Source organism: Lepisma saccharinum, chromosome 6 (assembly GCF_977018435.1).
Source record: "Lepisma saccharinum chromosome 6, izLepSacc3.1, whole genome shotgun sequence".
Taxonomy (NCBI): domain Eukaryota; kingdom Metazoa; phylum Arthropoda; class Insecta; order Zygentoma; family Lepismatidae; genus Lepisma; species Lepisma saccharinum.
Genome location: NC_139234.1, coordinates 38,212,322 through 38,356,500, shown reverse-complemented (window position 1 = coordinate 38,356,500; position 144,179 = coordinate 38,212,322). Strand labels below are relative to the sequence as shown.

At 37.7% G+C, this 144,179-nt stretch overlaps 3 protein-coding genes across 11 annotated transcripts in view; 1 reads left to right on the top strand and 2 right to left on the bottom strand.

The window, feature by feature from the left end:
• lap (phosphatidylinositol-binding clathrin assembly protein lap) overlaps nucleotides 1–12,027 on the bottom strand; it is a 141,014-nt gene extending 128,987 nt beyond the window's left edge. For all 7 annotated transcript variants that reach the window (XM_083123793.1, XM_083123798.1, XM_083123797.1 and 4 more), the window contains exon 1: nucleotides 11,754–12,027. In XM_083123793.1, the coding sequence (XP_082979919.1) occupies nucleotides 11,754–11,883 (130 nt within the window). In that variant the 5' untranslated portion in view covers nucleotides 11,884–12,027. The remainder of the gene's footprint in view (nucleotides 1–11,753) is intronic.
• Nucleotides 12,028–35,117: 23,090 nt separating this feature from the next.
• ArgRS-m (arginyl-tRNA synthetase, mitochondrial) lies at nucleotides 35,118–66,923 on the top strand. Of its 2 annotated transcripts, XM_083124657.1 has the most exons (7): nucleotides 35,118–35,242; nucleotides 42,231–42,592; nucleotides 44,131–44,966; nucleotides 45,933–46,051; nucleotides 59,709–59,857; nucleotides 61,275–61,349; nucleotides 66,725–66,923. In XM_083124657.1, exons 1-7 carry the CDS (start codon nucleotides 35,207–35,209, stop codon nucleotides 66,873–66,875), a joined length of 1,728 nt encoding a protein of 575 aa, XP_082980783.1. In that variant the 5' UTR covers nucleotides 35,118–35,206; the 3' UTR covers nucleotides 66,876–66,923. The 2 variants fall into 2 exon arrangements, with proteins under 2 accessions (XP_082980783.1, XP_082980784.1); XM_083124658.1 differs by lacking the exons at nucleotides 59,709–59,857; nucleotides 61,275–61,349; nucleotides 66,725–66,923 and adding an exon at nucleotides 50,800–50,901.
• A 9,387-nt stretch (nucleotides 66,924–76,310) lies between these two features.
• Nucleotides 76,311–123,824, bottom strand: wtrw (ankyrin repeat domain 61 water witch). 2 transcript variants are annotated; one of them, XM_083123791.1, is made up of 2 exons: nucleotides 123,700–123,824; nucleotides 76,311–79,607 (listed from the first exon to the last, which is right to left on the bottom strand). In XM_083123791.1, exon 2 carries the CDS (start codon nucleotides 79,571–79,573, stop codon nucleotides 76,484–76,486), a length of 3,090 nt encoding a protein of 1,029 aa, XP_082979917.1. In that variant the 5' UTR covers nucleotides 79,574–79,607; nucleotides 123,700–123,824; the 3' UTR covers nucleotides 76,311–76,483. The 2 variants fall into 2 exon arrangements, with proteins under 2 accessions (XP_082979917.1, XP_082979918.1); XM_083123792.1 differs by lacking the exon at nucleotides 123,700–123,824 and adding an exon at nucleotides 106,591–106,857.
• Between the last annotated feature and the right edge of the window lie 20,355 nt (nucleotides 123,825–144,179).

The following is a 144,179-nucleotide window of genomic DNA, read 5'->3' as shown; positions in this document are numbered from 1 at the left end:
CATTCACTTTTCAGCACCCTGAACACCCCATCTCTTTTACGGTTTGATCCCCTGGCACTGAAAGAGAAATAGGAAGTTGGAGAGAGAAGACAAAGAATTCAAAAAGAGAGCGCAACATATGACACTCGCGTCCCTTCTCTCTGACTGAAGGCAGTTGGGGAGTGGGGTGGACCCTTCAAAACAGTACACCATAATTATTATGGACAATACATGGAAACTGCCCTAAGGTTCCAAAGATGGTAAGGTATTCAGAAACAATCTTCAAGGACACTGCGGAAAATGAAAATACAGCCTTGTAGCCAGCTTTTAGCACACACGTTTTTGCAACAAAAGTCACAAAAATTCAAGACCTAACCCTTTCACTGCTAAAACATGATTGCATTTGTGAATTTTCATTAAAACGTTTGGTTCCCTTAATGTAAAATGTCAATTTTTTCCCCCAGAAATCTGGGACGTAGGTTTGTGATGTGATGCTGTTCCTGAACAACAATGGTTCTAAAGCTACATTTTGTCGGTATTTTATATGTTGTTCGGATACAACTTTAGGACTTAATGTTTCCTTTGGGACAAGTTAATCTCAATGCTGTTTTTGCATCATCTTATAAATCGAAGTGCAAAATAAAGTAGTCGTTTTTTTTGTTTTTTTTAAGTGACACTGTCAAATGTCACAATTATATGTGTGAGGTGTATAAATAATCATGGTTACAATATAACTGCTAGATAAACGTAAACATATTCTTCGTATTTCTTGCATTTGTACTTTATTCACAACAAAATGTCACTCCACATTTTCAACAAATTATGTCACATGGCCATTTGATCAGAAATTACATGTTCCCTATTTTTTCTCATGTGGTGGTCTAGTCGGCAGGGCATCTGACTGCCGCACCGGAGACTCGGGTTCGATTCCCAGGGTGGGTTATCTAAAGTCTGAATTTTCCAGCCTTGTCCCCACATACCAGGTGTATAAGCTTAAATCTGCTGTTTGCTCATAGATGGCGTTAGTGAGCGTATGAAGCTACCATGAGCACGCCATACCTGGTGTTTTTATGAGTTGGACATCTGCCAACACAAATCAGTGCACATCGTTAGCAGGTGCAGACAACAACAGACAGTGTTCCTGTGGTAAGCATGTCTAGTTTTGTGCCAGAAAAAGAGCATATGCGGGAAGCTCTGCTTTTCTGCTTCCATTTGAAGAAATCGGCTGCCGAATCGCATCGAATGCTTGTGGAGGCCTATGGTGACAGTGCTGTATCGGAAACAACGTGCAGGGATTGGTTTCGTCGGTTCAAAGACGGCAATTTTGACCTGAGCGACAAGAAGCGTGAAAATCGGCCCAGGAAGGTTGAGGACCATCAATTGCAGGCTCTTTTGGACGAGGACGATACCCAAACGCAAAAGATGCTTGCCGAGCAATTGGGTGCTACTCAAGCAGCCATTTCCATGCGTCTACGTGCCATGGGAAAGGTTCAAAAGATCGGAAAATGGGTGCCGCATGAATTGACCGATCGGCAGCTGGAGAGACGCCAAAACACATGCGAAATCTTGCTTGCCAGACAAAAAAGAAAGTCTTTCCTGCATCGGATTGTGACTGGTGATGAAAAGTGGATATATTTCGAGAATCCTAAACGCAAGAAATCGTGGGTTGATCCCGGCCAACCATCAACATCTTCCTCGAGACCAAATCGCTTCGGCCGGAAGACGATGCTGTGTGTTTGGTGGGATCAACAGGGCATCGTCTACTTTGAACTGTTGAAACCTGGTGAAACTGTCACTGCCCACCGCTACCACCAACAACTGATCAAATTGCACCGTGCTCTGTGTGACAAAAGACCGGATTATCAAGAAAGACATGACAAGCTGATTTTCCTCCACGACAACGCCCCATCACACACGTCAAGACTGGTCCAAAACTACTTGGAGACACGCAACTGGGAGGTGCTACCCCATCCCGCCTATTCACCAGACCTGGCCCCTTCCGACTACCATCTGTTTTCGTCGATGGGCCACGCCCTCGCTGAGCAGCACTTCGATTCGTATGCAGACGTCCGAAAATGGCTTGATGAGTGGTTTGCCTCGAAAGAGAAGGACTTTTTTTGGCGTGGTATCCACAAATTTCCCGAGAGATGGGCAAAATGTGTAGCTCGCGAGGGCAAGTACTTTGAATAAATTTCTTGTTGCTTTCTATGAACAAACCATGTGTTTTTCTGACTACAAAACAGCAGATTTAAGCTTATACACCTGGTAAAGCAGCTCTGGTGTCCAGCCAGCCTCAATCAATAAATAGGTAACCACGGGAGCAAAGTTAGCCGGAACATGGTACTGTTCAAATCACCTCTAAATTGGCCGAGATTAAGAATATGTGGGAGCCGCACACCTACATCCCCTAAATGTGCCTTCATGTTACGATGCTATATGCTCTGGAAACTTTACCTTACCTTACCTATTCTGGCCAATGAGCAATGTTGTCGTATCCCAAATCAGACACTGGAGTATTTGAGTTTCCTGGTCAGGCCAAAACTGAGTGAATATTTGTCCTTTTGACCCAATTATGCCCGATATACTTTGGAAATCGTATCATTTGTGGGATCATTACCTAATATCATCGTGCAATATAGTGTAAAAACTTGTTCAGGAGTGATAGGAACACTGTCCTTCCAGTTCACATAAGGACATTCGAAGTTCACCAATAACCACCTGGTCCTTCTTCCTTCTTTGTTTCCAGAAGAATGGTTACCTTCAAGTTTTAGAACACCCTGTGGTGTACTAGAGGCATCAGCTCTATTCTCGTGTACCTTGGGTTGTTCAGAAATCCTTTCCAGGCCACAATCATCACACTGCATAACTTGGAATTTGTCAGTGAAAAATGTTTATTCAAGAAAGCTATCAAGTTATTTGTCCTCAATGTCAAAGGAATGTCACCCACTTCTGAAGGTTACCATCTGCAATAACAACACCTATATCCTCTAAAGATAAACTAAGATGCTTCATTTTGAAAACAGCAAATGGCTCTCTCAAGTTATATTGATTCAGCCACGACACATCATGGTCTGCAAAAAAACATGCAAAGTTTTTCACTTTCTAGTGGGGGTACAGAGTGTCTAAGGTACCAGAATTTTTTGTAAAAATATTGAAAATCAGGGAAAATAAATGTTCATTTGCCATAAGAAATCCATAAACACTTTCAATTTTTGTTGCCTTTGATCGGCCTCTTTACTGGAGATATTTTGTATAAAAATTGGAAAGGAAATAGAAAAAGGATGGAAGAGAAAGGAGGGTGTCCTTTGTAAAGAGAGTGAGAAGAAGAGAGACATTCCTCTCTCATATAGAGAGGGGGAAGAGGTGATTCCAAAAATAGAAAAGGAGGTAATGAACAGGGAGAGGGAAGTCAAAGATAACTTTATTTGTAGTTACTGCACCCTGAAACACATTTAGTATTACATAAAATATCAAATCTATCAATTAATAAGAGAACTGATGTAAAAATCGAAGGAAGCAGTCTGTTATGGGCCCCAAATTACCAAACCCTTTCCATTTTAAAGTTGATTTCCCTGACTTTTCCAGGATATATAGGTCAGGGGGAAACCTCTTAAATCAACTCCTCCAAGAATCTTCAAACACTTTGACGATGTAATAACAGGTGCTAAACAAAACCAATGATCATGAGGAAACAAATTTAAAGTAGAAAACCACTTGGCACCACATGTGAAACTCTCAACAGATGACAGCAGTTGTCCATATCCAAGAGAACAGCAAATTAACAAGTGCTCATTAAAAAAAAAACGATATCGGACAAACGAATCATTCTCCATCAATACAAAGTATATAATAAGTAAGACTTCAGTACGGAAACACAAGTAAACGATTGTATCTCCATTACACAAGCTGAACATGTGTTACATGAAAATTCACTATGCACTGTGAGTAAGCCTGTTCACACACACTTAAATAGAATTCAATTCTTGTACAAAAATCTGTGTGTTGTGATCTTACTTAGAAGTAGTTTGCAACCTTGTCGTCTTCATTAAATTTAGCTGCTGCAATATTTCAACTTCGGGTATAGCAGGTGCTTTCTGAACATTGAGCTGGGAAGTGACAAATCAGAGATACATTCAGTCATGTTTGGCTGTCATTTACTTGTGTCCAAGTTGCTTAACACTACTTACAGCATCAAACGAACAATCTAAGACACATCATGTTGCCAAGCCAGTAACAGTTCCGAATGTAATGATTTCTTGCAATTTTATAGGAACATTAGGAAGTGCTCTGGAATAGTGAAAACAGTTGTGAAGTATGTTTAAAGCTTGGAGAAGCTAATTATCAGAGTTAAAAAACACTTCACTAAGTGTCATTTACAAGAGGAATGATGGTTTGAAAAGTAGCTTACACGAGCAGACGTTTTGATTTCTGGTCGACCGGGACAGGATTTTTCACTGAATTTCATGCAAGGCTCAAAAGGGGTTACCAGATTTTAGGTGATCAGGTATTTAAAGCACTTAAGAATGTAATTTTGGGCTCTAAAACTGAAGTACCTAACAACAAAAGTATTTAGGGATATCTGATTAATGCTACAAGCCCTAAATCAGACCTTCCTAACAACAAAAGCATTTCAAGGCAAAATAACTCTTCTCACCTCACGCATGTGAAGTAGAAAGCTGCAGCAGCAGTCTGTATCTCAGATGACAGGAAATGAATGGTTGCTCGCAAACAAAGAATCATGTAACAGTATATGGAAGGCAAAAATCATTCTCCAGAAAACAAGCAGCAAATAATCACTAAGAATATGAAGCATGTTCTAACAGATAAATTAGAAATTGATCCACGTAAAAAAATGCCAAGGTACAATGATAATTTCAGAATTAAACAATCGGAACTTGGGCTGCCAAGCCTACTGTAAGTGTATGCTTTCCTTCCTTGCATGGTTGTAAATGTAAGGGTTGCTAAAGAGCGGAGTGGACCCTCCTGAGCACTTGGGAAAATAGTGACACAGCACCATGCAATGTTTGGTAACATTAAAGGCTGCTGATGGCATTCTTAGAACATTTGCATTGAGAAATTGGTAACAAAATCTCCCCTACATCAGAGTTCAAAAGTAACTACTGCAAGAGGGATTACAATTCTGTGTGTTTGAAATATATAATCAAATTAACAATTGCAACATGACAAAAATATGCGCCATATTTAAGTTACCTACTAGAACTACAACACACATCCATTTCTTTTTCACAGTCCTTTTGTGTTTCAGTGTGCTTACTTCGGTGGTTCAAAATTGATTAAGCCCTCAACAAAAAGTGATTTTGGACGCCATCAGTAAAATGCACAGCATGTCTTTCAAACTTATCACTTTAAAATTGAACTCCTGCATTTAGGTGGCATTTTGTATCAATTTGTTATTTGCCAAATGTGCATAAAGTCTCAAAATGAAAACATTAAAAACTAGAATTTAAACCAGCCTATGCTTCAAAAGTCTACTGGGAAATCATATTTTTCCATTTGATAATGTAAAAACACCCGCATATACATGATCTGCAAATAAAACATATTCTTTTGAAACATTCAAATTAAAATGTCCATTATGTAAATATGTGAGCAACATATTCTTGTTCTTGTATGTCAATCTCTTGTAATGATGGCACTGCAGTTGGTAAACTTCACAATCCATTCAAACGTAAAATTATGCCAATACTCCTTAAAGCACTGTGTGTTACAACCACTGCACAGTGGGCCAGAAGTCTGTAAATTGGGACAAAATCGCAATTCCTACTTTAAAGCAGAGCCATTGAACCATTTGTTCCCTGTAAAACAATGATAGGGGTGCCTCAAAGCGCAAATAGTTCCATCCAGGTGTTAACGTAAATGAGGACTTAAGGTGGGCAAAACCCATACATTTGCCAAATGCTTTTTAACAAATGTCTCACACACAGTTTCACCCATTGAGACGTGTGTTGAATTATCAGAACATTATGTGTAGACTTCTGTTGCATATATTCTACATATCGTCAAGGTATGTACTTTCTGTGGGTGGAGTATGAATTGATTTACTGAATTGTGGGCATTGTTATACAAGCAGGTTCATATGCTGCCATTTTCAGCTGAGGTGCAATGATGTGTGTTTATTCCCTTTGACTTTCAAAAATTGTGGGATGAAGATGTTTATGTCGAATGATTCAATGGGTCTTACAAATGCAACCAAGAGAAAACTAGCTGCCAATTTGCATATATGAAATGAAAATACAATGTCAGTTTCATGCGGCTTCACTCTGACAAATGAGCCTGCATTGAAATAGAATTGCATTAGAATGTAATGTTTAACGTAAACCAAGCAGAATCGGAATACACTGGATACCAGATACAGCATCCTAGTACTATATACCTCTCAGCTGGCATTCAGGAAGATCTTGAAAGTTTTTCACACATTAGTTTGCAACAAAGTGAGCAGTACATGATATACTCAAGTGTGTTACATTTGTGATGCTTGGACGACAGATGAACAATTTTGACGAGGGTACTCAAAGAGCGACAAATACTCAGTTCTGACTGTCAATCCTATGTGCATAGATTTGGTTATTGACTTCTTTCTTCACATGTCGTATTGACTAATGCAAGAGGGTGCAGAAGACAAAGTAAAAACAAAACCCCAAAAAACAGATATTCAGATATCCAAGAGAAATTCAAATGCTTTATGGGCATCGCCGCAGACAAGCCTAAACATGGTTGTAGTGGCACCTCCAATGATGGCACGACAACAAACCAATTTTTTCAGGATCCTAAAAAAGTCAGTTGAAATCATAAGTAGGGAACGGAACTTTATGTGCTAACAAACTCAGAAATATTTATTTTTTATGTGTCATAAATGTTGAAAATATGTGATAAAAACAGGAAAATATGTGACAAAAATAAAAACATTTGGTAACAAAAACAAACTATAACATGCATTTTAAACACCTGAAATCAGTTTCTAAATGATTACCTCTTAGTGAGCTATTTTTTGGAAGAGTTGCAGTGGATCACCATAGTTTGATTCCAAATTCTCCATTGTAAATCTGTCACGATTATCTCTAAAAAGCATCTTATATTGTGAGAAAGATAGCTCCACGTCACAAGAAACAATTCTTGCATATTTGAAGCACGAAATGTCACTAACGCTGAAGTTTTCCAAAGCTTCCTCTTCCTCTACTTCACTTTCCAAAACACGTGCAATTTGGCACAAAGTTTGAAAACCTTGTTTTTTCCCAAAAAATTCTGTACATTTAGACATTTGCACTCGTGCGTTAGATCCAGTGAATTCTTTCAGTTTCGTTTCTACTATACGCGGACGATTCAAGCTTTCGTATGGAATTGGAGAGAAAGGACAGGTTTCTTGAGATGTATGCCAATTCGACTTTTAAGGAGGGCTCCATCAACAGTTCTTGCAGAATTCTTCTTTGTAGAGATCATTTACAACAGATACAATTTTTTCAAAGTTCTGGGCATAACATCTGCATCCAACCAAGTGCCCTATCGCGTAACTACAGGTGTAGGGGGAAGGGGAACTTCAGGACATTTTTGTTTAAAAATGTCTATTCTTCTAGGCGACTTGATAAAAACTTTCTTCCCATTTGAAACCAGTTCATCGACATTGGGATAAAGAGCTCTTATCTTTTCACATATTCTATGCAACGCATGAGCCACACATGTAACGTGCACCATTTTGGGGTAGCTAACAGCAAGGCCTACTGCATGTAAGCTGCAGCATCTGTCAAGAGAAGAACATTGTCAAATTTTATGCCTTCCGGCCACAATAGCTGAATTGCTTCATTAAAAAGCCTTGCTATCGTTACGTGTAGCCAGCCCCAGCTACTTACAGCTATTTTCTCCCAATAGGATCGTAGGCGAGGTGCCAGAAGTCTGCCAGCGAGGGTGCTTAAAGACAAAACAAACCTAACACTCTCGATATGAAAGAGGTGCGGAGAATAAACATTTTTCCTTCGAGGATTTCGAAGTAGATGAAGTCAATGAGCGATTTTATGCATTTAAAATGCAAATTCGCAAAATATGTATTTACATACGGAAAACTGGAAAATATGTGTTTTTATGTAAAATAAAATTTGCTGTGTTGACATATAAGGCTATGATCAGAATTTTGGCAAAAATGAGGGTCTCTATCTTATCGCAGAAAAAACATTTATTTACCTGAAGTTCCTTTCCCTAATCATAAGACATCAAAGAGGTGTTAAACAACACAGCTATTATGTAAACACTATCATCAAGTCACCCTACTAACGTCCACAGTTTCAGTGAATATGTGTTGGAAACTGCGAAACTTCTTGAAGCAGAATATCTCTGGTATTATATTTATATGTCCGATGGCGTACACAAGACCTTGGTGCACATTCCAGGTGCCATAGCAACAGCTCTTTCAGGAGGCTCAAGAAGCAGAATGAAGAATATAAAGAGAGTTCTCACAAATTTCTGCTAACAAAGATCTTACACATCATAAGATCTCCTAATTTACTAATATCAAGGTCTTCTGCTCTGGCCTGCTAAGAAATCATGTATGCCATCAGAAAAGTTCACTCGCTTGCTCGACAGCATAGATTCCAGATGAACCCCAACAATCTGCATGACCAATGAAAATATCTCTACTGAAAGTGAAAGTGTAGGTTAAAGTTCATCTCAGTCAGTATGTGAACACAGTGCACTTTAAAATTTATTTCATAGTGTAGGTGAAATTTAATGTGCACTCTGCACCATGCCATGAAGGAATATAGGTGAGTGTGGAGGCTCCACAAATTCACGATCTCTACCATTTGTGGAGGTACTATACTTCTCCATCCCCCTCCCCCCAGCATGCCTCCAGCAACTTATTTATTACATGCTGTGTAAACCTCAGATCAGTCTCTATGTAGGAACAAGGCCAAAAAATTCCGACAGTAGATCACCCACCCGGAGAATCTAACCAAAGTTCCCGCTTCGCAGTCAAGCTGCTCTACCGACTGGACCACCGCAGCTCCATTTGGTAGTATGTTCACGTCAAGAAGCACAGGATTTAACTGATTTTATGTGAAACTTCAAACTGCAGTTTTTATCAGTAGTTATTATACAAGCATAGGGTATTTGTACATTTGGCGTTACTTTATTATTTAGCACTGCCATCATGTGAATAACTACAGAATTTGAATCATCGGTAACAGTTTCATATCGGCACAATGTATTTCTTCAATTTTACACAAGAAACTACTTACGGAAATGAAGTTTCTGTAACATTTTCAAAGTTCGTGCAGGTATTTTCTTTCATCTTGGAATCAATTTCACCGGGAATTCATGTATTTTTCAAGAGAGATATCTCTCCAACGCACAATTGACGTTGCTTTCATTTCCTTCCTCTACGTAAACCGGATGTAACCCCCTGTCAGTGTTTCCAACCAAGTCGTCGTTTTGCAAGATGACGTAAAAATGAAATGTACATTCCTGATATTACTACAAACCCTAATTTTAACTGTTTGCCTAACCTAACCTTACCGTGAATGGTTTTTGGGGCTATGCATGAATGGTTTGTGGGGCATTTTTCAGTCAAGAAGGTTGGAAACACTGCATACCCAATGATGATCCACAACGCTAGTCAAGCTGTGCCTGCCATATTGTGTGTTACGCAAGCAAAAAAAAGGAAGAACAATAATTACTCGTAACGTGAAAAATTGAAATTATTTTCGTGAAAAAAGCATAATTCCACCTTAAAGAATCTTTCGCAATGCAGAATACGTAAATACGAATGTTAAAAATGACAAAATAAACTAGTGAGATGTGGTGTGCCCATACGAAACTGGTACCGAATCATCTTGCTTATTATTTTCTGTTATTAGAAATATGGACAGTGTAAAGTATATATTCACAAATTCAGAATTTCCCCATTTTCAGAATTCTGGCCCAGTGTGCACTGGTAAAACTCATAAAAAGCATATCCCTCCTTGTTGCTGTTCTTCAGTGTTAATTGAGAGTGATGGCACCATGTTCAACGCTAAAACAAACACCCAAAGTCTAACTTTTGTGGGCAATGAACATATGCATGCATGCTTCACTATAGGTATGGGAAAGCAAGACCGGAACCCTAACCAGTGAGTCACATGTGTCAACACTAGTTCTCATTAATTCTTTCCTGGATTAGCCTCAGATTGTAGTAGATATCGGATCTGATCCATATTCTCCATCACTAATTAAGCATAACCTATTACCTTCCTCCTAAAAGCCTCACAGCATAATTTGAACTTTCAGTTAATATGACACCTTTTTGTCATATTAAATAAATTTCCCACGTATGAGGCTCACCCATGGGGTAAACTATGGGGAGTAAAGGCGGCCGGAGCTTGGTACTGATCACATCACATCCATAGTGACAGAGATCGAGAATGTGTGGGGCCCTAAATGCACTTCATGGCACAGGGAACTTGTATGTGAACACCTATGTGATATGTGAAAAGATCAGCGCATTTTAAGTTACAGAAACGAGTCCAATGCAAGTTCTAATATGTTTGCTAACAGTTTGTTATATTGGACACACATTTCTTCATTTTTACAGAAGAAACTACTTACGGAAATGAGTTTCTCCAACGTTCGTGGAGGTATTTTCTTTCATCGTGGAATCCATTTGACCGGCAAATCATATTTTTCAAGAGAAATATCCCACCAATGCACATTTGCCATGCTTCCCGTATGTGAACTGCATGCTCCACACGTCCGATGACGTAACCCACTGTCAGTGTTTCAAACTCCTTTTTTTTCCTATTATGCTTGCATAACCTAACCTTATGGAAATAGTTTGCGAGGCTATCCATGAATGGTCCATGAGGCTATCCGTCAGCTACCGTGCATAATGGATTCGCGGGGCTATCAGTCAATGGTTCGTGGGGCTATCCGTCAACTACCCATGCATAATTTCCACTGGTGACGAACACGATAGTAGGTAATTTTCGGTGAAGAAGGTTGAAACACTGCATACCCACAACGTGAGTCAAGATGTGCCAGCCATATTGTGTGTTCCGGAAGTGAACAAAGGAATAAAAAAAATCACTCTGTGGGAAAAATTGTGTTTGTTTTTCGTGTAAAAAGCATAATGGCACCTTGAACTATGTTCCGCAATACACAATTGGTAAGTACGAACCATGCGAAACACAAAATATCTGATTTAAATGTGTCTCCGATATAACGAACTGTTACCATAGGTTTTGTTAAGAAGCAAAATTTGTCACTTTACAGCATAATTTTGTACTGTTCATTCAAACATGTGTTTTCATACAATTTCGATGGTGGACAATCGCTTCGGACACTGCGAAGATAATGACAAAAAAGACTGGGTGATATATGTATCAATTATACAAAAAAGAAAATATTTCCCAGATGTAACAGAAGAGGTCAGCCTTTTTCTGTAGAAATTGCATCTACACACATATTCGATGTACAGGGACCTAATGATTGTCTATTGGAAATCAACAACTGAAATGTCACATGGCACTCAAACATTAATCGTAAATTCAGAAATATTCCCGAGTGTAAAATATTAAGATGGTTGAATAAACAAGGACGAAGAAACATTACTGTCTTCTTTTCAGAACAGGAATTACACTTATTTCATGGTTATTGAAGTGCACAGAATATTTATCGCCTAGAATCGAAATAAAACCCACCCACTTCCTGTGACCCTCGGGCACTGGTAGGGACTTGATAATATTGGGCAGCACACAAACATACATTGATAAATAATATAATGTATTACTTACAATCTAAATGTTTCTTTTTTGGTCCTATCATTTCTTCTGTTGTCGCTTTGCATACTGATTTCGCTAAACCCTGGCCGGCTATGCTATGCCTAGCGGCTAGTAACCTATCGTTGATAGTCTGTCCAGCCATTTTTACACTCCCAATAAATATATGGAACTAAACACACACACCGGGGTTCATAAACCCCAAACCACGTAGAACACCAGTCAAATATTACTCTACAAATGACAACTCAGCTGTACAATTTCAACAACTATCACTGATCAAGATGGCGACGTGAGTCAGGTGATGACGTCAGTATATACTCCAATAAAACTAAATTTCAGACACAATTGACAGACAAAATACATAATAATTAATTTATTGTGAATAATTTAATTTGGTTAAAGTATAAAACAACTTCATTAAATGCTCAAAATAAATTACAATAAAGTATGAGTTGAAATTGAGGTAACGGAAATATTGTTGCCAGGTACAGACAGTTCTCTCCACTTCCACAATGATGATCCATTTTACGCCATTAGTCCTTTAACAAACGCTCGCTAGCTCAGAAGTACGCAGAGGGCGGTCGAATGGGGCCATACCCCCCTCTGAAATTAACATTTTGAAATATAGACAGTGAATAATTCTGGGGAAAACCATAGTGGTAAAATGACCTCAAAATGAACCCCGAATGTCATTTTTTGACAGTGGAATGTTCTTAATATATCTTATATATATATATATATATGCTGTAACACAAATAGAAGGCGAATTAAAAAAAAGTGTAACAAGTATTCAGAAAAAGTAATCAAAAGTCTGTTTGCCAAGAGGGGAGTTTCTAATATCCCTTCCTTCCATCCAAACCAAGACAATAGGAAATGATCTTACGATTTTCGGAAACGATGTTGAAGAGGTAGTCGGGTTATATAATGGCCATATCTATTCAAATTTGCTATGTAAATATCAACCCAAGATATTTGGTGGTTCTGCAGCTCTACTGACTTATTGCAGAGCTTCCTTTGTTGCAGCAACAGCAAAAAGGGATGATATGACTGAGTGGCAGTCATCGAATGTCGAAAATTCATTTGTCTACGTTTATTTGGAAAGTTGGTAGCAGGGGGCAAATTGGTGTGGTGGACACCCTTCCTTTTGCCGCATCTCCCCAATCTCCATTTCTTGTTGAGGTCAGCCATAGAATACCCACTAGTACTGTACTAGCATAGAGGAACTTTATTAAATATAAATTCCTCTATGGTGTACTACAGTCCAGTTCAGCTCAGTTCGGTACATACCGGAAGCGCTTCACATCAGTTCGTCGGCGAGCGCGGGGGTAGTGCAACCGAGGGGTGAGGTGGAAGCAGAAGGCAACGATGCCAAATCTCTCAGATTTTCACCCCGCCGGCCCTTTTACGCCCTTGCTGAGCGAGAGCTCTGATTCTCTGTCGTCTTCTGAACGGTAGAGGTCTCAACACAGGGTGCGGTGTTGCAACCACTTGCAGTGTCTTTTCCGTTCTGTGCATTTTAACGCATTGACGTTCCGCAGGTGAAAAGCGCGCTCTGATATTTTTCGGCTTGTGTTTGTGATCGTGGTGTTCTTCTGTATTTTCGTTAGTTTCTTTATCTTTCTTGTTGCATTGTTGTTTTTATTTTCGTTAATTATTATTTATTGTTATGTGTGAACGTGGAGTGCGTGAAGTGAGCAAGAGGAACAATGGCCTGTATTTCTCCGGAATGCTACAAAAACAAGCATAAAAAGGCAAATGTTTGTCCTCGGCCGAACAGAGAATTGTGTTGAACGTGTACGCCTATTTTTGGGCAAAGGAATCAAAAGGCGGCATCGAAACAGTGAGGACTGCTACTAGAATGACATTTGAAGCAACGGGGATAGCTATGTCCAGTGCTCGAAAAATTTTCTTCAAAACTAGGCGCCAGCTCTGAAAATCAGGCGCCAGGAAACTACCTAATACTAGTAATTGTGCATAAGACAGTGTGTTTCAAAAGTCGCACAATCCAAACTTTGAAAATGTATATCATGAAAACCGTAAGAGGTATTTACACCAAGTTTTCTGCACTAAACTAATCATGTACGCTATCACTGGGTTAATAAATTTATGTTAGCATGTATCCAAATAAAAGCAATAACATTATTTTAATAAATATTTTTAATTTGATTAAAACATCTGAGAATTGATTTTCAACAATATATACCAACGTAGAAATTTTCAGCGAAAAATGCAGGTTCGACCAGGACTCTAACACGGGTCTCTGTTAATTATTGAAGATCAGGCACGCACAGGAAATGTACTACGTAGAAATTTTCAGCGAAAGATGCATTAACATCTCTACGCTGGGAGGAACCAGGCAATATCGAAGTCTACTGTGTTTCAATGGCAACACAACCCGTTGCGGTAGCACTGGCAGAGACGATTTCACACAGGTAAAACAGCGACAGCGAGAAGTCAGGCGAGGCCAGGCCGACTCAGTAGCTCAGTGGTTAGATAAATCGTACGGTATGCCAGAGACTTAGGTTCGTGTGCCTAATCTTCAATAATAATACCAACTCTTAACAATTTGTGGGATCATTTGTTGGCGTTCGACTAGTCGTGAAACAAGTGCTTTGTGAGGTACAGCAGAAGCAGGGGATTTTTCTTGTAAAACCTCTTGCACATGAGTGTAAGAATGAGTAGTAAAATACTCTTCAGCGATGCACACGCGCTGCTTCAAAGAATACGCCATGCTGAATCAATTAAAAGAACAGGCATAGTAGCGTCGAAAGTGAGCGAAGAGAATTCAGTGTAACCAGAGGCAGACTAGGATTCTCTCAAGAGCCCAATTTCGGCACAAAATCTTGGCTTATGATTTTTCACGTAAATGTATAGCCAATACTTAGGCACATGTGGTGTGCGTCTGTTGACAATATTTCGACCTGCTAGCATTGCCATACATGTCCCAAAAATGGCACTTTTTCAGTCAACCCATAAAATCGCCAATAAAAAAAATATCATCAAATGTTGCACATGACCAATATTGGTCGCAAATAACAGATTGACATGGCATCAGTCATCAGACATCTAATTATGACCCTTCCATAATTTCTTACGTAATTTTCTCATTCAAAAGTGCATTTCTGGAAAATTTTTAACGCTGTTTTCCGCCAGTTATTAATTTATCTAAATTTTCTGTATGGAGAAAACTGATAATTTTAAGCATTGAAAAATATCTCAATGGATGAAACTTTATAATGCAGAAAACCCGGTGTAAATGTCTCTTACGGTTTTCATGACATACATTTTCAAAGTTTGGGTTGTGCTACTTTTGAAACACTCTGTATATGAAGCTCAGCATCATGGTATTCAAAACCGCTAAATCATTGGAGAAAAAAGGTAATGGGGTGTTGGGGAACAAAGAGTAAGAAATTATTACTGACTCTCTTGAATGTTCACAACCTTGATTTAAAAAAAATCATTTGCTAACTTACGCTGTACTGCAATTTGAACTTAATAATAATAATAACCCCCAGCGCTACAGCCCGTGAGGGCCTTGGCTTACCTACCGACTGCTGGTCTCCCTCCCACACAATTACTCCGTCACCTGGTGTAGCGTGGAGATCTTAGACCAGTATTGGGGTGACGGGTGGTCAGCCCGACGAACCCCCAGCCGCTGTAGGTCTTCTCGACCGGATTACCGCTCACTCATTCGGAGCAATTTGAACTTAGAATCATCAAAATTTCGTACATATTACAGCATAAGATCACAGTCGCCAGGCTGAAATTTTTAGTCGCCATGGCGACCGGGATTTTTCGAGCCCTGGCTATGTCCACTATTATTAAAATTAAGAAAGACTTTAATGTAAACGATGGGAAACTTTCTACACCAAGGAAGAAGAAGAAGAAGAACGGGGCGATTCGACTTGGAAAATATGATAATTTTACCCAGGCTGCTATTAGGAGGAAAGTGCATGGCATGTATAAGGAAAATGAGTTACCGATTTTGGGAAAACTCCACAACATCTAGTGGACGGGACGGGACAGGCTTTTAAAAATTCGAGACGAGACGAGATTGATCATGTGTCCCGAGACAAACGAATATTTTGGAGACGAGACAGCATTTCCACGAGACGAGACAGGCCAAAGTCTCGTCTCGTGGGCAACACTAACAACATCATCAAAGACGACGATGATTTTCCTAAAATGTCACTCTCAACGTTACGGCGTTTACTTGTGGACATGGGCTTCAGGTTTATGAGACGTGAGTACAGCTCCCTGTTGATTGATAGGGACGATATCATTGCGTGGCACCATGAATACTTGCGAAAAATTAAGAAATGCAGACAAGACGGGCGGAACATTGTTTACACCGACGAAACCTGGGCCAATGCAGGCCACACGAAATCCAAAGTGTGGTGCGACACAAGTATAAAAACAACTGGGCAAGCACGAACTGAATGTTAGACTCCAGGTTTGAAAGCACATTCTGGTAAGGGGGGGGGGGTCATTTTAATCCACGCTGGTACAGAGAATGGATTCGTTCCAAACGCCCAGCTTGTGTTTCACGGCAAAAAAAAACTGGGGATTAAATGCGGAAACATATGAAAAGTACTTCCAAATTTACCCCCTGAGTCGGTCATTGTGATGGACAACGCCCCTTATCATTCAGTCAGAACCGAGAATATCCCAACAAAATCGAGCACTAAGGTGGAAATTCAGCGTTGGTTGACAGACAAGAGGATTCACTGGGATGAAAACATGAATAAATTCGAACTTTGCGAAATTTTCAATGGAGCAAAAGGCAACTTTCCTCCAAAATGCAGAATTGATGAACTGGCGCGTGAAGCAGGCCATGATGTATTGCGCCTCCCCCTTACGATTGTGAACTTTACAGCATAGAGTAAGTATGGAGTCAGGTCAAAGGTTATGCGGCTTCAAACAATAAAACGTTCAAGTTGGCAGACGTCCAGCTATTGGTGGAAGAAGGTGTAAACAAAGTGACTCCAGAACAATGGAAACATTACATGAATTTTGTGAAACAAGTCTATAGGAAGAAATGTGGGTGGCACATGGCTTGGTAGAAGTTCATCACGATAGACTCTTCATCAGTTTGCAAGAAGATGATGACTCTGAGGAAGAAGATGATTCCATGGAGGGCAGCGACGATGACGATATAGGAGTCAACACGGTTCAAGAATAACTTTTCAGGTAAGTTGACACATGCAAGAATATGTTCTTACGTTTTAAAAAGAATTTTAAAGATTCCTGTACAATTTTTTAAAATATGTAAAATTTTAATTGCTACTTTCCATTAATTAGATGAAGGAACGCTTGAAGAAAAACCATTTGTTCCGTGTTCTCGATTTAATTGAAGAAGTTTGTTTAAAGTTCCCTTTTTCCTCGGATAAGCTAATCGAGACTAGATTAGAATGGAATATGAACCATTATCGATATTACTCCACGAGGAATCAAACCCTCTACTCGATTACAAGGCGACGTGGTTAATAACTACACTGTCCTTTCTTTTTAATTTAATTCATGTACAGAGTTTTTCGAATAGCAGTCGTGATCTGAAAATGACCTGATTCTTTGGTTAACTCACATTAAGCCATGTTTTTTCATTATAAATGGCATTGCTAATATGTATCATTTAATTAATCCATGAGATTGTGCATTTACCAAAAGCATATATTACTTTCTAACCATAGAAATATCGTAATTATTCCGTAGTACAGATGTGACCGGGTTTGAATCCCGACCTGGATACTTTCATCATTCAATCTTAATCTTCGCGATTAGCCAAAAGTGGCAGAAGTACGAAGTAAAATAAACCAAATCAATCAATAAATCAACGAAAACCGTAAGAGATATTTATATTCGTGTCTTTTGTCGGCTCCGTCTTCCGGCGTTTTGACATTTTACTTGTTACGTATATAGGAGCGTGGTTGACAAATGTCACCCAAACACGCTACTGCAGAGAGAATTTATTTCTTACTAACTGTAGGCGGGAAACAGAAGTGCGTTACTGCCGCCACAACAAACACCAACAAACAACGTTCAGCTACTGAAGCGCGACAAATATCAGTGGGGAACAATTGTCACCCACGCGCCTAACGGAGGGTTAAGGGGAAAATTGAATCTTTCGGTTTCATTTTATTATGGACTGTTCAATGTAAAGTCTTGGAGTAGATGAATAGGCACTTCACTAAGTCATTACACGCAGACACTCTTGATATGGCTACACATGATTTCTTATGGAATGACTTAGCTTCGGAGATCATTTGAATCACTTTTTGAAGTGATGAAAATATATACCAACCAGGAGGATTTCAAGTGAATTCTCTGACAAAAATATAAAAAGAATGAAGAAGCACTTTGACGACTTTGTCCAAACACTTGCCAACCTAGAGAGCTGGTTCAACGTATCAATATTTTACCCGATGCTAGACACAATTTGCTCACAACTGGACAATCGTTTTAAATGCATGAAAGCAGTCGTGGACACATATAAAGCGACCGGGGTGCTCATCACCCCCAAGGTCATGGACGCACCCCCCCCTAAAGCCATTCATCAAAATTCGCCCTAAAGAATTGTTCATCATAACAATTCCTCCAGAATATTCGAAATGCGATAGCTACCGCATTGATTGGTTAAATACTTACGTTAATCTGGCTTGTTAGAGAGTAAATTATATATGTACGTTTAAACACTGTTCATTGGCAGACAATACGATTTTTAAAATTACAATTTGACTGTTTAACACAAATTGTTTTCAACTTAAGATAGAAAATTCAAACTGTGCACACCAAATATTCGTGCTGCAGACTGCACCTGCCTTTTAACCAAAAACTAGTTTCTTCGTGTGACCGATTGATTCAATAATAAAATGCAAGCGATACAACCTTCCAGTGGCGTGTCCATGATTTTTTGAAAGGTGAGGTTAAGTATACTTTTTCAGTATTCCGCCCTCATTTTACAATCTTTTCCCGCCTTTGACGTTCTTTTTTGTAGGAATACTGGGCTAAAGGGGGGGGGGGGGTTATGACCCCCACCAACTCCCATCCTCTTGGTCACGCCACTCCACTGCAACGATCTTCTTGTCAAGATCTGTGATCTATAGACACTGAGCTTCGCAAAGAACCTTAAAAAATTGCAAAAAATATTTCCAAACTTATTTTAGTCACAAATATTATCAGAAGTTCTTCAAACACAAGATGAAGCACAAGAATGATGTGAAACAGCTTGCTCATATCCTTGTGATGCAACATAGTTCATTGACTTCCAGTTATACTGATGTGAACCCGGCGGGGAGGCACATACACATAGTGGTTCGGATGCCATTTTAAACTATAGGTCCAGTCCCGATTAGCCTTATTGTCCATGAAGTAAATACTCTTTAAAGCCGGACCCTGGGGCCGAGTGTTGCCAGACCCTGTGGCGGAGTGGTTATCACATCGCGCTACGACGCCAGGGGTACCGGGTTCGAATCCTGGTTCGGACATAGATGTTTGTGTTTGTCTGTCCTGAAAAGTCCTGAAATTGAAATATGAATGAACTGATGTGAGTGAATGAAGTGTGATGGGGGAAGCTTCCGCATAGGAGCTTTTCCTTAATAAAATAATAATAATAATAATAATAATAAAAGAAAAAAGTAGTTAGCTCATCGCGCTGCAACGCTAGGGGTTCCGGGTTCGAATCCCGCTCGGGCTTGGATGTGTGTGTTTGTCCGAATAATGAGAACCAATGTGAATACAGTGAAAATTGACATGTGTGAAAGATTGTGAAAATGTGTGAATGACGGGGGATAGAGGTATTCCTTTTTTTTTAAAAAAAAAAAGGAAAAAAGTGGATAGCACATCGCGCTGCGACGTCAAGGGTCCCGGGTTCGAATCCCGCTCGGGCTTGGTTGTTTGTGAATGTCCATTCATCAATTTCATCATTTCCATCACTCATCCCCATCTTTGCAAATTAGCCAAGAGGCACAAAACGCGAAGTAAAATAAACTAAATCAATCAATCAATCAATCTTTTGCTTAAACCATGTGCTAAAATGAGATGCAGCCACTGTAATGGCAGTATTTGGGGGGGGGGGCATGAATCTCGTTACCTACCCATTTCGATTCTGTCTTGTACTTAGACGCAGGCCCGTAGCCAGGCAGGCGACAGGGGGGCTCAGTCCCCTTGGTATTAGGTAAAACTATTTTGAATTCTAATTTGTTTGAGGATAAGAGTGAAAATGTAGACAGAATATATATATATTTTTTTGTTTACAACTTCTTTCGTTCATCTTGTTTATGAGCAGAAGGCTAAGCATATGGTCTAAGCAGCGGCAAGTTTTTTCATAGGGAGCCTTCTTTATGTGTGCCTTTCCTGCACCTGTTGCAGCCTCTCGTTTGACAGAAATCTGGGACTCTGATTTAGGGACGTAGCTAGGTTGATCAGTTTGGGGGGCCCAAACGTAATATTTTGCTATCAAACTATTATAAATTAACAAACTATTTATACACCATATAGGCCTATACTGTATACATACATTATATATATGTGTCTTGTGTGTTGTGTGGTGTGTGTGTGTGTGTGTGTGTGTGTGTGTGTGTGTGTGTGTGTATATATATATATATATATATATATATATATATATATAGTTATATAGTTTTGGAAAGAAAAGGAGCAAGGGTCTCCTCGTTGGCGCATGGTATAGCATCGTCGCCTTATAATCAAGGGGTTCCGGGTTCGATACCCGGTGGATGCTCATAGTGGTTCGGATCCCACTTTACACTGTAGAACCAGTCCCGATTAGCCTTACTATGTATAAAGTGGACTTAAAAGCACCAACTCAATCAAACAATGAATTGGAGAGGAACATGATTTTCTTCAAAAGCCCCCAACAGTCTACGGATATACTCTCGCGAAATTCACAGCCGTTATTCGGGAAACTAAATGCAGAATGAACTCATTAGCTTAATGGCTGATACACCAAGAACAATGTTATTAGTCTTTAGATTTGTAAATTTGTTGGAAGAAAATTGAGAAGTAGATAAAACCCTTTTCCGTGGTTTTAGATATAAAGTGCTGGAACCAGGTTTACACGTATTTACAATAGTGCAAATATGAAATGTGTGCGTAATGAGTTCAAGCTAGGCATCTCATGTATACAGTTCATACCGGAATCGAATCCGGTATCTCTTAGTTCAAGGGCGGGCCCGAGTCTTCTATGGCATCTTATTGTTCACTTGGGAAATGATGACGATAAGAAATTATATGCACACGTCTAGTTTCTTAAAAGTAATCTTATTTGTGTGTGGAAAACTGAATATATGATTGCACTGGATAAAACAAAGTCCCCACACGCTCAAATGATTACGCTCCTGTCTTTGGTTCGGCAAGTTCAAGAAGCTGTCCGGGTTCGATTCGCGATGGAGGCACATAGTTGTTCGGATCTCACTTTAAACTGTAGGTTCACTCCCGATTAGCCTTACTGTGCATAAAGTGGACTTAAAACACCAGTTTAATTAATCAATCAATCGAAAGGTTCAAGGTTCGATCCCTGGTGGTTAGGCCGGTAGCCAGAATTTGATTTCGGAAGGGGCTTATGCCTTATCGGCAGCCGCCATCTAAAGACGAAAAGGTTGGGGGAGGAGTAAATGCGCTGAAGATGATTTTCTTGGTATATTGCAACTTACCACATACAAGATGTTTGATCCTGTTAATGAAGTAAATTTAATTACTACTACACATTATTAAAATCAGATATTTGTAGGATTTTGGGAAAGGACTGCAGCCCCCGAGCCCCTTCCCTGGGTATGTGCCTGCTTGTATTAGTTCCAAAATTTCTGTGCTGTTCCAACATCGTGAGGACAATTTGGGAAGTACTTGAAAGCGATATGGAAGCAAATTCTGCTCTAGAAACTATGGGACTCGATGTGATGACCACGTGCAACCGAATGAAAGAAATCTTCGCAGGCCTTGTCCCTAAATATCAATTTTATTGACTAATTTTAAGTTTTTTCTGCCACCTAGATGACGCAGTGGTAGCGTCGCCGCCTTGCAATCAAGGGGTCCCGGGTTCGATACCCGGTGGAGGCACATAGTGGTTCGGATCCCCGATTAGTCTTACTGTGCATACAGTGGACTTAAAACACGAACTCGATAATTGGAAGGTTTTAGAAGAACTAAACATGGCTTTCTATGCATCGTACAACTTTGCTTCTTTTCACCTGCTTCTTTTCACCCTACTTTTACAGTTTGTCTTCCTAAGAATTCCACTGAGTATAACACGCTACGAAACCATAGGTCCAAGGTTCGGACATTGGACAGGTATGGTTGTATCATTTCTGTCCCATTGCCATTCCTTCGGCTCATCATTCATCCTCATCGTCGCATTTAACCCAAGAGGTAGAAAAGCGACGTAATATAGAAATATATAAATGATTAATTTGGTTTATTTTACTTCGCTTTTCTGACACTTTTTGGCTAATCGCCTAGTCCGGGATTCGAATCCAGGACCCCTGGCATCGTAATGCACCTTGTTAACCACTGCACAACAAATAGAAACAGAAAATGCTTGATAAGTTATTTGCTTCTCCATAACTCATGATTATATTATAAGTATTATTCGCTGTATGACTAGGGATTAATTATATTTGTATGTCTAGTGAACCTAGCCACCTAAGCAGCAGCAGCTTCCGAATTTGCAGGTGGAGGCTAAATGAAGAAAAATCACACAAAGTCAGAAATATATACAAATTTTGTAACATATTACGTATAGAGCATGCAGACGGCTGTAAAAACAATTGCTACATACCTAGTTTCCTTCCTTAATTGAAACGTGGTTTATTCTTCATTATACATGAGATCAACCACCCTTGGAGTCGAACCCAGGATCTTGTGTGGTAGTCAGAATCTCTTTTAGAATGCCAATGTGTTGGATATTTGATCGATCAGTCGATCCTGATCCATTGTTTCCAGAGGAAGACAATCTGGCAACTTCTCATTCGACATTTTACTCGCGATGTAGGAAAACGAGATCAGAAACACTTCGTGATGCAATCTTCTCGCGTTTACAGAAGTTTACACCGCTCGGACCACAAATCCTACTTCAAACTATCTGACTGATATCATCTGTCCACCAAATCAACAGATGAACCGACCGCTTCGATGTTTCTCCGAATTTTCAGAAAGTGGCATTTCCCTCCTTGCAGGGCAGGTCATTAGCAGGAGGGTTGAGTGCATGTGAGAAGAACCGCTATGTCATTCATTCCCACGCCGAAAAAGGGACAAGCAATAGAATTCTGTTCTTGGAATTTGAAAGATATGGGGATATCTTTTCTGAACCATAAAATAATTAACCCAGAAAGTTCTAGCCACCCGTAGCTAAATCTTCCTGTTTGTGTCGTCCTTTCGGCGCCCATGGAGCCAGTGTAGGGCCAGATGAAGAGAAAGTGCGGGTTTTGGGGGGATTCTGGATCTGGTGTGCAGCAGGGAAGAAAAGTGCATTTTCAATAGGTCTCAGACTTCCCTGACCGAGGCGGACCACAAAACCCCTTTCGATACATCTGTTTGTGTTCAACAAGCAAGAAACAGGGAAATAGGAAAGAAATACCTTGCTTGGGTTTGTGCTACTGAAAATTGAAGAAGTGTTTCAAACTGCAAGCAAAATTTACTGAAGAATTATTTTTCAATATTTGTCATCAAAGTAAAATTTCCAGCAAATACAGAACAGTTTCCCGGGGCCACTTGGACGTTTGCCGGGGCCAGTGCTGGACCGGGGGTGGAATGTAAGGTAGGCACTATGAATGAAGTAAATATTGTAAATTTTAACACGTATGATATAAATATCTGTATCATCATATGGAGTCATGGACGTCCGCAGGATTATTTCCAGGGAGGGGCAAGGAAGGTATTTTTTTCCAGGGGGCAAACAAGGCACACTTTCCCCAATAATAATATTGTTCCCTCAAAGAACATTGCTTAAATTTGAATTTATCATATTCATACAATCATTAATAAATATTGTTGTGGCTGAAATGAAATTATATGTCAAAAATATATAATTTTTGGTTGACTTTCATTTTCCAGGGGGCCACGGCCCCCCTTCCGGACGCCCATGTATGGAGTGTGTATTAAGGGATGGTGTAAGTACAGTGGCGTGCCTAGAATTTTCGAAAGGGAGGGGATATGTGTACTTTTTCTTGGTATAGTGTTGGTCTTCTAAGCATCACCATTTCGGTACCTTTGACACAACCCCAGAGGCAGCCGACCGGCCACGTACCTGGTTTCGAGCCAGCACCCTTTTTTTTTTTCTCGGAAAAGCAATGTTGTCACTTTTGCCTGCAGTGTTTACATCCATTCATTCACTGCGATGTTATACTCCCATGGTTTTTAAATTGTGTTAAAAAATAGCACACCACAATAACACAACCTTGCAAAGACAACGCAATCGCAACCTCACCTTCAGAAATATCTAAGAAACTGAATTGGCATCATCTCATTTACTCCACGTGGACTTGACGAGAGCTGTCGTTTCATGGACGGACGCTATTGGTGGGAAAGGTTCGAGTGGACGATTTATTGGACTCCACGTGGACTTGACATGTTGTTGTTAGAGGGAAAACTGATCTTTCGGAACTTTCTTTGAAGTAAAGTGAGGTTGCTTTGGGGACGACAACCACAGTCAGCACTCATTTTGTCATATTTTCCTACCTTTGACGTTCTTTTTTTAGGAATACTGGGCCAAAGGAGGGGTTATAACCCCCATCAACCCCCCCCTTGGGCACGCCACTGTGTAAGTAGCACTTCAAGAGATGTTTTAGAAGATATATATCAGGTGGTTATAATTAAAGTGACGGTGTTCAGAGTGGTACAGCACGGGCTGTAATGAGAGTAGCAGTCTGAAACTTCGTAGATATGCTAATAAAGCAATGCGCTCGCGAATTATGAAAAAAAAAAATAATTCCAATTCTCGCCACCAGGGTAAAAAATGGCGCTGTAAGCAGTCAAAACTTGGTATAGTTACAGGAAAAACACTATAAATCGCAGAAAACAATACTCTTTGTAATAAAATATCGCTACAATTTCACTATTCGAATTACATGAACATTACTAAAGGAAAAAGCAACAAGCGTCACCAACAACAACCAGGGAGCTCACACAATGGTTAGGCAATTTCACCGACTTTGACGTCAGAGTTATGGAAAATTCCACGTTTTGACTGCTTACAGCGCCGTTTTTTTACCCTGGTGGCGAGAATTGGAACTATTTTTTTTTGGCATAATTCGCGAGCGCATTGCTTCATTAGCATATCTACGAAGTTTCAGACTGCTACTCTCATTACAGCCCGTCAGGGGGGGCCACTCCGCGACTTGCACGTTATTGGCTAGAGCTTGTGACGTCACCAAGCGGACACGAGCGGAAGAAAGCTATGCGTAGAATGTAGCAGATGGCCCATGAAACGCTGTGTTTTCATGCATCTTTTGATATTATACACCAAAGCTGTTAATTTAATTTGACAACAAGAGATTAAATACGCGATAGAAGAATACACTTATTTCGAAACAATGCATAGTTTATTTTTCATACATTATATGCGTGATATCTTGTCCCTGTAGGCTGTAGTCCACTGCCAGCTTTTCTTTCCAGCTAACCTATTGCATTTATTTTAAATGTCTAATTCTAAGGAAAGTTCTTGTCCGGGCATATTCTGATATGACTTTTTACTGAGTATCCTGGAATTTCCCTTTAATATTTTTACGCTACTTTTCAGATTCTCCAGTTGATCGCCACGATGAGGATAAATTTGTTTTTGTTATGTAGTGTCTTCTTCCACTTTTGGCTAATCGCTACGAACAGGATGAGTGATGTTTAGTTTAAATTGATGAAGGGACACTCGCAACAGGCACGTATCCAAGGGGGAGTTTAGGGGGCTCGAGCCCTCCCGAAAGTTTGCGGTTTACAATAGATAAAATGAAGTTTTTGGTTTCTTGTGGTGAGAAATAAAATAATGTGACGATAATTTAAGGAGAGAAATAATTATCGAGTCAAGCTCGTATCCAAGGTGGGAATCAGGGGGCTCCAGCACCCCCTTCAGGAAGTTACGCTACATAAAATTAGGTTCATGGCTTCTTGAATAATGTGATGATAATTTGAGAGAAATAATTATCGAGGCAAGACACAGAATGTTCTACAACCCTGTTATTGTTAATAGCGCGCACCCAAGGTGGGATCAGGGGGCTGGAGTCCCCCCTTATTTTTTCAGTTTACACTACGTAAAATTAGTTTTTTTTGGATTTATTTTATTTTACTTCGTGTTTTGTTCCTCTTAGCTAATTTACGAAGATGGGAATGAGTGATGAAATGATGAAAATGATAAATGGACATTCACATACAACCATGCCTGAGCGGGATTCGAACCCGGGACCCTTGGCGTCGCAGCGCGATGTGCTAACCACTCAGCCACAGGATCCGGCAAAATTAGGTTTTTGTTTTCTTGAATAGTGTGCCGATAATATATAAGGAGAGAAATACTTACCAAGGCAACACGGAGAATGTTCTATAAGCTTGTTTTTGATAATATTGCATTAAAACTTTTCTTGCGCTTTCGGTGTTGTCGCAACACTATGCAAAGACTTGTCAGCATTTGGAAGCTGCAAACGCCACACGTAGGACGATTCATTGTAATTTTTTAATCTCTGGAAAGCGCGAGAGGGAACGTTCTTGAATAAGAGAAGGCGTCGAACTACTGGCAACATTAACGAATCGTTTTATCTGTGGAACGTTCTAGAATATAATGAGGTTAAAATACGCGGCTTCAATTTCCAGGTTGATCTGTACAACAGAATCGGTTAATGAGTATTCAAAGGTAAGTGTGATAGTTCATACAGTCCATTGGTGGCTTTATAAGATCTAGTGATTCGAAAATGAAAAGGACTAAATACCATAAAGTAACGAAGTCTACTACTAGTTCCAGTTCGGGTCCAAAGCAGAAGACATTAACGACAGCGGAATTTCCGGAGCCTCAGTGTAGTGCTAGTTCGGGTCGAGGGCCGAAGAGATCGAAGGTCTTTCTCTAAAGTGAATATTTAAGAAGTAACGAGTATTGGAGCGGTTAATTAAAAAAGAAATAAGCTGCACAGATCAACTGAAAATCAAAGTTTTGAGTGATGAGTTAGTTGTGCCCGGACCAAATTTTCCCAGAATTTTAGAAGAGGAGGGTTATGCATACAATTTTTGGTTGTCAGCCCTTATTTTGCCATCTTTTCCTCTCTTTCACGTTCTTTTTTTTTTTTAAGGAATACTTGGTCAAATTGGGTTATGACCTCACCAACCCTCCCTTGGGCACGTCACTGGAGATAAATGAGTAAGCATGTAATCATACTGGGAGATGAAACACTAGATGTGTTGGGATCGGAAGGGTTTTCATTGTGAATTAATTGTTTCGAACTGTATTCGAGAAGACTTACTTTGTTTTGTGCCAATATATGACAAGACTGCGGAAGTTGTGACAGACAATTGTGAACACTTGCGAGTTCTTAGGCCTCAATATGAATAATTTGGTGAGTTTCGGCTTTTATAAGAACTGTAAAACATGGGAGGACATGACACAGTAGTGGTGTTCAGGCTCGAATCAGAGAGAAATATTCGAGAAATTTCTGCGTCCAGTTCGCAGCCCACAGTTTGAGTCTCGCGTTGTCGAGTGGATTGTCCATCCCGTGCGTGTGTAACAGCTTCGTAAAAACACTCGAAGACGCCATAGATGTTTTGATGTCTGATGATAAGAAATGGACAAACACACATACTGAGATGGTTCCGGCACACAATGTTAATGCATGGGAACAGAGGAGTTGAGTGGTAAAAGATGTTCCGATTTCACGTTCTAAATAATTTGGCAGCCTTGAACAGTGGCGACGATTTTGGGGATAATTGCTCCCCATTTTTTTGCCTTCACACTATGACCTCTTTATGCTAACCCTTGTATACCAAGGGAAGATAAAGTAAACTTTTCTTGAACCCACCACTCCCGTTTTGAACCCAATTGCCACCATTGGCCTTAAACATACAATTGTGAGGTTTTATCTATACCCCTTAAAAATATGGTGTTTAGCCCCACGAAATGAATTCCTGGATACGTGCCTGACTCGCAGAGAACACCTATGCCCATGCTGGGATTTGAACCGGGAACTTCGGAGGCGAAATCGAAAGTCGACCACTTAACGCCCTCGGCTACCGAGCGGGCGAATGAATTAGATGATGGCTATTGTATAAAGGGTGTCTTTTCGGGAAACATTCAAATAGCAATATTTCTTCCAGGTAATATGTATATCCTAGGAACTTCATTCTTGCAGGCTTACTAGGTTCTGTCATGTGGGCCAACAATCTGTGTAGTACTCTGTACTGTTTGTGATCCACATGGATTTGTGATCATCCATTTCATCTACTCACCATTCATTTTCATCTTTGCGATTGGCCAAGGTGTAAATTATACTTGAAATAAAACAAAAGCAATACAAATACAAAACACAAATAATGGAACGATTATGCTGTTACGTTTTCCTGTATTTTAGGCAAGTCGCATGTATCAGCCAACAGTCAGAGATTGCTTTTCGGTCGAATGATACTTCTAATAATCGGAGGTAGATGCAAGCTGAGAATTATAATTTGATCTCTTATCCACCTGAGTTGAGGATCTAAATTTTTGGATTTAATTTGTAACAATATTTACTACTGCGAGGAATTAAAAAAAACTTACGGCTAATTTCGTCACTGGCTTCCTATTCTGTAATAGTTACATTTGTTTGTAAGAACATAATACATTAATTTACTTTGTATAAATATTACATTATCCATCGCTTTTCCTAATTAAATCTCATACCATATCCAACACAAACATAAAATGTGTTTTACTAATAACACAGCTAGGTTTGGTTTGAGTTGGTTTCTTAAGTCTACTTTATGAACAGTAAGGCTAATGGTTCGGATCCCACTTTAAAATGTAGGTCCAGTTCCAATTAGCCTTAGTGTGCATAAAGTGGACTTAAAACACCAAATCAATCAATTACAATATCCAGTAGGTACAGTCCCTACTAGCCTATTTATGTTAAACTTTATATTCTTTGGCAACCTGGAAAGGTCATTATCGAAATATTGCTATTTGATGTTGCTCGAAGTTTTTTTTTTTTTTGTTCGTTGCAGTTTCAAGATACTATCCCTTTTCTCTTACTTATAGCTCTTGGGGGAGGAGGGCAAGTGCCTCTGTTTACCCTACCATAATATGTGTCAATGCGACACAATATATTAAAAATTTGCCCCCTCTAGGATTGACTTCGCCCCTTCCCCCCCCCCCAAAGAATTCCTGGCTACGGGCCTGATTGAATAGCTTCTTTGGTCATTATTTACATGAAGCAATACTTAGAAACTGAGTTCCGATTGTGTAAAGGTTTTTGAAAGTTGCATACGTGATGATATGGAAGGCGAGTGTGGAAGATAAGGCCGGAGGCGCAACCACAAATTTTTATCTGGAGGGAGAAAGTACCAGGATAAACGTACCAATAATAATAATAGTAATAATAATATTAATAATGGCATTATTATTACTAGTGGTAGTAGTAGTAGTATCAAAGACGTTATTATCCTCATCAGGCGCGGAGCGTCCATGTAAGCCGTGTAAGCCGGGCTTACACTTTATTAATTCTAGTAAAATGTATGTAATTATATGGCAAAATTCGTAAATTCATCTCGGCCTGATACCAGTCTTCGAGATCCTGTTTGTTAGATTGCAACACTTCACACCAGATGGCACATGAGAACTCCCGCCTTTTGCTTGGGGAAAGTTGTAAGCCGTCTGAATGTTGCCTTACAAATTTCTGACCGCGAAGGAGCAGTGCCTACCGTCGCCCACCGTATCTGGAAGGAGAAGAACAGGGAATATATGGAGAAGAGCGCGTCGAAACCCTAGGTGTGTAAACCTACGGGCAGAGGCTTACAGCAGCGTTGCAAACCTCATGTTTAGAAAAAGTGTTGTTCATGGACGACCGCAGTATTTCTTTTCACCAGGGAGGATTAAGCAAAGTATTTTTTCAGGGCTTAGGGTAAACTAGGTATATTTCCCTTCTCAAAATATACTAATTCAATTTGAAGTTAACATTTTTCTGCAACGCCCTTACAATAATTAACAATTTGATGTGACTGAAATGAAATTATATGTGTGAAAATGGTTGACATTCATTTTTCAGGAAGTGCCTCCTCCCCTTGCCCCTTCTGGACATCCATGGTGTCGTTTAAACTCCGAAATTATGCTACATACTACTAAATTGTTCTGGGATTTTCATATTATAAATATTAATTTATAACAAAAACAAATATAAATTTGAATGGTTCAACCAACGACATGGGTTCCACGTTATGTGAAAAGTTTGAGAAAATTCAACCACAACGAAAAGCGGCCCTGTTGTTTTATTTATATCTCCAACTTACAAACGACTTTTTAAACTTGTGCGAGATTTAGCACCATTATGCTTGGGTTGGCTTCACTGAATACGCGGCAGCGAGACACAGGTCCTGCAAGAGGAGGGGCTCCAGCGTTGTCGGGTATGAATGGTTGACGGCAAAGGAAATTTGAGCCGGTGGTGCTTCAAGGAGGTTTTTTTTTCCAGGAACAGGGAATTCTGAAGCAAGAAACTAACAGGAAGGGGAAAAAGGGGAAACCTAGAAATGAGCGGGATACGTAAAAACTAGATACACATTGATGTGCTAAATTCTTGTTGTTTCTCTTTTTCGCTTGTAGGAGAGCATAAACATTAGACATATTAAGACTCTGTTTTCCGTTTATGTATGAACTCAGCTGGTAATAATTGAGCTAAAAAGTGAAATAAATAAGTAAATAAATAAATAAATGTTAATGAAAACTGAAGATTGAACCAATTTTACAAATTTCATGTCAAATGTGAACCAAATATTATTAATTACATAGTCCGTGATTCAAACACTCTTCGAACAACGTACGAAAAGCCTGTTTCTGATCTTTTAGGTGCTAGATTTGCTTTTACACTATCCTAAGAAAACACTTACATGTCCTTTGATAGAAATTTCTGGATATATCCCTACAATTTGTGAGCATTTCTTTTATATTTTATATTGTATTTTTTTTTTACTAAATATAGGGAATTTTAAGGCAAGAGAGGGAATTTATTTATATCCGAAAGGGATATTCCCCTCACAGTCCGAAAGATCACTGCTTTGAGCAGTGACCGATTTTGGATCTGGTTTCTTTTTGTTTTCCCCTTCTTGCTGTGTGTTTGTTAAAGTCTCGAGATATTGCTTTTGCGAATTCCATCTATTGAAAAGCGGACTGTCGTCCCTGTGCTGTGGTGTGATACAGTAGTGAAGTGCATTATGGAATAAAATGAGTGTGATTGTGCGGTGGGGTGGAGAACTTGTTGAAGACGCCGTTGTCCAGCAAGGATTTTGCTGCCAAGAAGAAACTTGTGGATATAGGTAGGCCCACCCCTTCCTTCTCTAGCAGACATAGTAACAGAAACGAAAAATAAAGTGCGCCGATTTTGCGATTAATGATACGGAGCTGATACTTGGTTATGCGGTTGTGAAAAGTATTCAGCACTTTTCTGTTTCCTTCTGTTTTCGTTTTTTTTATTATTATTATTATTAATTTTATCTAACTTTGCATATTTTTTATCGTTACGTTACTCATTGTGATAGGAATAACACTGACTTAATTATCAGATATCCAGAATTTTTAATTTGGTGAAAAATTCCAGGGAAGTGTTCTGAAAAATTGGGGGGGGGGGCGGGGGTCGATGTGTGTGGATAAATCACTAACCATGTCAGCCTAAAAATAAGCACAACGGGAAATAGCCTTCGTCATGCTAGGCTTACACTGTTGGAAAGGTCACGCTCCGCCACTGATCCTCATAAATTACGCACAAGGGAGGTAGATGTCTGTGCTAAAGTATTTATTTGGAACATACGATTTGAAATATTTTTTCAACACCAGAAATTTTACATTAGCTAATAATTGAAAACAAGCATACAAACTGTATTTTTGAATTGCAGAAAATTAATGATAAGTGCATGCCGAAGATATTTTTTTTGTACATATAACATGTATAACTTTCATATGTTTTACACATATGCAACATGGAGCGACATAAAATAAGAAAATACATATGCAAGATGCTAACACTAAATTATGTACGTATTCAAAGTTTTTTTCATTACATATAGACAAAACATATTATTTAAATACATCACATTACAAAAAACAATTATATTGCGAGCGAAGCGAGAAAGAAAATTTTTTGATCCAATTTTTGCAATTTAAAACAATATTTATTTAATAAGGAACAGATAACATCACATGGCGCCAAGGCATTCTCTTTTTCACATTTTTTTTTAAAATTAGATTATTTGGCGCCCATGGCCGACTCCCAACGCCCCCTAGCTACGTCTCTGAACTTGACGAAACTGAGAAAAGCTGGCACTGCAAGCAAAGCGAGCAAGAAAATTTTACGAAATGTATTTTTATTTGTATAAAATTTGAAATAGAAGGGGGCAATTTCTCCTCTGTGCCCCCTGCAGGTGCCTTTGGCCATCAATGTTTGCCCTCCCCCCCTAGAATTGACTTCCGTCGAAGGTTGGGGGACAATGCCCCTGCCCTCCCCTGTGGTTGCACCACTGAGTAAGTCCGAAATTTGGAGGAACAAATTGAATCAATCCTGCTACAGCAACTTTTTGGGAAGCGATGATCACTTTATTCCAGGCGATTTTCTACTATTATTATTGCACGTGGCAAGAGCACAAACAGGTTGATTTGTTCTCATTCTACCGGCATTCAAGAAAAAGTGTGTATAAGTAAATAATCGACCCATTTATCTCAAGCTTCCGTATACGATAACGAAGTAAGTTCCATTCTGTCCTCTTAATGACGTCATAGCGCGCACAGGATCATGGGAGAAAATCTCGGAACCTCGGGAATGGCATACCTTATAAAGGTACCTTGACAGCCCGTGCTGTAGAGGCAACGCGTTTTCGGAACATCTCTGAGGTGTTCTTATGCGCAAGTTGAAAGCGAGTCGCACAGAAACCGAATCAGCTGGTGAGGGAGTTGCAACGCGCGACTGTTGGCGCGTGTTTACAATTCTCAAGCAGCGTTGCAAGTGAACAAAAAAACAGTGGGTAACAATGTCTCAATGCAGAATTGTAGAACAACAAAAGCTCACTAGCGAAAACAATACAATAAGCTTACCTTATGTGTTGTAAATACTGCAAATACGATCAAATGAAGAAACCAATGATTTATTCCAGGTCTTCTATGCCTTCAAGTTCAGAACCTGAATCGGACATTTCGCAACAAGAATCTTCTGCACTCGACAATGAATCGTCCGCACTGCTGCTACTGTCGCCAACCCTGAAAGCCAGACGCTCTATTTCTGGTTCCAGCAAACCCTCCGTCCGAATGTATTGTTCCTCAGTTTTTCTAACATTGCTGCAACATGACTCCCATTCCTCCTCTCCAATCACCGAAAACGCTTCCTTACAAAGTTCCCACACATCATTTAATTTGAAAGTCACATTGCGATTTGCAACCCATTGTTTAGAAATGCCCCAAATTTTCTTTATAGCATTTAAATCGGGATGATATGCAGGCAAGCGAAGGACTGTGTGGCCATGTTCATTCATCAGTTCATCTAAAATGTAGGATTTCATCTTCGGTTTGTGCAGTTTTATAAGGCTTGAACATATCGTCCGTAAATGGTATATTGTTTTTTAATAGCCACTATTGCATTTCCTTTTTCTTGGTGTTAGACGAAGGGCATCTTTCTTTCTGAATATAGTGGTAGGATGCGTTGTCGATTACGAAGACGGAATTTGAGGGTAAATTTGGAATGACCATTTCTCTTATCCACCGCATGTAATTACTGGAATTCATCTCCGAGTGGTAGTCTCCAGTTTTCTGATTGGATTTAAATATCAGAAGGGCGTTAGGGATGAACCCCTTATCGCTGCCTGCATGGACAATAATGAGACGTTGCCCTTTGGATATTGGAGATTTCAGGCCCTCGAGACTATCGTCGCACCATGTTTTAGTGGTTGTGTGGGAACTATGAATGTATGTTTCATCGGTGTATACAATAGGACGGCCTTCCCGACGATATCTACTGATGGCCCGTAAATAAGCAATCCTTGCATTCCGAATGTCATTCCTCTCAATAAGCACACGTCTATTAGTTTCCACTTTCTTCCACCTAAACCCAAGTTTTTTGAAGATCTTCAATAAACTGGTTGCCTGCCCTTTATATCCGATGGTTTTCCTTAATTTTGCAAGCACAGATTTTACTGTTGGGACTTGCCTGTCTACGGTGTAAAATTCATTAATTGTTCTCCGAACAACGCACATGTCAAAATCATCTATATCTGTACACGGCCGCGGACGATTTTTATTTCTACGGGGCGTACTGTATGATGACGATGATCCAGCACGAACCGCCGAACTTTCCTTCTTAATTGATTTTACCGTACTTAAAGATACACCTGTCGCAGCACAAACACGGTCAATGACTTTTTTAAGAGGCAACTTTAAAACATTTTGGTCAGCCTCTTCTTGCATGAATTGCAAGACGTTTGCCACAACTTCACGCGTTTGTCCCCTAAGCGTTCTACGATAAACTTTGGAATGAACAGGAGGCATATTTTATGTGAGGAACACACTACGAAATCGCACTTCCATACACTCAGCAGCACGCTCAAGTCTAGCACCAGATCCTCGCACCTCGGTATCACTTTCACGAATGATTTCTGAGCATGTCGTTCTGCGCAACCTGCTACGCCGTCAGAAGGAAGAAGACCATTTTAGGCTCGCTGACTAGCGAAGCGACAGAACTCAGAGATGTTCCGAAAACGCGTTGCCTCTACCACTCTGAACACCGTCACTTTAATTATAACCACCTGGTATATATATATATATATATATAAAACTAGTATTTGTATGGTATCTCTAAATTTTATATTTGAAATTAACTTAATGACCCCCGACACACGTAATTTACCTTCATTTAATACTATTAAACTTTTGAAAAATGGACTTGGTTTACAAAGCCTACCCGATAACCCGTGAGCACCTCGCCCCCCCCCCCCCTCCCTTTGGAGGTCAGTTCTACCTAGAAGTGAGGTTCAACCGAAAGAAAGAAAGAAAGAAACACGGTGAAAGTGCATAGAAAGTAAAATTGCAGGATAATTTGCGCAACGAATCTTTCATCTTGCCTGTACTCGCGCGAAACTGGGTTAACATGCAAAGCAAAGAAAACTGATCAATATGACGAGAAACGTAGATCCCGTGAATGGATAGGGGATTCTGGCTCTTGGAACGGAAATGGGTCTAATTCTTAGAACGGAAATGAAGGCAACACTGAAACCAGCAGAAGTCAATTCTTGAAAAGTGTGTTAAAAACGTTGTGTATCGGCGATTGTTGAATATGACATCAAGAATAAAACGTTTAATTTTTTCAAAAGTAAGCCGATTGTGTTTATTATTGCAACATACCAATAATAAGTGAATAACAATGTATGTAGCTAATATAATGTGCATGTTTGTGTGTCTCCCCGATGGCGCAGTGGAAATGAAGATGTAATCAAGGTGTCCGGGTTCGAAACCCCGTGGAGAAAGATACTGGTTCGGATCCCACTTTAAACTGTAGGTCCAGTCTCGATTAGCCTTAATGTGCATAAAATGCACTTAAAACACAAACTCAATCAATCGATGTATATGTTGGTGACCTTGTTTTGAGTGGATAAGTGGGTCACCAAAATAGTAAAGTTCGACTTCAAGCATTACATTCACGAAGGACTAATTCCCACCAGATTTTTTTTAGGTGTATATTCTTCCAACCTGAATATGGTACATTTCTTACCAATTATAAGAATTTAATTTTAAAAAATCTAAACATAAGATACCCCATCCCTCTAGTATTTGATAGACATTTGTGCTAAGTCGGCAATAAATATCTGATGAATTGACAAAAAAAAAAACGATAGAGAGAAAGAACGGCATACTCACTAATTTTGGCCTCCTAATCACGAATCTGGAGTTAAAATTTGGCGGTCACGTCTAGAAATTGCAAAATAAGTGGGTTCGTCAACGGAGTAAACACCCTTGATTTATGAAGAAAACAACTAGTTTTTGCAATGATTAGCGTTTCAAAACTATGTTTATGATGACCCTTAATTTTTACTATGCTTGCCTAACCTAACCTTACCGTGAATGGTTTGTGGGGCAAACATTTTTTCCACCTTATGCAAGACCCCATTTTCTCAAATAGCGAACTCACTTGTTCACATCATCAGACATGGCTACCATAATAGTGTATCAACAATATTAATATTAATATTAATATGTTCATGTAATTTTGCAATTTCTGGAAGTGACCGCCAATTTTTAACTGCAGAATCTTTATTACGAGGCCGAAATTAGTGAGTATGCGTAATTTTAAAGTAATCAGAGATACTTCCGGTATTGTAAATTTATACCAATAAAGGTAATGCTTCCGAATGTTTAACGATTTCTTCAAAGTTTCATGGGAGAAAGACGAAGTATTACAGAATTGTAGAAATGATGGTTACAGTAAATTTGAACCTTGGTGAACAGTAATAACCACTGTTTGGAGTTCCGAAAAGTGCATTTTTTTTTAGAAAAAAAAAAGACCTAAAAGTACCTTACCCAAATATCCATGCTTCCTATCGACAAGGTATGATTCATTCATAGAAGGAAAGATAATACGCTGCAGAATAATGGAATGATGATAAACAGTGAAACCTGGGCCAATTACTAACTCTATATATGAAATAATTATTTATTCATAAAAACTGTTCATGTGCACAACCCAAAATTGAACAAAAAGGGCACATACACATACAAAAGTACATGGCACCAAGCATAACACTCCTAACCTAGCAGTGCAAATTAACACCCTCGGCCTAATGAAATGGGTGTTATGGGTGAAATGAATCAAATCTAAAATAAACCGTCATCAATAAATGTACATACACATCTTGCATTTTCCACAACATGGTTGCAGGGTTGAATGTGTCAAGTGGCGCATGAATCAAACGATACCTATAAACGCAGCCATGTAGAGGCTTGTAAGGTATCTTTCAGTGACATGCTCAAGGAATTTGAATTGAATTGAAAAGTCTTTTATTTACAACAGAGCGAGATTCAGCCTTGTATCTGTATGATGATTCTCTCATTTTATTTCTCAAAAAGTTGCAGGTAGCATTAGATACAACTGAATTATAGTGCACAAATCAAGCAAACTGATAGCTTTTGGTAACAAACAAAAATTTTGCCATTTTACCCTTTATTTTCATTTCCGGAACATACTTGATTTGATGTTCATTATCTGATCAACCAACATGATATTTATGATTCATACTTCATTGCATGTTTTTTTGGCTTTTTCTTGTAGTTGTTCAGTGAGCAAATGTAGCACTTTCTGTGAAATTCAAACGAGAAAAATAATAGTATTTGGTACTAAAAGGTCTATTACATTTTTCATCCTTGGGAATCCGTACTTTCAGTTGACAAACTGGAGTTTTTTTTTTTGCTTCATCTTGTCACTTATCATTGCTGCCTGCATTGATATGTTTATCATTGTCTCCGACATCTCACACTTTTCAAACTCCTGTGTACTCTGTAGAATCATTCACGTTTTCATTTCCCTGTGCTCTTACACTTTGCACTATGAAACATTATCCATTATCTTCCTTCTCACAGTACACATCCTCATGTAGTGTAAGTAATGGCTCCTCAGGCCCCATATCACAGGGAGGTTCTGGCATCTCAAGGGGGTTCCGCCGGGGGTGATGGTGAGTGACCCTCTATACCCCTGCGAGAAACTTGAAATTTTTTAGTTTGTTGGAAAGCTTGTTATTCATCTGAATGTTTCTTGTTTTTAGCATGCGTTTTAAGCGAGTAATTGACTATATTATGAGCAGTGCTCGAAAAATCTTCAGAGCTAGGCACCAGCTCTGAATATCAGGCACCAGGAAACCACCTACTAGCAATTGTGCATGCTACGGTGTTTCAAAAGTCGTGCAACCCAAACTTTGAAAATGTATATCTTGAAAAGCGTAAGAGATATTTACACTGGGTTTTCTGCATTATAAAGCCTCATCCATTGAGATATTTTTCAATGCTAAAAAATTATCAGTTTACGCCACACAGAAAATTAGATAAATTAATAACTGGCGAAAGGCAGTGTTAACATTTTTCCAGAAATGCATTTTTGAGTGAGAAAAATATGTAAGAAATTATGAAAGGGTTATAATTAGATGTTGGATGCCATGTCAATCTGTCATTTGCGACCAATATTGATCATGTGCAGCATTTGATAGATTTTTGACTGGCGATTTTATGGGTTGAGTGGTGAAAAAGTGCCATTTTTGGTACATATCCTCCATAAATGGCAACACTAGCAGGTCAAAATTTTGTCAACAGACACATGCAACATGTGCTTAAATATTGGCCATACTCCATGACACGGGTTAGGTGGCAGAACAGCCTCAGGCTAAACCTTGCCCACGGAAATAAAGAATCTTCAAAATTTCATACATAATACAGCAAAAAGATTACAGTCGCCAGGCTGAAAAGTTTAGTTGCCATGGCAACCGGGATTTTTCGAGCCCTGTTTATGAGGTATGATTTATGACATCATGCACACAAGGAATGTCTACGTTGTTAGGTTAGGCCTGTTAGGTTTGATTCTCTTAACATAAATATCGTTGAAGTGAACGTCACGAGTGGAAAGTGTGCTATCAAACATGTTTGTCGCGTTGTTCTATGATATTTCAAATTTACGATTTCTTCAATAAAGAGCCTGCATATACATTCATGAGTTGCCAAGAACAAGAAATGTGTGAAGTGTAGCAGACGTCATTTTAAAAATATTACACCTTTTTTCATGGTGATGGAAATTACACGTTATTCTTCTATATCCACTGTTTATTTCTTGCGTGCATGACGAAAAATTCTTCAAATGAGTGTCGAAAGTGGTCCAGGTTGTGAAGAATTGGACGTGCCATTGTCACATTTAGAGAATAAATATCTCGATTATTTGTGGTTTCCACATGTTAAAATTACTTTCAGGCACCTTAAAAATCGAAAGAAAAAAGTTGGAATTTTCGAAGGGGTACGACCAGTCACCAGCCTTTTGCCAGGCCACAGAAATATTGAAAGAATATATATATATATATATATATGGATAAAAGCAAGGAGGGCCAAAAGGGCTAAGTAAAAATCAAAGAAGGTAAAAGGAAACACTCACCGGACATTGGAAAAATTCAAAATTTTCGCTAATTTCATAGCATCATCGGTGTGAGGATGCCGGATGCCCAACTTCCGGTTCCGTCTATTTCTCCTCACACCGATGATGCTATGAAATTAGCGAAAATTTTGAATTTTTCCAATGTCCGGTGAGTGTTTCCTTTTACCTTCTTTGATTTTTATATATATATATATATATATATAAAAATATTTCATCAATTTTTCCAGTATGAATTTTGAATAGCTGCTTTTATGTCCTTCTGTTTCATTTATGAAAAGGAATTTTGTAAATGTAATGCTGTACATAAGAACATTAAATATCTGAAAAACCATTAATAGAATTGTACAACTGCAAAGTGTTCGTAATAATGAAAAATCAAACACCACTTTAAATGACCTGGCTGTGTCTTCCACAAAATAACAGAATTGGACTTTTAATGGGCGAAGTTTTGATAAAAATGTGAAGCTACATCGGAAACAATGAACAAAACTCTCCATGCTTTACAGAAACAATGATGTTAGCAGTGGCGTATGCTGGTTCTAACGAGTGGGTAATCTCCGACCCTTGATCATCAAACTAATAAATGTTTCCGTGCATTTTATATCAGGATCCATATGGGATTTAGGAATATTTTGTGGGAATTTTTGTCTTATTGTGGCGACCACAATCAATTAATTCTCATTATTGCAGTTTAATATACGTGTAGAATTTCAAATAATAAAACAAGACAGTATTATAAAGCAAAATAAAAACAAACAAACTGTGAAATATAAAATGAAAGACATGCACTAGTGAAATAGAAACCCTCATTATTAATTTAAGTGCAAAATTCAACTTACTCCAGGACTCAGAATGAAATTCCCTATGAATGATAAAAAAAAATCCCTTTCCGAGCTCCAAATTCCCTGCAATGACAGGTTTTAAAAGTTCGAATCAGTGCAGGCCTGAGCCAGAAATTTATTTTGGGGTGGGGTGGAGAAGAGGGTACTCATCCCTTATTACCAGCCGCATCATAAAGTTGAAAAAGTGGGGGTAGAAGTTCTGAAGATAAATCTCAGATAATTACAACGTATTATGCAAGGTGTTTAATCTGCAAATGAAGTAAAATTAATTACCACTATACACTTTTTAAATTAGATATATGAATGATTTCGGGGAGGGGATTTCAGCTCCCCGAGTCCTCCACCTGGCTACGTGCCTGATGTGTTTGTTCCTTATATGTTTTAGTCGTTCATCTTCATCACTATTAATCTAAAAAGGTGGAATAGGAACTTAAATAAACTAAAATATATGTAATTTATTTATATATTTTCCTTTAAAAAATATTCGTGTGGCCGCGGTGGCTCAATCGGTGACGCGTCTGACTACCATGCTAAAGGTCCCGGGTTCGATCCCCGGCGGTTCAAATCCGGGAACTTTTCTAACGATGGAAGCGGCCCCGGCGCCCACCCAGCGTCGAATAACATGGGTACCTGGGGGAAACTCTGGGGGGTAAAGGCGGTCAGGGGCGTGATGCTGATCACATCATCTCCACTCACGACCGGATCAAGAAAGTGTGGGGCGTTACCCCCACACCCCCTATACGCCTTCATGTCGTGGTGCTATGCGCAGGGGAGCACTTTACCTTTTTTACCTTTAAAAAATATTCAGTTCCGTGAAGGAAGTACTCTCCCTGCTTTTGAAGATTAGAGAGAAGAAACAATCACTATTTTTGCAAATACAAGAATGGGGGGAGTCAGCTTATAGGTGCATTAATTGCTTAAGTTTTGAATTTTAATTTAGTTTGCTTCATCTTCAATATTTAAGCTTTTTCCTTTTGTAACAGACATCAGCAAGACAGAAGTAAATGTATAGTGAAAATTAGCGTAGAATTGGTTTGCCTATGTTATTCATATTTTCCTGTTCTTCGCACTTTACCGGGTATGTTTTCCCTATTTCCCTTACAGAAGGCAATTTGTGAACCCAAAATTCCCGTTCCTGAGAAATGTCCCTGCCATAAAAAACACAGTTTCTGTGTTTAGCGACGACATAGCCTTCGGGAGAGAATTGTGGAGGAGGGTTGTAGGAGGTCAATGGTCGCCAGCGGAAGGAAAGGCAAACTCTAGGGGTTGAGACCGGTGGACTCTCACCAGAAGGAGCTTACCCTGGCCACGGAATCGGCACGCCTGAGAAGCAGAGTTTCCTCCCCCCTCTTTTCTTTCTCTTCTCGCCAAGGGTTGTAAAAGAAGCGGGTGGAATGACGTCAGGGTGAGATTCCCTAACGTCATTCCACCGGCTGGAGAAAGGTTCCCGGACATTCAGCGGCAAACGGTTGGAAGCATTCGCGGCGCGCTTGAAGCAAAGAAATGTATGCATCGAAATTGGTTTGGAAGAATATTGCGAAGAAATGTATATATATATATTTTTTAAAAAAAGAAAGAAATACAGCCGGGTCATCTGCGATTACCTAGATGACCCAGAGTATACGCCGCTGGATGTTAGGATTAATGTGTGGTGGTTAATCTATCTGAGAAGTTTAGTTATCAAAAAAGCGTTACTTTCAATATAATTTTCCTTAGATTAGTTGTTGGTGTGAGTGTTCTTTGGTTGCAGCTTACCTTTTTCTCATAGAGCACAGTATCTCAAAATTGAGAATATTTGAGCAATGCAAAAAAATAAAAAAAATGCCATGAGAATTACTTATATCTTTGTGTTATATGTGTATAATCAGACCTCAATACCAATACAGGAATCCTACAGGACACTCATGCACAATACTTCCAATTTTTTTAATGTTCATTATGAAGAATGACAAGGAGCATGGGCATCCAGAGGGGGGGGGGGGCATGCACCCCACCCCGTGAAAAAGGAAGGTCAACCAAAAATTATATATTTCACACATATAATTTCATTTTGGCCACAATAATATGTGTTAATTATTGCATGAACACCATAAATTCAAATTTAAGCAATGTTTATTAGGGAAGAACAATATTTTTGGGGAAAATGTGCCTTGTTTGTCCCCCCATGGAAAAAAATACCTTCCTTGCCCCTCCCTGGAAAAAATCCTGCAGACATCCATGACAAGGAGGTGATTTAATAATATCTTTTAATCGTAAATTGCATACCACAGTTATATCTAACTTGTTGACCAAATATGTCTTTAATTTTTTTCTGATTTTTCATTCTTTTCTTGTAGGTTCTTGACATTGCAAAGAGTGGGACCAATGTGAATTTTTCTCCGGACGTATCAGCTTCAGTTGTATCAGTTGGAAGCAGAAACAATGGAAGAGGTGTTGAATTTTGCATTCCTCTGACCAATCTTCGGAAATTGTTTCCAGATATTTCTCCAGATTTATGCCTTCAGGGTTTCCGTGCAGATGAGGTTTGCCATTCATGTGCTACATCTGAAAAACGTACACAGAATATAGTTTTTCAGATTGACAAGAATATATTTATTAAAGACATTGTTGAAAATGTGTTACAGAGCCCACAGTCTTTCTGGAAACGGAGTGATATATTTGCTACAATGAACCCAGAAACTGTTGTTGTGGATTTCAGGTAATTTTTTTTTCTTTTCTTGTATCTGCTCCAAGATTTATGATGTTCAATTTAATTTCAGCAAGATTTTATGTATGTGTGTGCGTGTGTGTGTGCGCGCAGTGGTGCAAAGTTTTGAAAAACACTGGGTGGGCTGAACTCTGATATTTGTTTCATAATTTTGTGCAATAATATATGCCACAAGAAGGCTGATGATTTACTCTAAAATGCCTTTTTTATTTCTCTTGTAGTCTACGGTTATTCGTACAAGCATAAAAACACAGTTTTTCGTTGTGATGTTTCAGGAGAACACACGCTCCCTTCATCAGACATTTATTTTTAGTTTGATAAAGAGACAGTTATAACAATGGTTAAGAACTTTAAAAAAGAATCAGTTATACATTGGATGTTGTCAATGTTACATTGTAATGTAGGAAGTTAACTGTGAACCAAACAGTCTGTTTTAATTTTATTTCATTTCGGCTAAAAAAAAATTTGATCACATTTTTAAAAAAAATATGAATCTCAAATATCATCAGACAATTCAAAATCATCATTGCTTTCACAGAGTTTCTTGATGTTTTCTGTTACATTATATTTTAATAACTAGACTACAAGAGAAATAATTCTACAATGAAAACAATGTGTACATGCAAGAAAAATTATACCTTTTTTAGTTCCATGACCAAAAAAATTTTTTTAGATATATATTTAAAAACCATTTAAAGCCATTTTTGAGAGGAATTTTATAGTGGCTGTTTAGTTATATTAGTTAGTTATAAGTTCCTGTTTAGAAGATTTAGAAGATCCCAGCCTGGGCATGGATACACCATGTGTGTTCCTTCATCAGTTTCACTTTTCATCACTCATCCTCATTGTCATGATAGCTAAAAGTGGCCAAAAAGTGACACTAAATAATAAAATACAAATATAAATCATGCCAGGAACATCAATTATGACTAGGAATATATATTTATTTGACTGTGTGTAGTAAATGTAGTCAGTAGATTTCAGTGCACATATTTTGATAAATAATATTATGCTTGTGCAGCTCATATTGTAAAGCCATAACTGTACAATAGTACATCTCGGTCTGCTAAACATAATGTAATATATGTAGCTTAGTAGGATAGACAATAAACAACATACGATTTTCCAAATTGAAGGAAATTGTTACAATATCTCATATCTTACATGCATTATTCTTACAAGATTAGAAATAATAATAATTGATCTCTGTGAAATGCTATTTCATCTTATACATTTCATTCTTGTGGACCTCTGTGACAAAGTGGTTAGCACACCATGCAATGCCAGGGGTCCCGGGTTCAAATCCTGGCATGGACATGCATGTTATTTGTGAGGGTACATTCATCAATTTCATAATATCATCAATTATTCTCATATTTGCAATTAGCCAAAAGTGGCATAAAAGCAAATAAAATTTTAAAAAAGTAAAAAATCAATTCATTCTTAGTGCTAGAGCTGCCACAGACTGAACTTTGCCCAGGAATAAAGAATTTCTAATTCTATTTCTATTCTAATTAATTCTATTTCAGTTCTCCAAATATCGCAAAGCCATTTCACATGGGACATTTGAGGTCTACCATCATTGGCAACTTTATTTCCAACCTGAACCAGGCATTAGGCCATAAGGTAGTGAAATTAAACTACCTTGGTGACTGGGGAACTCAGTTTGGTCTGTTGAAAGTTGGATTGGACATGTCTGGCTACACTGACGAAATGGTTAGGAAGAACCCAATAAAACTTCTGTTCGAAGCGTACGTACTTGCGAACAAAGAAGCCGAAAGCAATCCACAATTGGCAGAAAAGGCAAGGAAGGTGTTTAAGGAGCTGGAAGAAGGTTCGGAGGATGGTTTGGAAAGATGGAAACTCTATAGAAATTACACAGTTGAAGAGCTTGAAAGAACTTACAGTAGGTTAGGTGTTAGTTTCAATGAGTATCACTGGGAATCTATGTATAGGGCTAAAGAGATTAAGTCAGTCCTGAACAGTTTAGAGAGAATTGGCTTGTTAAGCAGTGCTGCAGATGGGAAGAAAATCATTCAAGTGCAACCGAACCAGAATGTTACCGTAGTTAAGAGTGACGGCACCACACTATATCTAACTCGTGATATAGCAGCAGCGGTAGACAGACAGGAAAAGTACTTGTTTGATAAAATGTTTTACGTTGTGGATAATGGACAGAGTAACCATTTTATTGCATTATTCAATATTTTGTCGAAGATGGACTATCCCTGGGCTAGTAAACTTGGGCATGTGAGGTTTGGAAGAATCAAAGGCATGAGTACAAGGAAAGGCAGCGTGGTTTTCTTGAGTGACATTCTTGACGAAGCCAAGGATATTATGAAACAGAAGCAGATGGATTCTCCTAGTATGTGAGTTTTATATATGATTTTCTGAATTCATATTCATTCTAAGCCTTCCACTCTGATTCTAATTACTTGAAATCAAGAATTTTGTTTTTGTGGTCTCGAGAACATTTTTTTGAAATGTCAGTGTTCTTCAGGGAAAATATATACAGTATATGTATGTGTGTGTGGGTGGAGGTGATGTCACCTGTATCTCTCCAGGGCTGTCCCAGGTACTCATTTTCTGAAGGCTTTGTGAACCTTAAAGCCATGCCGGGACATCATTGGCGAAAATTCCCACCTGAAATTACACTCTCGAGGAATCAAACCTGACCTGGAATGGCAGTCAGGCATCCTATCAACTGGATGACCGCAACCTTGTAAGATATAATATGTTAAATTATTTCTCAAAAGTATTCACTAAATTCCAATATTTTAAATACTGTATTTGTTTATTATGAAATTAAAATATTACCGAGTCTCCTGGAATTGCCCGGAAAACCTCCAAAGTTTATAATGTACGTAAAAGAAATATTAAGTGATTGTATTTACTTATGTAATATATATCGTATTGTTACAAGGCATAAATCATGCTTTAACTAAAAGTCTTTGGGGACTTCAAAACTGGTGAACACTAACACTAACATTTAGATGACAGTTGAGGTGAATGTTTTATTTTGGATGACAAGGAGGTAAGGGGGTGAGTCATCAATCATCAATTACTCCTATGTTAATTGTGGATGACTCTGGGAAGGGGGGGGGGGTTGTTCATAAAAAGAACTATTCATACACATCTAGTTTAAAATGTTAATAAAATTTATTTTTGTTATAATATTTGCTATTATATTTCTTTTTGAATTTTTGGAAGATTTGCATTGAAAACCTGGAAATATACTTGAATTTTATTTGAGTCCTAGAGTAGCTGAATTATGTTTCACGTATTGAATCCTAAATGCCTCTTGAATTTGTTTTTCCTTTTTTCCAAACAGCAACAAGGGATGTAGGTCCAGAAGTAACTGACATCTTGGGAATTTCTGCAGTAATTGTCAATGACCTGAAGCAGAGGAGGCAGCGTGATTACGAATTTAGCTGGGATCGTGTACTGCAGGTATGTTCAGTAAATTGTGAAAAGTTATGGCCCAAGTTCCAATTGCTATATTCCAATATTATCATTGTACAGATGCAATTTTCGCATGAATCTAATTTTTATGAATGCCTAGAAGTACCAATTTGCTTATTGCATATTTTGCAACAACATATTTTAAATACAGTTAAAACTTTGCATAAGACATCTACTTGGGATAAGCAGAAAAAACGAAACTTAGTGATATCAAAACAAAATACTAGTTGAGTATAATTTTAATGGTAATGAATAACAGACAAGTAGTGCATTCAAAAATAAAATTTTTATACAAGTGCTAGAACGATCATTTCATTCCTAATTACTAAGATGTAGATGTAGATGTGGATGTCTACCAGTGTAGACAGGCTTATTGGGAGTGAACATGGGAAATGAAAATAATAAATTGTTTATTTTATTTGAAATCTAGTCTAGTGTGGTTGGGATTGTCTTGTGTAGTATTTGTGCTGTCTAGTGTGTTTGTGTTTATCTTATGTAGTAGTTATGTTGTCTAATGTATTTCTGTTTGTCTTGTGTAGTATCAGTGATGTGTATGTATGTGTCTTGTGTTGTAGTTGTGCTGTCTAGTATGTTTGTGTAGTAGTTGTGCTGTCTAGTATGTTTGTTTTGTCTTGCATAGTAGTTGTGCTGTCTAATTTGTTTGTGTGTCTTGTGTAGTAGTTGTGGTGTGTAGTTTGTTTATGTTTATATTGTGTAGTAGTTATGGTGTGTAGTTTGTTTATGTTTATATCATGTTATAGTTGTGATGTGTTTGTGTGTGTCTTGTGTAGTAGTTGTGCTGTCTAATGTGTTTGTGTTCGTCTTGTGTAGTAATTGTGCTGTCTAATGTGTTTGTCTTGTGTAGTAGTTCCTCCATTCATATTGGGGGTTAGGCGTAGAGCTGACAACTCTGCACTGTAAAAAAAAAATGTCAAGAAACAGCAATATAAGGCCATGGATGTTCCCAAGGTAAAATATTCCGGAGGTAAAATAGTCCCCCGTTCGGATCTGCGGGTGGGGACTACTTTGGGAGGTCCCTGGACTAAGGATAAGATCTACGTTAGGAATAAGGATATTAAATTAGGCACTTGGAATGTTCTGAGCCTTTACCGGCCTGGGGCATTTCAGTGTACAGTTAATGAGATAGTTAAGTATAAATTAGATGTATTAGCTGTCCAGGAAGTTAGGTGGCCAGGAGAAGGGAATTGTAAAACTAAAAATTATACTTTTTTCTATGGTGATACTGAAAATCATAATTTTGGAACAGGCTTTTTCATAAATAATAGAATTATCTCGGCTCTTAAAACAGTAGAATTTATTAATGATAGGATATCATATGCAGTTTTACAGGGTAGGTGGTGTAAAATTATTTTAATAAACATACATGCACCAACGGAAGATAAAGATGATAATACTAAAGATGATTTTTATACAGAGTTAGAACAGGTCTTTGATAAATTTTCTCAGTATGATATGAAAATTCTGTTAGGTGACTGTAATGCACAGATTGGCAAAGAAGAGACATTTAAACCCACGATTGGTAAAGAAAGTCTTCATGAATTAAGTAATGATAATGGTATAAGATTGATTACTTTTGCAACCTCAAAGAATTTAATTGTGAAAAGTACCACTTTTAAACATAAAGATATCCATAAATATACCTGGTCTTCTCCAGATGGTAAAACTCATAATCAGATAGATCATATTCTCATTGATAAGAGAAGGCATACTAGTATAATTGACGTTCGTACACATAGAGGTGCTGACTGTGCCAGTGACCATTATTTAGTAATTGCTAAATTAAGAGAAAGACTCTCAGTAATAAATCATAAGCAACAAAATCTAAAAGTTCTAAAATTTGATACAGGAAAGTTTACTGATGAAAGAATTAAGAAAGATTACCAAATTAAACTGTCAAATAGATTTGATGTTTTGCAGGATTTAAATGATGATGAAAATATAAATGAAACAGACGTAAATAAGAATTGGGAGCACATACGTAATGCAATAGAATCAGCAGCTAAAGAAAGTATAGGATACCATAAACCGAGAAAAAGTAAGCCATGGTTTGATAATGAATGTCATAATCTAATAGAAATAAGAAATCAGGCTAGACTTAGGTGGTTAAATAACTCTGATGATACAAATCTAAACAATTATAATAGAATAAAGCGAGAAGTTAACCGCACATTTAGAAGTAAAAAAAGAGATTACTTGAAAAGCAAAATTAACGAAATTGAATCAAACAGCAAAAATAAAAATATCAGAGATTTATATAAAGGTGTAAATGAGTTTAGAAAGGGGTGGCAACCTAAAGTAAACTTGATAAAAGATAAAGATGGCGATTTTCTAGCTGACCCAAGTGATATTCTAAATAGATGGAAGAACTACTTTAATGATCTTTTAAATGTCCATGTAGGAGATAAATCAGAAGTAAATGAAGTCCACACAGCAGAACCTTTAGTTCCAGAATCTAACTTGACTGAAGTTAAAGATGCTATTAAAAGGCTAAAGAATAACAAAGCACCTGGCATTGATTTAATACCAGCTGAGTTAATTAAATATGGTGGAAATTTATTAATATGCCAAATTCATAAATTAATTTGTTTAATATGGAATAAAGAAGAAATCCCTCAACAGTGGAAAGAATCCATAATTGTTCCTGTGTTTAAAAAAGGTGATAAAATGAACTGCAATAATTACAGTGGAATTTCTCTACTCTCAACAACATATAAAATATTATCTAACATTCTTTTAACAAGACTAACCCCATATGCTAATGAAATTATAGGTGATTATCAATGTGGATTTAAACGTAACAGATCAACTACAGATCAAATTTTTCACATCAGACAGACAGTTGAAAAAAAAGTGGGAATATAATGAAAATGTCCATCAGCTATTCATTGATTTCAAAAAAGCATATGATTCGGTCAAAAGAGATAAATTATATAATATATTAGTAGAGTTTGGAATACCTAAGAAGCTTGTTAGTATGATAAAAATATGCACCAGTGAAACAGAAAGTAAAATTCGTGTGGGTATTAATATGTCTGACAAATTTACAATTCATGATGGGTTAAAACAAGGAGATGTATTATCTCCATTGCTCTTTAATTTTGCCTTAGAATATGCTGTTAAGAAGGTAAAAGAAACTAAAGAAGGACTAAAATTAAATGGTGTGACTCAGTTGTTAGCATATGCAGATGATGTAGACTTACTGGGGGATGATGTGAATACAATTAAGAATAATGCTAAAATATTTTTCAAAACTGCTAAAGAGATAGGTTTGGAAGTTAACAAAGAGAAAACTAAATTTATGCTTACAGGCCGAAACCAAGTGTTAGGTAATAATCAAAATCTAATTATTGATAACAACTCGTTTGGACCAGTTTCCAAATTCAAATACTTAGGAGTAATATTAACAAGTGAAAATTATATTAAGGAGGAAATAAAAAGTAGGCTTAATTCAGGAAATGCATGTTACTTCTCTCTTCATAAACTTTTGTCTTCTCGTTTAATATCTAAGAAACTAAAAGTTAAAATATACAAAACAGTGATTTTGCCTGTAGTATTATATGGATGTGAAACTTGGTCCCTTACATTGAAAGAGGAACATAAATTGAGAGTATTTGAAAATAAGATCCTTAGGAAAATCTTTGGACCTAAAAGGGATGAGGACAGAGGTGAGTGGAGAAGGTTACATAATTTAGAACTACATAATTTGTATTCATGTCCAGATATTATTAGAATAATTAAATCAAGAAGACTTAGGTGGGCAGGCCATGTGGCACGAATGGGAGAGGAGAGAGGAGTTTACAGGATTCTTGTTGGGAAACCAGATGGTAAGAGACCCGTAGGAAGGCCAAGACGAAGATGGAGAGACAACGTTGAGATGGACCTAAGGGACATCGGTAGGGATGGAAAAGAGTATATAGAACTTGCTCAAGATAGGGAACGATGGAAGGCCTGTGTTGCTGCAGCCATGAACCTTCGGGTTTAAGAAGGCTAGGGAGTTAGTTAGTTAGTTAGTTAAAACTTATTAGTTAGTTAGTTAAAACTTATTTCCAGTCAAATCTAATAAAAAAGAGAATGCTGTAGAGAATTTTGTGCCTAATAACATTACATGAATCGAAAAATATGTCCAAATCATGCACTAGGAATAAACTCATTCAAAGATTCCTGAACTCTTACTATTATAGAGTTTTTGTGTATGTTTAACTTTGAGAATGGCATGTAGAAATGTGTTGTGTTGCTCGCTGTAAAGAAGTTAATTCAAGAGCATAGCCAATCATTAATAATTCTTCTGTCTCATAATGCTTGTAAAGCTGGAACACTCGGGGAGTTTCATTTAGCACAATGAGGGGAACCTGGTACTGCAGTTTGTGAATGGCATAGTGGAGGCTCTTTCAGTATTAACAAATATGCTTACAAAATTTGTGGGGCAACTTTGATGTGTATTTTAACCATGTTAGTCAGTATAATTCAAACTCAGTATCAGCACAATAGATAGCTATGGTGCTATATTGAAAAGGAAATTTAAATTTACATATACTGATGAATAGTGTTTATGTTCAAACAATAATAAATACCTTTATAATTATTAAATTGATAAAAAAAAACTAGAAACAACAAAAATTACAAGAGCATCAAATTATGCATTTGTTTACAAGAACATTTATAACATATCAATGCTATACATAAGAAGAAAATATATCTTTGTTATCTCCTTTCAGGATAAAGCAAGTCTTTGTATCCACAATTCTGAGCTTCAGTTTTCAAGATTCATCATCTGACCAAACCACATCCAAACGTAGAACATATAAGTGTCACTCTATGCAACCTTCTTCCAAGCACTCATTTGAGGAACTGTAACATTTACAAGCCTGCCCGTTAAGGAAGATGAAAACAGATACCTATTCACTGCTTCAAATTCAACATGGCATCTTTTATACATATCAGTGTCATTCCACAACTTTCGAATCTTTATAAGATTATATCATGATCAAAGTTCATTCAAGTCATAAAAGGCTTCTATATAACTTAAACATCCAATTTATTATAACGTTGCCAAGTTTAATCTTTAAAAGCAACAATTATTATACCAATATATAACCATCCCATATTGATATATCTGTCTTTATCTTTGTTCCCCCTTCAGCTCCCACAAAGTCACAGACAACCAGTATTAGAGCAACTAGTTCAAGCCAGATTTTTTAGTATGTGCAATCTTCAATTGTTTTTGTTTTATATTTTTGTCCATAAGTGCTTAACAGCTTGAATGTTTGTGTTGTAAATGTACATATTTGCTCTGTTACAGCTATTTTACTATGTATATTACAATATACTTATATCATGATTACAATTACCATTTTTTGAATGTTGGTACAAAATACCAAGAATGACATCATAATATACATTGAACAATTTTAAAGAGTTGACCTTTGTATATAAACCTTGATGCCAATGCAAATGTACACAATTTCAATAAATTTAATTATAAATTTGAATATATCATATCTTTCTTGTCTGAAAGAACACATATGATTGAAGATGTTTGTTTTTCATATTGCCAGTCAAAAATAACTGTTATGACTAACTTATTATAAATATTGCACAAATGTGGAACTTTGAACTTAGCCTAACCTTTTTCAAATGTTGTTATGACAATGTATTATTTTTATTGTCATACTGGCGCTCAACAAGGGACGAACCCACAACAACAGATCTGAGCACTACTGAGACTTTTGAAATATAATAATTAATATAATGCCTCTATATTTACAAACTGTTTTCATGTTTACCATTATAATCATCTGAGTATAACTGAATATTTTTTTTTTAATGAGTGTAACTGAATATTTGTTTTCCAACAATAGAACAAGAACATGTTCATCATGAACCAATACAGTGCAACTACACATAGTGAGTTTTTAGTACATAATAATGTTGAAAAACAAACAAAAAAAAAATCAAGTTCTACATACCAACAATTATCTAATGAAGTTCCATATGAACCATTTTTACATAAAACAATGTAGCTACATAACATTTTTATTTATTATCAACCAATGAAGCACCATTCAGAACTTCATTCTTAATCTGAGAGCATAATTTCTGTCTTAATCTTTATTTAGCCAAAAAATATTAATTATAATTTTCTATATGTAGAGTAAGTTACCTATGATCCAACTAAGTTTCCCATTGGGAATTCATCCATTTATCTAGTAACATCAGCTAACAAGACAAAAATCTAAGTCCCTGCATTGAGAAGCAAACATCCTCAGATTTATGGAGTGCCGAAAATAAGATTTCTTATATCACAAATCAATTCATGCAAGAAATGTATAAATTATGATGTGCGCACAAAAATTATAAATCATAAATAACTGTTGTTCCTGAACTCACAGAGTCACGGCACGAATTTCCTATTCTGCCCTTTGTGAACACATTTTGGAGCCATAATGCATTCTAGCATTTTAAAGGAACCTACTACTTGACTTAAGCTTGGATCAACACGTCTTTGCTTCTTGTCAAGTTTATTTCTATTGGAGCCTACAATTCAACTCTTGGAATCTTAGAGCTCTAGTGAATGTTTTTAAGCCACAGCTAAATCTTAATATTAAAATCTATTATGCACATGCTATCACATTATATTATACATTTTTTGCACCCAAAATACACATAACAAAGAATATTTGTTATATTGAATTTTTCCACCGTTAATCACAACTAAGGATCAAGATATATGAATGAGGACCAATGTCGGATTACGAAGATCAACTTAAGGCAAACTCTACAGATGAATACTTCATACCTGAACTAATGTTTCAGACTCAAGGAAAGAAGCACGAAAAATGAGAAAAGTTTTACATTGACATCTGACTAAAGAAAAATTGTGCATAAAGTACTGTGACTCACTGTACCACCCTTAAGCAACAGTCTAAGAGAAGAACTCAACCAACCAACCCTCATGGGTATGGTTGTGAAACAAAGCAGTATCTTTTGTCCTTCAAACCAACAAAATAAACAATATGTTATCAGTTAAGAAATCATTATCATGTTTTGCAATGATGAAGAAAATATTACATTATACATTTATGAAGTATGAACATATATATTGGATATATAATCTCAGATGTATAACACTGTCAAACATATATATGTGTATATTTAAAAGAATTTACAACCATGAATCAATTTTTGATTATCAGAATTGCTTTGAGTTTGCAATTGAGAAAATACTATCTGAAATTGTCAAATAATAATCAATCTGTGTCTACTCTTAATATAGATCACACTTATAGAGAATGACATCACACTGACAATACCTTGTGAAAGTTCATTACTATAATATCTTCAAGTGCAAAGATATCATATGATCATGTCAAAGTCCTTTAATATGCTGTCAAAATAAATCACAAATTAACGTTGTTATTCATTTAGAATAAAACAACTAAAATATACCTCATACCAACAAAATTTCATCCTAGTCTGTATAAATATTTTATCAATCCTAGCAAGTGCATTGATAAAATAACATATCTCTGAGGCTTAATTGACAAACCTTTTTAACGTAGTCATGTGTGATTTCAGAAGTCATCAAAAATACATCTAACATAGCTTTAATCCAAAACATGGTAAGAATGGTTATCTCAAAAGATACTTGATACTTACGATCATTATAAATATGAGACACGTGGCTCAGAGTAATCACTTATTTAATTAAGTACATTTATATTATAACATAAATGGAACATTACATTCCCTGAAAAAACTAGTGTAACTGGTCTTAATATGTATTTTTCCTTCATAAATTTATACCCCTAAGATGTGGAAATAGTCAACCTTCAATCATCATATATAGCAGCATCATCGTGTGGCTTAGCTTGATAAATGTATTTGAAATCATAAATACCTAACCTATCAGCACTACATGATTACTATTGGAAGAATCCAAACTTGATAAAGCACCAAAGATACATGTGCATCATAAAAAGAAATATATATATTCATATAATAAATATTTCTACATTAAGTGTCACAATAGGACTCAGTGAACACTTCACAATGCTTTCATGCAACTGTGGCATGGAATTATGAGTGACGAGCTTGGATCATCTAGTGGATGTCTCTGCTACATGTCAACTTCATAAAATATACGAGGAAACAATTCATCTTCAGGAATTATTGACTTAACAATTCCCTAATAGCCAATAAAATAATTCTCGTATATAAGCATTTTAAATGCACTTACATTCTTGGTACACTACCATTACTTAACTAACATCTTGGGTAACATCTTTCACCAGCTATTCAAGTTTGTTACATAGATGAACTATTAAAGTGTTTTAAAATTTGCTTTTGTTGTGCATGATAATGCCAAGTTTCCCACAAACATGCAGAGTTATATTTAAGTATAATAAACTTAAATATTGTGATCATGCAACTAAATTGTGCATAAAATAAATCACAAACTTATACTTCAAAATATTATATTGTATTTTTGTCCATCAAGATGAACAGTAGTACTGTGGCCAAATATACCTCCCTAGACCAACAGTCTAGAAGATACTCCCAACCAACCACCCTTATAAGTTGATGTGTCAAGCAGTTACTACATCTATGTAAGATATAGAAGCTAAAGAAACATCAACTTGAACTTGTCTAACTTGGGCAAGAAACTTCTGCACAAGATCACCAATTTTACATTACAAAATAAATAAAGAAGTATCATGTATATGCCTACTTAAATATTTTATTTGATTCCTAAATTAATTTGTGTTATTGGCTTTGGAGTCTCCAATTAGAAACTGAACTCCGAGTATAAGCAGAGTTTCTATAAGTTTTGCTATGGCCACCGTCACTAGTTTTGCTACGGCCACCGTAACTATCTGCTCGGTAATACTCTATTTTATCATAACCAGGACCATTGTTATTGCTCTCTCTGCATACTGTGTTTTGCACCCTTGTATCACATGATTGTTTATCATGCTGCTGTTGAACTCGATTACCAACATCAGAAGACGTTTGTTCGTTATTATTAGAAAAAGTCCTAGAATTTCTATAGAATTTATTAGAATATCTATCCTTATTTATACTATTATTTCTATTGTTTCTTTCATTTGAATTCAAATTCCTATTTTGATCCTTAGCACGTGAAACATACGCTACTCTAGCCTTATTTTTCGGATTGTAATTATTCTTGTTCGTGTCATTGAACCTTGCAGAATTATTTCTAAGAGATTGGAAATTTTCAATTACTTGCAACGTTTGCTGCAATGTACGTACATTATTGTGCTATCAAATGAGGTTCTTCAGCATGAGGCTGAGTAGACTTCAAAATTTTGTAGTTCTTATTTGCATATTGTAACAGGCTTACATTACTCTCTTTTGTAAAAGGAGAATTCAAAGTTTGAGTCAACTTTATGATTTCCAGCGGTCATTCTGATAATGTGCCAAAAAAGCCTCTTTAAATTCAGAATAAGTGGTAAACTGATTCTTTACTTCTAAGTACCAAGTTCTAGCACAATCAGTTAGAAGTTTTGGTATGTACTTCAAGAATTGACTTTCTTTGATGTCATAAATATCTAGGTTTTCCTCTACTTTTTCTAAGAATTCCGATGGTGCAAACTCTAAAGATATCCCATCAAAATGAGGGAAATGCCTCAAGTCCTGTGGTTTAATGAGAACTTTAATTTGACTCTTATTACAATTAGTCAATGGAACATCTACTGAATGACTAACATTAGTCATATGACCAGGATCATGTTGTGCATATGAAATTTTGTCATCAACATTATTATTAGCAACTGATTTGTTCTTCCTCAATTTTCGACGCTTAGATGCTAATCTTGTATTTCGGTATGGACCACTAAGCATACTTACTCTATCATGATCTGAATCTGTACTATTATGCATCTCAGATCCAGTATTCACTCCTATATTATGTCTAACAAGACTACTTTTTGGTGAACCATGACAAACTTCATCTTTATTCCCAACTGTATGTTGTCTCTGATTTACAGTGCGAGAACTCATTCGAGGTGTAAAGTCACTCTGTGCTTTAGCTGTATTTTTAACTGCTATTATATCGTGAGTTGATACTGGTGTTAATGCATTATTAACTACACTCATGATATTGGTTTCTATTTGTAGAAGTGCATTCTTAACACCTAATTCCAAAGAAGAGTTGATATTGCCTTTATTATTTACATCATGTAACTTATGCAATTCATCATCTCTATAATACTTATGCCTTGTATTAATATCCACCGACTTAACACTATCAACATCACTCCTAATTGCATCATTCTCTGGAACGCGAGTGATAATAATATGCCTTCCACTGCTAGACATAACTTCTTTATCAACCTCATCATGTTGTATGCCAATGGATTTGACATCAGCCTGTGGTTCAGTTGAATGAGCATACTTGGTTTCACTTCGTAACTTAATTAGATCATTACTTATTGTACCAAGTGATACACTACACTGAGCACAAACCTCAAGACATTGATCCAGTTGAGAAGTAAACTGTTTGGATAAATTACTAACTGTATCGTCTAATTTTTTATCCATATCCGCAGCAAGATAAACTAGCTCATCATTCATCCTTTGATCCAGTAATTGAACTTTCTTTTCTAACTTTTCTGTTCTATCTAAGCATTCCTTACGGAACTGTAAAATATCTACCTTAATTTCTCTAAGTTCCTTATTTTGAGCTTTACTGGCTTCAATGCTTTCTTTCATCTGACTCTGCAATGCACAAATACCTTCTTTCATTTCTCCTTGCACTGCACAGATACCTTCTTGCTGTGATTTGAGCATCATTACAATCAAGGTTATTCGAAGTATAGGTTGGGCCAATCCGTTGTTTACTCGTGATGACGAAACGACGGTAAGAGGTGAATTTATCCATGAAATGAATTCCAAATCTATGCGCTAGTGTTGCACTATGCAGATAGGAAACCATGCCAGAAACTGAACACACGAAATCGAGTACACAAATGAGCATTTCCACCCATTTACATTTTGTGGCTTCAGACAAATTGAAAATAAATATAAATAGGTACTTATTGTTATGCGGGACAGAATATTATTGATCGCAATGGGAATTTTTTTTAAATCCCGACATTCGGGATGGGAAATATTCGCAATTTCTCGACTAGTCGGGAAATCTCAAATTCTCATTTTCACCTTAAGTGATTTTCTTTGCATTTCTGGAATGAAAACTAACAATTTTCGATAAGTTCCAGACACTTGCAATGTAAAAAACGTCAAGAATCAATACCGTTTTAAAATGACCATTCGGTATTTCCCCTACTGCTCGGGATCCAGAAATTTAGGGAAGTCATTTGCTGAAGTCGGGATAGGGACGGAATTTTTCTTTCCGATCCCGGTCCAGACTTTTCGAGATACCGCACACCACTTGTTATTATTATTTATTTTAGTTCAGCACAAGATACATTTTCCAAGTACGTTGAACATAATATATACGTTATATATGTTTTTCAAAAGGATTCTTCGGTCACGTTAACGTGAATCATGCTAATGCTAGAATCTGCAGTGCGCATTTCTGCCCAGAAGATTATGTACGTAATCTGAAAAGTCAACTTTTAGGTTTACATCGGAGAAAGATCCTTAAGCAAGATACCTTCGACTCCTTATTATGAGCAGGAATGTAGGGAGTATAATCCTGGTAAATACTTCGCCTACCATTTCTTTGCCATTGGTGTACAATGAAGGTGAAGATGTTGAACCTAAACCAAAAAAAACAAACTCAAATAATGAATTCGACAATGTAAATTGATGAGATTTAGTAAATCATTTGGTGAAGTGAACTAATTCTGAGTGGACTAATCGCAAAGGACATAATCAGCTCAGATCCTATTACTTGTTCATGGTATGTGACGTAAAGTTTCCGCCCAACCGTTTGACGGCGTTAGTGGTTATCGCATCTCCTTTTCCACAGCCTGTAGTACACATCCTCATCTAGACATTGTTCTTGTTCTGTTGTTTAATATCTGCATACTGCAACACTGTCGTTTTGTCTTTTCACGTGACTTCACATTGAAGTGATGCATTCACTTGGCCGGTTACACGTCATCGCATGCAAAAACTTCAACCGTTACCATGGTTTTGGGCCAGGGCTGATTACAATGTCAGCCAATGTGATCTCCTTCTCCATAATGCTAGGTATTGAAATTAATATCAGAAACAAGAATATTCACAACTCAATAACTTATTCTTTCCTATCCAACAATTGTACCATTTGAGCCCTCATAATCTAAGTTTAACCATGTTAGTCAGTATAATTCAAACTCAGTATCAGCACAATAGGTAGCTATGGTGCTATATTGAAAAGGAAATTTAAATTTACATATACTGATGAATAGTGTTTATGTTCAAACAATAATAAATACCTTTATAATTATTAAATTGATAAAAAAAAACTAGAAACAACAAAAATTACAAGAGCATCAAATTATGCATTTGTTTACAAGAACATTTATAACATATCAATGCTATACATAAGAAGAAAATATCTCTTTGTTATCTCCTTTCAGGATAAAGCAAGTCTTTGTATCCACAATTCTGAGCTTCAGTTTTCAAGATTCATCATCTGACCAAACCACATCCAAACGTAGAACATATAAGTGTCACTCTATGCAACCTTCTTCCAAGCACTCATTTGAGGAACTGTAACATTTACAAGCCTGCCCGTTAAGGAAGATGAAAACAGATACCTATTCACTGCTTCAAATTCAACATGGCATCTTTTATACATATCAGTGTCATTCCACAACTTTCGAATCTTTATAAGATTATATCATGATCAAAGTTCATTCAAGTCATAAAAGGCTTCTATATAACTTAAACATCCAATTTATTATAACGTTGCCAAGTTTAATCTTTAAAAGCAACAATTATTATACCAATATATAACCATCCCATATTGATATATCTGTCTTTATCTTTGTTCCCCCTTCAGCTCCCACAAAGTCACAGACAACCAGTATTAGAGCAACTAGTTCAAGCCAGATTTTTTAGTATGTGCAATCTTCAATTGTTTTTGTTTTATATTTTTGTCCATAAGTGCTTAACAGCTTGAATGTTTGTGTTGTAAATGTACATATTTGCTCTGTTACAGCTATTTTACTATGTATATTACAATATACTTATATCATGATTACAATTACCATTTTTTGAATGTTGGTACAAAATACCAAGAATGACATCATAATATACATTGAACAATTTTAAAGAGTTGACCTTTGTATATAAACCTTGATGCCAATGCAAATGTACACAATTTCAATAAATTTAATTATAAATTTGAATATATCATATCTTTCTTGTCTGAAAGAACACATATGATTGAAGATGTTTGTTTTTCATATTGCCAGTCAAAAATAACTGTTATGACTAACTTATTATAAATATTGCACAAATGTGGAACTTTGAACTTAGCCTAACCTTTTTCAAATGTTGTTATGACAATGTATTATTTTTATTGTCATAGTATGCATGTAATATTTCTTTAATTTATGAGGATGAGTGAGGATTAGATGAAATTGAAGAATGGCCACATGATATATGGTATCATTGTAACTATTCATACATTTCTTTCTTTTTCATTCAGTCTCAGGGAGACACTGGCATCCGATTACAGTACACACATTGCAGGCTATGCAGTCTAGAAAAGAATTGTGGAGTTCCTCTTCCAGAAATTTGTGACCCGCAAGTTCTTCACGAACCAGAAGCAATATCTTTGGCATTGGAAATTGCAAGGTTAGCTGCTGTGAATACAATCTACGTGGTGAAGTCAAAAGTTCCTTAACACCTCCTATAAAAAGTAAAGGAGTTAGGCTGGGTACAATTGGTCATGATAGAAACAGGTTAGGCCCAGGGGAGAACCATAGTTGTGTGTGTCAAGCTGAGGTTTGCCATATGTTGTGTGCCTCAGTTTGACACACACAACTATGGTTCCCCTCTGGGCCTAACCTGTTTCTATCATGACCAATTGTATCCAGCCTAACTCTTTTACATTTCATAAGGGGGTGTTAAGGGACTTTCGACTTAACCTGTACAATTGTCAGTCAGTACCACATATTAATTTTAAATGCTAATTTAAAAATGTACTTTTTGTCCTCATTATGCTTTTTTATTTGAGGTTTCAACATAAATGCACATGTGTCTTTGTGAACATAAAAGCCTGATTTGTGGTGTAATAATGTATACTTAATTGCAAAACAATCAGAATGGGAAAAACAAAGAAATCCAGTAAACAAAGGAAGCTAAAAAGAGTAGTTGCAATACATAAATTTAAATGAATTGTTTTTCCTCCGTGCTATATATATATTATTTTAGCAGTCTGTCAAATTGCCAAGTCTGTTATAACTGAATTAGATCCCACGTTCTTGGGCCTCTCACATTACGCAGTGGTAGCGTCGTTACTTTGTAATAAAGGGGTTCCTAGGTTCGATACCCGGTGGAGGCACATAGTGGTTTGGATTCCACTTTAAACTGTAGGTCCAATCCCAATTAACCTTACTGTGCATAAAGTTGACATAAAACAGCAAATCAACAAGCAAGATCCCAAGTTCGGCCTCAAGTTAGAAAAAAATCTTGTATGTTGGTTTTCACCACATCCAATCATTCACCCTTCATTTCACCACCTTTAATGTTTGAAAGACGTCCACAGTATGACATGATAAATCAGGCATCAGATGCTTTTCGTCATGTATCATTTTGTTTTTTTGTTCTTTAAACTTTTCTTTTGTGATGTTCTCTCCAGCATACTGTTTATCACAGCCATCACATTTAATTAAATAAACACCCAGATAATTCAAATGGTCTGGTTTATTCCAATTATTTTATATTAGAAGGTGAAATGTGTTTCTAGTATGGGAGAGAACTTATATTCATGTTGAAGACTGAAATCTTGGAAGATCTTTCATCTTTTACTTAGATGCAGTTGAAGCTTGCCAGTATTTTTGAAATTATGTGCAACAAATATTGTTTCTATGCATTTCTTGCGAGATTAGCATTAATTGAATCTTTCCTGGAAACATATGTTCTTACAAATAGTCAGTGAGGTTGAACAGAATCTCCAGTTTAACCCACTCAGAACATCTGTGAAATTATATTAATACATTTATCTTTACCTCCTTTGAAATGTTAATTGTTTCTTCATGTTGCTTTACAGATTTGATGAAATTCTTAAGAAGAGCTATGATGAGCTAGAAGCCTGTATTCTTGTCAATTATTTATTTCAGCTATGGTAAGATATTTCTTATGTTCAGTGTTTTTTTGTTAGCAATGCTCTAATCAGAAGTATTAACAAACGAGGCACCATAGATGCAACTTGGCATGCTTTCATTCCTGTAGTATTGAAATAATAATAATAATAATAATAACGTACACGAAAAATATTTTACTCGTGACGTTTCATTTATGAGAAATTTGTGAAATGTTACATGTTATAAAGAAACAATCAACGTGTCGTTTAGGAAATAAATATTGAAAAATAATGTATTCTGCAGTACAACGTATAAGACAGTTTCTTGCAGGGCTTGCACTACTGTGCGTAATTACGCCCAAATTTCAGTCTGTGACGCACAAAAAGTACTTGCTGGATGTCATGTGATGTCCAGTTTTTATTATTGTTTCAGTACTGTTTATTACAAGCATTTCTATCTTCGTACATGTGTTTTACCTGTTGCTGTTTCTTGTAAAGCACAGACAGCTTCTGCTGGAAAAGTAAGCAGCATATTGGTCAGTTTGGCAGAGTTAGTTATAGGTACCCTCTTGCAGTGAGGTTACTCAGGGTTGATTACTCTGCCTAAAATAAGAATGTGTATGAAAGTGATCTGGGCTTGAAGATGTTAATTGGTGAGTTTGTTACTTATGTTTTGAAGATGATCATTGGCCAGTTTGAGTACAAGGAATATGTTATAGAAATTTTACACAGGAGTGAGTGGGACAGTGTTGGATTCTTAGAAGAGTTACTTTAAGTCTCATTCAGTTAATGTTGGCTGTAGGAGCACATACATTTCAAGGTATATAGAGCGTATACACACTTTTATTTCATGAGAAGCAAAAAATTGTCAAAACAAAGTTCAGATTTGAAATTCGTGATTCGGAAACTAAGACAAAATAATGAAAAACTTCAGGGAAACTAAGGCACACACAACTCTTAAATCACAAACTGTTGAGAAATTGATGAAAATTCAATGGAACGGAATATCAAGGATTACAATTTCCCCAGAGCTATATATTATAAAGAAGGTCAGGCTTAATCAGCTATATCAGCCAAATGCATTGCAAAATTCAGACATCCTTGATAGGTTGACTAAACCAACTTATAGATGTAATACGATCATTGAAAATATATTTTTCTTTGTTATTGTGAAAAACACTAACCAATGTAAATATTAATAAACTGCACTAGAATCTCTTTTGTGATAGTGTACAGAAGTAAATACAGGAAAAAGTGGTTTGAAATCTCAAAAGGAAAGTAAGTCATGGTGAGTGCATTATGCATTTGCGAATGTTTTTCTTTAATTATGATGCACAGTAGTTCTGACTCCAAAAAAAATGATGTGATGCACAAATATTACAATATGGGAGTCATAGGACTCCAAATTTTATTACTTTTTTTTTCTTTTTTGTTTCTTTGCAATGATGTCATGTATTATTAAGTTCAAGGGGGATTCTTTATATACTAATGTCCAAAATTAAAGCAACAAACGGAAATTTTTTCCCGTGTGTTCATTTGACCACATAATACGATCAGGTGATAGTAATATTTATGATGTCATAGACAATTGATTTACGATAGAAAATAAACTAACCTTAAAGTGCCAGGGTTCAGGGGTGCCCATCCCCCCCCCCAAGGCCAATGGCACATCCCCCCCAAAATCATGTCATACGTTCCCCCCAAATCATATCATTCGCGCCCTTAAACCATATCGTAATCTGCACAAAATAGTTAATCACGACAGCGTATCTACTGAAAGTAACTTTTTTCTTAGCTTTACTGCACATTATAATTGATCTGCCCCTCCTCCCTAAACAGGGGTGCCATCACTCAAGATCACCCCTAAAATCGTTCATCATAATGGAGAATATCGCGTGGATCCCACTTTAAACTGTAGGTTTAGTCCCGATTAGCCTTAGAGTGTATAAAGTGGACTTAAAAAACCAAATCAATCAATCGAGAATATTGCTTGTCTTGTATTGCGAGCAAGAAAATTTTTACATCCATTTCTTTGCAGGCTCTGAAGAATATTAATTTAATGGGGTGTCAATACGCCGAAAACGTGTGGATGACTTATCGCTAAATACAGTTTCCAAAAGGTAATGTTCGAACTCTCTCTCCACTACAGAAGTCCCTTGACAATCTAAGATTTAACACTTTATCAAGAGCTTTCTATATCCCCCTTTAAATTTAATACTCAATGCTACCACCAAAATTTCCATGCCAATTTTAGACTTACTGTTAATATCGAAGAGTAGATATTGCCTCTTCCAAAAAATTAATTCTCAGTCTCCACACCAGAATTTCCGCAACAGTCTAAGACAATAGTAAGACACAAGAATTGGACATCCCCTTCAATTTAATGCTCAATCCCCCTGTAACTAAAGTACCCACCATAATCTAAGACCTAGAGTTGGATACTGCCCCCCCCCCCAAAAGTTTAATTCAGAATCCCCCTTAGAACCCACGTGTCACTTAAGGCCTAATATATAGGAGTTCGATAATGCCCTAAACACTTTCATTTCTTCATCTAATTAATTAAATATGGTGCATTTAAGGTGTAAAATTTTTACATATATTTTGGAAAAGATCTAAATGTTGAATTTTATATTATTTAAATGGAAAAAATCCCCCCAAAAAATTTCGATGGCGCAACCTGCACCATAAAACCCCCCTGTGGGCACCCCTGCCAGGATTTAGCAACAAAAAAATCACGATAGCAACAGGTTAAACTTGGCAAATTTATCAAAAAAAAAATCACACGAGGAAAGGATTTCTGTTTGTTGCTTTAATTTTGGACACTAGTGTATATTTGAAATAAGTACATTTTTGTCTGAGTATTCCATACTAGAGCCTCGAGTATACCATACTCGGCCTATTCCTCTTGTATTTCCTGGGCAAACAGTAATATTTTGTTGCTAATATATAATTAATTGATACTGAAACGAATATTAGAAACTTAAGGCACCCATAGTTCAATTAGCTAACAGAAATGTTACAAAATTTGTAACCAGGGATTGAACCTGGGACCTTCTCATTCATTGTCACCCCTCTGCTGATTGAGTAAAAAATAAAAAAAAGGCAACCTCTGCTTCATAATTTTCACAAAATATATTTGTTGGACTAGTGTCAACTGCATCCAGATAAGGCAACTAATTTTTTGAATTAGCAGTGAAAAGTAGCAATACGCTGAGATGGGAATACAGAAAAAATTTGGAAGTTGAGGACCCAGATTTGATCTGCGGTCAAGCCAACATTCTTGTTAGTTGAATCATTACTTGCTCTCTTTTGACTTTGAACCAGAGATTGCCATTTTATTTTATTATTTTGGACTAATTCACACTTGCAAGAGTGGGAATGTATCATGGTAATTAGGGAAGGGCTATCAAGAAAATGGCTGTTTTAAAACTTTTAATTGCAGTTCAATAGCAGTTGCAAGTGTAAAGGTAGTTCGAATCCATATACCTCATGCTATATTCTTGAAGTATTTATACCGATGCTTCCTTTGTCACGTTTGTACACTTAGTAAGTTGTGACAGGATGCAATTGCCTAGTGGTGATTGGGTGGATGATTCACAATATAGAGGCAAAGGGAGTACACACCAGTAACTGCATTTGCACGCAAATGAGGCTCTAGCTCCTTGATCCATGGCCAGGATAATCCTCTGTGGAGTCTTGCTGTTCTGTGTTTGTCCTCATGTGTTCTGAGTTCCCCTTTACAGCTTCAGCTTTAAAAGGTAAGACCTCAGAAACAGTATAGTTATAGTTCTTGTAAGATAATGAATGAATGAATTAGTTTTAAAAATTGAGTGAGGAAGTTTTTAACAGACATATTTTATTTTCCTGTAAGAGGCCTGTCCTCACTTTTGTTTTAGTTAAGGGTAGGGTTACCAGATCACCATAAGGAAAATGTAGGCCTTTAAGTCAAAATGTAGGACACAAACTTTTGCAATAAATAATAAATATTTATATAGAACACAGCTGTCGAACATGTAAGAAAGTAATTTAAAAATGACACTTAAAATAACATAAATTCTTAAATGCTAAATTTCCGAACTTGTAAAAATACTAAACAATGTACCTCTTACTACATGTTTTAACTGGTACTTCCAGAGGAGCAAATTTTTCTCAAAATTTCAGGTTTAGTCAAAATATATTTATGTTAGATTAGACAGTCAAACTCTCTGAAATTATAGGGACCAGTATCAAACATTTTTCAGATTTCATGAAAAAATTATTTCTCTCGTGAGTCCGTTGTGCTGATGTTAATTAAAGTAGTCTCTCAACATTTGCATTATGACCTGTAATGACAAACAAATATTCACAAATTACTGTAACTTAAAATGGTTCCAGAAGTTTCATCTTGGGTAGTTTTTAGTTCAATAACAGGGTGTCTACCAAAATAACATCCACAATTCTTGACTTTTTCAGGACTTTCCTTGACCTTTTTTTCACTTTTCGTATCATTTATTTATCCAATCCCTACTTAGGTAAAGTTGGAAATTAGTAGTTAAGAAAATAAATATCTATTTAATGAAAACCCCTACAAAAGGCCAGTTAAGATCAAAACTAAAGCTGTATTTAACCAGAGAATTAGACTTGCTTTATGTATTAATGCATCCTGGACTGCATTTGGCAGACTAACGAGGCTCTGGCATCTGGACTCGCAGCCAGTATAATCTTATGTGGGGCTTGTGTTGGGGGGTCCTCCCTATATGTTTGTCCCTTCATCCATTTTATCATACCACTATTCATCCTCATCTTCACGATTAACCAAAGGGGCAGAAAAGTGAAGTAAAATAAACTCAATCAACCAATGAGTCATTATGATAGCAAAAATTATTGACCACAAGTATATTTTTTTTTACTTTTTCTTGACTTTCATGACTGGTAAACACCCTGAATAACTTTGTTCTCTATACCCCTGCTTTACAATCAAAATATTGAATAAGAATGGGAATCATGTTCCATCAGTGTAAACCCCAAGGGAAGAAATTCCACTCCAGCAATGAACAGTGACATCATCAGAATGTGGTCCCAAAACTTTTTTCTTTTCTTTTTGGGCAGTGACTGAATCAAAACAAATTTCTCTATTGGGTTTGGGGGTACAGTCCATAGACTTGTAATTTGCATGATTTGTTCAACTCAAACACGAATTTTCCTAATTAATATTACGTGACACTCAAAATGTAAGACATCTATGATATTTTTCAAATTCCTCGCGGACGCCAGACATAAGGCTAAAATGTAGGACATTTCCAGGGAAAACAGGACGTCTGGTAACCCTAGTTAAGAGCCTTATCCCTGTATTGTGTGATGGGCAAAAATAGCCTATGTGCTGATATGCCCATAATGTAAAAATCAATCAGGCATTAATTTAAACATTTTTCTTTCAGCAATGCAATTAATAAAGCCTTCAAATTACTGCCAGTGAAGAACCAAGATCCTCACATTGGATCTCAGAGGTTACTATTGTTCCATGTTGCAAGGACAGTATTAAACCATGGAATGAACATCTTGGGTTTGAAAGTTCTGAAAGAAATGTAAATTGTTCAAATACTTCTTTGTTATTTGTAGTTGCACAATACTAATGAAGTACACTAGTTTGTTTATAAACATGCTTCTTAATTATACACATTACCTGCCAATTCATTACGTGACACTCAAAATGTAAGACATCTATGATATTTTTCAAATTCCTCGCGGACGCCAGACATAAGGCTAAAATGTAGGACATTTCCAGGGAAAACAGGACGTCTGGTAACCCTAGTTAAGAGCCTTATCCCTGTATTGTGTGATGGGCAAAAATAGCCTATGTGCTGATATGCCCATAATGTAAAAATCAATCAGGCATTAATTTAAACATTTTTCTTTCAGCAATGCAATTAATAAAGCCTTCAAATTACTGCCAGTGAAGAACCAAGATCCTCACATTGGATCTCAGAGGTTACTATTGTTCCATGTTGCAAGGACAGTATTAAACCATGGAATGAACATCTTGGGTTTGAAAGTTCTGAAAGAAATGTAAATTGTTCAAATACTTCTTTGTTATTTGTAGTTGCACAATACTAATGAAGTACACTAGTTTGTTTATAAACATGCTTCTTAATTATACACATTACCTGCCAATTCATGTACAAGTTTTAAACTGGATCAGTTATGATAAGAAATTAGTATTGCCAACATTTCAGCTCTACACATGGACATTTCATTGAACCAAATGTCCTGAATGAATTGGATGAAGGCTACGTGCATATGGCTGACCTGGGTTGGTCAGATAGGTCAAACAGGTGTGGAAAATATTGTTTTTCGCACTTGCCAGGAGTGGATAAAGTAAACATACTTTCCTCCACATATTTTCAAGTGTTGAATGGACATGGTTCATTTGGTTAGCATGGCTGGTGAAGCAGCTCCTCGCCCTACTCTTTCATTGTCTGAAAACTAAGAGGTCTCCCTGTTCAGTGGACCCCACAGTTTTCGTTGGTTGTGTGCTGTTGAAATTTTGAATAACCCCAGACTGTTTTGTATTTTGAAACTTTGTGTTTCTTTAAGAAGAATATGTGATCTTGATCAGTTGAAGTGTTCTGATTTAATATCTGCCATCTGTTTGCCTATTATCAACATCAGGAAACTGATTTGTAAAAATAATTAGGTACCTAAAATTCAGGAGCCGCTCAAGATAAAATTTTCACCTGAGCAAGATGGATATTTGGCACCTCCCTTTCCCTTTAAACTTTCTACTCAGGTCCCTGATTTTCCACCTTCCTCCAATAAAAAAAAATGGCCACATTATATGTTTACAGCTTTCATGATAAAAGGTAATAGCTAGAGGCACATAATTTTGGTAAATAAAAAAGCAAAATTTCGGTACAAAAATGTAGTAAATTTTGGGTTCAAAAGTAGTAAATAAAATTAAATTTCGGTGTTTTAGCGGTGAAAAATTGGATGAAAAGTGGTATAAAAAGAGACATTTTGGTTTTAAAATTGTGAATATAATCCTAAATTTGATTTAAAAACTACACTTATTACACAAAATTAACATTTCACTTCTAAAAGCACATTTATGTAGTTATCAGAGTATTAAGTTTATTTCTGTGTAAAGGAGTCCATTATTGCTTCTACAATATTAACAGCAGAATTAATCAATTTTCTGTGAATTGCATCACTCGCAGGATAATTCAGACCTCAGAAGGTGTTGTGTCGGTAAATAAACCCTAACTTACATTTTTAAGAGTTTACTTCGCATTTTGCAGTTCATTTTGCATTATTTCGTGACAAAACGTGGTAGCAAAATGCATCTCGCACCTTGACACTACAATGTGTTTTTTGACATTTTGTTTTTTCGTCAAAAACTAAATATATGCATGCCACTAGTAATAGCTTTATTTTTAAAAATACTTTAAGTGTTACTGTTGAAACAAAAGGTGGGGCATACATTAGTAACAATAATAACAATATCAATGCATGGATAGCATGAGACACTATAATGGTATACAAGTGACACCTCTCAGAGCAGGAGAAAATATTAAGATTTGCAGTCCAAACAAAAATCAGAACTTACTTTTCAAATATTGATTCAGACATCTATATCTTTATTTCAATTATGAAATTAATATTTAAAAAATCAAAATATACATAAGTATACAAGGGCAAAACTATATAAGACAATAAATCAATTCAAACAGGCCCCATCAGTCAAAATAAGCATACAAGGTCACTGGCAAGTAAAAATACACAAATATATCACCCCGAGACAGCAGTCTCAGCAAGGGTTGAGGGATCGAGCCCCAACATCAGGAAATCAAATAAATTCATCCGAACAGAGATCCTCAACATGTGTCAGGACGAAAACGAGTTTTGTATAGAAGCGAGAGGGCTGTAGAGTGTACTGCACCCCACACTACTGTCGGATTAAAAATTATAGATACTCGAGATTGGACTCCAATTAAAAATTAACCAGTAGACCTACATAAAAAAGAGTTACATCAAAATTTTGCTTATTCAATTGTGTGTTAATGTATGCAAAACAAAATTTTTTCGAGCAGGCCTTATATTTTTTATCGTCGTGAGAAAAAAAAAGAGCCTTTTTTAGTTTTGCAAACGATCACTCTCTTTGAAATTCTGTAAATAAAAAACGGTTTGTTTGATCATTGTGAAATTTTAGTACAGTGGAGGTAGAAAGGTTTTAAACACAATTCTTAATTTTCAAGTTTCCAAAATTTGCCAAAAAACAACCGTTTCTTAGAATTAGGTAGCCCTATAAATACAATATTGATCTTGTTTTGAAGATATGCTTTGCTTTGCATCTGTTTTTAAAATACACTATCATTGTCGATTCACAATGCAAAACAGATTTTATACACATTTTTATTCAGCGGAGTAAACCTGTACACAGAACGTGGCAACATGGCACACAGCAATGTCCATTGAACCGTGAAAACTACGGGTTCATGCTGAGAGTTTGTGCTTGTGGTGTTGCCACGTTCCATGTACAGCTTTACTCCGCTGAATAAAAATCTATAAAATCGGTTTCGCAATGCGAATTGACAATTATAGTGCATTTTAAAAACAGATGCAAAAAAGCTTCAAAACAAGACCAATATTGTATTTCTAGGATTACCCAACACTAAGAAAGTGTTGTTTCGCAAAATTGCTAAAAACTTTTTTTTGAGAAATTTTGAAAACTTGAATATTGAGAATTGTGTTAAACCTTTCTGCCTCCACTGTACTAAAATTTCATAACGATCGGACAAACCGGTTTTTATTTATAGAATTTCAAAAGAGAGCGATAGTTTGCAAAACTCAAAAAAAACAGTCCTTTTTTGTTCTCACGATGATAAAAAATATAAGGCTCACTTGAAGAAAATTTTGGTTAGAATAGATTAACGCAGAATTGAATAAGCTAAATTTTGATGTAACTCGTTTTTATGTAGGTCTACTGGTTAATTTTTAATTGCAGACTAAACTGTAGTATCTATAATTTTTAATCCGATAGTAGTTCTCCACAGAAACTTCGCTCCAATGAGCACTAAGGATTCTCGGGACAAGCCACAATAAATAAAGTCAGCACAGAAATTATGACAATAAAAATATCAAGCTACTAATTTCTCAGTGAGTGCCAGGGTGCAACGAGTTGTTTATGGAACAAAAGGACCATAAGGTGTATTGCACCCTACACTAGTCCTCCACATGAACCACACCCCAACGAGCACCAAGGAGAATCTAAGCAAAGCAAATGAGACACACATATACAATTCTAATAGCAAGTGAAAAATGGTACGATGCCAGGGGTCCAGGTTCGAATCCCAACTTGGACACGGGTGTTCTTTGTGGATATCTTCACTAATTTTATCATATTATCACTCATCCTCATCTTTGTGATTAGCCAAATGTGGCAGAAAAGCAAAGTAAAATTAATCAATAACCTTTATGACAGTGTAATGGCTAAAACTGGCACTTTGTAGTCAAAAGGTCCTGAGTTTTATTTCTGGTGAAATCATAATATACAGTGTTTTGAATCTCACTTTAAACTATAGTTCCAGTCAAGATTAGTGTCTGAGCATATTGTGAACTTCAAAAAACTTTGATAAACATTTGACAAACCACGCCAGGAAGAAATACACAATACATCGAGCTTGAGTGGTTCCCAAGCTATATATTCCTCATCAGGCTCCAGTTTTAATCTTCCAAGTCACTGCAATGAAACAACTGTATTAATTGACTCCAGACTAAAGGCCAAGAAGAAGTCCCCACAGACAGTCTACATGTTTCCTGTACTGCCAAGTTTTAGGGTTTGAGTTTGTTATAAATCGATTAGACTAATCAGGACTGGATCTACAGTTAAAAGTTGAGTCCAAACCACTTTGTGTTTCCACCATGCATTGAATCTGGTGACCCTTGATTACAAGGCGACAATGTTACCAATACGTCGAGTAGTTTTAGGGAATCACAATGTAAGCAAATTAATTGAGGGATTCCATTGTGGAGCAAAATGATATCATGCAGAAATGTGTACAAAAAATCGTAATTTTAGGGGACAATAATAGAACTTGACTTGAGCACTAATTCGAACATCAAAATGTAGAAGACTAAAAAAAGTTTCTATTTTCCCACACTGGAGAATCAGAATCACTTATGACCTCACTCCTCCATTTGCATTTAGTGTTAAACTTACCTTTATTTATTAGGGTGTTAGTGTATTACAGAATAATCCTTTTCATGGTCACTCTACCCAAAATATGGTAGTTGCGTGATTACTACGGAGTGGATTTTTAGGTGTTAAAAAACTTAAAAATATTTATTTTCTATGTTCTAAAAACAGTGGAAATACGTGGCTAAACGTCAAAAATATTTTCAATCAAATAAATTGATATTCACTAGTGACAGCAGTAGGACTTTAGTTACTTTGTTGCATTCTAAAACAAAGCATATTTCAATTCAATTCAATGGTCTTTGTTCTTGGGTGATAAGTAAAGCCCAGATTTTTATGTAATATCAACCCCTAAACTATGTACATAAATATGTAATAAAAATGTCTGAAATATGTAAAAAATATGTAAATTCATAATGAAATATGTACTATAAATATTTATTTGAAATGTTACTTCCTATTTTTGTTACATTTTTTCCTCACAAAGGGATATGTTTATTTCAAAAAGACTTACAAAAATTGAAGTTACAATATTACAATGCTTACATTAAGTATTTTTTACGTTCTTATAGAGCAAAAATATTAACCACAATTTGAATATATTCAATATTTAATATACAATGTCACCAGGTACCATTCAAAATGTTCAGTAGTAAATTTTCGTTGCCCAAATTTTTCACTCAAAAAGCACTTACAAAAATTCAGGTTACCTTTGATCTTGGGGCAGGCACTGTATTTAATTATTTAACTTACAATATGTTACCAGGTACATTTCCAAATGTTCAGAAGTAAATGTTTGTCGCCGATCAGATAATATGTTCGTGTACGCAGAGAAACTTCTCTCCACGTCACAAGAAGTAACCGGAGCGTACTTCAGGAGGTGAATGTGGTCGGGAGAAATATCATTGGGAGGGTTAACTGTTTCACCATTGAGAATGCGGCTCACTGTAAATAAGCTGATGTAACCTGGGTTTCTTTCAGTCACTGCGTCAAATTTTCTTTCCGCCGAAAATGAGTCAAGCACAGATTTCACTTCTTCAAAATGTTCGTTGTAAAACTTACTTGCCTGGATCCAAGTGCCCCTTCTAGTAAGAATAGGTTCCGGAGGAAGTGGTACACCTGGCAATTGTTCCTTGTAAACTTGCACACGTTGTGGTGCCTTCAGAAACACCTTTTTCGTGGAAGAAATAAGTTGGGTGACTTCCGGGAAAGTCACCTCCTCAATGCGTTGGAGAGCATGTGCCAAGCAAGTAAAGTGGATCAAGTTTGGATAAAACACTTTAAGTGCCGTAGCAGCTTTTAACATGTATGACGCACTGTCTGTGAACATGAGAAGAACTCTCTCTTCTTGTACGCCATCCGGATACAACAATTTAAGACTGTCATTCACAAATTGTGCTATGGTGGAATGATTAGTACGCTCTAGAACTTTGCATGCAATGAGATGTGGTGTAGATGGAGAATCAGCAATTAGCGTTCCAACAATGAAATTACTTACATACCGTCCCAAAGCATCAGTTGTTTCGTCGACGGAAATCCACACATAGGAACTGCCTAGAAGTGCCTACTTCTGCCCTAATTGATTCTAAAGTTTCTTTGTAGGAATGTGGAAGATATCGCTTTCGAAGGGTTGACTCGTCAGGAAGTTTATGGCCACAATATTTTTCCAGAAAATCCCAGAACTTCGGTACTTGAATTTTATACCAAGGGATGTTTGCTGCAATCATTGCTTCGCACATTTCCTTGTAAAACACACTGAATGAAGAATCCTCTTGCATCTGGGTTAGTAAAACTTGCTTCTTTTCACTCCGTAGTTGTTTGTTTTTCACATGAAGTGAAGTGCGAACATGTTGATCTAATTGAGACTTCATAGTGCACCCAACTTTTTTATCGAACACTCGACAAAAAATAACTTTACCATCCGTAGTAAATGCATCATCGACTGCTATCCAAGATCGCAACTTTTGAGATAATGAGGAGGTAGGCGGAGCCATTCCAGCTTTCTACAGCTAAAACACTGTTTAAATACTGAGGCAAGCTCTTCTTAAAACTCCAATGGTTAAAATGAAAAGGCGACGAAATATATATACGAAATTATACGGTTGAGTTAACAATACTTCATTCAAGATTTGTCGCCACCGGCTGGAAAAACGATCACAACAATGTACGGATGAAAGGTAAGTGCCTCTCAGCGTTGTACTTGCCGCCTTCCATTGTTGGTTCTCTTCGTTCGCTGTGTGTTGCTTGCCGCTCCATGTTACAAACTGGAAACTGAAACACTGTCGAATCTTGATGTAATTGTTACGATGCGGCGAATCAACGAACTGCTATGTACGTACAACGAAGGCAAATCACACTTTTAAGTTACTATAATTTTTTAGACCTGGAAATGGGGAGGGGAAGTGAGAAGATACTTTTTTAACTAGTAAGCCAAAAGTTCATTGGATTTTCCTCTTAAGGACTGTTTTATGTAAAAAATATTTCATATCTTAGGAATATGTAACATTTAGTAAAATATGTAAAAATATGTAATATAAAACTTCACTGTGACATCTCTACTGACGTAATTCGTCAATATATTTTAATTCCACGCTTGTACATATAAAGAAAAAAATATGTAATTACATAGAAATCCGGGCTCTAGTGGTAAGCAAATGCTGATCTACCACCTATCCAGAATTGTCCCTTGAAAATTCACACTGATTAATTCTGAACAATGGCTTGTATTGTGGAAACTACTTTTCCACGTCACATGTAGTGTGGGATGTCATGTACATTACACCATGAATTTCACCTACATGTTCCCTCTACATAATCTGAGCAACCTTACAGTTTTTGATACTCCCATGTTTTTCTGAACATACTTTGTTTTTTGTCTTTAAGGACCTGCAAGGGTGTCCCTGATAGAGATATCAATTTCCTTTCAACTGTACTGTTCCGCAAATATATATATAATATTAACTTACGTTAATATTGGAGTTACCTCGATACTCGCAAAACGTAAGTTAATATTATATATATATTAAACTTGTAATTCGCACAACCTTCATCATGAATTCATGTTTCGCAAAGCAGTTGTGTGGAAGTTTCCAGTTTTTCTACCATGCCACACAAAAAGCTTAGATTTGCAGATAGGAACCTGTTCAATAAGTCTTAAAGTATCATTAAGTACAGAAGGTCGTTTCACATCCATGGTAACAAAGTTAGAACCCACCTCACCTTAAGAAAATCCGTGACGCCACCAGCGGTGGTGCTCCATGTGATACCCCTGTCTTGCAGCAATGGCCCTGCAGCGGAGTTTCCATTGGAGGAGACTGCGTTGAAGAATACATTGGTCCAAACGATCATATTCCTCCTGACAAGCTTTCCAAAGACCCTCAATTGTGCGGGACCATCTGCTTCCCAAGGCTCGTTTCCATAACGGAAATCCACAAAAATCCATGGGAGAGGAATCGGGGGATTTCACAGGAATGTCTGTAAAGGGGATTGCATGAATGCCCGTTCACGTGCCATCCGATCCATGAATGCCTGCGTCGACTTTGCTGTATGACTGGATGCCTTGTCCTGGTGGATGACAACGCGAGATGTGTCGCTGCCATAGAGAGAAGGGATATCATGTCTGTAAAGTTGATCCAAAATATTCGTCTGGTAATAGGCTGCATATATTTTAGCCTTTTTGTCCATTCTGCGCAGTGGAAGTTTGCCGTTATAGCAGTAACCACCAACAACCATGAACCCACGTGGAAAACTTTCAGCACATTCACTTACCCACTCAGATTGACCTCTTGCATCACGTCGACGATAGTAGATGGCCCCTTTTTCTATCACATCCCGACAGATACACCCATGCTTCATCCAGGGACACCACATACTTCCAGCGGTCCCCAGCCAGATGGCGTTCGTAGAGCTTCCGACTGTTAGTCTTCCTCTCCTGGACATGTGAGGCACGCAGCTTATGAACTTGAGCCTTGTGCTTCTGCACAAGTTGTAAATCTTGGGCTATGATGCGATTTAGAGTTGCAGGGGAACATTGCACTGCCTGTGCAATCGCTCTTTGCATTGCAGGGTTTTCACGTCGCACGAAGGATCTCACTTTCCGCACAACATCGGGGGAACGCTTTGGCTTCCGATATGTTCGAGGACACTTTGACTGGTTCCAACAACAGGTACGGTGCAAGCTTTATGGCGATTTAACACTGCGTTGATGCCCTTTTTTGACACATGGAAGGCTTTCATCTAGCACTGTCTAATTATCTGGCTATAACTATAACCAATGTCGGAAAGGGCACAGATGTACCCCTCCCAAAAGACTGGAATTTTCGGTGCCATATAAACACCCACTCACACACAAACCGTCTTCTTTGCAAGTCAACACACAGTACTTTCGTCCTATCGGCTCTGGCTGCTGTGTGCTGTGCCTATGTGCTGCTTCCTGGTGATCGAAATTGTTACCATCGACGTGAAACAACCTTCTGTATTTTGTCTATTTTCTGCATTAACTCCAAAATATGTTCATTTTATGTCATTTCTCTAGAAATAAGTGTGTTTATGTGCTAAAATAAAAATTATGCATTTTTATATGAAATAAGACTTTACAAATTGCATTTCAGCCATATGGCAGACTTCTGAAGCAAGAAAAAAAATATTAAGCTAAAAATCCACTCCCTAGTGATTACTTCAGTATTGTTTTGGGAATTATTATTATTTCACACAAAAGCTGGGTGTAATTAAACAAGGCATCCATCTGCCCCCTTTCACATCTCATGAAGAGCACCACAACAAAAAGAATAGAATTCAACCTTTAAAATGTATGTGTTTTAGAACTTAGAACATAAGATTTAAAATGTTTATTTACAAAATTTGGAACAGTATCACATTCATCTGCTGTTGTATAAAATAACATAAAAACATATCAAAAACAGCTTATTTGTACAAATATGTAAAATTATATAAAATTTACCAGGCATATATACTTATAATTGTCAAACATTTTAATAGTATAATATTAGCAGAAACTATTCTTATCACCACTACTAAGAGCATTTCTCAACAAAACTTCATTTAATTTCATCATTTCCTTCAATTCTCGGATTTCTTGTGCCAAAATCTCTATCATTTCTGAATTAGTTTCTGCAAGCCCTCCAGTGCTTGATGTTTTACTGGAGTTTGTTCTGTTCAAGATTGGATGAGATCTCTTTCTACATTTCCTTATGCTTTCATATATCTCGTCTGTGACGTCAGTGATATGTGATGAGCAAGATGATAATGTATGCGTGTGATGTTTTCTACACTTGGCAATCCTCACAGCCGACTTCATCACATCCCTTGACAATCTTCTTTCTCCCGGATTGTTCGGTTTGAGTTGTAAAACAACCCTGTATCCCCCAGGTGCCACCATAGCTGTCCACTGTACCATGTGTTGAATATAAGCTGGTAGGTACTTGTTGAAAAGTACAGACTCCATATAAGAGATTAGCTCCGTTTGTCTAACTAATTTGGCAAGACCTGCTGTCTTTTTGAGACCCTGAATGTCATGTACTGCAATGCCAATCAGTAAGTTCATAAGAACCACTGTCACCAGGAGCAGAAAAGAAATGAATATTAACTGTGCACTGATATATAATGCTGCGGATTGCTTACCTTCCCTTTCAAGCAATAAATCTTCTATACCAATTTCACCAGACATCCAAACTAGTACCTTAATCAAACTTGAAAAAGGATCTGTGAAACCTTCTGTTGTTGGAAATATTACAGAAAAGCTTATTGTAAAACCTATTAGAAGGCAACAATATGCTGACAATAACTTTGCAAATTCTTGTGCAACCTTTGCATACATTTCAGTGTAAGAACCAAATACAGGTAGCTGTCCTATCATTATCATCAAGTTAGCCCACCCTATTAATACTGCAAATGCACCAATGTGATTTTGCCAGATTTCTGTCCTATGATGGAATACAAATGAAATCAGGAACACACTGCAGTAAAGAAGCCACTCGAAAATGTTTTCAAACTGTGTAAAATAGAACCTTAAAGTTGTGTAACTTGTGATACCAAATAATTTCCTCAATATTTCTAAAACTGTAAAAACAACTAAAATATACCAAACAACCTCAACAAATTTTGGATTGTGTTTAACGAACCTGTCAATAATTGCGTTATCGTGGCAGAAAGAACTATTGCTAGTTGCATTTGTAACATTTCTTCCACTGTTGTAGCAATTGTGTGCAAGACCTACATACACATATAAGGAAAGACTTAAAACGAACATTGCACACAAAAGCAGGCGGACAATGTAATATTTTCTAATTTTTTGCCACTTCAAATGCAGAAAAGCTTCACACAATGGATGCTCGAGCAGTTCCTTTTGACCATCATCAACTAAAGTCTTCAAAAATCTAACTTCCCCATTTTGATTTGGGGTTAACAGAACTCTAAAATCTAACTTCAGCTCCACCTCTTTGTTTGTAGCTTCTGGGTCGTGGATGGATATTGCACTGTTCAACTTCTTGTTAAGTGTCCTGAGTGAAGCTGGAGTTTTACGGACAATTATATTAAGAGCGGATGTTCCTCTCCTTGTCTTTGCAGTAATGTCAGCACCATGGTCAATGAGAATATCAACACAATTTGCTAATTCGTTTAAGGCAGCTACATGAAGGGCTGTGTATCCGTATCGATCTTTGTGATTGACATCAACATTCCACTTTACTAGCATCTCGACTAATTCGCTCGCAAGGAAAGATCCTCCCACTGCTGCGTGCAGAGCTGTACGCCTGTCATAGTCTTCCACGTTCACATCGACGCCACATTTGAGCAAGGCTTCGAGACATTCTAAAGACTGCCCTCTCGATGCCAGATGTAATGCTGTCAAACCTCTGTTGGTTCTGGCATTTGCATCTGATCCATTTGTAAGAAGCAAGTTGACACAATCAATTCGGCCATCTTCGGCAGCTAGATGAAGAGGGGTCATACCAGTGTCTGTTTTAATATTCGGATCGGCTCCATTGTCAAGCAAGATATTCAAACATTCACAATGTCCTAGGTCAGCTGCAATATGTATCGGAGCCAACCCAGTTGATTGCTTCTTGTTCACATCGATATGGTCGTTCACACAATCAAGAATTTCCAGATTGTCCATCGGAGAAGATGGCATCGTTCCTATAACTCCACCATCTGTGCTAAGGTCAGAGAAGGAGTCATTATCAAGAAGCTTCTGATATGAATCTGTTGGACCTAAAACTGATGGTATACGCAAGGGAGCCCCCTTCCTGGGTCCCTTCCTACTACACACATCAGAATGAACACCCAAGAGCAACTTGACACAGTCCACTGCGTTTGCTTGCACTGCACAGTGAAGAACACTTTCACAGTTATTACCGTCACCGAACTCAATAACAGCACCGCTGTTTAAAAGCTCCTTTACGGCCTCAACAGAATTTCCAAGTGCAGCACAGTGTAAGGGCGAATAACACTTCTTGAGCAAATTCACATCAGATCCTCTCGAAATAAGAAACTTCATGCAATCTATTGCACCCACAAAAGAGCACAAGTGTAGAGCACCAAATCCTTCAATGTCACAAAAGTTAATATCGACACCACACCGTAGTAACTCATCCAATATGTCTTTTCTTTTCAGTAAAGCTGCCCACAAAAATGTAATACTTCTTTCTGCAGTATTGTTCAAAGCAGTCGCAATATTCACAAACTTTCCCTCTTCAATATTTTCCAGAAGTTGAACCATACCACCACAAGACTTCATCTGTTCTATTAAGCTGTTACGAATCGAATCTCTACATATCTTCACACTGAGGTCTTCGACTTGCGGACTGTCACCTTCATCGTCATAGTGCATTTGGTAACTGAACTCCAGAGCATCGGACAATTCGAGATCATCAGGGTCGCTCAGCTCTTCCACGATGGTGCTGTTCTTCCGGCTGCTCGAATGCCTTTTCCACTGGTGTTTGAGTATTGGTGTGGCTGTCTTGTATCTCAAGGAAAACTTAGATATGCTGCGCCTAGTTCGCGATGTTTGATCCATACTCATTGCTCGTCCGAGGACCACCCTCTTGGACAGGTCAATCTTCGTCTCCTTCTCCATTGTAGAGGATGCAAAATATTCACTGGGTTAGAACCTAGAAATAAAGAAAATGAACCTTGAAATCTTGTGTAAAATTTATATTACAGGATGGATCAATTGCAAGAAATCATTTTTGAAAATGAGGTTAACAATTTCCCCAGACCATAGAGGTTGTCAACTTTTAGAGTTGTACTATTATAAAGAAAATTACAATTATAACCAACAAAATATTCTAATATTAACACGATTAGTTAGCTTTTATAATTCAATTTTATAAATTGTAATTTTTTTATAAAAAAAATATATTTTTTTTTATTTATTGCAAACTCTACAGATAATCATCATAGGCAATTTGCCAATGTATATATTCTCAAAATAATTTATTAAAAGTTGTGTAAAAAATTGGCCTCTATGTCCACTAGCAATACCAGAATATTTTTATGGGGGGGGGAAGGGGCCAAGATTATACAAGTTTGGAGTGAATATTTAATTGAGCACAACTAAATTGATACACTTTATACATAAGAAATGTCTTACAATTAGATGAAATAAACAAAAACACCTTAGAATAAAATTAATCTTTCTTAGCATTTATTTATTTTTAAAAAATCCAAAATTTATTTTTAAAAGATCAAATGAAACTTCGTAATATAATTTTGAAGTTTAGTTATAAAATTTTCTGAGTTCACATGTTAATTTACTACATGCACATGGTAATACAGTATACATGATTTTTGAAACTGGGAAGTGAGGGCATAGGGGAAATATTTCTTTTTTTTTATGAGATAAGCCTACTGTCCCTGTCACTGTTTATGTCGTGGAGACTAAAGTGTTTTCAATAATTGTTGATTTGTTACATAATTAAACTATGGAATAGCTTTAACTGTTAAATCCTCTCCCAGCATGCAATGTTAACTGGACATGATTAGAGCTGAGCTGATAGTGATGCCAATACTCTCACCGATTCCCACTAATACCGATACCAATAGTTGAAAAAAGTTTCTTCACATAAAACTGGTGCAAATTTTTACATAATATCAGGATAATTAGACTCCTCGAAAGTATCTCACGGCATTTTTGCACAGTCCGTGAAAGATGAAAATGCTGGAAAAGTATCGGAAGGTATTGGTAAATAAATTACAACCGAAACTTTTCGATACCACTGGTATTGGCTGATACCGATACATCAGCATGGGTATCGGCTCAGTCCTAGATATTATTCATTGTCTAGTGCTGCTACCGCTTATACCTATTCTAACACTATATTTCGAGAGCATCTCTTCTGATAATCTTCAGGTGGACCTGCTGTCATAGGTTCAATCCCTGCAACCAGCAAAAAGAAATTGTTCATCTGAAGACATGAGAAGAGATGCTCTCTCAAAACATAGTGTTATAATATATCCAAGTAACAGAAGCACTAGAAAGTGGATAAAGTCCTATTAATAATAAGAACCATCGCCACTAACATTCAGATAAGTTATTAATTCCTCTCCATACATACGACCACTAAATTTTCAATCAAAAACCGGCAGAAAATTTCAGAAGTTTAGGCTACCCTTCCATTACATTTCCTTAGTAATGGACAGAAATCTGAACAAACTAAAAAGTAATATGCCCCGTACCATAATAGTGTGCTAGCTACTAGGACTGAGCTAATACCACTTTGAACCCACATGGATCAATAACAATATTTGAAAATTGTAACAATTCAAAGTAGTTCAGAATAATTATAAATTTTAATATGCAAGTTTACGAACTACATGGAATAAACATATCAAAAATTCTACTCGTATATCTCCCCGCAATGTTGTTGTAAAAATGAGGAAAATGAAGCGTTTTGCATAATTTTGAGGATATTTAAACTGCAGAAGTGCGTCGCTAAATTTTTATTGACTCCATGACACCCTGACTCCGGAAAAACATCTGCCAGTAGAGATGACTAAATTTCGGTCGATACTTTCTGATGCTGTACTGCAACATTGCTTATCAGTATCATCTAAACCGTACTATAGCTCTTTTCTACTATTACGGCAGGCACTCTACATGCTGGCAAGGGAACGGGGAAGCAACCAATCCAGCACGATAAGAAACGCAGCAGCCTGTAGAACGATGTTCACGTAGTACTCCCCCCACCTCCCTCTGTGTTGTATCTCGGCGCCACCGCAGTTGTCTGGTTTGCTGTGTATTCCCCGCTGCCCACTTCCCTTGCCAACATGTAGAGCACCTGCCATAAGAGTAGAAAAGACCTATAGCTACCATGTATATAGGAACACTTTTTAGTTTGTTCAGATTTCTGTCCATTACTAAGGAAATGTAATGGAAGGGTAGCCTAAACTTCTGAAATTTTCTGCCGGTTTTTGATTGAAAATTTAGTGGTCGTATGTAAGGAGAGGAATTAATAACTTATCTGAATGTTAGTGGCGATGGTTCTTATTATTAATAGGACTTTATCCACTTTCTAGTGCTTCTGTTACTTGGATATATTATAACACTATGTGGATACCAAGAGTACAGGATTTCTTCTTGGATGGCAGAGTAAGATTTCAAATCTTGCCCTTCAGTCAAAAACTTTTGTTATTATTATTGCTACTATTATTATTCCTTTGCAATTAATAAAGTTCAAATGAGTTTAAAATACTCTGATGTTGTATACAAGTTCACAATTGAGTCTACCATTTAAATAGAAACTGAATTGCTGCCTTTCCATAAAATCTACCACTTTGTTGATGAACAGTTCTTTGTATTTTTGTACTTTTTACAATGCACAAATTTCAAACGCAGACCACTTAGTATACTGTCCTTCATGGTACCTCTGATCCATGTTTGTATGTACCAAAGGGTACTGTAAAAAAGTAATAATTCAAAATGAGGGTGTGTGAATTATAAAGGTTAGATTCCGACTTCGGGAAATGATTTCTTGACTTTTCGTAATCTCGATCAGACATGAAATTCCAAAGGATCTTGTTTATAAATGCTTAATTCCGTGCACTATAAGTGTCTGACATTTCTTGAAATTAACAGTTTTTATTCCAGAAGTGCTAAAACAATCTCTCGAGGGGGAAAGTGTGTATAATTTGAGATTTTCACTGCATTCGAAATTTCCCGACCTGGTTGGTTCCCAGTCCCGAACGTCCTTATTGATATTTCATTCCCAGTCCCGTTAAGACCAAAAATTTTCTGCCCCGCATACCTCTACTTACATCAGTCAACATGATTTTGTCTCTTGTGAAAACGTTTTCTCGTTATTTTGTTTGGCGTGGTAGTTAATTGCTGTAGAATAAAATATTTCTACAATTTCACTATTCCTATTACATAAACTTTTTTCAGATATCTCGGGAGGGGAGGGGGCACAGGCGCTCTTGGCGTATACCATGGATTCAAGGACATTGCAAGATATTCCTTGGCAGCATAATGCATGTTCATAAAAATGATTAACCAAGGGAATCGAGATTTTTGTACTTTATGAACCTTTTAATGCAAGCGAGGCAATCGAAGTGAGTAGCATGAAATTATTTTGTTACGACAGCTTTGCTAAGGGGGGCAGTGGAATTTTTTCATATAGCGGCACCCGAAAATTCAAGGGAGTGTTTTGGCTAATGCTATCGGATGATGAATATAAGTGGTGACGTGATAAAATTGATGAAGGAACACTCGCGAAGAACACACAGAGGTTATACCTCAGGCCACATTAAATCTCTTCGAGGGCCTCCCCCATGGCGCAGTGGTAGCGTCCTTGCCTTGTAATCGAGGGGTCCCGGGTTCGATACCCGGTGGAGGCACAAGTGGTTCAGATCCCACTTTAAACTGTAGGTCCAGTCCCGATTAGCCTTACTGTGCATAAAGTGGACTTAAAACAGCAACTCAAACCAATTAAATCTCTTCGAAAGAATAGAAATCATGAAAATTCAAATTATACCAATTTGTACTATTTATATGGAATTGCTTTTATCAAATATACAAAATTATTACGCTTTGTTTTTTATATATTTATTCATATATTCAGTAACAGCACTGCACAATCTAAATTGAGTTCTATTAAGTAAGTTACAAACAGTTTAAAAATGTCTAAATGTGGAAAAAGAAATTTCTAAAGTTCTCACTATTTTTGCCATGATGTTAAATTCAAACATGATGCACAAAGTATACTTTTTGCATTGGTAGATTCCACTATTGGAGTCAGAAACGAGAATTATATAGCCTACACCATTGGTTTCGAAAGTGTGCACCACGGTGGCCTGGGGTGCTGCGAAATGTTCCATTATTTTCACTGCAATGACACTTGTTAGTCTACACATGGTTTTAGATATGATTGTTCCAAATATGTGCTTATTTAGTACTTTTTACACATAAAATGTTTCCGACTTCCAAATATGTGTTTATTTTTTAACATAAGGCAAGCAACCTAAATACACTGAGCGATGCAAGTGTTATGGCCAAATCACACGGAACTGGATATCCAGTTAGTTGGCGCTGAACTGGCTACCTGCCCGGATGTGATGGCTGCCTGCTTGACTAGTTTGGAGGAATAGGACATGTTCTCCTGGACTAGATTCTGTGGAACATCCAATCAGATCAAAGTTTGGGCATGTGAAGATAATATGTGAATTTGCAAAGGGAAGTTTATTGTCTGTGGTTTCCGACTGTTGGCTGTTTTTGTTAGTTTGTTTCTCGATAAAAAAGAAAGCAATGAAATGACGTGCAGTGCATTTGTGTTCAGTTCATTAATATTTAGGTATTTATGCAAAGCAATGAGATGTGTACGCGACAATTAAAATTAGCTGAAAATGAAAAAATGAAAATCCTTATTATTACAAGTGTATTAAATTAAATGTTTGCTTTTTTTAAAAAAAATTGATTGAATCCTGTGAATCTCATGTATGAATATGGAATATGCATACCCAAGTTAATTGAAAAGCTTGTTCGGTACACATTGATTACTATTTTTTTTTCGAGCCAATCTCTACTCCATACTTTTCTTTTTTTAATTTTTTAATAAAAGCACAAAGCAGTAATCTCCTACAACATTCTTCAAATTGCTCGTCCATCTTTACAGAGATTGTCTGCTCGCCGCAATGTCTTATGGGAACAAAAGACTATCGACAAGTACGGTGTAACAAGTATTGTGTGAGGCGAAAACTAGCAAATGAGTAGCCAGTTTAGCGCCAACTAGGGCATTCCTACTGGAAATCCAGTTCCGTGTGATTGAGGCTTTAGATAGGCCTACATTCTGACTTGGGCGCCGTGAAAAAATCTTGAAAAACTAAGGGCGCCGTGAAACGAAAAATTTGGGAACCCCATGCCTACACGTCATTATTATAGACTTTACGGATATATAATATGAAGGGAAGAAACACAACTAAAAGTTTGTAATACCCATGTTTCGAAGCTCAGACCCCTTGTTGAACGGTACGCAAACCACTTCGCTCAGAGGACTGTTGCATTTTCGTGGTAGTTTCACTCCAATGTTCAGTATAATATCAGTCCCTTTTCCGGTGTTCAGTACTATCTCCGTGCCTTTTTCAGTGTTCAGTACTATTATTTTCGTGCCTTTTCCATTGTTCAGAAGCCGGCCCCCGTGGCGGAGTGGTTAGCACATCGCGCTACGACGCCAAGGGTCCCGTACCGAATCCCAGCCTGGGCATGGATGTTTGTGAATGTTCATTCATCAATTTCATCATGTCATCACTCATCTCCATCTTCGCAAATTAGCCAAAAGTGGCACAAAACAAAAAGCGAAGTAAAGTAAAACAAATTAATCAATCAACTATTGTTCAGAAGTATTTCCGTCCTTTCCTCAGAACTAATTTCGTGCCTTTTCCGTCGTTAAGTACATTTTCCATCCCTTTTCTAGTGATCAGTACTATTTCCGTCCCTTTTGCGAAGTGCAGTATTATTTCCGTGCCAGTTCCGGTGCTCGGTACTATTTCCGTTCCTTTTCGGTGCTCTGTACTATTTCCGTCCCTTTTTGGTGCTCGGTACTATTTCCATGTCGGTGTTCTGTTCTATTTCCGTCCTTTTTTCGGTATTTGATACTATTTCCGTACTTTTTCGGTATTTGGTACTATTTCCGTCCTTTTTTCGACATTCGGTACTATTTCCGTTCCTTTTTAGGTGTTCGGTACTATTTCAGTTATTTTTTAGGTATCCGGTACTATTTCCGTCCCTTTTCAGTGTTCGGTACTGTTTCCATTCCTTTTCGGTGTTCGGTAGTATTTCCGTCCTTTTTCGGTATTTGGTACTATTTCCGTGGCTTTTTTCGGTGTTCGGTACTATGCCCCTGCCTTTCTCAGTGTGACATTTGACATTTATTATGTATTTTGAAAGGGAATTTTTGTTTCGAAAGTTATTTCAGATGTATTCTCACCCATGATAATATTTAAAGCATTTCCAGCCTAAGAATGTCAGGTAGAAACACAAAATCGATTATATTATATTCTGAACGGCCTTCAGAAAGACATGCTGTCTTGCCATAAATGTACGCGAGGTCTTGGTAAAGCAATGCAGTAAGCTGGTTGTCCGAGTCTGCACAAAATATGTCATGGCAGTGATCAGGGAATTCCCAAGCCCCCATGCTCGAGTATGCAGGAAGGCCGATTGTCGTTCGTCGACCTTTCTACAAGTCACGATAGTATATGTCTGTGACCTGCGCTGCGATCCCGTCTTGCTAGACCTTACTCATTCTTGAATCAGGGGTAATTGGACACAGATGGGTGAAACAGTTGAAGAGAGACGTGGGTTGCATGAAACCTAAAGTGGATTTCAACGTTCCACTTCCGTTCAGGACGTCCGGGACAACTTTGCTTTCTCTGCCTCTTCGCACTTCACACGTGTTTTGTTTTTTCGCATCGGATTCAAAGGATGTTTTCTTGCGTGGCCCTTTTTCTTTACCTGTAGACCAGCGGTTCTCAATCTTCGTGATCCCGCGCCACGGTAAATTCGTTTTTTTAAAAGTCGATGACCTCATCCCAATAATTTTACTCGTAAGTAGCTTACTAATTTATTAAACTTTAATTATTATGTACGCTTGAAATTTAATATTAATATATAAATTATGGCATAATCATCAGAGTATTAGTTCGATTATGTTCAGGCTTGCTGACTAAAGCCCGCATCACACGGAACTGGATTTCATGCCCTAGTTGGCGCTGGACTGGCTACCAATTTGCTAGTTTTCGCCTCACAAGATACTTATCAGCGTACTTGTCGATAGACTTTTGTTCCCATACGAGGGAAGTTGTAATGGCGGCCGCGTGAGATGTAAACAATGTATCACTTCACATTTTTAAAAGCCGATAACTATTCAACCGAGAGGAACAACGTTTCGTATAAAACGTCATTAGGTACAAATCAATGGCGCTGCTTAAAAGTACATACTTTACAACGTTTACTGTACACGTATGGAAGAATATTTTAGTTGTTTCAAATGTAAACACCGTGCACTGGTGTAACTCAACGCGCCTTTCATGCTGTATACGTTATACATTGCTGGAGTAACACTCGTAAACCACAGACAAAAACGCTCCTTTGCACACTCACAGATTATCTTCACATGGCGAAACTTTGCTCTGATTGGCTGTTCCACAGAATCCAGTCGAGGAAAGCAAGTAGCAATTAGAACATGTCCTATTCCTCCAAACCAGTCAAGCAGTCAGCCAGGCGGCCATGATTGCTACCTAGAAAGTTAGTTCAGCGCCAACTAGGGCATTCCTACTAGAAATCCAGTTCCGTGTGATAGGGGCTTAAATATAAATTAAATTAAGCCCCTATCACACGGAACTGGATTTCTATTTGGAATGCTCTAGTTGACGCTGGACTGGCTACCCATTTGCTAGTTTTCGCCTCACACGGTACTTGTTTTATACCGTACTTGTCGATAGTCTTTCGTTCCCACAATGGCGGCCGCGCGAGATGTAAACAACATATCACTTCAAACTTTTAAAATACGATACCTATCCAACCGAGAGGAATATCACATCGCATTAAATGGTTTTAGGTAGAGAAGAATGGCGCTGATAAAATACGTACTTTACAACGTTTACTATACACGTATGGAAGAATATTTTAGCTTTTTCAATTGTAAACATGCCTTTCGTGTTGTATGCACTCGGAAGCCACAGACAAAAAAAAGGCTACTTTACAAACTCACAGAATATCTTCACATGGCCAAACTTTGCTCTGATTGGCTGTTCCACAGAATCTAGTCGAAGAAGTTAGTAGCAATTAGAACATGTCCTATTCCTCAAAACCAGTCAAGCAGTCAGCCAGGCGGCCATGATTACTACCCAGAAAGTCAGTTCATCGCCAACTAGGGCATTCCAACTAGAAATCCAGTTCCGTGTGATAGGGGCTTTAGTTGAAACTACTGGATATCATGGAATATTTTAGTTTCCTCTGGGCAATATCATTAAAGTAATTCGGTAAGTGCTGATTTTCATTGGCATGTTCCATTTTGGACACCGAAAAATTCCAATTAATCAAAATATTTCCACTTTAATAAATTTGTTAATGGAAATTGCTGCGCAAACTAAATTGAGAATGGTGTCCGTCCGTCAACCTCCAAATTTGGAGACAAGCAATGCAACCCCTGTTAGAGCGTTTCATCGCTCACCACCACTTTAGCGATAGGATTTCCCGTTATCGCAGTCGAAAAGCAAACGAAAGGCAGTTTTTTCAGGTGGTTGCCAGCTCGTGCTGCAAGTCGCTTCACCCTTCCCGCTCTAACTCGTTAAAATTCAAATTTGGAGGCTGCACGGGTAACAGTCCCCTATCAGCGCATTTGATATCTCGCCAACTCTCGGTGACTTGAAACGATTTCCTCTTATCGCTAGTGAACACCGAACGAAAGGCTGTCTTTCCAGATGGTTGCCAGCTCGGGCTGTAAGTCAAACTTCAGGAGAACCTCTCAAGGTCCGGTATAAATGACGTACCGGGTCACGGGCCGGCGGTTTTACTTGTTCATGTAATAATAGGGTGACCATCCGTACTGATTTTCGCAGTACAGTCCTTTTTTTTGATGGGCTGTCCTGCAGAATGCGAAGCCATGTATAAAATTAAGATATGTCCTTTCTTTCACATATGTCCTGCGAAATGTCCTGATTTCTACTCCGGTCTCCGAAGTCCAAAGATTTATTTTCTATTTATATTTCTTTTGTTTTTTCCATGTCAACAGTTTATGCAGTACATACTTTTCTGTTGTGGTCGGGCTGGAGAGAATGAACATCCGGTTAGAGCAATGCGTAGTTACCACGGCAGAGAGCAGGTTGTAGACAGTTGCGAACAAAAGGGTCAGGTGGCGCCGATCTGTCCAGTTGTTGCGGGGTGCGTAGAGTGGAAGTCTCGTATTTCAACACTGTCGGGTGAAGATGCCTCCTAGGAGGAAATGTGCATTTAATTCAGAACTGAAATCTCTTTATCCATTTCTTAAGAGAGGAAAAAGCGATAGTGATGTTCACTGTGAAAAATGTTCACGTGAGTTTTCAATTGCAAACAGTGGAAGGTCTGAAATAACACGACATCTGCAAACGGCAAAACACAAATCTGCCGACGCTGCTGCTGCATCTAGAGCTACTCTTTCTACATTTTTTCGAAACAAGAATTTTGGTCCTAAAGAACAAAAATTGGCAGCAGCAGAAGCGTGTTTTGCATTTCATACTGTGCAACGTAATCAATCGTTTCGTTCTACAGACTGTAGTTCGAAACTTCTTAAGAAGTGCTTCGAACCACAATATGCTTGTGCAAGAACAAAATGTGAAGCGATCGTGACAAATGTGATAAGCCCCTATGCAATTGCAGAGCTTCAGAAAGAGTTGGATCTGGTAAATTACGTTACAGTTTACACAGATTCGTCGAACCATAAAGCTACGAAATTGTTTCCATTGTTGGTGCGCTACTTCCTTCTTTTGAGCGGATTGCACGTTAAAGTTCTGGATTTTCAAGATCAGTGTGGTAAAACGTCCGATATTGTGTCTTCGTATATCCTGAAGACATTAAATGAATACAACATTGAAACTAAAGTTGTTGGATTATGTGCTGTCAACACGAACTGCAACTTTGGAGGAGCAGCAAGAAAAGGTAAAAAAAATGTTTACAGTATTGTTCAGGAATGCTTAAACAAACCAATTGTAGGTGTAGGTTGTTCTGCACATATAGTGAATAATTGTGTACAAACTGCGATGGACGGTTTACCGATTTTCATAGAAGGTGTTGTGCACAAAATATACTCATATATTTACATATACAGTACGTGAACATGCTTTACGTGAATTTTGTGACTTCGTGGAGATAAGAGTTCTCAAAGCTTCTTTCTTATAGCAAAACTAGGCGGCTCTCTTTGTTGCCAGCCGTTGAGCTCATACTTAAACTCTATCCAGCATTGAAATCATACTTTCTATCACAGGACAAGTGTCCCACAATCACTAAAATGTTCTTTGAGGACCTATCTGAAATGTGGCTTTTATTTTATCAATTCTAATGCAGCACTTTTTAATGACTTTGTTCACTTTCTTGAGGGTCAGTATGTTTTTGTGATAGAAGGTTCTGCATTGATTGCAGAACTTAAACAAAAATTAGTTGATAGATATGACTGCCTTTTTTTGCCCCTTGCAGTCGAAACTGAAAAGTCTGGAGGAAAATGGGTTTGTTTGTATGTCAAGTTTTAAGGAACATGTGTGTTCATTTTATTCAACTTGTATTGAATATATTAAGCAGTGGTCCTCTCCCTTTTCTGAAATGACTGTGTTGGATTGGGTAAAACTGGATTCGATGATCGAATGGGACAGGGTGCAAAATAGCGTACAATTTTTCAACAAATGGTCAGGAAAGCGACTTAATGATTCTTATCTCTTTGATGAAATTTCAAATGTAAGAGCGTATGCTACTCTTGAAAAACAGAAAGCATGGAACACTGCTCAAATAAGAGTAGATTTAAGATGGGTTGAGATATTCAAATATTTTCAGGAAAAATGTATTTCCTTGTATCAGGTATTTGATATTGTAGAGTTCAGTTTGTGCCTTCCAGCCACAAATGCACCCACTGAGAGAGTTTTCTCATTAATGAATAACATGTGGACTGCTGAGAAATCTCAATTGAAAACTGAAACTCTGAAACACCTAATAATAACTAAATATGGTTATGGAAAATACAAAGTTATTACATGGTATTCACTCGAAGCAAAAGTATAGAACCATTAAGGATGATACTTAAATATTCGTACATTTGATTATGAAATATTTGTTAACTTGAAGTTATTAGAATTGTTTTAAAGACTTAAAGTGTACGTGACATGTTCTCAACAAAATTTTGCTCACAACTGTAGTTTGTTTAATATGTCAAATTTTAAATACATTTAGTTTTCATTTTTGTTTTATGCTACTCATATACTTTGGGGGTTCATCATATAAAATAATAATTATTTTAAAAACTTTTGTCCTTATGTCTTTCCTTTTTTGAAGAAAGTTTGTCATGGGATGTGTGTGTACTGTTTTTTGCTGCTAAGGATCTGGTCACCCTATGTAATAATAACAATGACTTTATTATTAATTGACTTCTGGGATTTCCTGCATAGCCGAGATTATAGAGCTGTCGCTTTCGGTGTGAGTAGTCCTAGGTTCGATCCCCGGTAAGAGCTACAAGGTTTCCAAGTTGACAGTCGTGAAGACGGGGAGCTACTTGAAAGCAATATTTCCGGATTCCTGTCCTGTGTCAAATATCAGAAAAACAGCGGCCAGTGGTGCGGACACTAATTTCGAAAGGGGGAAAGTGACCATAAAGGGACAGTTTCTTCTTTAGTAGTCAGTTCTCTATTTTGCCATCTTTTCCTACATTTGACGATCTACTTTTTAAGAATATTGGGCCAAACTATATTATATTGCATACATGTTCTTAATGTAAGAAATTACACTCGGGAGACGATCACATAGAGCAAAAAAGTCCAAATCAGACACCGGAGGGGGTTGAGAAGGGTTAAATTCTTGATTTACTGCTTAGGACAGGTTGGAAGCATTTGGTGGTTGGAATTGATGGTCAGATTAGGCACATAGTGTCCACGTAATGTCAACAATTAAGCCCTGTTCACACGAGCGGGAAAGACGCAGCTAGTTCGCTAAAAAAACATACATGACTTATCTTACAGATAGATCATATTCTCATTGATAAGAGAAGGCATACTAGTATAATTGACGTTCGTACACATAGAGGTGCTGACTGTGCCAGTGACCATTATTTAGTAATTGCTAAATTAAGAGAAAGACTCTCAGTGATAAATCATAAGCAACAAAATCTAAAAGTTATAAAATTTGATACAGGAAAGTTTACTGATGAAAGAATTAAGAAAGATTACCAAATTAAACTGTCAAATAGATTTGATGTTTTGCAGGATTTAAATGATGATGAAAATATAAATGAAACAGACGTAAATAAGAATTGGGAGCACATACGTAATGCAATAGAATCAGCAGCTAAAGAAAGTATAGGATACCATAAACCGAGAAAAAATAAGCCATGGTTTGATAATGAATGTCATAATCTAATAGAAATAAGAAATCAGGCTAGACTTAGGTGGTTAAATGACTCTGATGATACAAATCTAAACAATTATAATAGAATAAAGCGAGAAGTTAACCGCACGTTTAGAAGTAAAAAAAAAAGAGATTACTTGAAAAGCAAAATTAACGAAATTGAAACAAACAGCAAAAATAAAAATATCAGAGATTTATATAAAGGTGTAAATGAGTTTAGAAAGGGGTGGCAACCTAAAGTAAACTTGATAAAAGATAAAGACGGTGATTTTCTAGCTGACCCAAGCGATATTCTAAATAGATGGAAGAACTACTTTAATGACCTTTTAAATGTCCATGTAGGAGATAAATCAGAAGTAAATGAAGTCCACACAGCAGAACCTTTAGTTCCAGAACCTAACTTGACTGAAGTTAAAGATGCTATTAAAAGGCTAAAGAATAACAAAGCACCTGGCATTGATTTAATACCAGCTGAGTTAATTAAATATGGTGGAAATTCATTAATATGTCAAATTCATAAATTAATTTGTTTAATATGGAATAAAGAAGAAATCCCTCAACAGTGGAAAGAATCCATAATTGTTCCTGTGTTTAAAAAAGGTGATAAAATGAACTGCAATAATTACCGTGGAATTTCTCTACTCTCAACAACATATAAAATATTATCTAACATTCTTTTAACAAGACTAACCCCATATGCTAATGAAATTATAGGTGATTATCAATGTGGATTTAAACGCAACAGATCAACTACAGATCAAATTTTTCACATCAGACAGACACTTGAAAAAAAGTGGGAATATAATCAAAATGTCCATCAGCTATTCGTTGATTTCAAAAAAGCATATGATTCGGTCAAAAGAGATAAATTATATAATATATTAGTAGAGTTTGGAATACCTAAGAAGCTTGTTAGTATGATAAAAGTATGCACCAGTGAAACAGAAAGTAAAATTCGTGTGGGTATTAATATGTCTGACAAATTTACAATTCATGATGGGTTAAAACAAGGAGATGCATTATCTCCATTGCTCTTTAATTTTGCCTTAGAATATGCTGTTAGGAAGGTAAACGAAACTAAAGAAGGACTAAAATTAAATGGTGTGACTCAGTTGTTAGCATATGCAGATGATGTAGACTTACTGGGGGATGATGTGAATACAATTAAGAATAATGCTAAAATATTTTTCAAAACTGCTAAAGAGATAGGTTTGGAAGTTAACAAAGAGAAAACTAAATATATGCTTACAGGCCGAAACCAAGTGTTAGGTAATAATCAAAATCTAATTATTGATAACAACTCGTTTGAAACAGTTTCCAAATTCAAAAACTTAGGAGTAATATTAACAAATGAAAATTATATTAAAGAGGAAATAAAAAGTAGGCTTAATTCAGGAAATGCATGTTACTTCTCTCTTCATAAACTTTTGTCTTCTCGTTTAATATCTAAGAAACTAAAAGTTAAAATATACAAAACAGTAATTTTGCCTGTAGTATTATATGGGTGTGAAACTTGGTCCCTTACATTGAAAGAGGAACATAAATTGAAAGTATTTGAATATAGGATCCTTAGGAAAATATTTGGACCTAAAAGGGATGAGGAGACAGGTGAGTGGAGAAGGTTACATAATTTAGAACTACATAATTTGTATTCATGTCCAGACATTATTAGAATAATTAAATCAAGAAGACTTAGGTGGGCAGGCCATGTGGCACGAATGGGAGAGGAAAGAGGAGTTTACAGGATTCTTGTTGGGAAACCTGATGGTAAGAGACCAGTAGGAAGGCCAAGACGAAGATGGAGGGACAACGTCGAGATGGACCTAAGGGAAATCGGTAGGGATGGAAAAGAGTATATAGATCTTGCACAAGATAGGGACAGATGGAAGGCCTGTGTTGCTGCAGCCATGAACCTTCGGGTTTAAGAAGGCTAGAGAGTTAGTTAGTTAGTTAGTTTGACTTATCTTACTCAAAGCGTCTTTGTAATTAGGATTATTACGCAAATTATCTTATGTGCATGGCGAAAATAGAAATCAGCAATAAAATAATACATTACATAATACACACACGTGTCTAGGTTTTGAAGAATATTAGCTCATCCATTGAGCAAAAAAAAAAAAAAAAAAACATCTCTTGGACTCTTGAGAAAGGAAAGTTTTGAATACCTCATGAAAAAGTGAAAGGACAGTTATGCTTACATTTGTTAAAATCGAGGTTGCTTGTTCATAGGGTGCGAGATCATTCAAGATTTGGTGGGGAGAAACGTCTTACTCCACACACGAATATATATTAATTATATTATTCAATATAGCTAAATGAATAAATAATAATGTTAATGTTTATATGTATATAGAGGACTTCATTTGCTACTTATACAGGGTGATTGGTAATTCAACCTATTCCTGGAAAGGAGTAATACTAGAGCACATTTTCAACAAATTTGACCCTATGCACCGGGGGTCGGAAATCAATGGGTTTCGAGTTATTGCAGTTTGTAGGTTTTCGTGACATATTCCTACTTGCGACAAAAAAACTACTAATTGTGAAAAAACTACTACACCCTGAGCACTTAATCGACATGTTGCTAACAGCTGACGAATGAGTGACTACAGGGGGAAAAAATCATGCCCAAAATTCCCATACCCACAGAAAGAAACAGTCATTGGAGCACACGTCATGAAGAAATTTGGAAATTATCGTTTAAATCGAAGAGGATTATTAAAAAAAAATGGTAACACACTAAGCGTAAAAAATACGGAAAAAACTTCCTCGTTTCATAAGCTCTCCAAAACGAAACTAATGTTGTCAACTGGCACACGGGTTGGGGGGAAAATCTGAATAAAAAGCGGAGAAGGCGCGTTGTAGACTCCCATCATCTGACAAGAATTCTGTGGACGGACGAATCCAAATTCGACCGCGATGGTACTACGAATTTTGATAATGCGCATTTTTAGTCCCCTAAGGGTCCCCAGAAGATCTAAAGAAAAGGCTCACCAGAGAAAATTCTCACTAAATGGGAATCATCCACAATCATGTGATCGGGCCATTCTTTCTGCCACAAAACCTTAACGGCATTACCTACGAAAACTAAGGGAATAATTGACGACGCTGCTGGAGGATGTGCCGCTCGCCACAAGAAGGGGTATGATTTACCAACATGATGGCTGCCCAGCTCAGTATTTCCGGGGTGTGCGACAGTGGATGGACGACAATTATCCCATGCGATGGATTGGTTGAGGCGGGCCGACCCCCTGGCCCGCGAGGAGTCCGGATTTGACGCCATGCGACTTTTACATTTGGGGTCACATGAAAGAGTTAGTCTACAGTACACCAGTGGATTCCCAAGAAGAGTTGAGAGAGAGAATTGTGGCAGCCGCCCAATACATAAGAATTAAGATACAGAGTGTCTACGCGAGTGACTGTGTCTGAATTACGCCGCAGGCTGCGTGCTTGCATACGTAACAGGTGAGGCAATTTGAACAGGATTTATAGTTTTGTAACAGTTAATTCTGACAACCTGGAATCATGAGAATGGTAAATAACATTATTGTTTCACTCATTTTCGTTCCTTTATTTCTCACAACCGGCAACTTCTTTTCACTTTACAAGGAGGTCTACAACGCTCCTTCTCCGCTTTTTATTCAGATTTTTCCCCCAACCCGTGTGCCACTTGACAACATTTGTATCGTTTTGGAGAGCTTATGAAACAAGGAAGTTTTTTCCGTAATTTTTACGCTAAGTGTGTTACCATTTTTTTTAATAATCCTCTTCGATTTAATAATAATAATCCGTTGCGCAACAGCCCACGAAGGGCTTAGGCATACCTACCGACTGCCGGTCTCCCTCCCACACTTTCCTTCGTCACCTCTAAGCGTGGAGATCTTCAACCAGTAGTGGAATAGTCGGGGGGTCAGCCCGACGTATCCCCAGCCGTTATAGTAGGTCTTCTCGACCGGATTACGCTCACTCACTTGGAGCTCCCCAGGTTGTCACCGGCCCTATACGCAGGCCGAATAAATTCCGACCAGAGCCGGATTCGAACCTACGCCGTCCCGCAGCGAACGATCTCAAGACGAGTGAACGCCTTAACCCGCTTTTTTTTTTTTTATTTGAAACTATTACATATTATTGTGCATGTTATACATTTTAAGTCATTACAAAGTTAACATTACATTTAGGAAATTTGCATATAACATATCTCTTTTACATCTAGGGATCATTTGGTATTCCTGGTGCAGGTGATTGATAAATTGGGTGTGAAAATCTTGTTGCCTATATATGGATACAAAAAGGGCATATTGGCCTAAGAGCCATTGTACACTGTGGCGTTTTGTTCTTGGATAATATGCAAAGGAAGGATACAAAAGAATATCTACTGAAATGTTACGTTCTGATGTACGACAAATTGTACTCACAAGTTTTTTGATATATAACCATGATTTTTGGATTATTTGACATTCACTAAGCTTATGCACTAAATTATCTTGTACATTACATGTAGCACATATTGGAGTATTTACTAATTTTATATCATAAAGTTTAACTCCAGTAATGAATATTTGGTGTACAATTATATACCACGCTGATCTGACTCTTAACGTAAGGTGGCGGGCCTGTATATTATTCCATACTTCCCGCCAATTGACTCTTGGATTCCGATCTACAATTTTACACTGGTTTTGTGATAGTGAACACAGTCTTCTATATATTTTTGACGTCTCTTGTGTTGAAAGGATAGGAGATTGTATTAACGCGTAATTCTTAAAATACCATAATCTGTCTGGAAGTCTTGTAACATCAATGGGGGCCTCCAATTTAATGTTGTCCAAAGCGTGTCTCAGAACTTTACTAGTGAGGCTGTTTGGGTGTTGGATCAGTGTCGTTACATCAGCTTGAATACGTAGAGCCTGACTTTTATATTCCACGTTTACAAGGTTCATTCCCCCTTCTGCATAGGGTAAACAAAGCGTTGCGTGATTTACACGCAAGATTTGACCGTTCCAGACAAACCAGTTCACAGCACTCTTGAGCTTAAAAATATCCAGTTGCCGCAACGGGAGGATTTTTGCTACATACCACACCTTGGAGAGAGCGTACACCTGTACAAACGTCACTCTTGACTGTATACTAAGTATTCGAAATTTATTCATTTGTAGAACTGCTTTAACACCATTTATCACTCTGTCATAGTTTAACTGGATCATTCGTTGAAGGGAGCGCGCGAAAATTATTCCAAGTATTTTTATCGATGGAACAACATGAAATTCTCCGCTCTGAGGGTAAGTTATATCCGGGTTTAAATGCATAAGAGTTGATTTTTTCTGATTTACTGTGAGCCCTGAAAGGGGACCAAATTCCTGTAATACTTTAGACGTTGCAGCAATATCAGTCTGCGTATTTATTAATATATTGACATCATCAGCATAGGCCAACACCTTTGTGTTTATAGATTGTATGGTGATGTCTTGTACTTGCTTTTCTAATGCAGAAAGGAGGGGTCTCAATGAGATACAGAAAGCTATCATCGATAATGGGTCACCTTGTCTTACTCCCTTGTGAATAGGAAGTTCTCTTGTCATAAATCCATTTATTTGTATTTTGGATGTTGCGTTACTATAAAGGCTTTTAAATGCTGACAAAAAATGTCCACGTATACCGTACTTTTGAAGCACATTAAATATGTAATCATGGTGTACCGAGTCAAATGCTCGTTCAAAATCTATTGCTAATATAGCATTATCATGGTTATTGCTATTGACTCTATAACAGGTAAGTACTTCACGAAGCGTTTGTAAGACATTTGTAATTTTCTTGTTCATACCAAAAACATATTGTGTATCTCCAACTAGTTTTTCTACATATGGCATAAGTCTGCCTAGCATACAGCGAGAGAATATTTTATAATCAGTACATAAGAGGGTAATGGGTCTATAATGACCAACTTCAGTGGGTTTCACACATTTTGGTATTAAAACTATAATCCCAGTATTTGAGGATTTTCCCATTTTATACCTTCGGAACACTGCATTTATCCATTCAGTTAGTGTTTTTCCCATCAACGTCCAAAATGTTTGGTAGAGTTTGTTTGGTATCCCATCCATACCAGGTGCAGAAAACGGCTGCCCTGACTAAACCGCACTGAATACTTCTTCGCTTGTGTAGTCGTTATTTAATTGCTCACGTTCCTCATCGTCAAGGACCTCGGACAAGGATTCCAAGTTATACGTCAAATCTACATTATGTGTTTTTGGTTGGGAAAATTGATTCTCAAAATACTTGTAAAACCTGTTACGTATTTCCGAGGCTGTTTTTATTTTAATTTCAGAATTATCGTTTATTTCGCTAATAAATTGTCTTTTCGCATTGTGTCTTTCTTGCAGCACATGGCTTATAGATGCAACCTCTTCTTTATCAAAGTGGGGGAGTCTGCTGCGAATTTTTACACCTTGTCTTCTTTCAACTGTCATCCTCAGCAGTACAGCTTGTACACGTTTTACCTCTGTTTGCACTTGTTTCCCTTCAGTGGCTTCATGAATAAGTTCACGCAGCACACGGTAATAAAAATTATATTTATTATTCCAGTCACTAGAACGTTCCTTACAATAACTAAGACAAAACCGTTTTATGCCCGGTTTAAGAATTTCATCCCACCAGCGAATTATATCACTTTGTCTGGTACTGTGTGCTTCCCATACATTCCATTGGTCCTGAAAGGCTTGTTGGAAATTTGCATCTGTAAGGATAGAAGCATTTAATTTCCAGTAGCCATACCCTCTCGGTACTATTGGTATATCCACATTTATCGCCATGATTACGGCACTATGGTCTGAAAAACAGGTGGGTGTTATACTAAGTGACTTGATTTGTTGGCGTAAATGTGGTGTTACATAAAATCGATCTAAACGGGAAGCACAATTATTACGAATGTACGTGTACCCTTTCTGTCCAAAATATTTGTCATTCCATACATCTGTAAAATTAAACCCATTTACTAATTTTTGCAAAGAATTGGAGGTATTAAAGCCAGGTCTTTGGTCCTGTGGATGCAGGACACAATTGAAATCGCCCGCGCAAATTATATGTTCTCTTGTACCCTGCATTTCAGTAGCGACGTCCGTCGCAAAAAACGCATCCCTCTGTTTCCTAAATTGTGTCCCTGAAGGTGCATATAAATTATATACCCAAACATTAGCTATTTTTGCTGAGATAATTCTACCATTGGGATGGCACATCACATTTGTAATCGGTACGGTGTTACGTACTAACAGGGCTGTTCCCGTCGCTTGAAAGGTCGCATTATTATAGACTAATATGTTTGGGGGGAGGTTAAATGCCGTTATTCCACATTCTTGAAGAAGTGCTATATCTAAAGATGATTGTAGGAAAAAATCTCCTAGTGCCTCCTGTTTAGTAAAAGATCGCATTTTGTTAATATTGATCGTAGCTAAACGGAGAGTAGTCATCATATATACAATTAACAGAAATTTAAGAACTAGGGTTACCCAACACTGTGAATTATACATTTTGCCCAGAGGACACTAATATTCGTACACTGTTTTTCCACTCACTTCCATGCACACGAAACGTAAACCTTGCATATGTGCACGGTACCTCGTGCAAACACGTGACCAAGCATCATATGCCGTTACTCATTTTACACATGCTATTTCTGACTTTCATTTTTACTTGCACCCACACATTCACTAGACACACTAGGGGAAACACTGAATTTGGATCCGATCACAGGTTGTAAATCAACACTCGGGGCCAAATTTGTCACACTTTGGGATCTGGTTATACGCACTGGGGAGGGGGCTATTGCCTGCTGCTTCACGTTCTTCTTGTGGTGGGGGTTAGGTGCCACATTTTGTTGTACTTTTTTCTTCTTCAACTGCTTCTGTTCCTGGAGTCTCTTCACATTTGATTTTCTTTTGGCATTGTCCTTAGTTCCTGTTGTGGTTTCACCAAGCTGAACTTGTTTTGTTGATCTTCCAGTGTATGGGATCCTCCTGCTTCGTACGTGTCAGTCTCCATTTGAAGATTACTCGTAGTGTCAGACTCGCGCATTGCTTGATCAGTTGTTTCCAGATTGTCAGACACCAACACGTTATCCCGTACGTCACTGTGGAGGTTGTCTAAAGATGCCACCTCTTCCGCCCACGATGTGCTGTGGATAGACGCAGGTAGAGGTGTTTCCTTCGTAGGGTCCATTTTGTGTTCTAAAACATCAGCTTTTTTGGGCTCTATTTGCAGATTTTTATCGCGTTCATTGTTCACATTTTTTCTTGCAACTGCATTGGAATTGGCAACACTGTAAATTGTGTGTCAGCCTTTATCTCCGTCTCGTGCGCTGAACGTTGGATAGGTGGTCCATGTACCCTTGCTGCATATGACTGCTTAGGCTGGATTTCTACAGGAGTAGCACATGCTCCAGTATTATCTTGCATCACTCGCTCACCCATAGTACCACGTCGGTGTGGACAAAACCGTGCTGTGTGTTGAGTGTCTTCACATATTTTACAGGTAGGTTTCTGTCCATAATATGTTACCCAATATTGCATGCCCTGTATTGATACATAGGACGGGATTGGCTTATTCAGAACCATTCTCACCAACTTAATGCCTGTACGAGTTTTATAAATATGCTCATCCGAATATCGCTCGTCCATCGGAGGGGTCTTAATTTCACCATACTGCGCAAGCACTGTACGGATATGGCTATCGGTTATTTCCATTGGAATAACATGTAGTCTCACTAGTGTAGTTGTCCTATCAGCCCAATCTAATCTAATTTCATGTTCATCATCCTCATCACAATACACTAACTTCCCTTCAAATTTATTCATTAACTGTTCGCCTAATAGACGCGTCACTAGCTTAATATATACGCACTTATGGTATTGGTCCAGTTCAATACTTAATACCTGGTCTTCAGTCAAGGCAAGAGTATCCCGTATCCAACGATGAAGCATCAGCGATGATGGGCACTTCTTCACACTTGAAAACCATAACTTTAGCGTATTTACACGACGGATTTTCCATTTTCCTTCAATTTAACAACTTTACGTGACTTGAAAATTTACGCGTTTCGCGTCGTCTAGCACGCCAGAGTCCCGATGACTCACCGGTTCACGAGCAGAGGCACGGCGATGTTGCTCGCACGGGCACTTCCGCTGAACTGGACCCGCTCGACTACGGAGGAGGACTCTTCGATTTAAACGATAATTTCCAAATTTCTTCATGACATGTGCTCCAATGACTGTTTCTTTCTGTGGGTATGGGAATTTTGGGCATGATTTTTTCCCCAGTAGTCACTCAGTCGTCAGCTGTTAGCAACGTGTCGATTAAGTGCCCAGGGTGTAGTAGTTTTTTCACAATTAGTAGTTTTTTGGTCGCAAGTAGGAATATGTCACGAAAACCTACAAACTGCAATAACTCGAAACCCATTGATTTCCGACCCCCGGTGCATAGGGTCAAATTTGTTGCAAATGTGCTCTACTATTACCCCTTTCCAGGAATAGGTCGAATTACCAATCACCCTGTATATCAGTTGGTTCCATTTATTAGTGTGTGTGTTTGTGTGTGTGTGTGCGCGCGCGCGCGTTTCGTTTGCATTCATTGTCAATATAATACATTTGCCTAAAGTATATATCGAAAGCGACATCATGCAGAAAGGCAGCTGCTCCTAAATCACAAGGTAGGATAGAATCCTCTTCTCGGCGAGAACTTCTTTCAGAGACATGTCTTCATCCACAAGTTGCGTTATTTCAGTTTAGAGATTCTGCTGAAGTTACTATAGCAGGTAAAGGTGGTTCGAAAGCAAGTGCCAGTTTAGTCTGGTGGTTAAGGCAGCTAGCTACTCCGCAATCATGATTATAACAAAAACACAAGGTGCAACATCCCGTGAATAGGGACTACCTGCCGAGGTGGGAGATTACCCGATCATTTACGGGGTGACGTGTGGTCAGCATGACGAACTCCCAGTCGTTGTAGGTTTCCATGACCGGGTTACGCTACTCATTCGTAGCTCCCCAATTTGGCAATGGCCGCCGGGACGCGTATTTCACATATGCACATTGAAATAGAGACTGGGGGCGTGGCTTGTAATGGATAAGTTTCTGGTTGGCTGGTCTATATTTTCTTTATTGAGTATTCCTATGGCGTGCCTAACAATTGACTACAGGCTTGAACTTGTTGAATGATGTAAACCACTTATATTTTCCTTTTCCATCTATTTTCTACTTTTTATACATTGGTTTGATCTTTTCTACATCCGTCTATTGTAGTTCACTTTCACTAAATCCATAGTTATCCTCCAGCGATTTATTTATATTCCTTCACCTTGTGCTGCCATCTACTTGTCTTTTTTGAAACTCCTCTCTTTTCATCTTGTGTTATTGTTTCCAGTATGTAATATCTGGTTTGTAACAACTTCTTACAAAACAAATATCCGCGCGCTTATATAGTCGAAATTAAGGTTTTGGCGCTACTCAAGGTTTTGACAGATTTTTTAAAGTAATAATTAAAAATGATCCTTGCTTGCATCTGACGAAAAGCGGAAAATGACCCAATATACGAGTCTCGTATTAAATAATTGTAGCTATAAGAATTTTCATCCAACGCAACATTTTAAAAATGATTGCCTCTTTTATTTCCAATAAGAAAGTCTATTCGCTTTTCGAGTATTGATTACTATCAGATTGCGTTGTATTTTTCCCACTAGATGGTTCTGCTTGTAGTCTGTGGTTTACAGAAAGTGTTCGCACAAGTCAATGAAATAAATGTCAGTGTCCTATCCTATATCATTGAGGCAGTCTGCTGGCCAATAGGGAGTATTCATACACAAACCACGCCCTCAATCTCTATTTCAATGTGCACATGTGAAATACGCCGCCGGGACCCATGCACAGGCCGAAATCTCAGGAGAAAAGTTGTTACGCTACCCCCAGGAGAGACTGATCTGCGCGCATCCAGTAGCTGGAGCCCAATGCATGACATATTAGAAAGCACGGCTACGGTGCGGGACACTCAGAATTAAATGGGTATATTTATATTAATTATTATTTTATAATAATAATTATTGTTATTGTTTCCTACTATTCAAGTTTTATCATTGACCTGATCCCCCTCACAGAATTTTCTGGCGACGCCCATGCTTTTGGGTGTCTCCGGCGAAGGTCATCCCTTACATTCAAGCAATGACCATAACAACAATAACGAACTGTTCTTTTTTTTCTGTTTACAGCCACCAGCTGTGTACAACCTAAAAGAAATTACATCAGTGTGTCAGGTACGTGACAGGCAGATCAGAGTGGCGAAAGCTTTCTGTAAAACACAACACTTGTAAATTTCTGACTAGCTGAATTGAAAGTATGCTGCGAGCTATGTATGTCAGATGAAGCTCACATTTCAAGTCCGCTTTGGCGGAGAACCACACAAACATTCTTTGAGATTGCGTGACGCATGGGGAAGAACATGCTCAGAGCTGTCTACGGCGAGTTGAGTTGGTATCAAGTTCCTTAGTAACCATTGACTCATGGGAACCTCTTATCACGAAAGGGGGAGGGGGCATTCTAGCGTAAACACTCGACCGCTCATTCATTAGGAGACTCGCGAGATTACTCTGATAATATGTTAGGAAAGGAAAACGCATAATTTATGGACTGCTTTGTAGGAGAAATTCCACTTGCTCATTTTAAGGAAGAAACCTGATTTTGCAGTTGAGTGTTATGGAGTGTGGTCGGTAAAAAGGGTTGGATTTCCCGCACTGAAAGAACGTCAACAGGGGGAGGGGACAGTTACTCTCCAAGTTTTGCTACTTCCCCCCCTGCACTATGGCCCCTTAATGCTAAGCCCCCTCTCTTTAAAATGCCAAATCCTTGCGCGCCCTCCCAGTTTTGGCACCCAATCAACGCCATCGTCCAAAGGCCATACTTTCGATCTACATGATCAGTGACGTGTTCAGGAACCAGTTATGACGCCCATCGACTCATCTGCCCCCAAGCAAGAAAATATCCATAATTAAATGCTCTTTTAGTCCAAATATGCATTTTTTGTACGGTATTTAGGTGTACTTCTAAATGTGACTGTATTCCCAGAAAATAACCCCTCCCACCAGGCCCGTACCAAGGGGAGGGACCATGCCCCACCCCCACTGACCATGAAATATTTAAATGTGAATCTATAAAAAGCTACGAAATTAGCATGGACGATTTTTCAAATTTGTAAAAATTTAAATTTTGTTCCTGCATAAATGAATGTGTTTGTTGTGTGGAGAGGAAGGCTAACAGAAGTCTGCAGTCTGCAATATTGGGTACTTTTAGTTTTATAATTATTGATACAAGGCTACCAGACGCCCGATTCACCGATTTAGTCAGGACAGTCCATTACTTTTAATCCTTGTCCCGACTTTCTTCGAACTGCAGTCGAGATGCGAAAATGTTTTTATTATTATCTTTTGTTAACTCACATTTAGACATGTTCTTTACTGTACTAATAATAATTTCTAATATGCAACATTTAATTTGTAAATATATTACTTACTAAACATAGAATTATCATGACTTTTCAATGGCGCCGATAAGGAAATTAAAGGATATCTGAAAATATTGTGAATTTGAGGAACACAGAATTATTTGAACTATTTTGTAATCTCTCTCTCTCTCTCTCTCTCTCGCCGGCTCCCGTGGCGGAGTGGTTAGCACATCGCGCTACGACGCCAGGGGTCCGGGTTCGGCTCCCGGCCTGGGCATGGATGTTTGCGAGTGTCCATTCATCAATTTCATCATGTTATCACTCAACCTCATCTTCGCAAATTAGCTAAAGGTGGCACAAAGAGCGAAGTCCAATATATAAATCTCTCTCTCTCTCTCTCTCTCTCTCATATATATATATATATATATATATATATATATACACACACACACATATACATACATACATATACATATGTACAGGGTGTTACTAAAGTTCGTTTCCAACGCTTAGGAGGTGATTCTATAAGTGAAAATAAACACAAAAGTTCATGTGACGAAATGCCGAAAACGCCACCCAGTCGGATATTGTATTATATATACTATAGACACACACACACATACATTTTCGGATCCGGCACCTTCGTCAAAAAAATCCTGGGTACGGGCCTGCCTCCTACGATACTTTTTTTTTCTGGCACAGTCATTAGCCAGGAATGTCGAAAGCTGGACGCCTACTGGAGCGGAGACGCAGCAACACGGAGCAAGATGCAGAAACGTCACTTTAGATTGATTGAGTGAATGTGTTTATTTTAATTCGCTTATCTTCCATTTTTTGGCTAATCGCGAAGTTGAGGATAAAGGATGATATGATGAAATTGATGAAGGGACACTCACAGAAAATATCCATGCCCCGCTACTACGCCACGGAGGTCGACACGTCACTTTAGGGAAATACATGCAATAAGATGTAAGCTCGCTCACTGAGGCAGGAATGTGGCGAAATATCCTCTTTCGAGAAGACTGGGGACTTCTGGAGGCAAAAAGGTTCGTTTCGCTTTGTCCCCCCACTCCGGCTCTATTATAAAGCATGTCAAAGCTTGTTTGAAGTCCACTTTATATTCTTCAGATAGGCTACTGGAGCTGCAGTTTAAAAACGGTATCCGAACTATCATCGGGGATCGACCCCATGATCCTTTGCTTACAAGCCTACAGCGTTACCATTACACAAAACATTTAGAGTTGGTGTTTTAAGTCCACTTTATGCACAGTTAGGCTAATCGGGACTGGACCCACAGTTTAAAGTGGGATCCGAACCACTATACACCTCCACCGGGACCCCTTCATTACAAGGCGACGACGTTACCACTACGCCATCGGGGAGGTTCGTTACTACATAAAGCATGTCATCCACAGTTACTGTCATTAGTAAGGCTATGATTTTTATGATCTAAAAACCGCCAAAATATGCAAAATAAAATATGCTCTTATGACCTAAAATTTTACAAAATATGCACTATAATTTGAAAAATATGCCCTTATAACTGGACTGTTCCAAACATTAATACCTAAATGCCGAGATATTTTCACATACGTACTAATTTTAGTTCAATTTATGGGCCCTGAGTTGCAATTCACAATGAATACTTTCTCTAAATTTTCAAATAAAAATGGAAAATATTTTGCTACAGTCCAAAGAAAAATAAAATTCTCGAGTAAACATGGGAGTAAGAACGAATCCACTTCGAAAATGACTGTATATTTCTTGAAAATGCAAAAATATTCTGAATATGACAGAAAATCCATCAAAATATGCTCCATCACGCAGAAATGGCCAAATATGCCAAAATATGCCTTTAAACGGCACCTTAATTTTATTAGTTTCTTCATAATATTAATTTCTATATATGTTTGGGGAACACACCACCCTTACCAAAAAAAATATGCCAAATCATATGAATCGTAGCTCTAGTCATTAGCATTCCCTTGCGAACCAGTAAAATCACATGCGTGTACAATACATGCAGAAAAAGCACCAGATATACGTACCATACACTCATTTTTAATAATCGGCTGTTTGATTTCGGTCTTTCCTTGGTAAAACTTTCGGCATGTGTATAGAAGTCCTTCCATGTCTCGCAGTAAATGAAATTAGTCCCAGGAGAAGTCTATGCAACTCACCGCACACGCGCACACTATCACAACCACCATTCATAATTAACTAAAAGGCCCAAATCACGAAAAAGAAACAAGCATTTTGTTTCGTAATGGTCCTGACTCACTGTGTAACTGTATCACCACAAGACTAACGGAATCCACTTCCTACCTCTTCTGCCCAGAGAGTTGAACCGTGTCGCAGCGAAACTCCATGAAGGTCGAGCGCTGCTATCGCTGGATACAACAAAAAAGAAGGTGCGCTACTTTCTGTTCAAAGCTAACTTCGACGATGTCCTAGTCCGTAGCTTTCAAGAGGCGGATAAAGGTATGCGTATGCGGGTGTGTCTTATGTAAGTGGCTGTTAATTGCTAAAGGGGTAAATTACTCATTAATAATGAGTGTTATAAAGAAAAAAGCATTATGCTGACAGGGCCAACATAAGATTTTTGGTAACGTATAACATTGAAGCACCCCAGGACAGGGAATAACGTCGAAACGTTACAATAGAAATAAGTACAACTAACTCTCTAGCCTTCTTAAACCCGAAGGTTCATGGCTGCAGCAACACAGGCCTTCCATCTGTCCCTATCTTGAGCAAGATCTATATACTCTTTTCCATCCCTACCGATATCCTTTAGGTCAATAAGTACAGAAAGTTTTAATAGTATTTAACATTTTCTTGTATTATTGCACTTTATGTATCTTTGGAATCGATTGATTCATTCATTTGGTTTATTTTACTTCGCTTTCTGCCACTTTTGGGGAGAGGATGAAGGATTACATTGAACACCAATGCCGGGATTCGAACCCGGGACATCTGGCGTCGTAGCGCGCTGCGCTAACCACTCCGCCACGGAGGATGAGGATGAGTGATGATATGATAATTGTTCAAGGGACACTAACACAAAACACCCAGGCCAGAATTCGAACCACCCCGGCGTCGTAGCACGTTGTGCTACACAGGTCGATAGATAATGAACTACTTTGAATAAAGTGTTAAGATCAAGGTTTTACGCTATTAACATTGAGACAAATTATATTATAATTCCTATTATATCCTAAGGAGGAGAATCAAACACGGGTTCCTTAGAAAACAGAGCCAGCTCGCTGCCGCTGCTCAATCTCCCTTTATCACAAGATTGTGCTGAAACCACTGGCCTATGCAGAGGGGGGGGGCGGAAGGGGCTACAGCCACCACCTCGAAATTATCAGAAAATAAATGATCAAATGAGAGCAGTAAAATGTCGGGAAAACTCAAGCAGTAAGAGCAAACCACCATAAAATGGCCCCGATAACCATTTTTGTCTTTAAATAACTTTCAAAACGAAGGTTTAAATTGGTAATTGGATCTCATATCTCGTGAAAAAGAACAACAACGGGGTATCACCGAATTGCTCTACAGCGATGTAAAGGCCAGATTCATGGCACTAAACCCGCGTTCACATTCAGCTGCAGATATTGGTTCAAATTTGATTGAATTCGTGTAATCTTTTAGTTAGGTGAAAATGTATTTTGGATTTTCTTTTCAGATGAGAAAACCTTTAACTAGTGACGCACACACATTTTCGTTTACATGACATGTCATCATAAAACACATGTTCACAATCACCTAAATGCCATGTATGTATTATATGTATGTAATAGGACCACATGTGAAAAGAAACAGGTCTTCAAATTGGCTTTTCATATTGTCCACCAAAGGTTGAAAAAAATGCTTCCGAGAGAATCTCGTTAACTACGGTCCTTCCTTCACGGTGAATCAATCCTTTTCAATGTTTCAAGAGTAGCCATGTCAATTTATTACATTGCTTTAAGAACTGAAGGATTTCGGTTTTGCACATTAAAGATCTTACATACAATGATAATACTTTCAGTGCTTGTAGAACGTCATAAAGTACAGCAAATTCTATTAGTTTCTCAAATGTTTTAACAATTCTTCAAACTTAAACCGCCCATGAGTCGAACGGAGACCATCTCGATTTATTATTTTTTTAAAAGACAACAAAACGCTATGGATCCCAACAAGCGCTCAAACAGGATTGAACGATGAAACGACCCAACATACGTCAAAAACACGACCAAGTTTTAGTATTCGATAGAAAAGTACTTGTGAAAAACCAGAAGTCTCAGAAAATACCGAATACATGGCATCTAAAGGAGAGATGCCAGGGGAGCAATATATATTGTTTTCTGATTTTAGTAAGCACTCCACCACGAATCACGATAACAAATACAGAGCATTCCCTGACATTCGCTACGAGACTCGGCGGCAAGCGGCCCTGCGTCAGCGCTTGTCTTTCCCGGTGAACGGGGTCCGCGACAGTCGCACGCTAAAGTCTGTTTTTTCGCTCTCTTTCCCTTTCTGTTGACGTTGCAGACTGACGCCAGTATAATCCTCCCTCGGAAGTTGTGTTGTGTCGTGTCCGTGTGTTGAAGATTGTGGCTTAATATGGCACCATAAAAGTTTACATTACAACAAAGGATTTATCTTGTCGAGTGTTACTACGGAAAGAGGAATTGTGGAGAAGTGCGATGACGTTTTGCAACGAAATTTCCTGGTGTTCTCATTCCACATAGAACCACTATATTAAACCTCGTAAAAAAGTTTAGAGTAACAGGGTCAGTTCTGAATAAAAGTGGAAAGAAAAACCCACGTGTACTTACTGAGGAAAAACTCGATGAGATAGGACAAAGGTTAGAACAGTCTCCTCGGAAATCTATCCGCCGCCTCTCACAAGAAACAGGTGTTTCAAAAACCCTCTATGTCCCCCGATTTGTCAGCCTGCGATTTTTATTTATGGGGAAATCTAAAAAATAAAGTATACAAAGACAATCCGCACACCATCCGTGAGTTAAAAGAGAGTATTTCAAATTTTTTTTTCAAATTCAAATTCTTTATTTACGTGGGCGAGGTTCAGCCTGAGGCTGTTCTGCCACCTAACCCGTGTCATCGATTACATTTAAATTTACATTTCTTATACATATGTTATTACAGTATTAATACAGTGTACAATAAACTGTATGATTTAGTTACAAAATCTATTGATAAAATAATTGTAATAAATGTATGAATAAAATGATACAAAAATTGTGAAAAGACAACTACATAAAAATAAAATAAAATGAATGAAAAATAAGTAAAAATAAAAACATGTAGACAAAATACATAACATAAACATACAAGTTACATCATAGTATTTGAACACAATCTCTGCTCTGCCAAAAGAAAATTCTTTACTTCATTTCGGAAAGATTCTATTTTAGATATGCTCGACATGGTCTTAGGTAGGGCACTCCATATTTTTGCAGCAGAATATGAAAACGACGACTGATATGCCTGTGTGTTGCAGAGTGGAAGGTTAAATTTGAAATTATTTCTTGTATGGTGGCTGTGAATACTGGTGCGAGGGATCAACATGTCTGCCAGATACGACGGCTTGCCAGATGTAATAATTTTATGTATAAGGCAATATGTATGCAGTAGCCGCCTACGGTACATATTGAGGATATTCTTATTATTTATGGAAGGTAAAATATGTTCACGTCTCGGGATGCAAAATATGAACCGCATGCACGCATTTTGGCATTTTTGAATCTTTGCTTGTAAAGTTTTATTTATTCTACCAGAGTACACTACGTCACAATAGTCGAGAAATGGATATATAAGTGTTTCAACTAATCGCTGCTTGATTTCTGAAGATAATAGTTTGTTAAATTTAAACAAGAATCTAAGTGTTCCAAATGATTTATTGATTTGGCGGCTAATATGCTCATTCCATGATAGACGAGTGTCAAATATCAGTCCAAGACTTTTAACTACTTGAGCTCTAGGTATGACATCATCATTTATTGTAATTGTTGTATTAGTGTGCTCGACCGAACCAATAGCATTTCGAGTTCCAATAAATGTATAACATGACTTATTAGCATTAATTTTAAGGCCATTTGCATCACACCATGTTTTTATCGCACCCAAATCATTACTTATGTATTTAATACTTCTAGCAATTTCTGTTGGATTGAATGATTTGGTTAGTTGAGTGTCATCAGCATATGAATGTACGTTACAGTATTTGACAACTGAGGGTAGGTCTGCAATATAAATCGTAAACAATAAGGGACCTAATATAGATCCTTGTGGAACACCAGATGAAATATATAATTTATTAGATAATAAAGTAGGCGACAGTTTTACACGTTGATTTCGGTTACTTAGATATGAAAAATACCAGTTAAGGGTAGATTGTGAAAAACTGTAATATTTCAGTTTACTGAGCAGTAATTTATGTTGTACCGTATCAAATGCTTTGGACAGGTCCAATAATATTAATGCAGTGAGGAATTTCTTATCCATAGCCTGGAGGATGTCATTTGTGACTTTCAGCAAAGCCGTAGCAGTGCTGTGTGCCGGCCGAAATCCTGACTGTGAGGGTGGAAGAATATTGTTTTGGGCAATGAAGCTAAATGTCTGTTTATAGATTATTTTTTCTAGTAGTTTTGAACACACAGGCAGAACACTAATAGGTCGAAGGTCGTTTACATTAGTTGGTCGGGTCGTCTTAGGGAGTGGTGTTATCAAAGCTTCTTTCCATTTCCTGGGAAATACGGATTTCTCGAGCGAAAAGTTAATAATATGTGTGATAATAGGCAAAATAAAAGGTAGCGATAACTTCAGCATTTTAGTTGATATTCCATCTGCACCAATAGCAGTAGACTTGATTTCGTACAAACATTTTCTTACAGTATAGCCATCCACTTTTTTAAAAGCAAATTCGGGAAGCATATTATTAAACTTTTGGTTACTAAATTTTAAACATTCTTGAGATATCAGACGTTGGTCGATATTTAGACTATCAATTGAATTAATAAAGTGTTCATTTATCTCGTTCGCATTGTCAAACGTGGAGGGGAGATCATTTTTATTTGAGCCAATGCCTACAGATTTCAGCTGCTTCCATAAATGCTTTGGTTGTCTTGGTGTTTTATTGATGTTATGCTCAAAATAACACTTTTTTTCTTGCCGAATAACGGATGTCGTGAAATTTCTCAATTCTTTGTATTCTTTCCATGCAGATTCAGTTCCGATTCGCTTGAATTTACGAAACGCATTGTCCCTTAGTTTCATCAACAGCTTCACATTCGATGTAATCCACGGCATACGTTTGTTACGAACTCGTGTTTTACGGATTGGCGCGTGCTTGTCAAAGAGATCAAGTAAGTTGACATTGAAATACTCTACTTTCATATTCAAGTTATCGGTGTTATATATTTTTCCCCAGTTAATTTTTTCTGCATCCTTCACGAATTTATCATAATCAATATCACCGTATTTTCTGTGGTATATAATTCTGTTCACGCTTTCTGGTTTGGTATACGCAAGTACAACGTGGGTCATTCTATGATCGCTATTGCTGACTGGCTCACCGACACCATGTTGGATTACATTTTGCATGTTGCTGACAAACGTCAGATCAATTAATGACTTAGTCGTGGAGGTTATTCTGGTCGGTTTATTGATTATTTGCGTTAATTGAAATTGATTAAACAAATTTTGAATGTAAACGACGTCAGCACAGTCTGGATGTAAGAAATTAATGTTAAAATCTCCAGCTATAACAAGGTCATTAACTAAGGGATACATTTCGGTCAATATATCTTCTAAAATTGACAACTGTGTATATGGAATACGCTTAGGCCTGTATACGGCACAAATACCGAGACGTTCCTTTTTTATTTCAACCGTAGCTGCAAGGTACTCAACGTCAAACTCTCCTTCGATTTCGAAAGACAACGGATGCAGTTTTAGTCCCTCCCGTGCGTATATGCAGACACCCCCACCCATGCTGTAATGGCGATCAGAGCGTATTAAGGCCGTGTCCGGATTGGCAAGCGCTCCCTCCCGTTCTCTCCCGTTGCTCTCCCGTGCCGTCGAAGTCACGTCCAAGTCGTCCGAATCTGCATGTCACCTTGTAGTACGGTTGTCACTTTTCCCGCCAGGTGTCAGCTCGAACTTCACCCACCGCGCTCTGGGGCGCAGGCGCATCGCACGAAAGCAGAAGGCAGACGCCAAACAAACATGACAATGATTTCCACCTATTTACTACTCATATTAAAAATGTAACACGCTATTTCATCATTTACAATTTTTCTGCATTCAATATTATCGATATAATGTTAAAGTATAACTGAGTTTTACATCCTCTAATCAGTAAATGTTGTCTGTACAAAGTGAAAGTGAGAATATGGCTGCCAAGCGCAGCGTCACAGCGAGTTCAAGCGTGCATCTGTCGCTCCTCTCTGCTCTCCCCTCCGACTCCACGTCTGCCGCGAATTCGGACAACGGAGGTTGGCTGAGTCCCCGGATGGAACGGTGCTCTAGGTGACATCTGCTGCCGATTCGGACGCGGCATAAGTCATAACCTGGAATTTTCAATGCATTATCCGTTATATTGCAAGTTAACCACGTTTCTGTTATGACAAGAATGTCAATCTGTTTCTCTGTAATTTCGATGCATATTTCCTGAAGTTTGGGGAATAATGACCTCACGTTTACATTTGCTATTTTGAGACCCAGGGAGCAGCCGGTTCTTTTGTCATCGGCGAGAGGGCGACGGAGGACATGCCCTAGAGCAGTGGAGTTCATTTCAAGGGGGGTGGTAGGTTCTGTTAGAGGCATAACGGTAGAAGTAACTTCTGGAGGGTTGCAGAGCAGAGAGAGGTTGCAAACTCACTACATTTATCCGCAGATACATAAAGGTTACAAATACAATTACAAATAAAAGTTTTCTGCTTTTTACGGTACTTTTGATCATTAGAAACTTATGAATATGTTTTTTTGATTTACTAACAATTAAACTTTGCTTATGTACAAGAACGTATCTCACATTTACGAAACTAAACTGTAAAATTATGCAGTTGCGATTAAAATATTGAAAGTAGTAAACAATAATAAAAGAAGCAAAACACGTATATATCAAAGAAAAGAGGAACTCAAACATTTAGAAGCTACAACTTAAGACTAAATGTGTTCCCGATAAATAAAAATTATAAGAGTAATGTGAAATTTAAATGTTATGTTATGAAAGGTAAAAGAGATTTAAAAAAATGATAAAGTACAGATCACTCATATCTTCCCGGTAAGCGTTCAAAGTTCATCTAATTGCTTTCTGCAAGTGATGAAGTGCTTCACGTTTCCAATGTTTATCACGATATTCCCATCTTGGGTCCAACAGTTCTTGTAATGGTATTTGCTCGTAGCCAGTTTCAGAAGCTCGAGACGTGCGCGGCAGAGATCTTCTGTGATGGTGATATTAGAACCCTTCAGTTTCCTTTTATTTCGAAACACACTTGCTCTCGCACGGTAACTAGTAAATTTAACAAGAATGGCTCTTGGCTTACCTCCGTTCTTCTGTCCTCCTACCCTGTGGCTTCTGCAAATATCACCATGCTGGATTTTGATGCCCAGTTGCTCTTCAAACAAGGCGGTTGCTTTGTTATCGGTATTCTCGTTGGAAGTTTCGGGAATACCGAATATCCGGATGGAGTTCCTCCTCTGGTACTGCTCTAAGTCGTCCAATTTGTCCCTGAGCCCTCGGAGTTGCTCATCCTTCTTCTTCAGTTCATCCTTCATGCTGTGCATTTCTTCAACGTTAAAGTTTAGTGTTTCCTCCAGACTTTGAAGCACTGATTTTGTCACTGCCTCGACTATCGAGTCCACCATAATTTTCATCATTTCAGGTGCCTGCACAGCAATCTTCACTTCTTCACAAACACGTTTCACAAATTCTACGTTGTTGAAGTTGGAAACACTGCTTACGCTGTTCGGTGATCCCTGGTTCTTTCCAGATTTCTTCGGTGCCATACTGAACGGTGAATTAGAAAATAGTACAATACAAGGCACAAAGTAATAAACCGAAGGCGTGTTATTTGCAAATGCACTTCTCAGATATTAATCTCACCTTACAATAGTAGTTTGACCATTAGAATGTTAATTTACTGCAGTTGTTTACGTTATTTCGGGAGCACAAACGTTACGCACTAGCGACCAGCCGCCATTAGAGAGATGTATTGTACGAGAAATCGGGAGAATTACAGTAGACGAACTTGCACGTGTAAATGCCAATTTCCTTCGGAGATGCCAGCAGAGGGACATCATTTTCAACACATTCTGTAGTCAAGGTTAGTACACAATATGAAAACTGTAATTTTAATAGCCGACTCTACCGACTGCCGTGGACCCCGTTCGTCGGGAAAGACAAGCGCTGTGTAGTACAATAGGTTAATGTACGTGCAGTTTGTTGTAATATATGCAGAAAGGATGTAAGTTTTCAGTGAGTGTAGGTTTACAGACTTCAGCCGCGTGGCGCTAGCATTCATGGTAGATAAAGATAGTGGTCACGCCACAACAGCGCACAATGTATCGTATGGGATGTGAAATTTTCGAGTGTTATATGCACACTAGTACAGCCACATGGCTGAAGTCTGTAAATCTGCACTCACTCAAAACTTACATCTTTCTGCATATATTACAACAAGCTGCTCAGAGATACGTACATTAACCTATTGTACACAACGGTTTATTTTTCTGACATCTCAAACGGATCATCCGTGCGTAGTTTCGGTTCTACGTGATACTAACAATTTCTCATTTCTGAACGTTTGTTCCAGAAGTGAACCATTGCGCATTTAGCTTCTTCTGGACATGTAGAACATTAAAGAAAATGTTCGATGTAATAGCAAGCAAGAAACAAACATTGTTTGATGATCGATTATTTCGTTTGTTATATTCTTGTTTTCAGAGATCGTTGGAAGAGATGCAGCCGTATTACGCAACCGGTAGCCTAAAGCCTGTTCCTCAATAAATTACAAGGCAGGAACAGCTGATATGTAGCTGTCAGGTTGTTTCATGGAGACGTGTATAATGGCTGTGGACTACAATTCACATGTAAAATGAAAAAACGTGAATTTTGTTTTGCATAGAATAGCTGCACGTACAGATAAGAAGTGAGAGGCGTTCAACTGTTCATGATAATAATAATAATGAAGCAGATTATAATTAAGCAATAAAATATGTCTTTACAAGCACTGTTATTGTAAATATTGGCGTTGTTAATGATATTATTTATGTGTACAATATATTTTTATTACGTGCTTTTCTTAATTATGCAAATTATTAATCAAAATATGGAACTCTACATTTTAATTATTGTAAAGCTGACACGGGCTGATTACTGCTTGGGTACTGGTGATGTACGTGATGCTCGAAATTTATTGCTTCCATAATTTTATATTAAGAATAAGAAGCTATTGAGAAAAAACGCTGACATGCACAAAATAATACGATCAGATAAAAGCTGCTGAGATTGTGCAGAAAACTTTATTGAAAAACTATCCCAGATTCTATATCCATTGAACTAGAACCTTTGTTTCTATAATTAATGCAATGGCACTGAATGAACACATTCAACGTATAGATAGTACCCAAAATCCAGCATACTTTTGTATGTTTTATTATTAATTAACGATATATAATTAACGATTTCTCTTGTGAATACAGTTCTTATTATACCTATTTTAGAACATAAGGATCATCTATGGAACTTAGCTTGCAACATATCCATGAAATATTTTATAGGAAATGTTCAATAGAGAAATTTATTGTATTTCTACATTAAGTATTTTTAAAATTTGATTACGGATGCGGGAGCATGAGAGCGCAACCGTTGGCATTCAGGACAGAAAGAAGCTACATTATTAATGAACAAAATATCACTTAACTCACTCCAGACACACGATTTACGACAAATTTTTATGTATGTACTCGTATACATATGTATTTCAAGTAATTCTCACGTGTTAATAAAAACTTTTTACAGCGGTACAGTACAGTAGCCAATCACATTCAAAAGTTAATCATCGTGTCAAAGTTCTTAATGCGAATCATGTGTCTCCATTCACAATTTTCATATGCATTCAACTATTTTAATTATTTTCAAACTCTGTTTCTATTCTGCCAGGAGAATGATTCTGTAACACCCATGAAGAGTGACGGACAGGAAGACCTACAGATTTCACCTGCGTTGTTGTCGACTTCTACCACACAAACTCTTTCTAAAAGGATGTTAGGTGCAGGAAGAATATTGTTGCTTCAATCATTGACTCAAGAAACTTCAGAACAAACACGGAAACGCTTTTAGTTGGACACGCGACGATTGATCCACGTTTGATGACTACAGGGTCTTGTATTTTCTGCGTCAATAAGTAGACTGCCTCTCTAGGTTAATCACGAGAATGACTACGAATGTGTTGTCCAGGCACTGCCTCGGATAATTCAGGGTAATTCAGTGATTTATCCACACACACTCCCCAAAACCTTCACCTCAAATTTTCCCCAACACCTGCCCTAAAATATTCACTAAGATTATGGTCATTTTGGCGCTAAATTCACCCTTGCACCACCCCTAACAACGAACTTGCACCCCCCAGATGGAAAATCCTGAATAAATTCCTCCTTATGGAAATATGAAAGTGCATATGCCAGGTACACTCGTCTCACTTATTAAACGCACGGCCATGAAATTAGGCGGGTGGCAGAAGTTCGCGCTGTTGTGACTTCGGAGCACAGCCCCGTGTGTTCGGAGGGTTAACAGAATGAAAGATGTCGTTGTAGAGTTTTTCTATTACGTCGTGCAATTAGTCTAATTCTTCTAAGTAAAAAATGTATTTTTTTCTAATTAATTTCACAAATCGTTAAAATAACTGCACCAAATTGCTTTGTGTAAATTACACAGTACTACTGAATTAGCTGACTGTACAATCAACCTCAAAGACAACTTCGCAAATTGTCCATCCCCATTTTCATTCTTCATTCTAGGGTACTTTTGGAATGAAATTGTACTTGTGCTAGAGTGCTTTTTGCTTCAATTATTGAACACGGCGTTGTGAAAAACAGAACGAAAGAAGAATGGCTGATTCATTTGTCTTTATTTTACTTCACTTTTCTGCCACTTTTGGCTAATCGCGAAGATGAGAATGAATTGTGGTGAGATGAAATGGATGAAGGGACAATGACAAACAGCGTGTCGGTTCAAAACATTTCTACAGCGTATGACAATCATTAAAATAAACAACTTTTGTTTGAAACCTGGTTTCAGTGCTCGAGAAACGAACTTTTATTCTGAATGTATGCAACCACGGTGCAAACGTTTGGAGTTGCAATTACGATCAACAAAATATATGACCTATCTATAATTAACCAGGTTCATACCGCTGTAAATATCTACTTTACAAAGCTAGCGAGGACAAAAGGAAGAGAAGATAATATAAAAGAAGATAAAATAGAAATAAATTACAGAAATAGGAAATTCATAATATTTCAGAAATAAAAATAGTGCGATTTTTTCAAGGGGGTTACTTTACCTCTGTACTGACTCATGGGAGATAGTATCGTTGGGTGAGAACCAGAGGGACGTTACTCCAATTTATCAATGTATTCTTACGCTGACTCTTAAAAAGAGTCAGTAAATAAGAGATACGTGACTCCATCTTACTGAAACGATTAGAAGTGACTCAAAATAGAGCTCTCCAGAGGAGTTTATTTAAACAAAACTGAAAACTGCATTTTTTTGGAGTTACGTTCATCTGATCTCATACGGCGGTTTGGCCTTGAGAGGCCTGGATTCTCCAACTGGAAAGAGTTTGATTCTTGTGAAAGTGCATACCTGAGGCATCACAACAATCTCGTGTCATCGACCCCAGTGCTCGAAATGGAAATTTCTAGCTAGGGGGGACACTTGGGCGCGTTTTAGAGAGACGAGGAGGGATGCTAGCATAGTAGATCGACATGCAGACAATGCAGTAGGTGGGACATCATTATGTAAATTATATTAGCTGGGAGACTGTTGTTTTCTTAACTGGGCGGATAGCATCTAGTACTTTAATGTGTTACATTAGTCAACATATTTGTGTCAATTGGTACATTTGAGGTTGTGTGCATGCTTACAACAGTCATGGTGGGATATCCTGGAGGGATTTTCCCCCATCAACAATATTGGCCTCAAAAATCCTCCTCCACCAACAAATTCTGGGGAGAGAGTTTTTGTTATAACAATAAAAGATAAGCAATTAGTTTCGACTTCAAATATAATTTACTAAGGATAATATCGAAAAAGCACACTCTCTTTCAAGAGATAATTCACAGATCCACACCAATAGCAATATATGTACAATAAAAGTAATACAGTACAATAATGTAAGACAAATATAAGTACGAAATCTAATTGATTTATATTAACAGAAAGCAAAAACTAAAAGAAAAACTATTTCATTTGAACTATTACATAATTAAACTATTTTGTAATTTATTGACATCTTGAACCAGTTAGTAAAGGTATTACGTAGTTTGCTACTTTATAAATCTGTTCCATTTAGTTTATGTTTTATAATAAAATAAATTTCTGCCTTGATCAGCATACTGAGTTTTTCATATCATGGAAACAAGGCTTAATGGTGTTTTAATAATAATGTATTTTTAAATATTTAGTAATTTATATTTATTAACATTATAAATTAATATATACAGGGTGACTGGTAATTAGATGTATTCCCTGAAAGGGGTTAAAGTAGAGACAATTTGCAATAAATTTGACCATATGATACCCCGTCCGAAAATTAGTAATTTTCGAGATAATCGAATTTCAATTGTTTTTTTTAAAAAATGACAATTTTCCACATAAAAAGATGAATTGAGAAAAAAACTGCTCAATGTATGGAACTTATTTCAGAGTTTTCTGATAGCTAACAAATAAGTGGTTCGTTGAAAAAAAGTTTTTCCCAAATAACGATCACATGTAAGTACCGGGTGGGTCTAAACTTACAAGTGATGATAAAAAAATGCACTCTTAGTTTACTTGGCAACGTATTAATAACAAAAATGGTATGACACGAAGCGTACAAATTACTTAAATTTCTTCCTTGTGGCATCTGCTATCCAACAAGGTACAAATGTTGCTAACATTCACATTTGTGTACAAGAAATAATACTTCATTCATCTTCATGTGAATGGAATCAATGAACAATACAATTAAAGAACACATCTTGTTCAAAGTGGGCACCGCCGTTACGAATGCAAGCACGCAGGTTTTTACGGACATTTGGTCTCTTAACTCGTGATGTGATGGTGTCCTTAATGTGTTGACCAGCTGTTCAGATTCTCTCCCCGAGCTCTTCTTGCGAGTTTACCGCTGTCTTGTCATGTGGCTCCAAATGTAAAAGTGGCAAGGCGTCAAATCGATCGGGGGATCGAGCTAAGCAGTCATCATGCTGATAAATCATGCCACGTCTTGTAGCTAGAGGCACATCCTCCAACAACATTGCCATCCTGTTCCTCAAAAAATGTTCATAAGTGATGCCATTTAAGATTTGGGGCAGGAAAAATGGCTCGATCAAATGATTGTTGATTACGCCCATCCATACTTCTGCCTGGGCGTGCGACATTGGCTGGATGAAAATTACCCAAAGAAATGGATTGGCCGAGGCGGTCCGATTCCCTGGCCGGTTCGATCCCCGATTTGAAGCCTTTCGACTTTTACATTTGGAGCCACATGACAAGACACCGGTAAACTCGCAAGAAGAGCTCAGGGAGAGAATCTGAACAGCTGGTCAACACATCAAGGACACCATCACATCACGAGTTAAGAGACCAAATGTCCGTAAAAACCTGCGTGCCTGCATTCGTAACGGAGGTGCCCACTTTGAGCCATACGTGTAATGTTCTTTAATTGTATTGTTCATTGATTCCATTCACATGAAGATGAATGAAGTATTATTTCTTGTACACAAATGTGAACATTTGTACCTTGTTGGATAGCAGATGCCACAAGGAAGTAATTTAAGTAATTTGTACGCTTCGTGTCATACCATTTTTGTTATTTATACGTTGCCAAGTAAACTAAGAGTGCATTTTTTATCATCACTTGTAAGTTTAGACCCACCCGGTACTTACATGTGATTGTTATTTGGGAAAAACTTTTTTTTTCAACGAACCACTTATTTGTTAGCTATCAGAAAACGCTGAAATAAGTTCCATACATTGAGCAGTTTTTTCTCAATTCATCTTTTTATGTGGAAAATTGTCATCTTTTTTTAAAAAAAACAATTGAAATTCGATTATCTCGAAAATTACTAATTTTCGGACGGGGTATCATATGGTCAAATTTATTGCAAATTGTCTCTACTTTAACCCCTTTCAGGGAATACATCTAATTACCAGTCACCCTGTATATATATATATATACACACACACACTTGCACTTTCTCTCCCCCCCCCCCCCCAGGTCCTCACCAGTCTTCAATAATTTCGCACCCTGACAACAGCGTACAATTCTGAATGCCTGACGCAACTCAACTTTATGAATTGGAATTCCCCTTTCCGTACAAAGCTGGCTGTTTTGTATTCAGTTGGATTTTCTGTCGGAACAGGAAACGGAGAAATGGATCACATCTTTCACACACACAGAAAAAGCTAACACATATCAAGGTCGCGGGTGCTTGGATTTGCTGAGGTGGAAAAGTTCTTGGCTTTCGTTTTTGAACGGACAAAGGACCAGAATCGAATTAGTTTTACCTTCAGTTAGAAAGCGCAAACAAGACTAGGGAGGCACAAGAGGAAGTGGAATAACCTACTTTTAATTGTGTTGAAATTAGTTAAGCACCACATTACAGTAATTGTTAATGCTATTTTTGCAGTGGCGCAGGCACGGTGTGTGGGGAGGAGAATACATTGTACCGCCAGAATTATTGGAGGGAGTAAAGTACTGCTAAATCTTTTTATCCTTTTGTTCCCCTTGTAACTCCGCAAACAATTTGACAGACACAAGATGCTGCCGTTCAAACAATATAGGTTTTTTTTGTATTTAAACGCATTTTTTTTATTTTGTCTACATGATCTTCCTATTCCAAAGAATACAACCCATCGTGAATCGGTTCCACTACATTGTGGTATTAATTACCTCAGTTGATATGCGTTCTTGAAATAAAAACTGTTTAAAATTAATGCAAAACGATGAAATGTCCTTCTTACATTTTCACCATCCTTCCTATGAATATAATCTATTTCTTCTTGCTTACTCTCTGTCCTTTGTTGATGATTTCTTATACTTTTTATATTTTCTCTTTAGTTTTCTGACCCCCTTTTTGCTACATTCTACACCTCCCACGCTGAGTTGGTGTTTTAAGTACACTTTATGTATAGTAAGGCTAATCGGGACTGGACGTACGGTTTAAAGTGGGATCCGAACCACTGTGTCATGTGCCTCCACCGGGTATCGAACGCGGGACCCCTTGATTACCAGGCAACTACGTTACCACTGCGTCATCGGGGAGGCACATAGTGGTTCGGATTCCACTTTAAACTGTAGGTCCAGTACCGATTAGCCTCACTGTGCACAAAGTGGACTTAAAACACCAACTCAAACAAAACCAGGGACCTCTGCCGTCGTAGCTCGTTGTGCTAACTACTCCGCAGCTGAGGTCTGTCAACCATTTCGCAATGACAATATTGTGAAAATTTCAGGTTTCTCAAACTCGATTTTTTCTTCTGCCACACAGAGAGAGAGAAAGAGAGAGAGAGAGAGAGAGAGAGAGAGAGAGAGAGAGAGAGAAACGGTGAATTTTATATCCAAATCAAAAACTTTCCTGTGCCATTGGTTGTTTTTAAATGATTCCTGGAAAATGTTTACTGAAATGACTGGGGGATGGGAGCTTGGACCCGCGTTAAACTCTCACCTTATACATAGGTTGCTATTTATGTATCCGGAACTGGCAACACTAATGTTGCTAGGTAACATCTAATATATCCATCGTAAAGTTGGACATTTCTATGGTATATGTACCCAGAACGTTGTGCTTACGGATGCTATTTTTGTTTGATACAGGGACTTGAAAATTTCATCGGAGGCCAACAATGGAATTAACTCGACAACATTTTCGAGCAATGATTTTCTACGACTTTCGACGTGGATTATCTCAACAACAGTGCACCGATCAACTAACTTCGACTTTTGGCGTTGAAGCACCATCTAAAAGCACTGCATATCACTGGTTTAGTGAATTCAATCATGGCCCTCGTACGCTCACGGACGAATCTAAAGAAGGCCGTCCAAAATCTGTTGTTGTGCCAGAAAACATTGATGCTGTGCGAGAACTGATAATGCAAGATCGTCATGTGACATATCGTGAGATTGAGGCATCCCTAGGCATCGTGTCGATTGGTGCAAACAAATACAAAATACAATCGTGGTGCTTCAAAAGCCGTGTATAACATCTACACAGGTGACGAATCTTGGATCTATGCATATGAGCCCGAAAGCAAACGGCAGTCGACGGTGTGGGTGCTCCAAGATGAGCCAAACCCAAGAAAAGTTGTTCGTGCAAGAAGCACTTCGAAGCAAATGGTCGCCTGTTTTTTGGGGGAAAATGGACATGTGGCTACAGTTCCACTAGAGAATCGTAGAAGCGTCAATTCTGAATGGTACACAACCATTTGTTTGCCAGAAGTCTTCGGGGAAATCAGAAAAAACAACCAGCGACGCAGGATCATGACAATGCGAGTTGTCACACATCGGTCTACAAACTCAGTAATTGACCGGTGAAAACATTGAATTGATGGGTCATCCGCCGTATAGCCCTGATTTAGCACCCAATGTTATTTTTGTTCCCGTACGTGAAGAATAAGCTACGTGGTCAACGATTTTCTACGCCAGAAGAAGCGATTGATGCGTTCAAAATGCATGTTTTCGAGATACCTCAATCGGAATGGACAAAGTGCTATGAGAATTGGTTCAAACGTATGCAAAAGTGCATCGATCATCATGGAGAATATTTTGAAAAACAATAAAACCATTTTCAATTATACTTTTTTGTTGTTGTTGTTGTTATTCCGGATACATAAATAGCAACCCTCGTATATGGCCATGGCTGGAGAGAGACAATTAACAACGTACCTGTTTCAAAAACCAAATCCTTATTCTTCCAGTTTGGTAAAACGTTCCTTCAAAACACTGCACAATTTCCCACACTCCTACATGTTCCTCGCTGCGGAAGAAACATGAACCTGCGAGTTCAAAAGACGCAGTCGCACTGAAGCACGCACAAGCTGCCTTGGACTTGTATGACGTCTACCACAGAAAGACCAGTTGTCTGTGAAGATTACATGCCTTGCGGGGACCACTGCCCACGCTCTTATCGTACTCTTTCCCCTCTCTTTTGTGTACGAAGCAAAACCGTGGGGAAGAACAGTCAGTTTCAAAATAGAATATGATGCTTAGCTTAAGAGTATTGTAAGGACAAACTAGGAAAGTACCAGATCAAGGGTCAGTTGATAGATGGTGCCTTGCTGGGATTTTCCCGACCCTTCACTTCGCTGACTTTTTGTTAAGTGTTACCGTGACGGGGATTCACCAACGTGAGGTTAGATTGTCAGTCGATTAGTTACTGACTATGTACTTACTGGAACCTGGATTTCTAAACCATAAACACTGTAGAAAAATGTAGTTAAAATCATTAAAATCAGTCTTGGGAAAGTTATTATTTTAAAAAAATAACTGAGTTGTTCAATTTCTTGGCTCAAAATGTAACTCAGAGATGGAGTTGCATATTTTGAAAAGTGCCTCAATTTTGGTTATTGTCACTACAATTACTTTATTCTCAACATTTCCAATCATCCATTTTTGTTAGCAGAAAAAAAACTCGCGTTTGAGGTCCAGGGTTCGAATCACGACCTAGGCATGGGTGTTCTTTGTGAGTAAAATAACAAAAAGCCGTGTTTGAGAAACCTGACATTTTCAAAATAACGTATTTCCGATTTTTCGACACATAAAATGTACATGAATGCACAGAGGACATATGGGGACAAGTAGGGAGGGAGAATAGGGGGGGCATGAAATTGAAGAGAACATGCAAAAGGTATAAGAAATCATCAACAATAAACAGAAAGATACAAACTAGAAGAAATGCAGATTCTATTCATAGGATGGTGAAAATGTAGAGTAAGAAAGACAGAAATAGGAAAAGAGACACAAATATAAATGCCTCCATATTTCAGAGGGGAGGGCCAGAGACTATTTTTAACCACCTCTCTAGGTGACCATGAACTTATATTTGGCAACAATCACATGGAGACGTAGATCACTCAGTGGCGGGAACTTTACAGGAAAAAACCATCTAGCCTATAGCTACAGCAGCCGTTAACTATGTCTTCCAAACATGGATCATACTGTTATATACATAATTTAAACTTCAATGGTCTCTTAATTTTATATCAAGTTAACGATTGCTTTATTTTTTAAAGTTTTTAAATTCCAATCACTGCTTCATACAGTATTTCTTAATATCACTGACCTTAATTTCATTGAGTGGACAAAAAATTATAGAACTTCGCATTAATAAAAACAACTAATCGAAGGGGGTCCCGAGCCATCTCAGCCGGGGGTAAACCCGGGATGTCTGTATCTGTCCTTAGATATGTGGTCAAATCTTAATTTTTGCACTGTACAAGTTTTTGTATTGTTATTTGCTTCCAAACTGATATTTCAGCCTAAATAATGAACGTATGACGCGCAGATCTGGCAACATGGCCCTCGGTTGCCATGGCAAACGGTGCTGCCATCTATTATCGAAAAATTACCACAAAATTGCCTTTAGTACGGCCTTAATGTCAGCACTATGTGTGTGTCGCAGAGTCTTGTGCAAATACCTTCAATGCATTGTACAATATTTCTACGGAATTAGTTTGGCAAAAATTCGGGAAGACGATCGTAGATGTTAAGAAGGCTGTATTGGGAAAGTACCGTCTTGTTATTGTCATCGGTGTCGAGTGTCGCCATTTGCACAGACCATTTGTTAGTCACGCGTTCGTGATTGCTACACCTCCCCGTTTATTTGCTTAGAACAACTGACGTCAGATGCTGACTCCAAACTGATGATTACTGAAAAAGAGAGAAGTCCAGGCTTCTATAATCTTCGAGTCCGTTTTGGATAAATTATTGATAGCGAAAACAGTTTTCGCGGATTGTTTCGAAAGCCGTTTAAGATGAATCCAAGAAGTTGATTGTTCGTTTTTCGTTTGGAACAAGTTAGTTTGTTGATTGTACAGTCACGAACATTTCTGAGTTGTAACGATGCCTTTAAAATTAAATTAATTTGTTCCAGCCCAGAAGTGTCCGTGACCTACATTCGTTTTTTGCGTTAGTAGTCATTCTCTTTAGGGCAGTGGCGTACGATGGATTTTATTTTGGGTGAGGCTGAACCTGGGGGAGCGTAATAATATATCCTATAGGAAAAGTTGGTGTAGTTTGCTCTTTTGAATTGTTGAATCCAGCCACTTTTTTCCGGGGGAGATATCAAACTTCACGGGGAGGGAATGTAATAGGTATGAAAATAAAATACTAATAAAACAATGCTAATCTTTTAAAATTGTCCCTTAGTTCTGATACCCCCCCTGAGATTTATGGAAAATGTTAAAGTATTAATTCGAATGGTGTAGAGATATTTTACAACAAAAAATATTGTTTTCTGTGACTTACACAAAGTAAGTTACAGAAACAATTATTATTATTATTATTAAAGTAGGGATACATTTAAGATTTTAGTCTAATATCTAACTATAAAAAAAGGCATTTTGTCCTAAGTATTCAGTTATGCAAATATGTATAGATACACAGAATATGAAAATTATGTATGTATGTAATAATACAGAATAATAATAAATAAATAATAACCCGCGACTCGACAGCCCTTGAAGGGCCTAGGCCGATCTCTCGACTGTCAGTCACCCTCCCACAATCCTACCTAGAGGTGTAGAGATCTGCAACCAGTAATGGGGTGACGTGGGGTCAGCACGTCGAACCCTCAGCCATTATAGGAGATTTCCGAGACCGGGTTACGCTACTCACTTGCAACTCCCGGATTTCCTCACGATGGTAACTTGCCACCGGTCTTATACACAGGCCGTGAATCCAGAGACTGAACCCAGGCGGACTCGAACCCATGCCGTCCCGCAGTCCAAAGCACAGCGCCTTAGACTGAAATATATATATATATATATATATATATATATATATATATATATATATATATATATATAATAGTAGTAGTAGTAATAATAGTTACAATAACAATAATAAAAAGTTTCTATGACTCTGACCCCCTGAGTAAAAGTCCTGCGGACGCCTTGGTTCTGATATGTAATTAAATTAAGTGTATTTAGATATAATTCAATATAATTTTAAAAATGAGAATCAATAAAATAATATTATAGCATAGAACACTAAGGCGTCTAGGCTTTCTACAGCCTATCTGTGGATCAAACTTTCTGTAGATTCTTCGTCCCCCACAAGCTTCACACACCCTATTCCTTAATTTGGCAGTTATCAAAACGGACGATAATTTAAATTCGTTCAAAGAGGACTGAATCAGTGATTATTACTTTTAAAAAATATGTTCTACGTTAAATTAAAGTGAATGAAATAAAGACAAAGCAAATATTTTTGCTAAATTTCTTAGTTATTGTTCGAATGCTTTGCCAGGTTACTGAAAGCTTCTATAGTTATTGTTCGAATGCTTTGCCAGGTTACTGAAAGCTTCTGGGTGACTTTATAATTCCCGGAGAGAATGTTCCCTCAGGGCCAGCACCCGAATTCATCACTGTCCACATACATATACACATATTTGAATACGTATACACAGTAGCGTACGCAGGATTTCATCAAGGGGGGTGTTATTTCTAAAACTTTTTTCCAAATTCACATTACCATTGTGTTATTATACTTTAATTAAATAATAATAATCACAATTAATTAATAATACTTATAATTAATTAATTAGCTGAATTAATACTAATAATACTACTAATCCACTACTACTATTATGTAGTAGAGATCTACATAAATATACCATTTATGAAAACAATAGAAAGAAATTACTTTCTGGTCATTCGATTTTTTTCAAATCCTGGGAGCATTTTTTTTTTTGTTTCTTTGTTACGAAATAATTGTCTGGTCAACGAGGTGAGACATTTTGAAGAGAGACATTCAAACGTGCTGCGGTAAACAATATAATGGGAAGGCGAATTGGTGACTGTGTTCTTGTCCGCCTAGCCATAAATACAAGAAAATATATTAAAATAAATTGAAATAATCAAAGTATTGGACTCATCCAAGGAGTTGCGGTGATCTGGTCGGTAGAGCGTCTGACAAGTGACAATCACGCGGGAGATCCCGATTCGATTCCCGAAATTGGTTGGAATTTTTCCGGCTTTTTCCCCGCATAAATGACCCCGATAATTCACATCTGGATTATTGTTCTTGCCAACAAAACATTTTACAATAGTTAAGCTTATTGTCGTTTGAATAATTGTCTAGTCAACAAGGTGAGACATTTTAAAGAGAGACATTCAAAAGCGCTGCGGTAAACAATATAGTGGGAAGGCGAATTCGTGACTGTATTCTTGTCCGCCTAGCCTTTGTCTATACATTAGCCTCTTACAACGTACCAATAACTTTATTTACTTAATTCTCATTATTCACACAAAACAAAATACATGTTCGTTGAACACTGGCGTACGTAGAGGGATGGCCGATGGTGTTCCAGCCCCTACCAAAATTTTGAGAAAATCAGAATTTTCAAATAAAAGTCAGTTAAGGACTTTAAAAAATCAAAATGTGTAAATGCGAAACCTCTTTTAAAGTGAATCCCGATTAACATTTTTGTCTTTGAATACAATTTTAATAGACTGAAAAGCTCCAAAAATACGAAATATTTTATTATACATCCTGCCCTCCAAAACGAAGCCATGTGCTATCCACATTTACTATTCCAGCCCCTCCCGAAAAAAAATCCTGCGTACGGCAGTGTATTGAACATTGTTGCAACTGAGATACAACACAATTTTTTTCTCTTTTAAATCATAGTTACCCTAACCTAACCTCATAAACTCGTGTTTATTTTCAAGGCATCACTCTGAAAGACGCGTGTGTTTGGAATGCTGTGCTTTTTTCCATGCTGCATGGAGATAATAATTCAAATTATTATTATTGTTAGTAGTAGTAGTAGTAGTAGTAGTAGTAATATTATTGTCCCAGATCTTTGACTGTAAAAAAATGGCCATTTTTTTCCACAGCATTTTTCATAATATTTCACAAGCTCAAGGGGGGGTTTCAACCCCGTAACCCCCCCTTGCGTACGCCACTGCGTATACACATACATATGCATGTGCATACATACATACATAGGCGTCGACAGAAATTTTTGCAGGGGGTTCGGGCAAATGATAAAAGTTGAATAGTAGAAAAATAATAAGAATTATTACCATGGTTATAAATGTTATTATATAATAAAAATAAATATTATAAACAAAAATAAATTTTATTCGAAATGATAATAATTAATTATTATTATTATTATGTAAATGGGGAGACTCGATCAACCAATCGAGTGAATACCAGTACAACTATTTTCCATTATTTCTTTTGCATTTTATGCAGTTAGTATCTGAAATGCATTTTGATATAACTTTTGCACGTCTCGATTAAGAAAACGCTTTAAATGTTAGGGCAATTTTTTTCTTATAAAGTGTGTTCTGTGGCCTCTCACCTGCAACTGTAATTATTAGAATTTTGAAAACTGTGGAACCATTTGTTCTTTGGATGAAATGGTAGAATATAACCTTATTGCTGTATTTTTCACTCAATGTTTTCGATCCAATGCATTTTTACTTTGATTATTCTGTTCGAATACAAACAAATTCAACTTTATTTCTGTTGTTAACAATAAGAGTAGCAAACTTTCGGCTTTCTTGTATCTTTAAATGAACGATGTCAATTTCCAGCGGTATCCACCGACATGTTCGACCCCCCCCCCTCCCGACGCCCATGCATACAAATACATATAAAACTTTCAAAAATATTTTAAATTTTATGGAAGTTTTTACGAACTTTCACCTACGCATAAGCTGCCATTCCAGTAACATAAGTTCGATAGCGGAGGAGGAGGGGAGGGTCCTATCTTCCAGGAACGCATGTAGACCAGTAATCTTGGCATAAACCAAGTGTTTTCAAGTGACCTCACACGATAAAAATTCAAGTGGTGTCTAGTCTGAGCTTCACACTCAACAGCAGGGTTGTTAAATGTCCAGGGACCTTTCTAATAGGTTCTATTGGGCTCCGCTGCAGGACCGGAATTCGGTCCAAGTTGAGTATTGTTTATTTGAAAAAAGGTTCCTGAACCTAATTTCAATTGATACGGGAAAAAAATGTTCTTGGGCCGTATTTAAATTGTTCCGGAAAAAAGGCTCCTGGACCGAATTTAAATTGATCTGGTAAAAAGGTTCCTGGTGCGAATTGAAATACTTTACAGATAAGAAGTTTCTTTACGGTCCAGAACCCATTTACGCTTACTGATTTTCTCTCCAGGACTGGGATTGAATTTATTTAAAATTCCTTTACCTTTAACAAGCCTGCTCAAGTCCTTCGGCGACCTAACCAGTTCCACGGAAATTGATGATCATGGTTCTCGCACAATGTAGAATATTGATGCTGGACTTACGGTATGTATAATGTCAATGTTCCGAGAAGTTTCCCAAAAGCCGGACCCTGTGGCCGAGTGGTAGTCGGCCCCTGTGGCGGTGTGGTTAGCACATCGCGCTACCACGCGAGGTTCGAATCCTGGCTCGGACATGGATGTTTGTGATTGTGTGTCCTGAAAAGTCCTGAAATTGAAATATGAATGAAATGAAATGATACGAGTGAATGAAAAAAAAAAAAAGAAAAGTGGTTAGCACATCGCGCTGCGTCCCGGGTTCGAATCCCGATCGGGCTTGGTTGTAAATTCATCAATTTCACCACTTCATCACTCATCCCCATCTTCGCAAATTAGCCAAGAGGCACAAAATGCGGAGTAAAATAAACTAAATCAATCAAGTTTCCCAAAAGTCAACCTCTTTTCACGCAGATTATCCCGGAAGCAGTGTTGAATCCAGTCACTTTCCCCCGACGGCAGGGCGGATACAGGATTTTGAGTCCAGACACCCCTCTCCCAAATTCTCTTTTTCTTTTTGAAAATACTATGGTAAATTCAGCATAGTTTCCGATGAGACACTTGATGTTGCAGGTATATAATATTCTCTGTGTGTGCACGCAGGGGCGCCGACTTGTCAAAACTATTGGGGGGGGGGGGCTCTGATCACTGAAATAAATTAATGAATGACACACTCTCTCCCTTTCTAAGTTTTGGCCTCAGTGTTCGGAATCTCATAACAGCTCATGAATTCCTCAAATATATCAAAATTCTTATTCACAGTTCGTATGCAGAATATTAATTGTCCACGGATGGATATGTCACATGTTTTGTCAACCACAATAGGAAAATATTCCCGACTTTTAATATCTGCTACCACGGAGCGCAAAACAGATGTCCCTAATATATCAATGATCTCGTTCTGAATGTCATGTGAGAGCCATTTGTAGCCCGAACGTCCCATTCACTACCCCAGTTCATGCACATCGTCTTTTGAAACTCTTTTTAGAAAAAAATTAACAATACTCATAATTACATACTTAGTATATAGTAATAAGTCATGAGTTTTGCTGTCTCTGGTCATAGCCCCACCCCCCAAAGTTGATGGTTTAGCGGTCTCAGCCCCTAAAGTTGATGGTCTAGAACATTTCAAATGTTTATTTAAAGTTAAGTTCATGTGGCACAATTCAGAGTAAACTTTACAAGAGAAGAAAATAATACATTAGATCCTCTTAAGCAAAATTATTTGGGGGGCTCTGCCCCACATCGATAACATTGGGGGGGCTTGAGCCCCCCAAGCCCCATGGAGTCTGCGCCTATGTGTGCACGGTTTGTTGATTCCGAAAATAAGACCCTTTTTTTTACACTGGATAGTGATATATCAGCTGAAAATCTGACTTAAGTGAGAATCTGTATAAGTACAGTAAGTGAAGTTTGTGGTTTTTTAGAAATAATACATGCAGAGGTGAAATACTAAAAACAAATGTATTGCATATGTACCAGACAGTAAAAACAAACTATTTTCAGTGTGTGAAACTCGATTTTTAGAAAAACATGATTCACTTCACGTGTTTTGTTAAATTTCTTCAACTTTGTCAGTTAAGTGGAGCTGTCAGAGTAATCTTCTAGCCACAGTTTAAATACTTTCTTAATAGTACTCTATCTGTTAAACGTTTTGCAGTTTCACTGTGTGTGTCAAAGTATTTAGAGCCTTCCCACAATTTAACCTCTGCTCTTTCTTACCCAAGAGACGTCACAGAACTGCTTCAGAAACTTCGGGAGATTTCAGATGAAGAATTCAGCCAAATATTTCAAAATGCTTCTGAAAAGCCTCAAGAGACATCAAATTATGAAATGACGATAAAAAAAACGAGAAAATTTTCCTCGCACTATTATAGAGTGGGAACGTGCCATTGGGCTTGGGGGATGGACACCCCCAAATTTTATTTCTGGTTACGCCCCTGTCCGAAGGGGATATTAAACTTCATGGGGGTGTCATAGGCCTCAAATTATAATACTATAAAACAATACTAGTATCATTAAATTGTCTCTTACTTCTGATATTTAATTAAATTAAATTAAGTGAAATTATGTATAATTAACTATCAATTTAAAAATGGGATTATGAGAATCAACAAAATAATGTTATAGCATGCAATAATTCACAATTACAGTAAACTAAGACGTCTAGGCTTTCTACAGCATAACTGTCGACAGCGTTGTTAAAGGTCCAGGATTTTTAAATAAATTCAATTCCGGTCTACGAAAAAAAAAAAGAAAAGGTACGTTCTATCTACGTTAAATTAAAGCGAATGAAAGAAAGCGAAAGTAAACATGGATGCCAATTTTTTTTTAACTATTGTCCGATCGCTCTGCCAGGTCACTGAAATTTTGGGGGGGACTTTTTAAATCCCGGAGGGGATTTTAGGCCCCCGGCCCACCTCCTGTATTCATCATAGCCCGGAAGCTGTATTCTTGAGGCAACCGAGGCTTTGAGGCCTGAACTCTGTGTAACCATATGAAAGGAAATTTTCCTCGGTGTAAGAATACAGGTAAAGACTTAGATGAAAAGCGAAATTTTATGAAAAATATCACAATTGGATGGGAATTTGAAGATGTTCGATTCATGTATTCAAGTTCTTTCGACGTCTTAAATACATTTTCCTCCCCCCCTCTCTCTCTCTCTTCGCGTAATTTATTCTCCAAAATGGACTTAATAATAACAGAGTTAATTTTAGTTGTCGCCAAAGTTCCGCTCAATGAAATATCCGCTCACACTTCCAAGAACCATTAATGGCTCCCGCACCCTAAAAAAATCAAATATTCATGTATTATATTTATCTAATATTTGATTCCCATCACACTTTTTCCAGGCTGTATACTGGCTAAGTAATTTAAATACCTTTCAACTATTTAGGCTTGTTTAAAATCTATTTATAAAAACTTCATTATTTTCTTGCTAGAAAGCTTTGTCATATCATCGGTGTATCGAGTTTACAGCATCTTCTGTAAGAATAATATCGCTCTGAGACACGATCTAATGTTGCCTGTTCCTTCGTACCTCTTTACTGTATTCTCGATTCTTGCATCCAGCAAGTTTTCCTTCTCTTTCCCTCAAAATTTAACTTGATCTCATGTACACGAAGCCTGGGATTTGGTCGTCCAAGTAGCTTGTTAGGCGTAGGCGATTATACCATTCTCCAACAGCATTCGTAGTTCGGTGCCGTCTCTTGTAGCACGTCCAAACTTCGACAGGAATTTCTTCATTTTCCAGCCATCTCTCCACAAAATAATAAAAAAACTCCTCCGCCTCCAGGAAGCTGAGCGCAAATTTTGCAACATTCCAGTTCACTGAGCGCATTTTTCATACAATCTTAATTTTAACCTAAAGTTAACTCTTATAAAAATTTCTAGTTTCCGTATATTTTCCCGTATCATTAATCAAATTATTCGTTAATATCGCCTTGATTTCATTTTGTAACTTGTTGTTTTCTAAGAGGTCAATGGAAATATTAGTCCGTGACAGGTGGTTATCACAGCGCGTAAACACGCTAGGGGCTCCGAGTTCGAATCCAGGCTGGGGGACGGATGTTCTTTGTGATTAGCCAAAAATGGAATAAAAGCAAAGAAAAATAAATCTGGACTGTTTGGTCCAGAATTGCAAAGCGTGATGCAATCATATCTATCTACGCATGCCGTGTCCTTGACCGCTTCCTCGCCCTCTGCAGGGAATAACTTAAACTAATTTCACGCTGTTGACTCACAGGAACGCGGGTAAACTTCTAAATAAAGAAAAGATTCGTGAGAGGAAGCTGATTCACCCATCATACTTCACAAGGTTCAAAATAATAGCTATTGTCGGGACGCGCTAGCAAGCGGCGTGGGACCACCCACTCTGGTAGCGACGCGCTGTTGCCGGATTGACCTACTTCAGGATTTTCGCGAGCCCGCAGAAACATGAGGAAAGCTGAACTACTGCAGCTCCTTATGTTACACCCAGTTCCCCATATATCGAATAGACAAGCTTGCAGAAGAAGCGGGACATACGGGGGTCCGTCTCCCGCCTTATCATTGTATGTAGAATGCAATCGAACTTATTTGGGCACAGGTCAAAGGGCTGGTAGCACAGAGGAACACTTTGCCACCTTTTGCACCGTCTAAAATTTTGCAATTGACAGAACAGGCTATCGGGGATGTGACAGCAGATAGGTGGCGTTCGGCTATAGAACACGCAAGGAAGATTATTTCCGAAGCATGGGAAAAGGAGGGAGTTGAATAGCAGCAAATGGAGGATTTTGTAATTTCACTTGGGCGGGAAGACAACAGTGACAGTAGTAGCTCAGATGAAGATGTTCCTTTACCAACCAACAATGAAGATGATCTTGGGATAGCGCCACTGTAATGGTAGCCGGTAAGCAAAAACAACTGATTATTTAACTACTACTTCTGTTCTTTCATTCATTTTTTATGTTTTTACATACAGGTAGCTCAAAGCATTAATAACACATGTACCAAATGTATCTATCATTAATGTTAAGGAAATCGAGCAATTGCCAAGCGTTTCGTTGTAATTTATTGAACTCTGTATTGCCAGAGCCTGTATTCTCATATAGCTCCCAAATTATCTCACTTCACACACCCACATGCGCCTCCGCGATGGCACAGTGGTAGGGTACAGTAAGTGTTGTCGCCTTGTAATCAAGTAGTCCTGGGTTTGATACCCTGTCGAGGCACATAGTGGTTCGGATCCCACTTCCAACTGTAGGTCCATTCCAGATTAGCCGTAGTGTGCATAAAGTGGACTTTAAAACACGAACTCAATCAATCAATTCACACACAATTGATTTGATCTTGATAAATTCTTCTCCGTAATACAGTAACTCAGTTCTGTAAAATTCTGTTTTGGAGGTGAATTTTTGTAGGTTCCTCAAAATATAATTTAAAAACGTGTTAACGAAACGAAGTTGTACATAATTTGTTTATACGTAATTTTCAAGAAATACATTTCATTTGTACGTTCTGAAGCTTCAACAATCGCGGCGTGACAAAGAAGGCAAAAAGAGGCGGCATGAAATCAAAGGAGAACGATTTGCCACAGTGTTGTTCATAACAGAAGACGCATTTTCTTTTGTTGGTAATTGTGATACGATACAACATAAGTAAAAAGATGCCGGTAGCTGATGCTTGCAATGTAGCATAATAAAAACACAACAAAGGTTCTTTCAGTGAAGGTTTTCGGTTGCTGTGTAGAGCAGGAAGATAAAATGTTTCATGCTTGCCAGAATGCCCGAGCTTGCCAACAGCTGACCTGTCCGTGTGTTTGTGCGAACGTGGCAACGTAGAAACCCCCCAGCCACATGGCAGCCAACGAGGAGACAGAATTTGGTCACGTTCTGCCGTTCTGCGTTCTGATTGCACGCCGCTTCTTATCGCGTCCGTACAATAGGTACCTCGGGCATGCCTTTCTGTGAGTCACAGTGGCACATCATGTAAGAAAGTAAGATCTATTATGGAAATCAGGTTGGGTTGAAGACTCCGCATTACGGCAGTCACGGAGAGTAGCAAAAAGTGTTTTGATGCGCGATTTCTCGAACAATAAGAGCTGAATTGGCTCTCATGTCAATTCGGCTGCCTTCGTGCAGTTCCGGCATTCTTTGTAGAGGTCAGGCCCGTAGCTAGAATTGATCTCCAGGGGGAACTCACGGGTTATGGGGGGGGGGGGGTTGTAAACCAAGTCCATTTTTCAAAAAATTAACAGTATTGAATGAAGTTGTGTGTGTGCGTGTGTGTAAGGGGGGGGGGTCATTAACTTATATAAAATTTATAAATATCATACAGATACTACAATTTTCTACATCTTTTAAACCATCTCTTGAAGTTGTAACGAAACTGAGAGTTTAAGGTTTTATATTTGTAAGAAGTTAAGATATTTAAAATGTTTGTTATTTCAAATAATGTGCAAGTTGTCACTGATAATTATAGTTAGATTGATACAGTTGTGGTTGGAACTTGTATATATGTTTATAATTACGTCAAAATCTGTTCGTGTTGACGTCACTTTCTCATCTCAGCCGAGGAAGTGAACCCACCTGAATGTTCCACACCTGACGACAGACTGAGTTTGAAAAACAGGTGAAGGTGAAGAATAATAAGAACTTGGAAACGGAGAGAATTCAAGTATTGATTTTGGGTTTTCGAGTTTTCTTCTTGCCGATAAGTTGAAAGTAAGCAATTAATTATGTTCTTTGACTTTCGCTATATGTGAGGGAATTGCCCAACGTTGTATTGTATGTTCTAGTGTTTTACTGGTAAGTGATTATGAAATATACGCGATTATAAAACTGCGTTTTAACTTTGAAACAGTGTTGTGTTTCTTTTCTACCCAGCAAGCCCTGATGATTTTCAGATTCTCATGTTCCCGACTAAAGGAGTAGCGGACTAACTTTGTGATGACTGGTGTCCAACTGGAGGACGTTGCAAAGTGTTAATCGACTGATACTGAAGTCATCCCTTACACACTCCATACTACTTTAGATGATACCATTGAACTATATACAGTATGTAACATTGTTATTCGTACACATAGAATTTCCGAGGAAAAAAATGTTATATCTACTAGTAAATATAATCATTTTCATATGTACCTGGAAATTAATGTTAATCAAGGTTTCACCAACGAATGGCAATAAAAATGTATGTTCAAAGTGTATAAACAGAGCATATAATTTTGTGAAAAGAGAAAAAACACGCTGTTTCATGCAACATTAAACTACAGTACATTTCATTCCCGGCCGAATCAATGAAACTCTTCTTCGTTCCCAGAACTTGGGAGCTATTGACCTTTGATGCAGATGCGAAGGGAATTTGCACGATGGCATCAAAGTCATAGATTTCTGTCTAAACGGGAGGTTTCAACAGGAACAGTGAAGGTACAGATAAAGAAACCCCCTATGAAAGAACTTACAAAGTCTAGATAATGTTCCAAAGACTTGCAGCTACTTAGGCTTCAGCTCATAAAGGAAATAAGCGAATGTATTAGCTGCTGTTCATGTTCTGTGGATTTATCCTTAAAGTTGCGAGCTGTCTACATTTTCACTCTTTACTGCAAACAAATTACAAAATAGTTTTAACTATGTCAAGGGAGGGCTGATGGCAGTGCCGGTGGGGGGGGGAGGCTTGTTAGAGGTAAATGTCATAATTCCCCAACACACGGCGGTTCAGAACGGAGTGGCACCGCATGACACGGAATATTAGGCTGTTCTGGCGCCACAGTGGGCGACAAGCACAGAGAAATCATCTCAGAAACCGCTTCTCGAAAGAGAAAACAGAAAGAAATGTTTCCAAAGATATATACTCTGTCTCGGGAATATGTGGAGCAAGGCCGGCCATAACGGCAAAGAAGGGGAAAAATCGAGTGGGCGGAGCAAAGCAGTGCGCGCTGCTGCAAACTGCTGGTAGCAGCAGCCAGGGTTTCCCCTCCATGCACCCACTTCATCTCTCACGCGTTCGTAGGTTGAGCCCTGCTTACGCAGAGGATTCGTTCCCTTGCTCCACGGATTCCCGGAACAGTGTAGTTGTTTTATCTGTAGAGGTGGACTGGGGCAGTCTTGCACTTGTGGTGGTTGGATTTACATTGCTTGTACTGACAGTGACGGCTATTTCTCTATGAATATTATGAGTAAGGAAAGGATTTTAAGGTGCAAAATTATGGTCGAGAAAGGCAAAAAAAGGTTCTGAAAATGTTATCAAAAAGGTGGGGGAAAAAAAGGTGCTAATAAAATGCTTTTATTCAATGCTCTCTTTTTCTGCCCCTTCTGTATATAATGTGCGCGGACCGCATAGAGAACTGTGGTTCTGCGGAATAGGTTTTGTTGAAATTTGTGTTTTCTCTCGCGGGTTTTGCTACATTATATTGGGCACTATTGCGGTTCAAATGATTATATTATACCTATTTATAGCTCTCGTTCTGCTCTACAAAATGAAACTATAGGATTTTATGTAGCTGCTCAAGAAGAGTGAAAATCATTTATTTTTCTATCCAATTTTTTTTTTAACATAACATGACAGAAAAGGAAGGAAAAAGGTGCTGAAGCATTAAAGAGGGCATAAAAAGGGGATACTCTCTCAAGAAAAGTTGCAAAAAGATGCAACAAAGTGTGTTCATTTTACTTGATTTCATGTCCTAAAATACATATCTCAAACGATCGGTATGAAAACAGCTATATTTTGGGAAAGGTGCTTCACCTTAGAATCCGTTCCCTAATTATGAGCAATGATTGCAATTATCTTCATCAAGCACTTTTCATTTTATAATTTCAAATCATTTTTGCATATGTGTTTACTTTCGTTAAATTTTGTGTATTTAAAACGAAACGTCCGATACTGAGAACAGTTTTTTTTAACATAATTTGCAACACTTTTAAAAACAAAAAAAATCACAACATTAAAAATAAATTATCTTCACCATTAACCTTTATCCACAGAGTTTTGATTTGTTTCAATTCATTAACAGGTTTTCCGCAAACAAATAAATAAATATAATACTTTTTTTTTTAAAAAAAAAAGCTTAAGGACCCGGCACTGGGATTTTTTTGGAGAAGGAAAGGGGGGGGGGCATCCGAAAAATAAAGAGCAAAGAGTTTTCACGAGATTTCAAAATAATATTGTAAAGTTTGTTTGGTTTGCAATAACAAATTTCTTCTCTCGGAAGTGACCACGTCACCACGTTCACAGCTTGGAAGCATTTTTGCATATAATTTGTACAGGTAACGCCAAAGTGCATAATGAAACAGGTATTTCTTTTCATGTCAAGTAGTACTTTAATACATCAATTGATGCTTTTTATGCACCTTCCTGCATCTTTCTCGACGTCGATGAGATAGACTGTGTGCATTTTTTTTTCAGCTGATGCATTGACTTTTCCGTGTGTACTTGGGACGCTACTGCTTACATACAAATATCTACTCTTCTCAGGCTTGTTAAAGGGCATAGCATCAAAGACAAGAAATGAATACAGGAATGCGAGGATGGCCAGCTCTTGGTGTTTGCCCAGCGGCAGTTTCTAACCTGTTCGTTGTTTGAAGGTTGCAAAAAGATTCGCTACACGTGTGCGATGCGGAAGGCAGAAAAAAACGCTTGTTCTTTTGTGGCTGTTTTTTCTTTCATGTTTAATGGTGAAAACGAGCCCGACGCACAGAGGTCACAGTAAGCATCGACGCAGACATATTGAACAAAGGCATCTTCAACATTTCTCCTTCCTATGGAGTGCCTATTAAATACCGTGCCAAAAAGGTAAAAAAGAAACTTAACGGTAATTGTGATTGGATTGACAAAAGAAGATAAATATATGCTTGGTGCCAACTGAAGATTCTGAAACCAGGATCTCAGACAGTCTTCCTTGTTTCAAGGTCAATTCATGATAATGTTGTTTTCTATTTGAAGGTTTGGTCCAGGGACCCATTCGGCATTTTTCCCCCTGGGACTGGGACCCATTCAGCAATAATACTTGGAACTCACTTTAGCTCAACAAAACAATACAAATCGTATTTAACAAGCATTGTGAAGTGACGAATAGTATTTACTATTAGTAGAATACAATTAGTAAACCATTGTTTAGTAGATTTTCATGGAAGGAAGAAAAATATCATAATAGTAAAAAGTAAAAGTAAAGAACTCCCCTGTGCTATGCACCACGCCATGAGGGCGTATAGGGGTGTGGTGTTAGGGCCCCACACATTCTTGATCACGGCCGAAGGTGGGGGGGTGATGTGATCAGCACCACGCCCCTGGCTGCCCTTACCCCCCGGAGTTTCCTCCAGGTACCCACTTTATACGGTTGCGTCCTAATTGCGAACAGTGCCTGAATCGTCCTAATTGCGAACACATGAAACAGAAATATTTTCACATCCTAATTGCGAACACATAGAACTGAAAACCTGTTTTTAAAAACAGGTAAGGGTAAGACACGAGAATTCTGGCACCGAAGGAAGAGAGACTTTGAAGACCAAAACATTTTCTTTATGGATGAAACATTCAAAAGTTGTGCTAGCCAGTTTTCTTGGATATACGAGTATACCATACATGCAGACTTGGGAAGTACGAATTTAGAATCAAATGTTTTGTACCTCTAGTCTTTGAGGTTCCACCAGACAAGAAGAAAGACATTTATTTACGATTGTTTCTATTAATCTTGAGGGAAATACCAGAGTGGAACCCTGAAACGGTGAACATTGACTTCGAAGCTGCTGCTATTTCTGCTTTAAAAGAGGTTTTAACCAAGATTAACGTTCACGGTTGTTTTTTCCACTTTACACAAAGTCTTTGGTGGAAAGTTCAAGAAATTTGCATGACTACATCTTGAGCGTCTTTAGCTTTTCTAAACCTAGATGATCTTCCAAGAATGATGGCTTCATATTTACGAGCAAGCTCCTCGTAATGAAAACCTTGTGAAGTTCTTCAACTATTTTGTGGACCGGTGGCTCGAAACCCCTTGACAAGATATATGTGGAACTGTTTCAACAGGAGGCACCGGACAAATAATGCAGTGGGGAATGGAATCATAAAATCAACAGCGAGCTTGGTAGGCCACATCCAACAGTGGCAGAGCTCATTACATGCTGAGATGCTGAGGTAGAAAAGTCAAATGATATAATTATGAGAATGGAATTGAACGTGGAAGGTGTCCAGCGGAAGAAAATATATGTTTTGTTGGACGAGAGGACAGCAGGAAGCACTGACAAATAGTACAAGGAGACTGGTGATATGATATTGTTCTTAAAAAAATAGGGATCTATTTTGAAATTAGACTAGGTAAAGTCATAACAAACATTCACCGCATTATTAATCGACAAAGTCATTAATTGTATTATTAATTTAATAAGCTCTTTTTGTACAATATGTATAATGTATATACAGTATAGTCTCGCTAATCCGACATAAACGGGCCGGCAGAACGTAGGATAAGTGAAAATGTCGGATAATAGGGAGGTGTTAAGAAAAAGCCTATTAAACGTCAAACTAATGTTATCATTTTACACATTACGAACCTAATACAGTAATCATGTTTTACAACAATACAGAAGTAGTGTGTAGGAGGGCGTGCCACGCGGTAGAGTCGGGAGAAACTAAAAATAGACTATACGTTCACACTCGCAACTTGCAGTTCTTGTTGCCGATTGGTGTTTTTTTTTCCGGTGGTATGTCGGATAATACGGAATGTCGGATAAGCGAAGGTCAGATAAACTAGACTCTACTGTACAATGTATGTACTTCAACGAAGGCTTTAATCATGTCGGATTTTATGTTACAACTGACATGCTTCAGTGATCCACAGGCCACTGACCAGTCTCAAGTCTGGCACTGAGTCTCTTTTAAAATATAGTTAAAATGACTCAGGAAATTGAGAGAAAGTTGTAGGTCACAAGGCAGAAAAATGTGTTCGCAATTAAGACGAACCCCTTCGAGTATGTTCCTGTTCAGGCAGGAAGTGTTCGCAATTAAGACTGTTCGCAATTAGGACGACACACCCTTTATACGACGCTGGGCGCCGGAGCCGCTTGAACAGGTGGAAAAATTCCCGGTTCTACCCCGCCGGGGATTGTAAAATAGATTTAAAAAAAATACTTAACACCATGCAATTAAAACATCCGAAATATATTTCCTAAAATGAAAATAGGTTTACATAATGTAAATTTAGAGTATTTTAACTTACTAGAGGCCATTAATTTACAGATACTGCAGGCAAGAAAGGTTCATGCCAGTAATGAACTAAGCACATTATTTTCGGAAGTTATGACGTGATTATATACACTGACGTACGCATGGAGGGGGGAGGGAATTGACAGAGAAAATTCGGGCCTCCCCGATGGCGCAGTGGTAGCGTCCTCGCCTTGTAATCAAGGGGTCCCGGGTTCGATACTCGGTGGAGGCACAAGTGGTGCGGATTCCACTTTAAACTGTAGGTCCAGTCCCGATTAGCCTTACTGTGCATAAAGTGGACTTAAAAACACCAACTCAAGACAGAGAAAATTCACGGTTTCAGACCGTCATGTCACCAGTCAATTTTTTACAGTGCACTACACTAAAAACTAAACGAGATATTTAAAATGTGGCGAAAATATTACAATAACTGGCCAACTGACAAATCTATGTTCTCCGTAAAGAAGAAGGGGGCGAGAGGGGGTCTAAAGATGATGTTAGCTCCGGACCTCTACAATTACAGTGTTTCAAAAGTCGCGCAGCCCTAACTTTGATCGTTTATAACATGAAGAGTTTTGTTTTAAGCCCACTTTATGCACAGATAGGCTAAACAGGACGAGACATACAGTTTAAAGTGTCTCCACCGGTATCAAGCCCGGGACACCTTGATTACAATACGACGACCTTACTACAGTGTTGCCAACCACTTTTCGGCAATGTCCCTACAGACGTAGTCAAAATGTCCCTACAACTGACCAAATGTCCCTACGCTAAGTAAAGCGACTAAAAAGAAAACAACACTTCATGAGCTTGCAAAACCCTACACATTTATTTACCAAATCTTTCTGCTGGATGCTTCCACAATTTATGAATAACGTTGAGTCGTTTGATGTTGATTATGTTATTTGAAGTCATACCACAGACAAAGAACATATGTCATACATGGTGCTGCAGTGAATAGATAGATGTTGGTTGGTGATGCCGTATTTCCTGTAGTCTTCTTCACGTGCCTTAAGGGAAGAATTTATCACTAGCAAATAATTTTTAACAATTGTGGTCCCATTTTATTTCTCATTTTTGTTTTTGTATCACTTAACATTGAAATTATTCTTTCCGTTTCCGCGTTATAATGTGGTAATGTTAGCACTATTTTTACGAGAGCGGAAAAGTTTTCAAAAAATAATTTGCCTTCAAAGTTCTTGGTAACAGCTAACATGTTCCAAAATTCTGATGGAGATTTGTTAGTTCTTTTTCCTCCTCCTCGCTAAAGTATACACAAAGGGAAACTGAGCGCGAAGAAAGTGCAAGTGACCGGCGAGTAAGCTTTGCACAATAAAATGTTATTTTGCAACATTGAAAAAAATCCCTACGTTTTCCTTCATTTGACACAATCTGTCCCTACGTCCCTACGCGAGGAAAATGTAGTGAAAAGTCCCTATGCGTAGGGACATGTCCCTACGGTTGGCATCACTGTCTTACTACTGAGCCCTCTGACGTGAAAACTAGAAAAAATATTTTTGCACCTGGTTTTCTGGGCATTTTTAATATTTTTAATTGCCAGCTCATTCCTTACATGAAATTCTAAAAATAATTAATGTCGGTGTGAATTATTTTCCAAAATATCAATTTTGAGAGAGAATAGATTATAAGAAATTATCACCGTTTTGTGAATGGCCCATGCTAATGTACGGTTCACAATCAACAGGGCCATGTGGGTAAACAGATGGATAGATAAACAAAGAAATAAATTATATAAATTCACACTTGCCACTATGTATTAGACGAGGGAGTCCATGCAACTTCAACAAAACTAGGCCACTTTCTTCGATATTGGATGCAAACTGAAAGACATGATGGGGAATATTTCTATTTGCTAATAAGAACCCGACCGTGAAGGCTGCAGCGAGCGCATCTTGTAATTACATCAAAGATCAAGGTTTTATGCGTAATTTCCTTTTCACACTCTGCTTGTTCGTTCAGCACTCTTGGTTCCTACAAGGATATTGAAACGAAACCAAGAAGCTCGTCTACTTAGCGTTCCCATACACAGAATGTTACGTTCCAATTAGCGCTCGAAGACAATGGTGCCTCAGTGTTGCATTCCTTTCCATTCCCTTATTTCCTTATGTAATTGGTTAAATTTCATCGTCAAGATGGTCGCCATGTTTACTTCTAGAAAATATAACTTCACCGTTGATATGAAGAACTCGAGCTT

Bases quoted from the DNA above. Each gene is read 5' to 3' on its own strand.
- ArgRS-m (XM_083124657.1), top strand. From the start codon at position 35,207: ATGACATCAAGAATAAAACGTTTAATTTTTTCAAAA. The intron at 35,243-42,230 runs GTAAGCCGATTG...CTTTTCTTGTAG, and splicing joins AACGTTTAATTTTTTCAAAA to GTTCTTGACATTGCAAAGAG. The intron at 61,350-66,724 runs GTAAGATATTTC...TTTTTCTTTCAG, and splicing joins AATTATTTATTTCAGCTATG to CAATGCAATTAATAAAGCCT.
- wtrw (XM_083123791.1), bottom strand. From the start codon at position 79,573: ATGGAGAAGGAGACGAAGATTGACCTGTCCAAGAGGGTGGTCCTCGGA.